The following is a 144179-nucleotide window of genomic DNA, read 5'->3' as shown; positions in this document are numbered from 1 at the left end:
AGCATGAATGAAGACATCCTGGTTCATGGATGAGGTTCTGTCATAGCAAGAAATAGGAGTGCTTGGTATGTAGTCTGTAAAATTTCTTATATTCTTTGAGTTAAAGATGATCTAACTTGGTTTTCTTTCCTCCAAATTTCCTTCTTTTTGCCAAAAGCACTGAAGAAAAAAAGAGTTCAATGGAAGAAAGAAACGAAAGGGCTAGATATGAAGGAAGGGAGATTTAGAGTTCAGCTTTTATTAATTCAAGTTAACTTGAGCTCCTTTTGAAATGTTGCAACGATTCTTCACAGACAAATTCAGGCATCCAGAGGTTTCTTGTTTTTCACCTCTGCTTTCTTATTAATGCATACTGATGTCCGTCAAATGCCAATATGCCTACAGAAATGAGCTACAGGAAATTAATTTTCAGTGAAGTGTCACTTATAAGTCATTTCAGTTCTAAACCTGCCCGCGTTCTTCTGCACCATGACTGAATTTTGTCCCATCACTTTTGCGACGCCACGTGGCATGTGACATCCTAGTTCTCCCATCAGGGACCGAACCTGCGCCCCCTGCATTAGAAGCGTGGAGTCTTAACCACTGGACCACCAGGGAAGTCCCTCCAATCACTTTTAATTATGAGGCGATGCTTGGGTACTTGCTTCCTTTGGTATGTGCTTTTCAGACCCAGGCTCTGGGCCTCGTTTTTCTGAGCTCTGGTTTCAATACCAGGAAACCCTGAGACCTGATGTTGGTTGGACCCTGACCCCAATTATTTTCTGTGCAAATTGCTTGACTCTTCAGTTTTGATTCTCCTTTTCACAAACTGAGGATATAATCACTTCCTCTCTTATCTCACAAGGCTCCTGGGGGAAACATTAAAGAGCTTTGAATATGAAAAATACTCTATACCTATGGAGGAGTGCCATGTGCTTGCCAGTTTCCGTTCAATTCCCAGATAATATCGCGGGCCACTTTCCCCAGGGAAGCTAGTTAAGACACAGCAATCCTTGCCCTGGTCTGTGGTTTCCTCTTCTGCTTCTGAGTTGCCCTGTAGCAAACAGCAAGCATCAACTCATTCCCTCCTACGTAATTTTTTTCTTCACGGCTGTTTGCAAGAGAGAGCCTGGCAGAACTGCTGAGCCTCTGCGTTAAACTTTCCCCTTCACTTAATCTTCTTGAAAAGAATCTTGCTGCCTACATTTGTCCACATTACCTCCCCAGAGGAGCACTGCAAAATTGCAGTCCTGTTCATCTGGTCTGCTGGAATCGGGAGGTGGTGGGTGAAAAAGGCAAGTCATTTTCAGCGCAGTCTGGGTTTAGATGGAGAAAGGATATTTTCAGGATTCAAGTAAACTGGTGTTATAATTATAGTACATAAGACACTCCCAAACTGAACATCATTTTTACTCTTCCGGCCGTAGATAAAAACATCAGCAGGCTCCATGGGTCCTCTCCTAATGCCACTGTGGCCTCATCAATTCAAGGCAAAGTGACAGCAAAGCGTTTCATGGAAGTGAGCCTTTCCCTCTCTATCTGTAGCCCAGATGAGAGATACTGAGCATGAACGGGTGAGCGTTTAGTTCTTTTTCTAGATTCCAAACCCCAGTCCATGTCAGGTGGCTGAGATTATCCACAAGAAGCTTCTGTCCCTTTGTTCTTGCCCTCATCCACTCTACCTACTTGGACACCCTTCCCATCATTTTCAGGAGACAAGAGTACTTCTGGGGCAATTCTTTTAAGTTTCTGAAAGGCTGAGATCATGCCCTGGACTCAGTAGGCCCTTGGAGTCAGAAGACCTCAGAGGAGAGAGGGGAGGCCCAGGGCTATTCTACCATGTTCTCCAGGCCACACGTCCAATTAGAGACATCTGCCACCAGAAGGTGGTGGTCCTGACTCCATCACACACCCGGGAGTAATTACTACACCTCGGACCAAATAAGACCCATAGATTTTATCTTAAGGGCTGTGCAGACCAAGACTTCCCTTCCCTTCTACCTCCTTGTAAGTACAAATCAGGAACATTTCTACATTTCCCCTTTGGCTGTGGGTGGTCCTGGTGTCTCTAGAGAAAGACAGAAGGGGGTTAGCCCGAAGTTTCTTAGCAAAATGTGATGTTTAGTCAGAATCACTCGCTTTCCATTGTAACCCACATTTCCCATTCCGGGGCAGCCCTGGAGGTAGAACAGGGTCAAAATACCGGTTATAAAGCGGTATCTCTCTGACTCTGGCCTGAACTATATTTGGGAATTCCAGCTCCCTCAAATTCTTCCCAAGTAGTTTCAGGAGTTCTCAGAGGTTATTTCCCAGGAGCTCTGAGAACTAGTTTTTAGGTTTCATGTTTCTTAAGTCTCAACGATTATCATAATCTCCTGGGAAGTATCTAAAAGTCAGATTTTAAGGCATGACTCCCAAAAATTTTGAATTACCAGGTTTGCCACTGGCAAACATACATACATTTGCCATATGTCTTTAACATACATACGTCTGTTATGTATGGAATACATACGTCTTTAACTCCTTACATCAGTTGATGATCAAGCAGACCTGTGAACCACCACTCTATTTCCACAGATCATTCTTTCCATATATATTTACAGCCCACTGTGTTCTAAGCATTGCTGTTCTAGGCCCTGGAGATAAGCAGTGAAAAAAACGAAGTTCAGACCTCTTGGAGTTTTCATTCCACTGGGGGAAACAAACAATCCGCAATGAAACAAGTAAATGTGTATTTAGTAAGTCAGCCAGTGACAGAGTGATGGAGAAAAAGAAGGTAAAGTCAGTGTGGGAGCAGGGCTGCTTTTTGGTGCACGGTGCTCAAGAGGCCGCTTCCATCATGTGACACGTGAACAGAGATTGAGGAAGTTGGGGGAACAGAGTCATGTAAATATTTTTCAGAAGGGTGTTCTAAACAAAGGGAGCTGCTACGTCCCACCCCCTGGAGTCGGGAGTGAGCAGCTGTGTTTCAGGATCAGCAAGGGGTCAGTGTGCCTGGAGAGGACAGTGTGAGCGTGGGGCTACAGGCCGGACACAGTGAGTGCGCAGACTCGGGATTTCATCCTAATTGTATGGGGAGCCATTGGAGGAGTTTCATCCATGGAGAAGCAGCGTCTGATGCATGTTTTAGATGTATCACTCTGGCTGCTCTATCAAGAAGTACATTTAAGATGGCAGTGTTTGGGCTTCCCTGGTGGCACAGTGGTTGAGAATCTGCCTGCCAATGCAGGGGACACGGGTTCGAGCCCTGGTCTGGGAAGATCCCACATGCCTCGGAGCAACTAGGCCCGTGAGCCACAACTACTGAGACTGCGCGTCTGGAGCCTGTGCTCCGCAACAAGAGAGGCTGCGAAAGTGAGAGGCCCGCGCACCGCGATGAAGCGTGGCCCCCACTCGCCACAACTAGAGAAAGCCCTCACACAGAAACGAAGACCCAACACAGCCAAAAATAAATAAATTAATTAATTAATTTAAAAAAAAAAAAAAAGATGGCAGTGTTAGAAGTCGGAAGAGCAGTGAGGAAGCTAGAACAGTCCAGGGCAGACATCATGGAGTTTTGGACCAAGTGGTAGCAATGGACATGGAGTGGATATTGGATATATTTTGAAGATAAAAACTATGGGGATTTGCTGATGGATTGGATGTGGGATGGGACAAGAAGAAAAATCAGTGGTGACTCTAAAATATTTGGTGTGGAGAACTCAAAGGACAGAGTGGCCATTTGTGGAGAGGAGGACAGAGTGGAGAGGAGTGTAGAAGGAGGAGATTTAGAGGGAAAAAGTCAAAATCTGATTTTGGATATGGTAAGTCTGAAATACCTATTAGATATCCAGATGAAAATACCAAAGAGCAGTTTGGATATACAAACCAGGAGGTCTAGGGAGAAGCGTAGGCCGGGTGTATACATTTGAGAATCATTGGGGTATGGCATGGCTGAGACCATAAACCAAACGTCATCATCTATGGAATGATCAGAGAAGTTGATCTGTACTTTAGCCCTCTGTACTTTAATATTTAGAGGTCAGAGAGAGAAGGACCAGTGTGTGGCCAGAGGGACAACTCCATTTCCTTTCTCTCCAGCTCTTTCTCATTGAACAATGTGTTCTACCACTGCTGGTCCCCAAAAGTGTAACTTACTGCCAAAATTTCAAAGGCGTTAGTGTTGCTACAAGAAGTACTGTTGTTGCTGCCACTGTTCTCACCAGTTCTGTGCTGGCCCCAAGCTATCAAAGCTTCTGCTCTTTTTTTTTTCTCTTTTTTTTTCGGTACACAGGTCTCTCACTGTTGTGTCCTCTCCCGTTGCGCAGCACAGGCTCCGGACGCGCAGGCTCAGCGGCCATGGCTCACGGGCCCAGCCGCTCCGCGGCATGTGGGATCTTCCCGGACCGGGACACGAACCCACGTCCCCTGCATTGGCAGGCGGACTCAACCACTGCGCCACCAGGGAAGCCCCGCTTTTGCTCTTTGATGACCAGTGCACATTAGAGAAACCTTTCCTTTTGGTTTTAATGTCACTTATTGGAGAATCCTTAAGAAAGGATTTGGGTAGGTATCTGGAAGCCAGACAGAGTACGAGGTCTATTCTAGTCCACTGTCTTTGAACTGATTGCATGTATTTCAAACATATTTCAGTTCTGAATCCTAGGCTGAACACAACTTAGATTCAAACAGGAATACCATCCACATTAGAAAAAAAAAAAAAAAAGGAATTCTAAAGCAAATGCACTGGGAGGCAGCTCTTGCAATCATGGAAAAGTCTGAGCTATAGCACCATAGAAGTTAGGTTTTGGATCCCACCCTAGCAAGAAACAGAAAGCTCAGAGAGGGAGGCGGTTCAGTGTTCACACCATTCCCAGTTACTCTCTGCAAGTGTAAGGTAAGCCTCTGTTATGTACTTTTTGAAGTGTTGGAGAGAAGAAAGCAATTTAATTCAACAAAGGCCTATTGCATTGGTGTAACATATTATTGAAATACAGGTTACCATAATGGGCAGTGGACACACATATAACTTGTTGAAGAGGGACTGATTCTCTAATTTTTCTCATTCTGGATGTCAGAATTTTTATTTTAATAGTCCAACAGCATCCATATGGCTGAGGAATCTCTAATTAATGGTACCTGGAAAGGTTCTTTCTTTCTTTTTTTTAAATTAATTTATTTTATTTTGTTTATTTTTGGCTGCATTGGGTCTTCATTGCTGCGCGTGGGCTTTCTCTAGTTGTGGCAAGCAGGGGCTACTCTTTCTTGCGGTGCCTGGACTTCTCATTACTGTGGCTTCTCTTGTTGCGGAGCATGGGCTCTAGGCACGTGGGCTTCAGTAGCTGTGGCTCACGGGCTCAGTAGTCGTGGCACACAGGCTCTAGAGCACAGGCTCAGTAGTTGTGGCGCACGGGCTTAGTTGCTCCACGGCATGTGCAATCTTCCCGGACAGGGATCGAACCCGCGTCCCCTGCATTGGCAGGTGGATTCTTAACCACTGCGCCACCAGGGAAGCCCTGGAAAGGTTCTTTCATTGAGAACTTTCTAAAAAGGATTAAGGCAAGACTAAGACTTCATTCCACGATATCAAGGGTTCTGATGGACCCTGCAAGGTTTTTTTTTTTTTTCCTGGCTTCAGTGTCTTTATCATTAATCCCTGATAAATCTAAAGTGTTTCTTGTTAAGCCCAGGAGGGATATAACATCACAAATCTCTGTCTATTTAACTTGCATACTCTTTGTTTGAAGTCTCTCTAGTGGCCATATTCCCTCAGAGGAATCAGATATCTTTTGAGTTATGGAGAAACTCTGAGGAAAGGAGATATATACAGTTATTCTGGTTAGAAAAGTCTTTTTTAACTTGAAAGTATTAAACATGGGTATATTAGGCTATTTCATGGGTCAGAGTATTAAACATCTCTGAGGTAACAACTCTTGCTTTTCTGTTTAATCACTCCATTTCTTTCTTTCTTTTTTTTTCTTTCTTGTAGACTTGACCAATTATTTACTAAATCATTGTATATTATGTTTGACAATAATTGATGATGTAGGAAGAGAAGCACATGGCCTGAAGCCTTCGTTTTTACTTCCCAGCTTTCACAATGAGATAGGGGAGCAACATCTTTAGAAATGGAATTGCAGAGTGTGTATTCAGGTGCCTTGAAAGTCTCTTGGCCAGAGGGGGGGGGGGCAGGTTGGTCTTATTTTATTTATTTATTTTTAATTTTTTATTTTATATTGCGGTATAGTTGATTAACAATGTTGTGTTAGTTTCATGTGTACAGCAAAGTGATTCAGTGATATGTATACATGTATCTTCTTATTCTTTGTCAAATTCTTTTCCCATTTAGGTTATTACAGAGCATTGAGCAGAGTTCCCTGTGCTTTACAGTAAATTCTTAAATACAGCAGTATGTACATGCCAATCCCAAACCCTCAATCTACCCCCTCCCCCTCCCTTCCCCCCTGGTAACAGTAAGTTTGCTGTCTAAGTCTAATCACTCCATTTCTAATATGCTAGCCAGAAAGGGCAGATGGGTTGAGAGAAACTGACAATATAACCTGTTCAATTAGCACACTCATGTTCTGCATTGCAGTGGACAAACATTCACCTTCCACTTTCCCTTTAATATTTCTTATCTTGATGAATAACAGCACAATGGTCTGTCTACTAACTGCTCCCATGTTTCTCTCCTGACTTCATTTTCCAGAGCACACTAGGTTCAGACAGTCCCCTCATGTCTTCTGAATGCACCCTCTCTTATCTCCAGCCAAAAGTACCCCACTTCAGGCTTTTATTATTTCTTACCTGAACAATTGCTGCAGCTTCTTATTGGTTCTCCTTACTTCCAGATCTCACCCTGTGATATCTATGCTAAGTATTTCTACAAGAGAGATCTTTAAAAAAAAAAAAAAGACTTGAATATTCTTTACCTGTTTCAAACCTTTCTTAGGTTTTGTGTATCTAAGCACTGTATATCTTAAATACAGCAGTATGTCTCTAAATGTGGGCTTTGGACCTCCTGCATCAGAATCACTGCTAAAAATGTATCTTCCAGAATTTGGAATTTGAACTTATAATCAGCTTCCCAGGTGATTCTTGTGTACTCAACACACTGAAAAATTACTGACCTAAATGATAAAGACTCCATGTTTACAAAATTGTGAAGACCCTGCTTATGTCTGCCTCGTTATCCTGTACCATGTGGTGTCACCTGTGTTACTCTCTACTCATAATGAACCAGATTTAGTTCTGGAAACACGGTCATTGATCAGGAAAAATCTTCATTTAGGTCGAGTGAGGGGCTGGCATTTCTGGGTCACTCAAAGTTCTTAGCAGTTTATCAGCTTCAGCTGGTTAGAACTGGTTTTGGTGAAACACATCACTCAATTTTATTACATTCTAGGCAAGTGTTGAAGTAAATGTAAAATTTCCCTTTTATACAGTAGTAAATAATAGAGACCAAAATCCCTTCCCTCCAAAGCTGCACAGTCTAATACAGTAGCCACTAATAACATGTGCACTTGAAATGCGGTTGATCTAAATTGAGATGCACTGTATATCTATTGGATATATTGAATTTTCAAAACTTAGAAAAAGTAATGTAAAGTATTTCATCAATACATTGAAATATTAACTCTGTGTGTCCAAAGGAGAATATTTTGGATATATATTGAGTTAAATAAAATATGTTACTCAAAGTAATTTTATCTGTGACTTTTTACTTTTTTAATGTAACTACTAAGAATTTAAAATTATATTTGTGACTTGCATCACAAATAAAATTATATTTGTGACTTGCAGCACTGCCCTACTATATATTAAAGTTGAACAGAGGCATACTCTGTGCCCAGGAATCCCACTCCTAGGTATATACACAATAGGACCTACATATGCTCAACTAAGGGCATGTTCTAAAATATTCATAGTAGCACTGGACTTAATCATAAAAGAACAGAGCTGTGGTTTCTTGGTGTCATTATCACCTACGACAGAGTCACACAATGTACCTTTGGTGAGTGAATGAGTGATTGATTGAATAGCTGTTGGCAGCCTATCTCTGTGGATTGGGAGCGAGAGATGCACTTAAAAGTAGGGGGATTTCTGTGCTATGGGAAGATGCTCTAGTAGCTATCTCCTGGAGGGAGGGAATAAACACTTACTGAAGGCGTGAGCGGAGTACCTTCCTTCCACGGCAGACAACACATTAAACAGATTCCCTACTCAAATACCTTTTTCCGTTTTCTTCCCAAATTATTTCCTACTGTAAACAACATCTTTGCATATATCCTTTGACGGACTTGTGGAACGTCTCCTCATGGTAAATTCCTAGGACTGGAATAAAAGGGAAGGCACAGTGTATATTTTGGTACCTGTTTTCAGTCAGGGGTGTGCCTCTGTGGTAGAGCAGCCTCTGTAGAAGACAGGGGCCCTAGCATTCTGCCTCCAGGGAAGCCCACAATCTCTTCGCAGCTCAGCGCCTCACAGGCTCCCACCACCTTCTCAACACTCCTAGCTTGTGGCTGAGGGGTGGAGAGCAGCCAGAAAACGCACAGTGGTTGTGTCTGGGAAAGTCCCAAATTTTGGAATTGCTAATAAAATTACCACACCTATTCATGAAGAAATTGCAGAACCAGGGTGTAAGAAAAAAAGTTACTTGAGATACCTTTTCACGAGTTGTATTAAACCTGCTCAGACTGAGACAAAAAAAGGGGGCTGGCCAGAGCAGCCCTTCCCCAGAGCTGGACGAGTCCTGTGGCTCCTGGTCTCCCGCCAAGCCCCGCTCGACAAGCTCCCTTCTGCAGCCCAAGGGCCAACCAAAACCACACATTTCCACACTTGCTTCCCAGGAGGAGCTTCCCTTTAGACTGTAGAGGAAATGTACTGCTTTCCTCTGGCACCCTCCTTCTTCTGGAAAACTCCTTCAAATCTTGTGATCCTGGATGAAGCTGTCATTCCCCTGAATACAGGGATAGATGTGTGGTGGTTTTGTCAGTCATGAACTTGAGACCCAAGCTGGGCCAAGTAGAATTCTCCTTGAAATATCCCTTTTAGAGCACAACAGACTGGAGGGAGAGAATGAAGGTTGGATGCAGAACAATGCTGACACAAGCTGTGGAGACAGAGACAGAGAGAGACAGAGAGACAGAGAGAGAGGGGGAGAGCGACCTGATGGCACTACCCCTTGGGTTCCATTCTTGAGTCCCACTCCTTTTATGCTCTTTCTACAAAACGGCAGGCAGTGGTGACATCAGCAAGTTACTTAACCTCTCAAAGCCTCAGCGGCTTATAAAGTCTCATACGAACTGGGCCTCCCTATGACATCATTTTGTACATGCCACCTTCTTACCCACTGCTCTGAAGCAAGAGGCTTCTCCCAGCTTCCTAAAATCACCAAACTCATGCCCAGTGTAGACCTCTCTGCACCAACTATTCTCACTACTTCTCTCTCCACTTCACCTGGCCTTGCAGGGCTGGCTTTTTTCTTTTTTTTTTCAGAACTAAAGTCACTTCTACAAAGAGCACCTGATTTAAAATAGCCAGCCCATCTCATTGCATCACATCACCTTTTAGAATCGATTGTATAGCATTTATCAAAATCTGACAGTACTTCTTGATTTGTTGGTTAGTTTTTATTTTCTCTTGTATTTGCCACTCGTCCATGAGCTTCCTGAATCTAGTTCCAGCACTCAGTGGATACTTGTGGGATGAAAGAACAATGATGATAACACCACTACCCAATATTTGCTTTGGCTTTTTATGTGCCAGACACTGTTCTCGGCATTTTATGGGTTAATATGTCAAATCTCTGCAATGCTCCTGTAAGAGATGAATCCTTTGATCCTCTCCATTTTCCAGACAATGAAACTACAGTACAGAGGAGTTGAAACCCTCACAGAGCAATTCATTGAGCAATAAAAGCACTTTTGAATATTTTTTAATAGTTCACGTGTTAATTAATAGAGAAGAAGAAAAGTGAATAAACAGGAGGAAAAAAAGTGAGGGAGCCCCAGGGCATGCCTGCTGCTCTGAATATTCAAAAAACAAGGATGAGCTCTAATAAGAACGGAAAGAGGAGGAAACATGGAAACAGAGGGTATATGAGCTTTCTAGGGCTGCCATCACAAAATTGCACACACTGGGGGTGTTTAACCCATAGACATTTATTTTCTCACAGTTCTGCAGACTAGAAGCCCAAGATCAGGGCTTCGGTAAGTTTGGTCTCCTCTGAGGCCTTTCTCCTCGGCTTGTAGATGGCAGCCCTCTGGCCGTGTCCTCACTTGGTCCTCCTTCAGTCTGAATGGGCTGTGTCCTAATCTCCTTTTCTTACAGGACACCAGTCACATTGGACTATGGCCCACCCCTGTGACCTCATCTTACTTTAAAAGATCCTACCCCTAAATATAGCCACATTCTGAGTTACTTGGGGTTTAGCACTTCAATGTATGAATTTGGGGTACACAACAAATGAATTTCGGGGGCTCGTAACAGGGGAAAAAGGGATAATGAGTAAGGTGTAAAAATGAATAAAGGTAAATGGAATCAAGGAGAGAAAGAAAGTCGGAGTGTAAAGCATAAGGTATAAAAGAAACTCTTGTGTGGTTAGAAAATATTATATAGGAAACAAATGTGAAAAAAGAAGCCAACAAAAAATAAAATAAGATAAATCAATATGCTCAGTATGTAAAACAAAAGTTGAATAGTTGGGGGCTTCCCTGGTGGCTCAGTGGTTGAGAATCCGCCTGCCGATGCAGGGGACGCGGGTTCGTGCCCCGGTCCGGGAAGATCCCACATGCCACGGAGCGGCTGGGCCCGTGAGCCATGGCCGCTGAGCCTGCGTGTCCGGAACCTGTGCTCCGCAACGGGAGAGGCCACAACAGTGAGAGGCCCGCGTACCGGGAAAAAAAAAAAGTTGAATAGTTGTACAAAGATATAAAATAGAATGCATGAAGGCTTAATGCAGAAAAAAAGAGGCAGATGAGCAACAATGATATAAAAATAAAGAGAAGGGAAAAAAAATAGGAATCCAGTTCTACAACACACTGGGTTTTTGCTGCATTTTGTTTTTGTCTTGTGTTGGAAAATGACCTATTGCTTTGTAAGGTTGAGCAAGGCAGCCTATGATTTCTATGACTAAAGACTTTACTGGTTTGAAATAAAATATTATAAGAAGGCAACGCTGTTATTTGAAATCTCATGGAGATAGAGTCAGGAATACTTTCCTATATGACAGTACCGATCCGTGTCATAAGAGAAAGTATATCAGTGGCATTTTATAAAGCTTTGGGGGGCTTTAAAAAGCAAAGAAATTGAGATTGAGTTAGCTGGAATCCGACAGCAAGTTTAACAGGAGATACTGTTCTGCTACAACTCTCACCAAGGGAGTTCAATTTCAACAGTGCTAATCTTTCCATAGTGATGTAAGTTTAAATTTTGTGCCCCTAAGGAAAAATTTCCAAATTCCCATTGAACTCTCCTCCCGAAAGTCCTTCCTTCCTGCACTAGCCAGGTAGAGCAAGTGCCTCTCCAGGAGCAGATGAATCTCTCTCTTCTTTCTAAAGACCTATCTGTTTGACATTTCAGGTACAGAGTTCCCTGTTCTCGCAAAGATAAATGAAGTTTCTGTTGTTTCATAAAACTTTTGGCATGGAATTTGAAATTATTATTCATTTTTCTTTTGATGTAATTTGGCCTTCCTTATTTTCTGGCTTCTGGTATTGCAGAAGTTAGGCTGAAGTTAGGCTCCTACCCTCCCTTATCCTCAACCCCCCAGAAACTGAGCGCTGGAGGTAGGGGCGCTGCCTCCCTGGATGTTCCTGAGTCCTCGAGAAAGGCATTCCTGGGTCTTAAAGATGCCAAAGCCTATCGTTTTCAAAAGGATGTACGTTTATAGATTTCAAAGATTGAAGAAAGTACTTACAATTTTAAGTTTTCTAAAGTAAATGCTCTAAGAAAAAAGGACAGGAGAGTAATCTCTTTGCCCCCCCCCTTTTTTTTAACAGGGAGAATTATTATTTGTAATTTGTATTTATTGCAACAGTATCATTCTTAGGTATGAATCCTTAATTAATAATGATAAAATTGACACACTATCATATAAAGGTTTTTGGGGGGTTGCCTTTTCACATGTATCAATAATATTTCCAAATTTCCTCTTATTTTGCCTATGACCAAGGGTCTTTGTTTGCAGGACAAGTAGGTGAGGTTAACTTGAGAGTCATCAGTTTGTAGTGCTTAAACCTGGCACTCAAGGGAACAATTCAATTTGTAAACTTGCTTCCTAATTCTATTGTATCACCATATAAATAGAAATGCATATTATTGAAATAATGCATATTATTAGGCTCAGCTATACATAAAAATGCACATTACTAATGTTCAATTAGTTCTTGACTTGAAGTCTAATTTGGAACTCTCAGCTGGACAAAGGAACTTTCACTTTAAGGATGAGATAGCCATAAATGTTTGCTAGGAGATCTGTTCTGAAAGGGGCACTTGCAGACTTACATTTTCCTTGAAGGGTGCTCATATGGACATACCCGAAACCATCTGGACCCTCTTTGTGGTGATGCTTGCATACTTCGTCTTCTAAGGAAGCAGAATTACTTATACAAGTGTTATTCCCAGTGTGTTCCCTTCACTCTCTGCAAAAACAGGCATCACATCACTTTCTCACTCCACTCCAATGTCTATCTCCTTGGAAAATGAGCAATCTGAGCTGATTGGGGCCGGAGGGGAAAGCTCCTGATGTAGCAAGTGTTAGTGGGGTAAGAAGGGGCCCCATTGGACTCGAGATGTTTACTCTTAAAGGGTTGGTTCCCAAGGAGTTGGAGAGATAGTTCTTGGGCTTCAGTCAAAGAAAAGAATAACACAGCTGCCCTCAGCAAGGGGGAATTCCAGCATAATGGATTGGCAATGGAAACATTTTAAACCAATATAAATATAATAGCCACCCACTGAGAGGCAAGTTACATGCACCAGGCCAGCCTTGCAGTGGTGTGCTTGGCCAGTGTAATCCACCCAGGAGTATTTTATGAGGCTTGGTACAAGGAAGATGGGTGGGGAGAGAATGGAGAGTAGGGGGGAGTAGGCCAGTCCAAGTGGGAGACTCGAAGGAGAACACCTGTATAGGGGTCACTTCTGCTTTTTGGGCCGCATAAGCAATGCCATCTGTTCTGGCTCCTTCCTTTTTAAAATTTTACTTTATTGAAGAACAGTTGATTTACACTGTCGTGTTAGTTTCAGGTGTACAGCACAGTGATTCAGTTTTACACACACACACACACTCACACACACATTCTTTTTCAGATTATTTTCCCTTATAGGTATTGCAAAATATTGAGTATCATTCCCTGTGCTATACACTAGGTCCTCGTTATTTATCTATTTTATGTATAGTAGTGTGTATCGGTTAATCCCAACCTCCTAATTTATCCCTCCCCCCCCCCGCCCCCTTGGTAACCATAAGTTTGCTTTCTATGTCTGTGGATCTATTTCTGTTTTCCTTCTTCAAGAAGTATTATTTTTAAGTGCCAGGCTGGCCTTGGTTTTAATTCTGGTTGTGCCCCTAAGTGGCTGAATGGCTCTGGATATGTAATTTCCCCAGTCTGCTTCAATAAAAGTGTGACAGGGTCTGGACGCTGGAGCCAGTCTCTCTAGGATCCATCCAAGCACTTCTCATGGTGGCTGTGCTGTGTGGCCCCGGGCAAGTTTCTTAACCTTTCTAAGCCTTACTTTGATCATCCATAAAATAGGGACAGTAATAATATTTTCATCATATGCTTCTTATGAATATTAAAAGAGAAATCTATGTAAAAGCACTTTCCTCACACCCAGCCCATGGCAGGTGCTCATTAACTGTTAACCCCATCATCAGAAACTTATTAGGTCTCTCCCTACTCCTAGCGTCTATGATTTCTATAATGTTTTGTCATTTCTAATTTATAGGCAAGTTTTACCACCTAAAGGAAATTTCTGAGGAGTCTACTTGATAGTTATATTTTCTGGCTTTATATTTCTAGAAAGAAAATGGATGTTTATAGCTTTAATTCTAAACCATTAAACATTGATGCAGAAAATCTCCCTTTTGCCCATCATACATTTTAGCAAATTTGCAGACGTGAAGAGTTCTCCGGATTTGTTTACGACTCTCCTCACTTTTCAGAAGCTTTTCAGAGCAGTGGTCATGTCTTGCTCATGCGTGAAGGCGTGAGTTTCCAAAAGTTAAGATGTGTTCATCAGGCAGTTCTGTGGGTGGATCTCCATAAACTAGGAGCTGGAAAAGAAATCTATCTCATTAAATTTAAGAATTATCTTACCTAAACTACTACTCAGTCAGTTAACAACTAAAGAGGAGTGAGTATAATGTATTTTTATAACTGTCCTCAGTATCACAGTGTATGGGGGGAAATAAGAAGATGGACACTGGAAACTTGATCTCACACAGCCTAGAGCAACAGGTACATGATTTATGTTTTGCTTCCCAGAACGAAATGAGACAGAGATGCATTACTGTGTGTAGTGCAGGACATGCTGTAAAACTGAAAAGAGTATATGTTTTTTTTAAAGATGGAAGCTCTGCATAGATTCCAGTAGTTCATTTTATAAGTTTTAATAAACGGCAGAAGTTTATTTCATTCCATTTGCATTATAAAATAGGAAAAGTTTATTTTAAAAATGAACTTTGTAAAATGTTTTTTACTATTATATGCATAATAAAATATTACCAATATGAAATCCCTAGGGCATGTATTTCTTTTTTTTATAAATTTATTTATTTATTTTTGGCTGCGTTGGGTCTTTGCTGCTGCGCACGGGATTTCTCTGGCTGCGGTGAGTGGGGGCTACTCTTCGTTGCAATGTGAGGGTTTCTCACTGCCGGGCCTTCTCTTGCTGCAGAGCACAGGCTCTAGGCGCGTGGGCTTCAGTAGATGTGGCACATGGGCTTCAGAAGTTGTGGCTCGCGGGCTCTAGAGCGCAGGCTCAGTAGTTGTGGCGCATGGGCTTAGTTGCTCCGCGGCATGTGGGATCTTCTTGGGCCAGGACTCGAACCCGTGTCCCCTGAATTGACAGGCAGATTCTTAACCACTGCGCCACCAGGGAAGTCCCGTACGGCATGTATTTCTAATGTCGCTTAATACAGATTTTCATTTTCGTAAACAAAGTGATGCTAGATTAAGATTAGTGCAGCCTAATCTCTTAAAAAGCCATTTTGGGTGTGGTGTTTGCCGTTTAGCATCCAGGGCATAAATAATGCTATTCATTTACTGTGTTAATCACACATTTTGGTGGCGTCTAATGAGCACCTCAGAACCCTGGTCATCTTCAGCATCTTTTGGGAGAGCGTGACCAGTTATTTTTAAATGATCTTCCTCCATGGCATTTATTCTTCATGTTTGCGTGGAAGTGGCATGTAACTAGGAAGGAAATTATAATGTATGTTAAATACCACCTTTACTGATGTGAATTAATTTCCAGTTAATGAAAATTTGCTACTAAATAAGCTTCTTCCTTCTGTGAGTAGTAATAACTGTCTGTTTTGAAGGGACAGCCCCTTATCCATTTGTACACAAGATCTGATATTTCTGGAGATGAGAAGAAAACATTGAAGGAGCTCCAAGCCCACACGATGCTCATGGATATATTTTATTTAAAATGTGAAACCCAAATCCCCACTATGTAACGTGCGCACGTGTGTGGTGTATATTTATTTCAGGGCTGTTTATGAAAAGTATTACTTTGTAAAACTCCATTAAGCAATTGGAAGTATCAGGCAAACACTTTACCGTTTTCTCACAAAGAATCTCAGAAGCCCTGTAAAGTTCTCTGTCTATAAATCGTAGTCGGAGTCCCTACAGTGCTTACATCCGTATCTGTGGGAGAGACACTCGACCAAATTTTCATTTCAGCACCGTGATCAGAGGAGGGAATCACACTCTGAAAGTGTGTCTGTGGAGGTGAAGGGAAGCAGTCATATACCCTGAAAACTAGAGCTCTTACTCCTGTAAAGACAATGAGTTGGTGAAGGTGAAAACCTTTCCATAAAGGTGCTTTTACTTTCCTTTGACTTTACAGTCTGAAAACAAGAAAAGCAACGCTTTATTATGTGTAATTCAGGCAAATTATACGAAAATGTTTATAGGACATAAGTGAACAGTAAAGTACTTTCAAGTGACCCAGTTGAGAAGATTGTAACCTTTCTAAACATGTGTAATATTTTAGGGGACTGACCAATTAAAATGAAGGCTTGGTTACAAGGGAAATTCCTGACTAAGCCGCTAAATTATTCATTACAATACTAGCATCACAAATTTGGAGAGAATATGAATAGATTCACTTCTAGTTTTAGCTTTACAGAGACATTTCAGTGTAATTTTTCACATTTTTGGGTCTCTGCTTTATCCACTAAATGCCATGTTGTCTTACTCATTAAAAGAGATGTTTGTTTAGGTTAACAATCTGTAAAGCAGTACTAGTCCCATATCAATACCTATGAACTTATGAAAGTCTAGGTTGGGACACTATTCGTGCATTGTTACCTCAGTACCTTATAGAAATTTAAAGAGAAGTGTAATCCTTATTTTAAAGTCAGAGTGATCTGGGCTACAGAAATGAAGAGGTTAAAAGTGGTCCAGATGTGACACGACTACACTATTTACCATCATCTTGGTAACTGACAGATGATTGACAGCAACACTTGACAATGACATGATTTCCCTAATGTGTTGATAAGAGGTGAAAGGAGTAATTTTGAATAAAAAAAGGCTTTCTGGGTTTCTAATACCTGCATGCTAGAACTAATCAGAAAATGCTGTTACTGCAACTTTTATTGAAAGAAAATTAACAAAATGCTAGGGTGAAGAATCATTGTCTTGGGAGATGTTTTAAATTATTTTATCTCTATTTATTTTATTCTACTCTGCATTCTTTATAATTTACTCTTTAAACCAAAAATAATTGTAACCAAAAAGTAATACAAATAAAAATGCAAGATGACAAGAAACTTTCTAAAGGAGGAAGAAAACCAAGTACATTTCAGCAGGCTCTTGGTATAAGTGAATTACTATAGTTGGGCACGCAAAATGGCTCTAAGTTTTTTAGCAGGCAAAGCAAGAAGATAAACACATTGGTTTACACATTTTCTTTTTTTCTTGTCTGACAGAAGAAAACAAACACATTCATGTCTAGAAACAAACCTTTCCCTGGGACCAAATTTTAGGAGAAATTTATCATGAGGTTCCTTGTGTAAGAGGTGCTGAATAAGGAAGCAGACAACATCTGAAAGAAACAAAAAGACTGTTGAAATGGACCGTTCTGATATTGATTCACTTTACAGGCTGAGAACATAACATTCAATTGTGCTCAGAGAAGGCCTTTCTGCAGGGGATAAAAGGAAATAGCCAAGGTTTTCCACTTCCTGATGATTAAGCTTGATAGTGAGAGAAACGCCTGGAGGCCGGGAGAAGGGAGAGTTAATATGCCCATTATCCTGCCTCCAATGTCATAAGTCTTAGGAGAGCCTTTGGTCTGTGTTGGGTGTCAGTTAACTCATGACTGAATCCTCACAGGTTCCTGCAGTGCAGATCATCTACCTTGTGTGCTAAAGTGAAAAACTTATAGTTAAGAAGGAAAAGTGGTTCCCAAATTGAGAAGGTTTAAGAGAGAAACTCATATTCTTACCCAGACAGAAGGTCAACTTGATTCATCTTCAGTTGTGGGAACAGGGTTACCTAAAAGAGGTGCCAATCTTTTTCAGAAAGAGGGGTGTTTTATCTCGTAAACCATTACAAAGAGTATTTGGGCAAACCTCTATGTTCAGTGCTGCATTGTGGAGACAAGATGACTTTGGGATGAAACATATTTATGGCAAGTGTTATCAGAGACTCTCTAGACTGCTGGGAGTGAACAGCCTTTTCATGATCCTTGTAGGATGTCTGATTTTAGGTAAATTATTCACATAAGTGATGGAGGACATGCAATCAACTTTAGATTTTATTCCACCTGTGCTGATCATTGAAGGCTAGTGGACAAACAGGTGACGTCTTTGAAGTTAGAGAAACTTTGGAATCCTGGCCCCTACCTCTCCCAAGTTTTCTGACGGAATGCAATTTCATCTCCCTAAACTTCAGCTTTTTTTATGTAAAATGCAGAATTATTTTGAAGTTTGAGATGAAGAAATATGTATAGAGATTGAGCATATTTAACAATTTCTATTTCCCACATCCCACATCTTATTTGGCAAGTACCAGTTAATTTGCTTCTAAAGACCACGGCAGTCAGGCTGAGAAAATAAAATATCAGCACAGCGGGTCACTTTCCCTCCCTCCACTCCATCCCTTCAAAGTGCTGGTTGTGTATTGAAAAGACTCATACAAATGGATTATCTTTATCATATGGTATGTGCTGAAACCATAGAAGAAGCTAATGTTTCTCAAAGTGTAGATCCTGAATCAACCACCTCAGAATCACTGAAGGTGTGTGTCACCTACCTTGTCACTAGGTCAGACCTACAAATTTTATATCTCTGGTTACCAGAAATCTGCATCCTTAAACAGGTACCCTAGAACTTGTTAATATCTATAGTTAGCTATGAGATGTCTTTTTTTTTAAGATGTCTTAATTCCAACTCCAGAGAGTAAACTCTGCTCTACAGGGCAATAGATTTGATAATCTTAGTCTCCTCCTCACTGTTATCATAGCAACCCACATCCCATAATATGCACTGGGAACATTATCAAGAGACAGGAGGATTATGCCTGTATATGTCATCTTCAATCTTAATAGGGAAGATTGTGTTTTCCAAACATTACACACCAGTATCTCCCATCCACATACTTTCATAACAGTATGATGTTGGCATTGCTCCACCAAAAGCTGGGTCCTTTGTGCCTTCCCCTTTGAACCTGAGAGACCTGTTACTACAGCTGAAATAGGGCGGAGTTCTGAAGTGATCATAAAAGGCATTATTGCTTCTATGTCTTCCTCTTAGTATGCCTGCCCTTAGAACCCAGCCTCCATGCTGTGAGGAAGTCACTTGGAAAGGCCATCTAAAGGTGCTCTGACCACAGCCTCGGGTAAAATTCCAGTTGACCAGCCATGTAAATGAGTAGGCCTTCATTTATTTCCAGCCCCCGGTCTTCAAGCCACACACTGGACGCTAAGTAAAGTGGAGTGTGTAAAAAAAAATAAATTTCAGATTCCAGCAAAATAAATATTGTCATTGTGTTAAGCCTCTGCTAAGATTTGGAGTAGTTTGCTGTGCAGCACTACTTAAAGGGAATACCCAACTTGTCGATGACTGCTTTAGGACTTCATTGTGGATATCTGGTATATTCGAAGCTGTGGTCAGTTCACTCAGTCAGTGTATGAAATTTCTACTGTAAGTTCAGGTTTTCACAAAGGCCAGATTGGGCAAATAACATTACGTGGCTTCTCTGTAACCAGTATGGGAAGATGACTATATACTTCACTCATGAAAGGAAACTGTTAAACTGTGTAAAATAAAAGGGAGTATAGGGCTGAATGTCACTAGTCAAGGGTTAGGGAACTACGTTAAATAGTTGAAAAAGGTATTATAATATCTGAATAAATGAGAGAGAAATGCAAGATAAATTGGTGAGAACAGTTTGCCTAAGTGAAGCTGAACCCAGTTCCATTTGAGAGACTCTCCTTTTCTTGAAAGAAAAGCAAAGTGTTATTCTAAGGCCTAGGGAAGTCCATAACTGGGTCTGAGATTTCCTGCCCTTCAGGATCTCACATTCCAGTGGACGAGATATATAGGCACATGCATGCATATTTCTAAGAGAGCTCATATTTATGGAGGTCATAACATAGGTATGAGAATAGGGAAGAAAGATTCATGCCAACGATACAGATCAGTTTTGCGAAGTTTGGATGAGATTTGACAAGATGATACTTTGTGAAGAGAGAAGGATGTGTCATTGAAGGTAGTTCCAACTTGAGAAATAGGGGGAAAGCAAAAGAATGCAGGTCATGCTTAAGGAACATTTATTATCATTATGACCTGGAATGGATTGGCCAGTTAGAAGAAGATAGAATTGTAGGAAGAGGTCAAGGTCTTTACTGAGTTAAACAAATGGGCTTTGTTTTGCATGGGGAAGTCAAAGGTTTTAGAAAGTAGAAGAAGGAAATAAATTTGTTTAATGATAATAACCAAGCTAGTGTTGCAAAATATGCATTAGAAAATGCTGAGGAAGGAAAACTTGTTGAGAAACTCTTGAAATACCTGCATTACTATGAGCCTAAGTTAGGACAGTGGCCAGTAGAGGAACACAAAGAATGGAATAGTGGCCAGCAGGAGAATGCAAAGAATAAAATAGAAGCAAAATATTTCCAGGGAGTAGATCTGATGGGGTCTGATGATTGATGGCCAGTCAGGGTTCAGTTTGTGGGAAAAGAGGGAATGGAAGGGCAAAAATGACACCATTAACACAAAGAGCTGCTAGTTGTGTGTCTTTGTTTGTGTAGGTAGGATATGGGCTGCGTGGGTATCTCCCTCACTAGCATTTAAGCTGCTTAAGGGCAGCATCCTTAGCACCTTCTGTATTATCATACAAAGTCTTGTCTTTTTTTTTTTTTTTTTGCGGTACGCGGGACTCGCACTGTTGTGGCCTCTCCCATTGCGGACCACAGGCTCCAGACGCGCAGGCTCAGTGGCCATGGCTCACGGGCCCAGCCGCTCCACGGCATGTGGGATCCTCCCGGACCGGGGCACGAACCCGTGTCCCCTGCATCGGCAGGCAGACTCTCAACCACTGCGCCACCAGGGAAGCCCCATACAATGTCTTAGTAACTAATTGCTGAAATTAATTTAAATGATGTAGAAAGGGAAGGAAGACTGAATAACAGGAACATTATGGAAAGATAATGATGTACCAGGAGTTTTATGTGCCAGGAGCCTTACACATATATGAAATTTAATCTTTCCAACAATGCTATGAAGTAGGAATGATTATCCCTACTTTATAGGTGAGGAAACTAACAGTAACATGTCTAATAAGTAGGTAGTACTTAGCAGGACTGGCAATGGCATCCCAGTTTATCTGACTGCATAGATTAGGTCTTTTCACCCCTAACATGAAGACTTCTCTGCAAAACGATCCGTCTCTGGTCATTTCCCAACATCCATTTCCTGCAGGCTCACACATACACACAAACTGAATGTTCAAGATTAAGAGTAACTTGGATTTAACATCATTACTATCTCTCCAGTCATGAAGTTACCTATCGTGTTGCCTCGTGGTGGGTGACACTAGGGCAGAGAGATTTCATAGATTACAATTACTTCCATGTGCATTTGATTTTCAACCAATCCTATAAAAGATTTCACTATCGCTCTGAGAATTGATGCACAGCGGAAGGCATACCAAATATTACAACATATATTAACCTAGTATTTGAGAAAGTCTGAGACTTTCCAAGAGAATGTGCACCCCAAAACAGGTACTTAATAAATTAAATGAACTTTTCGACAACAAAGGGGACACAATTGTATCTGCCTGGATTTGTGAAAATAACAGAAAAATATTGAATAGATATTATTTTATAAATGCCAAAAGGAAAAATAAAACACTAAAGAATGTGGCTTGGGTGTTTAGAATTATAAATATCTCTGTTTTTCATAAATTGTCATGCCTCAAAATATGCTAGGTGTGTATTTTGTGGACAGACAACTGGAAGGTATATTTATAGTTTTCTCAGGTCAGAAAAATCACAGGGAGCATTACAGACTGTTTACTAATTTAGTTAAAGACATAAGTGTGCCTGGTAGGTGTAAACTTCAGCATATTCTAAATAGAATCCCAGATTTGTAACACCCTTTGGGTAAAATCAGACAAGTTGCGTGCCTGGAAATGGGGCGTAACAATTCAATATTGCTTTCTAATATCCGTCTTTAAAATTCTTTATTGAAACTTTGATACTATTTTTTCTAGTCAGGTCAGTAATGAGTATACATCAAAAATGCGTTTTCCTGGGGAACATGATATATATGTATATACAACCTTATTATTGCCGTAGAAGTCCAAAATTTTTCACACTAGCCCGTAAAAGATATCTTATTTATGGATGGATTTATATAGGTCTATGAAAAAGATAACCATTTTTTCTACAATGACCAGCTTTACCACGTTTTAGAACATACCATAACAGATATTACTCTGAAAACATTTATTAAGCACATGAATATTTAGAGATGCTTCAATGTAATGTAGTACACCGTTATGTTTATAGTATTTCACATCTATCATATTTTCGAAGTTTGATCCTTCAGATATAAGCAATAACAGTGTTGTTTTTACTTTTATTATTTTTAAGGAGTGACTTCATTATAATACAACAAATAGAGCTAATGTACAAGCTTAGGACAAAGGGGAGACTATAAATGTGTTAATGCTTTTTTACGGAAAAGGTTGTTTTTGACTTGAATAATCAGGCTATTGATAACTCCTTATTATCTGGGGGAAAATATGAGCTTTTATTAGCATTTGTTTGGAAATATATGAATACACTATTACATCCTCACTAACATAACTATGATTTGTTGAGCTCTTTGTATGTTGCAGGAAGTTTTGTGTCGGTTACCTCACATGACCCTTTGGGGTGGGCAGACGGAAGGAAACTGACACCAGGAGAGGTCCACTTTCGGAGGTCACACAAGTAGTATGTGTCAGAGTTAAAATGGGAGTCCAGTGTGTCATACTCTACTCTTCTCGTTGGCTTTACACTGTGGAGAAATGTTTTTTTGTTTTGTGTTTTTTTTTTTTTTAATGTTGTGTCTTTCTGCAGGATAATGCAAATCTGTTAGCTTTAAGTCTATAATGATTCTTGGGAGGCTGATGTTTCACAAACTTTTTATGATGTCTTTTCTTGTTTCAGGCATTTTAATTACAGATCACGTTACCTTTAAATCCAAAGTGGATTTACATAAAAGGAAATATAAACTAAGTCACTCAATCTTTTCTCGAGGATATTAAGCTTGCCATTATTCAAGTACTATATTTTAATTGCTTTAGGAAACATTAAAATTCTTAAGGGGATATTTTCATTGACTTGGAGTGCATAAGAAAATTAGTGATTCGTGCAAAACCTAAAAATTATAAGTGAAATTTAATTATTATTTATTAAAAAATAGAAGTTGATAGCTTCTCCAGTTTTACTAGATTTAGTCATTTTGGGGATTCCAGGACTTTTCTTTTTTAAACAAAATTATATACATAAAGACATTTAATACTCGAGGAAGATAAATTGATATAATGAGAAAGTACTAGTAGTTTTTCTATCAATTTTTTTTCTGTGATCTAAAGCTAAATTGTGATTTAAGACACCCATAGTAAACTATGAGGAACAGTTATTTTCCTTTGTTGTTTTTGTTTTTTTTTTTTTTGTGGTACGCGGGTCTCTCACTGCTGCGGCCTCTCCCGTTGCGGAGCACAGGCTCCGGACGCGCAGGCTCAGCGGCCGTGGCTCACGGGCCCAGCAGCTCCACGGCATGTGGGATCTTCCCGGACCGGGGCACGAACCCGTGTCGCCTGCATCGGCAGGCGGACTCTCAACCACTTGCGCCACCAGGGAAGCCCTATTTTCCTTTGTTTTTGGTCTATGAATTTAGTTATGATACATACTTTAAAGTTTTATATGTTGATTAAATAAAATGTTGAAGATACAGAAAACTAAAAAAACATAGTGTATGTGTGTACATATATATTCACAATATATAACATAGAGAGTAGTATATTTTAGATAAAAATAAATATATTAATCTATAATGTAGAGTATATAAAATAATATATATTAATATGTAATATATAGTACATATGTATCTGTGAATTTTAAAAACTATATTATTATGTGTGTACAGATAAATATACAGAGGAAAAATGACAAGGGGCTTTCGGGGACAAATCATATGACTAGTGTTAGAATATTTTAATTCATTTATCTTGTATATAAAAGATATACTAAGAAATTTTTATGTAAGGCTATTTGTTAGGTAACGATGTGAAATTTAAAGCCACACTGACCTAGATGAATCCCAAATCTACATTTTCATAGCTATATGACCTTGGGATATATGCTTGATTCCTAAACTCAGATTCCTTATTTGTAGAAAAGCGTTAAGACTGATACCTTACAGGATTGTTGTGAAAATTAAAAGTAAGCTGGTGAATATAAAATGTTTGGCAGAATAGCTATCACATAATAAGTAGCCAGTTAACAATAGCTGTTTTATTTATATAAAAAGTCTTAATTTTAATAAAATATTTCTCGATTAAGACATCATTTTAGGTCAGTTTTACTGATCAAGTGTGGAAAGAACCTTAGGAATAAGCCAGTGCAGACGTTGACATTATAGAAAAATAAAACTTGGCGAAGTTGGGGCAGCCCTTTCCTGAGGTGCTAGAATAGGTTAGCGGTAAAATCAGCCTTGGAACCCAGCTTTCCTGATGCTGAATCCAGTGGGGCGCCCTCTACTGTTGCGACTCTGTGGGGCAAGTAAGTAACATTTCTGTCAGTTCAGAACCAATTGAAACACAAGAGGACAGAGAAAGAATTGATTGGAGGATTTGGCTATTATTTCATCCCTGAGTGAGATTGGTTCACACCCAGTCACAGGCAGCGCTGGAAAACAAGCAACCTCCCAAAACAAGGCATTGCCTTCTCTGTGATCCTAGGGTACAGAGGAGAGGAAAGGGTCAGCTTCACAAGGAAGGGCTGCCAAAAAGAAAAGAAATAAAAAAGGAAAAACACCAAGAAAACAACCCTGATGGGCCAGAACTGAGCAGGCCCAAAGTCTTCTCCCCAGATTTACCACTCACATAAATAAGTGAGAAGTGGTGATAAAGACTGACTCCTGGAAATCTCTCCTCAAGGAAACAGAAGGGAAAGAAAAAGGGACAATCTCTATGACATACTAAACATCCAGGAATTAAATCTTATTCTATGTTCATGTACAGTAATGATCAATAAGAGCCTATTTTATAGTATCTTTAAGACAAAGAGATTTTCCTAGTTCTCTTGCAATTTCTCCTTCCATTCCATTTTATATCTAACAGCCATGTCCAGCCATAATCCAAATTTGTGAATAATAAAACTGCGTACTCTTTTACTCCAAACTTCACTGCATTTGAGAAGACTTGGCTTGCTCCAGCCTTTTGTTCCTCATTGTCAAACTGTCTTAATCTTTTAGCTTGCTCTGTGAAGGCCCCATTTTAAAACCTGATCTTCGTGGCTTTTCTCCAACTTTTTCTCTTATGAGGTTTATCAAAACTTTCTTGAAATATAACTTGATACCTCAAGAACTCAATAAAGTCCCCAAGGCAGGATTTATGGCAGAAAAACTGTGTGCTCTACGTAGTTATTTTGATTAATTAAAATTATATTTAAAATAAATTTAAAATAGTGACATGGAAAGCAAAATATATCAGTTTAGAATGAATGCCATTCATTTTTAATGAATGATCTGAATGTACTAATGGTAAGGAAATGAAATATAATGTTATAGAAGCTTGCTAATTTGCAATAACAATGAGAGATACACTATAGGTTATTGTATTTTGTGGATTAGCAAGAATGTGAAAACACAGGATGTGAAATTAGAGATATCAAATATTCTGCATTTAACTTGAAGGACTGTTTTACTAATACTTCATAATGTACTGGTAAATGCATTATGCACTTGATAAAATTTAGGAAACTTTCTCAATAGAATTTTCTGTTGGGTATTACATTTTTGCTGACAGGGTAGACTGCTGAGATCTTTCTGTGAAAGTTATGAAGATTACCAGATTATTAAAAAGAGATATTGATATTCCATGGCAGTTGTTATTTCTTCTTGATAAGTTTCACATTAGAGGCTGGTATTTTTTATGTAATATTTACTATTATAAACAAATCAGCAACTTTTCCCAGACTTTTCTATTTAGCACTCCAGAATGAAAGCAATGGGTACATTAAAATTCAAAATGAAAAAAATCCCTTTTTTTCCCACATATGAGACCTCAATTTGAGTGAATATTATTGACCTGAATTGAATATTCCTGGAGGGCTTGCTATATTTGAGCTTAATAATCAATTGATAGACTTTGTACTTTAAAAAGTAATTGACCCTCACTCAGACACTGATACTCATCACTTCCTTTGTTTATTTTCTTCCATGTTTATTTCTATCTCCCCTTCTCTGCTTCAAGGGCCACATGGGCACATGCCTTCCAGGTTTGAGCTCCATTGGATCCCCTAGATCTTGCATGGTACCTGAGATGTGCAAGTTCTTAATGATCATTTGCCAAATGAAAGGACAGATTCAGACCAGCTGGACTTCGTGCACACACACACACACACACACACACACACACACACACACACACACAGAGTTCACTATAAAACCAGCCCTTTCATTTGCATGTATTGTTAGAACTGAGCCTTTATACTACTGAGGGTTTGCTCTCTGAGCGATTGGGTTGGGGGAGCCCTGAGCCCCTATGCTGACACATAGGCCCTGCAATTGTCTAGACTTGTGAATGTACAAGTCTTAGGGCACGTAACTATAAAGGGGAAAAAAACCCAATTGAATTGGAAAAGTTTTATTTTTCTCACCTCTTAGCAAACATTTGCTTCTCCATTCAACAAAGTTAAGAATATCAGCAAAAGGTTTAGAGCTTTGTCATGTTGGGACAAAGCTAGAACAGGTGGGCAGGAGTTGGCAAACTGTAGGCCACTGGCCAGATCCTGTCCATGAACTAAGGATGTTTTAAAAGATATTCTTTAAAAAAAGGAAAAGAAGAATATAACACAGAGAACATATGTGGCCCACCAAGCCTAAGATATTTACTATCTGACTCTTTATAGAAAAAGTTTTTGGCCCCTGAGCTAGGGAATAGCAACATTTATAGTACCTATCAATTCACTAAATGATGCCATTTGACAACCAAAGTAAAATGAGTATCAGTAATAACATATTTTAGTATTTATAAATAGTTAAATTGTTTACTGTGAAATTAATTATAACCCTAAGTATGCTTTATACGTAGTCTTCATTAAGTTTTACTTGTTTAGTTTGAATTGGCCTTGGTTTCTTAATTCTGGCAATAAGAATGAGTCATGGACCAATACGAGAACTATAACATTTTTCATCCCCATTTAAAATCAATATCAGCAAAAATGTATCTCTCTGACTTAACATTATAAACGAGAAAAATGTTATTGCGTATATCATTTATTTAACTTATTTTTCTTTCTTTAAAAATCAATGTTTATCATAGAAAGATGTATTATACAAATATCCTGGATGCCATTAAAAACAAGAGGATATTAATAAAACAAATAAATGAGAGAACAAGAGAAAGGGAGATGACAACATGTGATTGGTATTTTGGGTTTAATTTGTAACTTATTTTATAATATGAGACTTGCAGAGAGAATAAATTTAACTGGTTTCCTATAGATTTCCAGAAGTGCTGACCAAATGTCTTTGAGCCCTGGAAAACTTCCATTTCAAGAAAATATACTTTTCATCTTGTTCAACTTGAAGGGTTGCTTCTACCACACCAGTATATTTGCTTTATGTATTTCCAGTAAAAAGAAATGACAGGTCTGTATCCTCAAGACCTAGTCCTGATGAGGTTTAAAATGGCCATTTCGATGCCCTAATAGCGACATGTAGTGATCGGAGTACATGAAAAGTGGCAGAGTTTGAATATACAGTACACAGTGTTTTCTCATTACAGAATTTTTGTCACAAGCTATAGATATTTAGCTCTTTAGGGGCTGGCAGGCTGGCCATTTATACGAAAATGGAGAGCAGCCCAGCCAGAAAGAGTTCTGGAAGCAGGCTTGCCTCATGAGACCGGTTGTTTGGTTAAGCAAGCTTTTCACAATCCTGGGGACCGCATATTTGCATTACTAATAGCCCTATTTTTAAGGGCACTGGCATTTTAGGTGGATCGAATGACAATTAATGTTTTTCTCTATTTCAGCTGTACAAATTGACTCATACTAAGTAAAGACCACACCTGTTTTTCCACATATCAGTTTCAAAGTGTTTATTTGTGAATGATATTTAAAAGGCAAATGTGTGACTGAAATAGGAAATCTTATACTAGTGTCCTTAGCCTTGGAATCCTGACTTTGGCACTACTATTAGCTACATACTCTTAGCAAGTTACTCAGCCTTTTTTAGCATCAGTTTCCTGATCTTTGAAATTGTTATCATAATACTTATTTCCTGCCGCATTCATCAATTAGGATAAACATTTACTGAGGGCATACTGTGAGCCAGGAACTCTTCCAGGCACTGGGATGTGATGGCGAAGAGGACAAATCCCTGACCTTGTGCAGGAGTTGAGGCTGTAGTACTCAGCTGTCAATAAATGAATGTGAAATTGGAGCAACAGAGTAAGCCCTCATTAATCATTTGAATTATAATGCTCTAATTCTTCTGCTGTCTGCCTCCTCTGCTAGACTGATATCTCCTGATGGCAGGGTTTCACACTTCATTTGTCCCACCCTGGTCTTTAATAAGTAACTATTCAATTAAATAGATAGGTTTTGCCTTTTAGATCTATATGGCAACTTGATTGTGGTGAATCATATTCTTGATTTCAGTCAGTTGTTCTACTACAGACACACACACACACACACACACACACACACACACACACACACACACACAGATAGATACCATCTCTGGGATGGATCTGTAACTGGACCAGTTCCCGAGTCCTAAGGTGTAGAGGACAATGTGACAGCTTGTAGACCTCAAGTTAATTTTCAATGACATGAATATTCACTGCTTTTTCTCATCTTTCCTGAAATGACTGTCGATTGCTCTAACAATCCCAGTGGAAGGTAATTCCCTCCCCTCTCAAGAAGTCATCAAAGCCCAGCTTCTCCCTGCTTTGACACCCTCTTACCCCTGGCTATTGTCCAAGGACTTTCTAATCATCCTGAATTCTATTATGAGAAATCCACATTTTGTGAGTTATTTATTTCTTTGCACTGAAATGCTGAACAATCCCTTGACTCTTAAATCTCTCACATTTCTAAAAGAATTGTAGATATATTCTCAAATATAATTTGCCTATAATTTTGGAGAAATCATGGAAAATCATAGGAAGAACAGAATGCCCAAAAAATGATCAAGAATTATCTCATTAAAAAACATATAGAGATATGAATTCCAGAGAACACACTCCATAAAGGTTAATATTGATGTTTGTTAACGTTCTAGAGCAGAGGATGAAGTTGTAGGACTGTGAGACCTTAGAATAACATATATGGTTGATAGAAATAGTCATGAATACACTAAGAACAAGTGATCTCCTCCTAACCTCATTCTTTTTTTTGGTTGTATATTATTGACATTCGTATTCAGAAACTGTTGATTTATAGAATGATGTTGATTTGGAGAGAACTTACTGATGAGTCAGATGGCCTTGGTTATTCTGTTCCATATTTGAAAAAAATATGTAGAGGAACATTTTTTTAAAAGTCTTGAAATGTCCAAGAATTATTCGAAGAGTTTCAAGTGGAGATAAATAAAATTCAGGGCTTTGAAAACATTGGATGAAAATCTAGTGTGTTTTTCATATTTTTAGGTGACACAAAAGCGGGAACTATGTCCAATACAATAGATGATAACATTAAGATGTAAAATCATCCCAAAGGACTAAAGTAAGACTGTACAGATAATTGTAAAGTTATGCATTTAGGTTAAAAAAAAAATCAATCCCACAAGTCTCTAATGAGAGAAATTTGACAAGACATCAGTTAAGGTGAAAATGACTTGTGTTTTTCATTGACCCCAACAAAATGATGCAGCTGCTAGAACTTTAATATGATATTATGGTGAAGAATGGGATCAAGGTCAAATGAGGGAGTGGGTTGGTTAAACTCTTGCAGATGCAGTGAAATTCCAAAATAATCATGTTCAGTTGTGGTAACAATATTTCAGAAGGGGCATTATCATTTTGGAGTTTGTGGAGGAGCGAGAAAGAAATAATTTTCTGGTATAGAATAAGTTTTAAAATAAATAATTATGAGTATTTTTAAACAATAGAATTCTATAGTTATTTAAAAAACACTGCAGTGTTATTACAGGAAAAAAAATCCAAATATTAATTTTTAAGTAACTTTAAGATAAACATTTACCTTGATGTGTGAAATATAGAATTACAATTTGAACAGTTTAGGTAAGCTGCAACAGTTTTGTTTTAAAAGGAGTTTTTCAAAATCTACAAATTCCATTGTTAAGGCTTTTGCTTGGGTAAAGGGAGAACCCAAACTGACGTATAGGCTTTTTCCTATTTGTCTATTTGCTTGTTTGCTGGCTTGCTTTTCTTCACTTACCTTTTGGTTTTAGCTTTTGATTTTAATGTGGACATTTTTTCCCCTCAAGCATTTCTAACCTAACTCTACCAGAAAATAGAGGTTTGCAACATTATTCCTATTCCTAGCAAACAAAAATTTGCTTCTACAACTGCTACAAATTAATCAAGCAATACAGAGTCAAATAAACCTTTTATCGTCCTTATTATTTTGTCGCCACAGGCTTTGAATGCTATCATGTAACAGTATTGAATGCTATCATGTAACCGTCGCAATTATATAAGTAATAAAAAGATGGTTCCCTTTGAATGTTATGTATATAAAAATTTCAAGGTAATTCTGCTTACCTTTATATACATATATAAAAAGTTTATGGATATATAATACACACATGAATAATTCAAATCATATAATAACACTATTGAGCTGATGTTAAGTATATTAAACTTTCAGGAAAAAATAAAATTTTCAAGCAGTGATTAAAGTATAAGATAGATATGAACTAACCAATGGAGTAAAAGACAGATACTATACAGACACGGTATCTCAGGTTGAAAGGTGGAATTTTTACAAATGAAATTTCCATGATTTAAGACAACAGACTTGAGGAATTTTAAGCTTTTTCGATTATGAAAGACTTTAGAAAACAGTTCCAAACTATACAAATGTAAATAATCTTAATATTAACAAAATTTATGTCATTTTCCATTGAAATAGCAACATTTTTAAGCAAAGAAGGGGGGGGAAACAATCTGTTCAGAACTAAAAGAAACAATCAGATAAATTTATGAGACATTAAATCAAGATCTCTTGAGAGGTTCTTTTGTCCTCCTGACACCAGCCAATTCTGACACCAACTGAGTGTTCTACAATTCAATTCTAATGCTAACTACTCATAGTTAGTGTCAGACTCCACAGGTTTAAGGGCTCAGTCCCACAAGACTACACTAACTTCAGACACCAGTTGTTAAGTATGAAGTCCCAGGTTACCTGTAATTCTGTCCAGCTTGGCCACAATGTCAGGGGTTCCTATATCACCTTTCAGTTTTGGTAATTTGCTAGGACGGCTTGAAAAACTCAGGGAAACACTTAACTTACATGTATCAGTTTATTATAAAGGATACAGATGAACAGCCAGATGAAGAGGTACATAGGTGAAGTCTGAAGGGTACTAAGCACAGGAACCTCTGTCCCCTGGAGTAGTGGTTCACCACCCTCCCAGTGCATCGATGTTTTCACCAAACCAGGAGCTCCCTGAATCCAGTAGTTTAGGGTTTTTTTAATGGAGGTTTCATTATGTAGGCGTGATTGGTGAAATCTTTGGCCATCGATGATTGTCTTAGTGTGGGCTGCTATAACAAATTACTGTAGATGAGGTGGCTTAAATAACATGTATTTCTTACAGTTCTGAAAGCTGGGAAATCCAAGATCACAGTGCCAGCAGAAGATGTGGTGTCTGGTGAGAGCCTGCTTCCTGGTTTGCAGGTGGCTGCCGTCTTGCTGTGTCCTCCCATGGTGGAGGGCAAGAGAGAGGAAGCAAGGGCTCTAGTGTCTCTTCTTAGAAGGGCACCAGTTCATTTCTGAGGGCTCCACCCTCATGACCTGATTACCTCCCAAATGCCCCACCTCCTAATATCATCACATTCAAGATTTCAACATTTGAATTCTGGGGGGGACACAAGCATTGGGTCTGTAATATGATTAACTCAATCTCCTGTCCCTTTCCCTGACCTCAGGGTCAGGGGTAGGGCTGAAAGTTCCAAGTTCTAATCAAGGATGGTGTTTCTGGCCACTAGCTTCCATCCTGAAATTATCTAGGGACCCACCAAGAGTCCCCTCATTAGAACAAAAGACGTTCCTATCACCCTATTGCTTAAGAATTTCCAAGGATTTGGGAAACTCTATGCCAGGAACCAAGGAAAAAGACCCGATGTTTTTCTATGACAACAGAGCTTAGTTTCATTTTTTTTTTTTTTTTTTTTTTTTGCGGTACGCGGGCCTCTCACTGTTGTGGCCTCTCCCGTTGCGGAGCACAAGCTCCGGACGCCCAGGCTCAGCGGCCATGGCTCATGGGCCCAGCCGCTCCGTGGCACGTGGGATCTTCCTGGACCGTGGCACGTGGGATCTTCCTGGACCGGGGCACGAACCCGTGTCCCCTACATCGGCAGGCGGACTCTCAACCACTGCGCCACCAGGGAAGCCCCTTAGTTTCTTTTTAAAAAGACATTTCTAAATTAAATATCTGGTGCATTATTTAAGGATGTAAAATGTCTCAGCATTGTTTGTTCAGTAAGACAATATGTTTTATACCTCAACTTCTAGAAGATTCTAAAATGATTAGTGAAAATTAAGAGATTTAGTTGTTCTTTATCATCGTTTAGGTAAAAAATGAAATCTAACTAACATTTTCACTGAAGCCAACATCATCAGATGTGTGAAGGCAAAACCTTAAAATTACTTATCTAGAAGCCTAATAATTTAAATTACCTTTCTTAGAAATAAAAGATACCCTAAATTAATGGCAATATAGCAATGAAAACAAAATAAATTATATTTTTATAGTTACAAAAATTCAACCGTTATTTCTGTTTCTTTAATAGCAGTTTCCCTGAAGTCTGCAAGATGGCAGTGTTCTTTTTTGAAAAATTATTATTTTGAAGATGAATTCTAATAATAAGTACAATATGAGATCTTAGTATATGTTAATTACTGTGTTAACTGCTTTACATAGATTATCTCACTTAATTGTGACACTCCTATGAGATTCTTACTGGGTACATTGATATTTAGAGTCCAGTTAATTTGCCCATGGTCATAGATAGTAAGTGGTGAAACCATAAGCAAGAGTCCAGGCAAATAACTGTAGTGCCTCACTCTTAAAAATGCACTTCACTGCCCATTAAAGTGACACATTGTTCTTTCATTAATTTCCAGTGGGTGCTAATAGTATTACAGCTAACAACAAAATTATAGAGAATTTATTATTGGTAAGTTGATAGAATTTGTTAAATGAGGACATTACTATGATTGAAGAAAAATATCTTACCTTACTAGTATGCTGCTTCAACTTTTTACATAATAACATTTTACAGAGCTGTAATACATTCCCAGAAAGTTATATGTATTCTCATTTCATCTGAATAACAACTCTAACCATACTATATCCTGGTTAATGTAACCAGAAAGTAATTTCTAAGAAATACCAAGGGCCCAGTATTGATCTAGCCAAACGTACAATGCCACATACAGAGGAATGAATTCTTATCTTTTTCTTTAGCAGAAATTTATAATATAAATTTTAAAATATATTATGAGAGATTAAAACTTCTGGAAAAAATGTGGTGCATATCCACTAAATTTATATATTATAGAGAGTTCCTGAGGTTCTTCTGGTTGGGTGGCCCATAGCGAATGGGTGTTTGTGGCCAATATGTTTACCTTTTAGGGAAGAGGTGAGCGAGACTCTGAAGAAATCCAACTGAGAAGAGACCTATATAAACAGACTGGCACATAAATCTTGTCTGTCCTGGTCCTACTCTTATGCACTATTTCTGTTACTAATGATGATTCCTTTCTAGAAATATTATGAGGAGAGTAGGAATTCATTTTCCCTTTGATGTTCTTGACAAGCATGATGAACATTCATTTGTGTAGGTGTGGAGGAGGAATTTTGTATTATCAATGCTTTTCCTGCTATTTCTGGCACCCAGGTTCGGAAGATATATAGCTACTTTATAAAAGTGTCGTCCTGAATCTAGAATGTTTTATTGTCTTTTGTCAGCCTCCCTGAAATTTCACTTTGGAGTGAAATAATTTCCAAGTGATAGATTCAGGAGACACTAAGTGTTGCTTTAAAAACTTTTTTCATGATTCCTATGAAAGCTATAGATGTGTTGTTTAAAAGTATGAAACACAGTAGGTGCTTCTGGGACTCTAGTGTTCGCAAACCTAAGTATCATCCTTGTATTTTAATCATGTAATTTCCACATATTAAAATTTTATCAGTGATGAGAGAAAATTTGGAATTTTTGGAACAATCTTCAATGTTTCAAGAAGCAACAGCATCCTTTATTCTACCAAAAAATGTTAATAGCTTTTTTCTTTTTCTAATCGTAAAACTAGTACAAACATTGTAAAAACTCAAGAAAGAGAGTTTATTAAAAAATCATCGATAATCCTATCACATAGGGAAAGTTGGTACAGTCAGTTCTGCTAAAACATGACATGTGCTCTTAAAACTCACAATGTTATAATAAATAAGCTAATTAAGAGTGAATATATATATATATATTTATAGGAAAAGGTCTCAAATCAACTTACCCTTGCCACTCTCACACAAGCCTGTTGCTCAAGGATGACATTCTATTAAAATAAGAATTATTCCCAATGACTTGTTTTCTATCACTGTCCTTTGTTCATTGACCTCATGCTATTTTTTTTCACAATTTCCATGTATTTGTATCTTTGCTTGTGATATGCTGTTGAGGGTTACAGACCGATGTAGGATCCACACGATATACCATCTTAGTGTGTCAATTTTATCTCAAAGATTTGGGGAAAAGTTTACTTATGTCTAAAACAAAGCATATAATAGAGAGTAAAATATAATATTGATACTTGCTTTAATTTAAAAGTTAGAATCTTACTCTTCAGAAATATTTTCCCCTTCATGAATGTTGCTCTGCCCTACCAGGTTTTTTGGTGAAAAAAATTTGAGAATGCAAGGATACAGCCTTAGGAATGCTAAATTCCTAGAAGGGGAATTTTATAAGTATTTTAAAGTTATTATGGATTGCTGACCTAAGACTTGGAAACAATATACCATTCCCCCAGCATTATCTAAGTCTACTCATTTTTCCCAGTCAAGCTGTAATCATGTGAAGACCTTCAACTGTAGAATTATATAATGGGAGAGCCCAGATCCTGTTGGTTTTATACTGGAAGCTCACTAGAATTACTAATTCAATTGGATTTTTAAACCATATATTCATAGACTTCTTGTGTGTGCGCGTATGTCAGCAGGCAGATGCTTATGCTACTTTTGTGCATGTGTTTTTATTTAAAGCAGGCACTATGGAGTCCTATGTGTTTATAAATATCAAGTAACTCAAATAAGCTTAGTAAAGTCCGATTCTTTCTCAGCATCCTGTTTTTCCTCTTAGTAAAGACAATAACGAATTCTTGTGTTACTTTTAAACATGTGCGTTTTCATCTGATTCGAAGAACCTTTCCCAATGACTTAAGAGTTCTTCAGAATCTTTTCAGTGACATCGTCAGAAGTCTTCTAGTTCAATTTTGTAAGCCTACATAGATATCCCACGGCGCTGAACCCTATTGGCATTTTTCTTTGCTTTTATTCAGCTTGGCTCTGTAACATTTACTTTGTCAATTACAGTCATCTTAGTATTCACAGTCAATTCTATCACTGTGTGACTTTAATTGTATTTCGCTAAATTAAAGAGGCATTATAAAGTTGTTACCCTTTGATTTTTCAGTTTAATTTCATTTTTCTTTAATCTTTGGAACACACTAGATTATCAATTAGCATAATAAAACAATCACTGTGGAATTTAGTAACTATATTGAATATTCTATAAAGTCGGCTAGTTTGTACAACACAGATGTATGCAGAAAGCAGTAAAATGCTTAGCATTCTATGACACCACCTTCACAGTATCCCCAAATGTGTCTTAAACTGCTAGTATATTGGACCATTACACAGAAAAACATTGTTAATGGGTGAATAATATTAATGCCGTGCACTTTAGTAATACATTTTATCCAAAGACCTGAAAGTGCTCCATGCATGACAATTAATCACGTCTTACCACACTACTCCAAGCAAGGTATTATTATCTGCTATTATAATTTAGATAAACTATCGTTACAGTTAAAAAAGATGAAAGATTAAGTGACTTGTCAAAGATCACATATTAGTTCAGTCCCGGAGCAATATAACTCAGATTTCTGACTGCTGCTATTAACATTAAGCCCAGCCAGTGTACGTATTATCCAGCGAGCATGGCACTGTTCTTCTGAAATCATTTGCTACGTACTCATCTATTATGGAGTTTAAGTGAACATGAATATAAAGGCATCAGACTGTGTATTCACACCCAGCGCTGTATTCGGAGGCAAGTGTATGCGTAATTTTCTGAAAAATGGGGAAATGTTAAACACGTAAGTTAGCATCTTTTTTTTTATTAGAAAACCTTGCATTGCCTTTAAAATAGTATTGAGCACTCTCATTGTTCCTAGTAACTGCAGATGTGAGAACAAGTGGAAATTGAAAGTGGTTTCCACTGATAATGTAAGCTCGGCTGTTGCCAAAGTCGAGGTCCTATAGAATGAAGTCTTTTCACAAGGCTATCTCTCGGACTTCATGATTGTGCCTAAGTGTTTGCCACAAAGGATGCTGTTGATTTCTTTCATGATCTTCATAATTTTGGGGAATGGAAGGAATCCCAATCTCTCTCTCTTTTTTTTTTTTTGCAGTACGCGGGCCTCTCACTGTTGTGGCCTCTCCTGTTGCGGAGCACAGGCTCCAGACGCGCAGGCTCAGCGGCCATGGCTCACGGGCCCAGCCGCTCCACGGCATGTGGGATCCTCTCGGACCGGGGCACGAACCCGTGTCCCCTGCATCGGCAGGCGGACCCCTCAACCACTGCGCCACCAGGGAAGCCCTAGGAATCCCTATCTCTTGTTTGCCTCTTCTTTCTTTTTATTTCCCTATATCCACCATAAATAATTCCTTTCCTTGGCAAAAGTAGTTTTGGGTTTTTTTTTAAACATCCTTATTGGAGTATAATTGCTTTACAATGTTGTGTTAGTTTCTGCTGTATAACAAAGTGAATCAGCTATATGTATACCTATATCCCCATATCCCCTCCCTGTTGCGTCTCCCTCCCACCCTCCCTATCTCACCCCTCTAGGTGGTCACAAAGAACAGAGCTGACCTCCCTGTGCAATGCAGCTGCTTCCCACTAGCTATCTATTTTACATTCGATAGTGTATATATGTCCATGCCACTCTCTCACTTCGTCCCAGCTTACCCTTCCCCCTCCCCGTGCCCTCAAGTCCATTCTCTACGTCTGTGTCTTTATTCCTGTCCTGCCCCTAGGTTCATCAGAACCATTTTTTTTTTTTTTAATTCCACATATATGTGTTAGCATACGGTATTCGTTTCTCTCTTTCTGACTTACTTCACTCTGTATGACAGACTCCAGGTCCATCCACCTCACTGCAAATAACTCAATTTAGTTTTTTTCTATGGCTGAGTAATATTCCATTGTATATATGTGCCACATCTTCTTCATCCATTCATCTCTCGATGGACACTTAGGTTGCTTCCATGTCCTGGCTGTTGTAAATAGTGTCGCAATGAACATTGTGGTACATGACTCTTTTTTAATTATGGTTTTCTCAGGGTATATGCCCAGTAGTGGGATTGCTGGGTCATATGGTAACTCTATTTTTAGTTTTTTAAGGAACCTCCATACTGTTCTCCATAGTGGCTGTATCAATTTACATTCCCACTAACAGTGCAAGAGGGTTCCATTTTCTACACACCCTCTCCAGCATTTTTTGTTTGTAGATTTTTTGATGATGGCCACTCTGACCGGTGTGAGGTGATACCTCCTTGTAGTTTTGATTTGTATTTTTCTAATAATTAGTGATGTTGAGCAGCTTTTCATGTGCCTCTTGGCCATCTGTTTGTCTTCTTTGGAGAAATGTCTATTTAGGTCTTCCGCCCGTTTTTGGATTGGGTTGTTTGTTTTTTTGTTATTGAGCCATATGAGCTGCTTGTATATTTTGGAGATTAATCCTTTGTCAGTTGTTTCGTTTGCAAATATATTCTCCCATTCTGAGGGTTGTCTTTTCACCTTGTTTATGGTTTCCTTTGTTGTGCAAAATCCTTTAAGTTTCATTAGGTCCAATTTGTTTATTTTTGTTTTTATTTCCATTTCTCTAGGAGTTAGGTCAAAAAGGATCTTGCTGTGGTTTATGCCATAGAGTGTTCTACCTATGTTTTCCTCTAAGAGTTTTAGAGTGTCTGGCCTTACATTTAGGTCTTTAATGCATTTTGCGTTTATTTTTGTGTCTGGTGTTAGGAAGTGTTCTAATTTCATTCTTTTACATGTTGCTGTCCAGTTTTCTCAGCACCACTTATTAAAAGGTTGTCTTTTCTCCATTGTATATTCTTGCCTCCTTTATCAGAGGTAAGGTGACCATATGTACATGGGTTTATCTCTGTGCTTTCTATCCTGTTCCATTGATCTATATTTCTGTTTCTGTGCCAGTACCATACTGTCTTGATTACTGTAGCTTGGTAGTATAGTCTGAAGTCCAGTAGCCTGATTCCTCCAGCTCCGTTTTTCCCTCTCAAGATTGCTTTGGCTATTTGGGATCTTTTGTGTTTCCATACAAATTGTGAAATTTTTTGTTCTAGTTCTGTGGAAAATGCCACTGGTAGTTTGATAGGGATTGCATGGAATCTGTAGTTTGCTTTGGGTAGTATAGTCCTTTTCACAATGTTGATTCTTCCAATCCAAGAACATGGTATATCTCTCCATCTGTTTGCATCATCTTTAATTTCTTTCATCAGTGTCTTATAGTTTTCTGCATACAGGTCTTTTGTCTCCTTAGGTAGGTTTCTTCCTAAGTATTTTATTCTTTTTGTTGTAATGGTAAATGGGATTGTTTCCTTAATTTCTCTTTCAGATTTTTCATCAGTAGTGTATAGGAATGCAAGAGATTTCTGTGCATTAATTTTGTATCCTGCTACTTTACCAAATACATTGATTATCTCTAGTAGTTTTCTGGTAGCATCTTTAGGACTCTCTATGTATAACATCATGTCATATGCAAACAGTGACCGTTTTACTTCTTTTCCCATTTGGATTCCATTTATTTCTTTTTCTTCTCTGATTGCTGTGGCTAAAACTTCCAAAATTATGTTGAATAATAGTGCTGAGAGTGGGCAACCTTGTCTTGCTCCTGATCTTAGTGGAAATGGTTTCAGTTTTTCACCATTGAGAATGATGTTGGATGTGGGTTTGTCATATGTGACCTGTATTCTGTTGAGGTAGGTTCCGTCTATGCCTACTTTCAGGAGGGTTTTTATCATAAATGGGTGTTGAATTTTGTAGAAAGCTTTTTCTACGTCTATTGAGATTATCATATGATTTTTCTCCTTCAATTTGTTAACATGGTGCACCACGTTGATTGATTTGAGTATATTGAAGAATCCTTGCATTCCTGGGATACACCCCACTTGATCGTGGTTTATGATCCTTTTAATGTGCTGTTGGATTGTTTTTGCTAGTATTTTCTTGAGTATTTTTGCATCAAAGTTCATCAGTATTATTGACCTGTAGTTTTCTTTTTTTGTGACATCTTTTTCTGGTTTTGCTGTCAGGGTGATGGTGGCCTCATAGAATGAGTTTGCGAGTGCTCCTCCCTCTGCTATATTTTGGAAGAGTTTGAGAAGGATAGGTGTTAGCTCTTCTCTAAATGTTTGATAGAATTCGCCTGTGAAGCCATCTGGTCCTGGGCTTTTCTTTGTTGGAAGATTTTTAATCACAGTTTCAATTTCAGTGCTTGTGATTTGTCTGTTCATATTTTCTATATCTTCCTGGTTCAGTCTCGACAGGTTGTGCATTTCTAAGAATTTGTCCATTTCTTCCAGGTTGTCCATTTTATTGGCATAGTGTTGCTTGTAGTAATCTCTCATGATCCTTTGTATTTCTGCAGTGTCAGTTGTTACTTCTCCTTTTCATTTCTAATTCTATTGATTTGAGTCTTCTCCCTTTTTTTCTTGATGAGTCTGGCTAATGATTTATCAATTTTGTTTATCTTCTCAAAGAACCAGCCTTTTGTTTTATTGATCTTTGCTATCGTTTCCTTCGTTTCTTTTTCATTTGTTTCTGATATTATCTTTATGTTTTCTTTCCTTCTGCTAACTTTGGGGTCTTTTTGTTCTTCTTTCTCTAATTGCTTTAGGTGCAAGATTAGGTTGTTCATTTGAGATTTTTCTTGTTTCTTGAGGTAGGACTGTATTGCTATAAAATTCCTTCTTAGAACTGCTTTTGCTTCATCCTGTAGTTTTTAGGTTGTCATGTTTTCATTGTCATTTGTTGCTAGGTATTTTTTAATTTCTGCTTTGATTTCTTCAGTGATCTCTTGGTTATTTAGTAGCTTATTGTTTAGCCTCCATATATTTGTATTTTTTACAGTTTTTTCCCTGTAATTTATATCTAATCTCATAGTGTTGTGGTCGGAAAAGATACTTGATACAATTTCAGTTTTCTCTAAATTTACCAAGGCTTGATTTGTGACCCAAGAAATGATCTATCCTGGAGAATGTTCCATGAGCACTTGAGAAGAAAGTGTAATCTGTTGTTTTTGGATTGAATGTCCTATAAATATCAATTAAGTCCATCTTGTTTAATGTGTCATTTAAAACTTGTGTTTCCTTATTTATTTTCATTTTGGATGATCTGTCCATTGGTTAAAGTGGGGCGTTAAATTCCCCTACTATGATTGTGTTACTGTCAATTTCCCCTTTTGTGGCTGTTAGCATTTTCCTTATGTATTGAGGTGCTCCTATGTTGGGTGCATAAATATTTACAATTGTTTTATCTTCTTCTTGGATTGATCCCTTGATCATTATGTGGTGTCCCGCATTGTCTCTTGTAATAGTCTTTATATAAAAGTCTATTTTATCTCATATGAGAATCGCTACTCCAGCTTTCTTTTGATTTCCCTTTGCATGGAATATCTTTTTCCATCCCCTCACTTTCAGTCTGTATGTGTCCTTAGGTCTGAACTGGGTCTCTTGTTGATAGCACATATATGGGTCTTGTTTTTGTATCCATTCAACCAGTCTATGTGTTTTGGTTGGAGCATTTAATCCATTTACATTTAAAGTAGTTATCAATATGTATTTTCCTGTTACCATTTTCTTAATTCTTTTGGGTTTGTTTTTGTAGGTTTTTTTCCTTCTCTTGTGTTTCCTGCCTAGAGAAGTTCTTTTAGCATTTGTTGTAAAGCTGGTTTAGTGGTGCTGAATTCTCTTAGCTTTTGCTTTTCTGTAAAGGTTTGAATTTCTGTGTCGAATCTGAATGAGATCCTTGCTGGGTAGAGTAATCTTGGTTGTAGGTTTTTCCCTTTCATCACTTTAAATATGTCCTGCCACTCCCTTCTGACTTGCAGAGTTTCAGCTGAAAGATCAGCGGTTAAACTTATGGGGATTCCCTTGTATGTTATTTGTTGCTTTTCCCTTGCTGCTTTTAATATTTTTTCTTTGTACTTAATTTTTGATAGTTTGATTAATATGTGTTTTGGCATGTTTCTCCTTGGATTTATCCTGTATGGGACTCTCTGTGCTTCCTGGACTTGATTGACTATTTCCTTTCCCATGTTATGTAAGTTTTCACCTATAATCTCTTCAAATATTTTCTCAGACCCTTTCTTTTTCTCTTCTTCTTCTGGGACCCCTATAATTTGAATGTTGGTGTGTTTAATGCTCTCCCAGAAGTCTCTGAGAGTGTCCTCAATTCTTTTTCATTCTTTTTTCTTTATTCTCCTCTGCGGTAGTTATTTCCACTATTTTACCTTCCAGGTCACTTATCCATTCTTCTGCCTCAATTATTCTGCTACTGAGCCCTTCTAGAGAAATTTTTATTTCATTTATTGTTGTTCATCATTGTTTGTTTACTCTTTAGTTCTTCTAGGTACTTGTTAAACATTTCTTGTATTTTCTCCATTCTATTTCCAAGATTTTGGATCATCTTTACTATCATTACTCTGAATTCTTTTTCAGGTAGACTGCCTATTCCCTCTTCATTTGTTAGGTCTGGTGGGTTTTTACCTTGCTCCTTCATCTGCTGCATATTTCTCTGTCTTCTCATTTTGTTTGACTTACTGTGTTTGGGGTCTCCTTTTCTCAGGCTGCAGGTTCATAGTTCCCATTGTTATTGGTGTCTGCCCCCAGTGGATGAGGTTGGTTCAGTGGCCTGTGTAGGCTTCTTGGGGGAGGGGAATGGTCCTGTGTTCTGGTGGGTGGGGCTGGATCTTGTCTTTCTGGTGGGCAGGGCCACGTGCAGTGGTGTATTTTGTGGTGTTTGTGAACTCATTATAGTTTTAGGCAGCCTCTCTGTTTATGGTTGGGGTTGTGTTCCTGTCTTGCTAGTTGTTTGGCATGGCGTGTCCAGCACTGTAGTTTGCTGGCCGTTGGATGGAGCTAGGTCTTAGTGTTGAGATGGAGATCTCTGGGAGGGCTCTTGCTGATTGGTATGTGGAGCTGGGAAGTCTCTGTTGGTCCAATGTCCTGAACTCAGATCTCCCACCTCAGAGGCTCAGGCCTGACACCAGACCGGAGTACCGAGACCCTGTCAGCCACAAGGCTGGATCCACATCAGAAGAGCAAGGAATAGACAGTACTTCCTCAGAACTAAAATCCTCACTGTTGTCCTCCTGGCTGGGTCTCTGCAACACTTAATCCCTTACGTCATAAGCTGATGGCAGGTCCAAAGCATTGCTGTCCTGTGACTGGGTTCCTGGACTGCTTCCTGAGTTGGCATAGTCTGCCCCCGCAACAGCTGCCACCTCAAACCGGAAGTGGTGGTGCCATGATTGTTATGGGAAAAGTGGAGTTTGAAAAGAAGTCGCCAGAACCATTTTTCAGCAAAAGTCGTTTTAATTAGTTGAGGTCTTCTGATACCAACTCTTTATTCAACACCATAGATCTGTTCCAATGTCCATTTAGTGAGGATCACTGAGAACGATTTGTACAATTGATTGGTGACACTGAGCACAGAATTGATGCTTCCTCCTTTTGGGAGCCCTTCCTAGAGGAAACAGAATTTTCAAAAAAAATGCAGGATAGTATTTCATCTGGGTAACACTGGATATCACAGTTGCTAGAACTCTGCTTATGTAAATCCTGCATATTTTCTCTTTGCTTTTTGACACCATGCAGGGACTAACTCCCCTGAATACTAGAGTGTTTTATATTTGTATTCATGGTAGCTGTTCACTAAAACTACCGCAGATAATTTAGGTAATTGGCAAACCACAGGGGCACTTAGTCTGCTCACCTAACAATTTTAGGTTGCCTCATCATCACTCTAATTGGCAGTGGGTGGTTACTGGTCCATTTGCCATGTATTATGACAAAAGATGCTGATGGAGCCCAGCAGTGGGTGTGTTGTACCTTTGCCCTGCTTCTGGCATGCAGAAAGCAATCCCACTGTTTTTGCATAGCAAGTAGCATGGCTGGACATTTTTCCTACGTCAAAAGAGTTTTTACTCTTGTAAAATGACAACTTTCCCCAGCAAAGGCCTGATCTCAGAACTGACACATATCCTTTCTGTCAACTGCTGCATAGGACATTGTCCCTATAAACAAGGGTGCCTCAGTCAAGGTAATTGTCATCATTTTCACCACATTTTTATTATCAGAACTCCTCTGAAGCTTGAAATTGAAATCTGTTTCTTTCTTGACATTTTTCTCTATATTGGACATGTAATTATGGGCCCAAACCAAGTTCAAGAGGAATGGATCAACAAAGCCCACAGCTAAGTACACTAAACTTTTATATTGAAGGAAAATATGAATTCCAAGGTAGATTTGGACAGCTGTGCTATGGATGCTACGGTGAGCAATTGTGGAATCAGAAGAAATATCCCATGGTTAACTGACTTTGTTTTACATAAATGCAAGGAACATAAAAACAGAAATCCAGCTCTCCTAGCATAAGACAGTGCTTCTTAGTATTTTGAAGATAAGACCTCATTTTAAAAATAATAAAAAGGTGTCCAGTTGATAATAATTGTAATTCTACCATTTATTGATTGAGAATACATTAGTCTTAATTACATAATTCAAAGAAAATATTTATTTTATTAACTACATCAGCAACCTCATATAGAGGAAAAAAGTGTAAAGAACATAAATTATTCTAAAGACTGTGTTTTGTGTTAATAGATAGATTGACAGATACATTACAGTAGCCCTGTGGCCTATGGTCTGAAAATCTCTGATGTAGGGCCTGCAGAGAAAGACCTAGTTTAGTTTAGGTTTGTAGTCAAATTGTGTTGATAAACATTCATCAGGCTAAGAAAATGGGTTAATGATGTTATGACATTGTGTGGGAAGTAATCGTAGGTATGTTTACATTAATTAACTAAAAATTAACCTAGAACTAAGGAAAAATAATTAGTGTTTACTGATTAGAACGCTGTTAAATTATCTTTTATTTCCAACTCTTTGCCAGTTTGAAGTTACCTGTAATCTTTAACACGAGTTGGTATGCTAAATTTTTAATCGTGTGCTCAAATTTTAGACAACATTATGGAATTCATTCAGAACAAAGACTGCAGGCTCTGGCCACATTTTCATGTCATGGCATGAATAATAAGGTAGAGGATTTTTAAAAGCTTTTACTTTCGGAACGGCTGCAGTATGCTCCTGCCTACAATTCTATTCTCATCAGTTTCGTCCTGCCCTGGACGTTGCTTTCTGCCTGATTTTTAGCTGGGATAGACCCAAGCACACTTGTATTTGCTATTCACGTTTGAAGATGCTGCTGATGAAGAGTGTAGTCCGTTGAATGAGAGCAAAGTTACCGACGTGGCCCACAGCTTTGTTTTCTCTGGTGGTGGTATAGGACCAAAGCTTCAGGAAGCTTTAACACTCCAGTTGGGATCTCTGTCACAGAGCCCTGGAAATAGTCATGTTTTGAGGCTTGTCTGCCATCTGACTTTCCCATCATCTATATGGATACCACTTTATCAGCTATGCTACTACTCCTTGGGGCCTTACATATTTTGTCAGAGCACTTTGCTAATGGTTTTCTCACCTCAGCCCATCTATGGAGGTCTTACCAGCCGTCTTATCTCTGTTTAAGTCACAAATGGTACACCTGTGCTAACTTAACTCTATTCTGGGACTTCAGGATAAGTGTTCCCTGGACCAAGGTTTCTCAACCTTGGCTGTATTGTATTTCGGAACAGATAAAATTTTGTTGTGGAGGACTGTCTGTGCCTGGTAAGGTGTGTGGTCTCTGCCCACTAGATGTCAGTAGCACCCCCTCCCTGGTGGTGACAACCAAAATGTCTCAAGACTTTGCCAATGTTCTCTTGGAGCTAAAATCATCTCTAGCTGAGAACCACTGCCCTAGTCTGTCTAGTGATACTCAATATGGCCCATATATAAGAATGAAGAAGATGTAAGAAGGTGGATATGATATTTATTATAGGCCTAAAACATTTAATCAGAGGTAAAATGGGACAGTATTGTGACCATTGCTGAAATCACTTTCTAGGTTCAAGATGGAGCCGCTCCTGCCAAGGGTGCCACATTAGCAAACTCGAACTTAGATCATGTTCATGTCCCTGTAGGTGCCCCACTTGATCAGAAACGCAATGTATTCAGTCAGCCAGTCCCTAGACACTGAGCCAACTCTGGGCCTTCTCACCCCAGACAAGTTTGGCTCCAGCCAATCAGAAATTTTCTATTTTTCTCTTCCTTGTTCTTTATTCTTTAACCTAACAAAGCTTTCTGCCTCCTGCCCCATTTGGCAGTTCTCCAAAAAGAGACTGTTTGCTTCATGAAGTGTTCAAGTTTGTTTGCATCACCTAAATCGTCTTCTTCAATCATTTTAAAACACCATTTTATAGATCTTCAGGTCAGGGAGGATTACAGGGTCACATTGTCTCTGCACAATATCATTCTAGCTTCTAAAGGAATAACGAGTGGATACATAAATCGTAACGGTGTGTGTGTGTGTGTGTGTGTGTGTGTGTGTGTGTGTGTGTGTGTGTGTGACTTTTTCAGTATGGTTCCTCTGGAGGTAAATGTGCTAAAGTCAGGTATGGGAATGTTTGGTGCTAACATGCAAAGTCATAGAGAAGCAAACTGCCTGTTCCATGGACTTGAACTCGAAAGGGATTTGTAAATGTTATCACACTGATTTGTTTTTAGCAGAGTGTGACCTTAGTAGGTATATAGAAATAAACTATATTTCTTTTTTTTTTTTTCTGGTCTTTTGGGGAAAAAAAAAACTTGATCCAGTTTAAATAAAAAGCCTATGTATGAATAAAATGGGTTCCTCATAGACCTTAGGAAAATATTGGAACCAGGGACTGGAGAGCTGTTTGGAGTCTTTTCATATTTGTTCATGCGTTCTTTTAACAAATATTTATTGAGCACTTCTTCTGTGCCAGGGCTATGCCGGCCTCTGGGTACATATTAATTATCAAGGCACGCATGGTCACTCACAGAGCTTGGACTTTCTCTGTCTCTCTCTCTTTCTCACTCAACTCCCTGCATTCCTGCTTCAGTCTCTCTCTGTATCTCTGAAGACCAGTTTTCTGTGTTTCCCAGTATCTATGCAAAACATAAGTTCCCCTCATAGCCTATAAATGTTAGAAACCACTCCCCACTGAAAATATAATCTCTTCCTGCCAACCACAGATCTCAGAGGAAGGGACTGTCATTGGCCAAGTTGGGTCAGCTGCCCACCCTGGACCTATCAGATGTGCCCACGGGATGGTATCCCAGAGGACAAACACGTCTGCTGGGAGCTTTCTCCCATATGAATGGGGAGGCAAGGTTCCCAGGGAAGGGAAGTTGTGTAGATCATCTTCAAAATATCTTGTACCGCAACTTGGAGTGAACTGCTTAGTGATAAAATGCAAATGTGCAGCATAATAAATGAAGAAAATAAGAGGAAAAGTGTTCCAGGCCATAGATGGACCGGTGTGTGCTCTGTGATACAAGTCCTCATCTTCAGAGACACAGAAAGTTAAAGAGAGCAGACAGAATTGGAATCAGTGGGACTAGATATGGTACAAGGCACAAAAGTGGCTTAGTTCCTTTCTCTCTAGTCCTTTAGAAAGTCAGGGGACATCATCTGAGGATAACTCAAGAGTAAGTATAAATAGTCACAGTTATGAGAAGGAAGTAAAAGACCCTGGGAAAACCACAGAAGCCTTTATTATAAGGTTCACACAGACCAATCAGCTCTATGGCTGGGGAGTGTCAACCTATAGATATCAGAGGTTGTTCGGGAGGCCACGAGCTGGAGGATAATGAGAGAGGGAGAGACGGGAGGCAGCTCCTTTATAGCCATGCAGGCTGCACTCCAGCCCTTCAGTCATCTTGCCTTTTATCACCACTGGGTGCAGCTGTACAGCCCTGGGGTCCTCTGCCATGTGTGGCCTCTGCAGTTAATCTTGGGATCAGTTGACTCTTCCCAGACCTCTCATCTCTGTATCCTTACACACTACCGAAATTTAGAGAGGAGGGTTATTGTCATCTTTGAAAAGCTAACTCATAGTTGAAAGAGGCACACTGACCTTGTAGTTTTGTATTTGATAGGACCCTGAGCCTCCTACTTCCATCATGATTCATGAGCACTTACGTTTGGGAGGAATTGTGCTGTGGTCTAGCTAGTAATGAAGCTCCTCATTTCCCAGTTTTTCTTCGGTATCTTCTGCAGGAACCCACAAGGAAAAGAGTGCTCTGTATGTCATGGCGTCAATAGTCCAAAATCCTGTAGTACAATAATACCAAATGCTCTCAAACGTCCATCCAATTCCCAACCCCGCCTCATGTATGTATGTATTTACTTATGCGATACAGACAGAAAAGAGAACCATGATCTTAGTTTCTCAGAAAGAGTAAAAATGCTTTCAGAAAAAGACCAGCAACTCACTTGCTGTGAATGGCTATAAGCAATATGTAATATATGTTCTTTATTCATGGTATAATGGTACTCCTGGGTTTACTGCACATCCAAACATGATTAGTGTTTTCATCTTTAAAATCACCATGTAGAATATATTTTATTAAAAAGCAAATGATAAAATGTAAGCTAATTTAAATCTCAACTGTAATGGTTAGCAACTGTTCAGGCTTAGACTTTTTTTAAAAAAAAAAAACTTTTTCTGGGAAGGATATTTAATCACTATCAGTGCATGTCCATAATATAAAGCAGACTGGCTTTTAGTTGTTTTTTATTATTGTTCTCAAATTCTCTATATGCAATGCAGCCTCTCATTATCTGTCAATCTCTCTCTATCTATCTATCTATCTATCTCTATATACATTGTCCCTCATTTTACACATGTATAAATATATCTAATATACACATCCTTATCCATATATAAACTTCATTAAATTGTGTATATTGTATATTGAACTGAGGCAGACAGCTTCCCCACATCTCCCATGTCCCCCACTGATACGTCACTGCCTCTGTTTTGAATCGTTTCCTCCTCTTGTGTACTCCTCAGTATTTCCCACATAAGGATAATAATATAACCTACTCTCATGTATTTATTTTATATGTTGTGAAGGTTCAATAATATATATGTCTGGTATATACTGAGAACTCAATTATTGTTACTGATTCAAACAGGAAATTGGGATATGTTTAGTACCTCACTTTTTGCATCACTAGGCAAGCTGTAGACTTCAACTGGATTGATTAAAACCTTGCTAAAAAATCCGAAGACGGGCTTCCCTGGTGGCGCAGTGGTTGAGAGTCCGCCTGCCGATGCAGGGGACACGGGTTCGTGCCCCGGTCCGGGAAGATCCCACATGCCGCAGAGCGGCTGGGCCCGTGAGCCATGGCCACTGAGCCTGCGCGTCTGGAGCCTGTGCTCCGCAACGGGAGAAGCCACAACAGCGAGAGGCCCGCATACTGCAAAAAAAAAAAAAAAAAAAAAGCGAAGAGTTCCAACAGTTTTTGAAATTACCATGTAGTGAATCAGATGACATTTTAATTTTCCTGGCAGAAATGCAGGGAAGCCCTTATTACAAAAATGTTTGGCAGTGTCAATAGAGTTTGGATCTACCCATAACTAAACACATTTTGTTGATCTGAGAAGTTTGCCATGGTGCTAAGGCTCTTCACTATGGTAGAAATAATCATATTGTTGTTGCATTCTTTGTTGTCTTGTTACACTAGGGGGTAAATAGCATTTTATTGACTCTAATTTCCTGTAGTTTGTATGACTGTATCCAAAAAACTATGATGCAGTTTGGAAGCTGACATCTAAATACATTTCTAATTCTCTTGAAAATGTACTGCTTTCTACAATCATGGTCACACACACACACACACACACACACAAGTAAGGAAGAAAATATTACTTCCAAATAAGGTTGAAAAAAGAAAAGTTTTCCTAAGGAAAGCAATTCTGAATAATTTGGGATTGAGGTGGTTTTGTTGAAATTTCTTTTTTAAGGGCTATTGAGATAGGATTGGTTTAACATGGAAAAGTTAATAAATGTGGAGCTGGTGAAGGAGGGTTGTACTTGCTAAAAAGAACATGGGTATGAAGATATTGATATCTACTGTGTATGTGTATATGTATGTATATATTACAGTATATAAAGTGTATAGTATAGTATAGTGTAAAATGATCTTGCTGTTGGTTGACAGAAAGGAGGATTTTATAATCAGAGTTGCTGTCTTGTAATGCAAGCCACTACTGGGGTCATTTGGCCCCATTATCTTCACCCCATGAGAGCTGGAGCTCAGGGAACTGGCACTAAAAATGCTGATATTCTGGCCACTATTATTGTTGTGAGTAATAAACAGTTTTTCATCAATGAGCTCAGAATCTTGTCTTCTACCCTCCACATAACTGTGTCAAGCAAACTTGGAAGAAAATTCAAATTTCAGACCTGTCAGAGTTTCTGGCAGGAGACACTATATTGAGCGCTTTGAAAACTCATTCTTATTTAACTCTCTAAATGTCCATAAATTTTAGAGGTGCAGAAAAGTTATATTTCCAGAACTCAACTTTGCTTTTCTTTTAAACCCCCATACCAATTATCCCTCAAGAAAGGAAGATTAGTATATTCCAGTTTCTCAGGTATTAGAGTTTCTCAGTAATATATTAGTGTGTTTCAGGTTTAAACTCATTCATCTTGAGATTGTTTTCCTTCTTCTTTTGCTCTAGTATACCACCTAAGTTTCTGGATATTCAATGTCCTATGATGGCATAGGGAGTGCTGGGAACGGAGGTTGAGAAACAGGGGGCTACAGAGTCTGGTCCTCAATTATTTTTGTTTGTCCTCATTGATACCTCTTGAGTGTCTGCATTAACATTTAATTCGTCTCTGGTTTATACCATATTCCTCTGTGGCATCCCCTTGTCAATTCCCCAAGACACCTTCAGATCTGTTGACACACAAACTCTCACTCTCAACTAGTGTTCCCTTCTGAAGGGCACATAAAACTTCAGCTGCTTTCCAAAGTCATTTTGTGCAGTAGGAGACACTGAAAGTGCTGCCTCAGGCTCTCTCTACACCTGGCATGTCATGCAGTGCCTTGTTGCTACTCTAATTTTCTGACTATGGTGACATGGAGAACTTCTAAGGAAGTGTTACCTTTACCTTCCAATGTTGCTGATGGGAAGCAGGTCCAAATCAACTCTTTTATATTAAGATTCTCCATACTTAGATGTTGGTAATATCACCTTCCATAAACTCCTGTTAACAAAGAATAGTCCTTTGTTGGTATGTTAGAGGGTGATCATATCTCCTTTTACAGACATCCCAGTCGGTTACAACTCTTTTGCTTTCTTTAGAATATTCACTTCAATTTTCAGGCCATGGAAGTTTCACCAAGTATAGGATAACAAACAAAAAACTAGTGAGCTAAAAGAAACCTGACTCTTATATCACCATTGTTTCCAAGTTCATTATTTATGACATGAGTTTGGCTTTTGGGGATCCTTGATTAAGATTTTTTTGACTCTAAACCCTTTCCTTGCCACATCCATTCTCTGGGGCTATAGGAAAGGAGAGCCCTACCTGCTGCCATGTGGTGATAGAGGGGTGGGGAAAGGGTTACCAGACAGAAGGGAATTACAAAATTTGAAAAGAAAGCATTGGTTGTTACCAGTGAATCACCCTGCTACGCATATGAATGTATGCATACCATTCAGGGTCATACCTTGAACTCTACTAGAGTGTGAGCTTCTTGTGGACAAGGAGACAAAATGCAACTTTTTGTTAGCTGGCATATGGTAGGTACTCAATTTTTTGATAAGTGAATAGTAGTTATTGATCAATAATTTTCCATTGACGGATTGATCTTTATTAAACTGAGCTTACACGTTTATGGTTTGTAGGTCTTCGAAATTCTAGCAAGAAGAGACTCATGGAAAGTAACAGTAATTCAGTTCCATAAGATGATTGAAATCTCAGGTATCTAATATGCTTATTCTTGAAAGTCCATTTGATAATTAAATTTGATCTTATTTTTTAGAAAATAATATTTGATATTTATGATTTATCCATGTTCCAAGATTATAAAGTTATCTGAAGTATTCTGTACAGGAGAAGTGAAGACATAGAAACCAAATATTTGATTACAGTAGGTTTAAATTAAATCTATCATACTTGGTTAATTCATAGTCTGATTAAGAAAAGAATGTTTTATTCTTTAAAGTCTCCAAATAAATATGCCATGAAATATTAAAGTGGAAAAATGTATATATTTTCTCATTTGTCTTTATATAACAAAGCACACATGAAATAAATATCAGAAACTTTTTTTTTTTTTTTTTTTACTAAAAATGTGTGAAGTAAAAAGTAGTCTTCCTAGATTAGAGAAATTCTTTTTTTTCTTTCATTTGATCCTAAACTGCATCAGGAGAAATAGTTTTTGTATGCTTTGATTTTTCTGAGAATTGGAGAGAGAAGCTAGTATACTGCAAATTGCCACTATTGTTCGAAGCCATCAGACCAAGCCTATATAAACCTCGATAAGAGCACTTGTAAGATTCTTTTATAGGGATAACTACAGTGGAGGAAGATATAGCACTTAGAAATGAATATAAGGTGTTACAAAGGAGGGTTGTGGACTGTTTGAAACCCTGTGTGATAGTTACAGAATTGGATTTAACTCTTGAATTACTTTCAAAATCCATCTCTCTGTCATGTTCCATATATGTATTGATTAGCTTGGGAGGTGATACCACCCCAATATTATAATGATTTACATAATCAGTGACACTGATTACATTAAAAAGAAAAGTACAAAGAACAATTTTTAAAAACTACTAAAAGCTACATATTATGGTCCTTAACTTCCTGGGAAAGATAGTCTTTCTTCAGTATATTTCCCATCCTAAAATGAATAGACTTTTCTATTTTGAAAAGGAACAATAGTTTAAAGAAATAAAATGATCATGAACCTAAATATACTAACAATATATCCTTTGATATAGAATATATCAAATATATAAATAATAGATAAAAGTAGGTAAAGAAACAAGGCCAGGAATGTAAGAAGAGGTAGATAAATAAAAAATTGTATTTGGAGGTTTTCAACATAACTGTATCAATATTTGAAAGATCTAGCAGACAAAAAAAACAAGATTTGATTAATATGCTTAAGTTTATACTTCTATATGTATCTGTACCAATATACATATTAATAGAAATAACTTTATACCTAACAGAGAATATATTTATTTTTATTAATTAATTTATTTATTTTTGCTGTGCCACGTCTTCGTTTCTGTGCAAGGGCTTTCTCTAGTTGTGGCAAGTGGGGGCCACTCTTCATTGCGGTGCACGGGCCTCTCACTGTCGCGGCCTCTCTTGTTGCGGAGCACCGGCTCCAGACGTGCAGGCTCAGTAGTTGTGGCTCATGGGCCTAGTTTCTCCGTGGCATGTGGGATCCTCCCAGACCAGGGCTCGAACCTGTGTCCCCTGCATTAGCAGGCAGATTCTCAACCACTGCGCCACCAGGGAAGCCCCAGAGAATATATTTATTTTTAAGGTGATGTTGAATCAACCATTTCTTAGGCCGCAAAGGAAGTTTCAGTAAGAAAGAACCACCATCTTCTAGTCTATGTTTTTGGGCCATAATTTAATGACAATAAAAAATAAATAACAGCATAAGAGTGTCAAAATAAAAAAACCTCTTTATGTCAAGAAACTAAAACTGTCAGCATTTCGGTAAAAGAGAAAATCATAAAGGAAACAATGAAATATTTATGCTTGAACACCAATGATGGCATTATTTTTCAGAATTTGTGAGGCCCAACTAATACAGTACTTAGAGATAAATTTATAGCTTTAAATACACAATGGAGAATAAATAAAAACAAATGAGCTAAGTATTCAATATGACATGAGAAAAAGAGCAACAGAATAAGCCCAAAGAAACAAGAAGTAAGAAAATAAAAAATAAGAGCAGAACTCAGTGGAATAGAACATAAAAATAACAACCCCTAAATTCAATGCAAATTGCAAATTGCAATTTGCAATGCAAATTGCAAAAGAAAGAAAAAGACTATGACACGAGACATTAAAAAATATTATGCTCAAATCCATAAATTCTAACCTTAGACAAAGTAGTACAGTTTTACAGGGAGAAAGATAAAAGATGAATTTACCAAAAACCATTAAAGAATATTAAAATAGTAATCAGAGCACCTCAGTAACAAAAGACAAAGTAAGCAAACAAAATCCCAACAAACCAAGGTCCCATAAAACACGCACTCTTCACACTCACACCCATATAGTTGTACAGATATGCTCTACCTAACTTTACAGAGATAGGTAGGTTGTTGCACAAAATAGGAAAATGAGAGAATATGGCCCAACTCATTTTTAAGGCTAGTATAACCTTAGTTTTTAGGGCAAATAGTCCTTGAAAAGAAAATTATAGTCCCACTTCATTTTAAACATGGATACCAGAATTTAAGTTAAATATTAGTTGAGTGAATCCAGGCATACATATAAAAATATATTGTCATGAAGCACTATTTATCCTACAAACATGAGAATATTCACATACCTATAATTTATCATATTAATGGCCTAAAAAAGAAAATCACTTGGTTATCTCAATAGATAAAACAATAGCACTTAAAAATATTCAATCTCTCTTGGGCTTCCCTGGTGGCGCAGTGGTTGAGAGTCCGTCTGCCGATGCAGGGGACACGGGTTTGTGCCCCAGTCTGGGAAGATCCCACATGCCGCGGAGCGGCTGGGCTTGTGATCCACGGCCGCTGAGCCTGCGCGTCGGGAGCCTGTGCTCCGCAACGGGAGAGGCCACAACAGTGAGAGGCCCACGTACCACAAAAAAAAAAAAAAAAAAAAAATTCAATATCTCTATGATAAATCTCTTGGAAAGAAATAGGAGGAAATATCCTGAAATTACAGATTCTATCTAACAAAAATCTTAAGTTAACATCATACTTAGCAGAAAATTTCACTGTATATCATTCCATTGGAGGTCGACAATAACACAGTGCTGGGAAACCCAAAACTGGAAGGCCCTGACCATGTTTTCACTTGGGCTATTTGCAGGATTGTTGTAGCCTGAAATTCTAAAAAGTGAGATAATGCCTTGCCATAGTAGGTCACATAATCCTGCAATAGATCTGGTCTCCCTTCAAACAAAGTGCAGTCTTCCTAACTGCTTGTTATAAAAGCACAGGACTCCTCCCCTTTGCAGCACCCTATTGTGTATGGAGACTCCACCCAGCACTTATGACACCCTATAGGATTTAGGGCTTGAGGAACTACTGATTATGTTACTACTCTGGCTACTGCTATTGTTATGGATAATAAAGTCCTTTGTGTCTGACCCTGGTGTTTTATATCTTCTGCCAGCATCCATGAAACTCTGGCAAACCAGCTTATTATATTTTAGAGCTATTTTGGTGGGAGTTCTCTTACTTCAAGCTCTCCCCTGCACTGTCATACCTATTTGAGTCTGGTAAAATCTTGATATACAAGAAAGCTCTCCACTAGAACAGCTGTTATTGAATTTAATACTAGAGGTATTGGTCAAAGATGAGAAAAGGAAAAGAAATAATAGCTATAAAAGTTGAAAGAGGGCTTTCTTGTTGGCGCAGTGGTTAAGAATCCGCCTGCCAATGCAGGGGACACAGGTTCGAGCCCTGGTCCAGGAAGATCCCACATGCCGCGGAGCAACTAAGCCCGTGCACCACAGCTGCTGAGCCTGAGCTCTAGAGCCTTTGAGCCACAGCTACTGAAGCCCACACGCATAGAGCCCGTGCTCCGCAACAAGAGAAGCCACTGCAATGAGAAGCCCATGCACAGCAACAAAGACCCAATGCAGCCATAAATAAATTAATTTATTAATTTAAAAAAAATAAAAAGGGAAATCTTTTTAAAAAAAAAGTTGAAAGAGACAAATGGTTATTATTTACAGTTGCAAATTATCTACATATAAGATTCATCAGAATGAACAGTCCCTCAACAATTAGAACTAATAAATGAATACAACAATATTGTTAAATTCAAGGTAAATTTACAAGTTAAGACTGCTTCTCTAAACCAAGAACAGAAAGCAGGAAAATATGATAGGAAATGAAATACGTTCATGAAAGAATTAAAACTATAAAGCATTTCAGAAATAACCTAATAAAATAATGCATTAAAACTAAAATGCTTTAAAGGAAATAAAAAACTAAATACTCGAGGAGATAAGTAAATAGGGAATAACTAAATAGTAAAGAAAATAAATTAAGTAATGGAACAACTAAAGTAAATAAAAACTGTGTAAGCATTTTAAGCATGACTCCAAAAGCACATATTGTAAGAACAACTAAATTTGACTATTAAAATTAATTATTTTATTTGTTTAACAAAGGACACATACAAAGAACTCACAGGTAAGTGACACAGTATTGAAGCAATTCTTCAACAGAAAAACGGGCAATGGTTGGAAATTCACAGGACATAAAACTTTAATGGTTAACAATGGTATGATAAAGATGTTTAATCTCACTAATTATCAGAGGTATTCAAATTAATACAAAAAGTGAGATACCATTTTAAATTCATTGGCATGACTAATTGAAAAGTCATGCAATTGCAGGTATGTCTGTTCCTGTTTTCTGTTAGTTTATGAGTAACAGAATACCCATCTAACATTGGTCTAAGTAACCAAGACATCAAAATACCTTACACAGTGATCAGTGTAGAGGTGGGTGGCTCTCGATTGGTACAGAAATTCAGCCATGCCATCAAGGCCACCTTCTTTCCTTTGGCTTCCTCATTTGTTTGGCTTTTCATCTTAAAGTGGTCACTTTGAGGAGATAAGGTGGTTGCTGATATGCTATGCATTATATGGTCACAAGACAACATTCAGAGAAAGAGATGAGGATGTTCAAAGAGGGCCTCCTTGCATGCTTGCTTCTTTCTACAGGAAAATGAAATAATTCCTAGAAGAGTTCCTCTTGCATCTCACTGCTCAGAAGTATGTCACATGACCAGTCCATAGCTGCATGGATGCTGGAAAATCGTGTATCTAGCAAAGAGGAATCAGCTTAGAACAATTGCCCCTGGAACTCATTGTCAATCCAAACAAAATTAGTAAGGCAAAAGGATGGATGGAGGACTTTGGAGAAGTCAATTAATAGCTTCTCCCACATTGACTGTTGTGAGGATGTGGAATGATGGAGACACTCATGCACTAATAGTGAGGGGCATGCAAACTGCTGCAGACATATCAGGACCTAGTGAAACTAACTCAGTGTATAAATTTTGAGCCAACAATGGACACAAAATTAAGAAAAACTCTCACAAGATTCCACATTGAGTAAGTCCTGACACAGAGGGGAAAAGAAAGCCAGGGAGCTGGACTGGCAGCTGGAGACCTGGATTCTGACTAGCTTTGCTAATAACAAGATGTCATTAAATAGGTTGTTCACCACTCTGGGGTTTGCTCACTTCATTTATAAAATGTGGCAAAAAGATTAGATTTATGGTTCTCAAACTATACTCTTAAGGGACTCTAAAGCTTTATGAATTTGGTCCAGCTTTTCTCTCGATAAAATGAAATATTGGAGGTTTTTACCTGACATTTAAATACTGAATTTGAAGTTTTCCTCCAATCATTTTTTTCTTTAACTTTTGGTGACTGCTACTATTTTCCTGCTACTGTATGTTAGCAGATGACAAAACAAATAAATTATACAAATAATGAAAACATTCTGATATAACCAAAAATAGCTTATTATTCTAATGCAAACATATGGCCTTGGTTGTGATGCCATATTTTGGCATCTGACATAGACTTATTTTTTGCTAATAAAGTTATCCCATATTTGTTTGAGGCCATTAAACAACAAAGTTGGCATTTCACAAAGAGCATCTGAGGGTCAGGTGTCTCCTTTTTTTTTTTTTTTTTTTGCGGTATGCGGGCCTCTCCCGTTGCGGAGCACAGGCTCCGGACGCGCAGGCTCAGCGGCCATGGCTCACGGGCCCAGCCGCTCCGCGGCATGCAGGATCCTCTCGGACCAGGGCACGAACCGCGTCCCCTGCAACGGCAGGCGGACCCCCAACCACTGTGCCACCAGGGAAGCCCAGGTGTCTCCTTTTGAACAAGCTGGAGGGTCAGGTGTCTCCTTTTGAACAGCTGGAGGTCACACTGGGACCCTTACAGTTATTTTTGCCTTCATTAGTCTATCCTTTAAATACTATCTGACAATAACAATTACATGTTTATAGCACTTCTGATAAGGCTTGATAATTAATGAGCACTTATTTTTGGGGGTGGAGATATTCTAAAACTAAATTATTAATATAGAACCTCATCTATACTCCTAGGAAGAACTTTAATTGTGGGAAACTCCCTTCTGCAAATTATTACAAGCCTTTCTAAAGAAAAGCAAACTTTTCAGAACCTAATTGTATGTAGCTCTTACAGTACATACATAGTATAGATTTTATAGTACATGCATAGTTTAACTTTTACATACTCACCCTAAACAAGGCAGTGAGTACAACTAAGAAAACAGTGCAGACAAATAACATATTTCTGGCTCCCCCTGTAAAAAATAGTATGACCTCCTTAAATTCTAAACAATAATATTAAGATTTCAACATTGGGATCTCTTTTTCTCCTCTCACCAGGGACAATAATATATTACACTGGCAATTTTGGCAACTATCCGAGTCCAAAACTCAATGTAGAAGAGCTAATATGTTTGTTTTATCAGCTGGGGAGTACTTTGTTCAAATAAAATAGTTTATAAAACACATGCACACAAGTGCATGCTGGAACTCCCTGGGGAGGTGGGAGGGGTGTCCTATGGATGAGTGTGGACAAAGCCTCCCCCACCCACTTCCCCTTGCAAAGCCTTTCCCCTGGATCCTCCCGCCGGAAGTGAAGAAATCAAATAGAAGCAATCCAAGAATTGAGAAAATAAAATCTCTTCCCAAAGAAAGGTTCCCCCAAATGGTTTTAGGGCAGAGACTATGAGAATGGCCCCTCCTCTCAGGGTGAAGGCTGATATTCTAGAGGCTGCTGAGTAAGTGTATACAGGCACGTTGCCCTCCCCAGAAAGCCCAGTGCTTTGATTCAGAAAGGCATCCTGAGATGTTTCCCCAACACACATAGTAACAACCACAGACTGGTTCTGCTTATGCCAAATTATTTGGAAAGCTAAGAAACTCTGATTTCTCTCATTTTTAATGTGAATGAAAAACAAGGGAAGATGGTAAGACGTTGAAGTGACTCTTTTATTCACGTGCAGAAAAATGTACATCTTTTTTCTCATAGAGCTAAATAACTCTTAGAGGATTTATCACCTCCTAGCTGGAATATTGCAAGGGGGCTTACAGAGTCTTTTTATTGACTTGGAGTTTATGTTCAAACTTATTCATGAGATGTGATAAGAGTCGTTAAAATGCCCCTGGATATTTGGACTTAAATGTTACAGCTATAACATTGTTTATTTTTAATAAAGCGAGAATCATAAAAGTATGCCAATAAATTGCCACATGTAGTCTTAGTAGAGAGAGAGGGGAAACTTTCATAATGAGGAACAGATTAGTCCTCCCTAATTGTAGACTGAATAATTCTACTCGTCTATCACTTTAATGAATTGGTACATTGATAGCAACTTACACTAGAAACTTAATTTCACTGAGCAAGTTTCATAGTTATTAAGGACCATAGATGATGCTACTATGTCTTCACTCTCCTGAATCTCAGACTTGAAGGTATTTGAGACGACCCTAAATCATCTTCCATCACACTTGACCCATATTCCCCTTTAAACCATAAGTAAATTCTCCACTATCCAAAAATTAGATTTACTTTCAGGGCAACTGATCCTCTCAAACAAGGGAAGAGCAAAGATGTGGCTCTATAATGCCTCCACGATATCTGTTTATTTAAAATTACGATTGCCTCATGATTATCAAGAAAAGAACAATGCTTCTCTATTGGACTCATCTTGTTTTGCTTGCGTGATTACTGGGAAATACCTCCCTACTCCTTTCGCTGGACTGCATGATCAGGACCAGAAGTCTATAATGTATTCAAGACCAGGACAGAAGCTCATAGCAGGTTGGTCAGCGTGGGGCCCCATGGAGGTCTGACTTTGGCTTGGCTGGCAGGTGGGGAGCCTGGCCTCCTCCTACTTCCAGAGCCCACAGTCCTGTGGAACTGCAGATGGAAGGGCTCTCTGCAGAGCATCACAGAATTGATATGAATTTCTGTTGGAGCCTCAGCTTTGTTTTCTGATTCATTTTCCATCTCACAAAGGCAGCTATCTTAATTTGACAAGTGATAAAATCTCAATATTAAATTCTTCCCTCTTCACCACCTCAGGAGGATTGAAGTAGAAATAAATTGTTTACCTAATCTGAAGATGCTGTACCAGGGACAAAACCCTTCTTCTCTCCGATAATACCCTGACAATGTGTTGTTATGTGACAAATCATGTGCCCAACAAGACGTTTCTAGCTAGCAAGCTGAATTTAAAGATTCTCCCTTTGTTGCTATTGGCAAATTAGTGTAATGCATTTCTTTTGCTAGTGTTATGTTGAAGATTAGTGCTTCCAACAAAGAGACAGCCACAAAAGACAATTATGGGCTTTAAAATATTTTTTGACAAATTTCAAATTACACAGTTACCTGTAACAGACAGACGTAACTCCTACGTTGAGCAGAGATCACTTGATATGTTGTTGAACTTTAGTTCTTTAAATTATGAAAATGTACTTCTTGGAGAGGTGGGAATGACCTTTTCTGAACACTTCTAATTTATCCTCTGCTTGGAGGAGAGAAAAATACTTTAGATAAACCATCTGGAAAACTTCTAATTTGTTCTATGAAAAAATAAACATTCTGCTCAGTAGAAATAACCCAACTGGCACGTCTTCTTTCCATTTGGATTATTTCTTATCTAGCCTTTATTATTGTTGTAAATTGAGTGCTTACATCTGAACTCGGCACCACATAAAATACAGAGGACAGCTTCCATCCTGCCCTTCTAGAAAATGTTTTAGAGTAGTGTAAAGATAAATAGATATCTGTATGTAGTTGGTCAAAGCAAAGTGAAGACTAAGGAGAAATATGTAAATTATGTGGTTGTTTGTCCTTTCATACCCACAGATTTTAACATGAGGGTCACCTTGTTTAATATATTAGCACCAGACAGATTTTGGTGAGGAAACTTCTTGGTGCTATGTGCAACTTAAAAATTTAAACACATTTAAGGAATGTCAAATTTGCCACACAATCAATTGTTAGCATCATTGTGTGTTTTCTTTGTTCCTGACCCTGTACTAAATGCCTTAAATGGGCTAATGAAATGGACAGTAGTATCATCCCGTTTTACAGATTTTAAGAGGTCCAGACAGATAAACCAACTTACTAGATCATGAGCCTAATACGTTTTAGAACTTGGACTTGAATCTAGGAATTCCGTTCCCAGAGACTGTTAACTCAAATGCGATTCTGCTGGAAGCCTTTATGAAAGAGCAAGTGAATTTTAAGGATAGAAGGATACACTCAGCCAAACAATACTGTTTTAAATTTTATAGTTTTAATTTGAAAGACTTTATACATGGACTTTTGCTATGGTGTATAGTCAGTGGACATAATGTAAGTATATATAAAATAGTGTGAGTGTACATAGATGGTAACTTATTACCTTTTAAGAAGTAGAACTGAAATAAAACAAAATGTGATAGCAAATAGGCGTGAATCCAGGAGCTGCTGAGACAGTACAGCAGCAGCACACTGGTTGAAATGGAGGTGCTTTACAGGTGGCATTGTGGTCAGAATCTTGCCCCAATGACCCAATTGCTGAGGTTGAATGGGCAGAGCTGGGCGGAGACACATGCCATGTTAAACACTCCCAAATGAATCCTCTCCTTTCCATCTCCACTGTTATGGTTTATTCCTTTTATTTCTGTCCATGTTTAGGTCAAAAGGCTCATTGCTGTGTTCCTTCCTCTGGTTTTCCATCTCTCTGACCCCTAATTCACCAGTCCATTCTCCACACTGCTGCCTGAATGAATTCTATACAATTCAATTCTTCTTCTCACATTTTTCTATTTAAAATTCTTCAATTGCTTCCCATTGCCTTCAGGACAAAACCCAAACTCCTCAGTCTGACATCCAAGGCCTTTCATGTGCAGTAGCTATAAATATCCAAGTTACAAACTCTGATGTGCAAAAATGTAACTGTCTTTATTTCAATAACTCAATTGATTTTTTGACTCTTGGAATTCCGTATAATGACAGACAACTTAATCTAGACCCTTTCCAGGTTGCTCTGTCCAAATCACACATTTTTCAGTCAATTCCTGTTTGAAATACAGTCATAATCAGGGTGACTTCTATATGTCTTCCCCCCTGACCACATCCCTCAGGGGGTTATTCAAAGAGCACCAGGGTGAGTGTGATACAGGGTGCATTGTGTGTGAAATCTGATCTGAATGGGTTCCAAACTGGTTTCCCTAGGGATACTGATGTCACGCCCATCTTGGGTCCCTGGAACTGGTGGTCCAACTTCCTTAGATTATTACTGGAAATGGTTCACCCCCAGTATGCTGTGCAGTGCCCATGGCAAGTCCCAGAGAGTTTTTCTCTCCACTCACTTCATCATCCTGAGGGGCCATTGGAAAGTTTAATATCCTTGTTTATTTCAACAAAGAGGCGTTAGAGACTCAGCAGGGCTCTCTCTGGAATTCTTTCTTCCTGGACCCATCCCACCTCCCTGTATATACCCCCTCACCATGCCCTTGTGTCAAGGGGTGCATTGGTGAGGTAGAGTTCCAGAAGTAAAGAGATACTACCCCGAATTCTGAATTCAGATTCTGCTAAATCAACAAATGTGAAGAACTGGTAAATAAATTATCATGTTCCTAGGTTATCTGAGGGTGGGGCAAAGTGGATCCTACAGTACATCTAACTCCCGTCTCCTCTCCAAACATGCTCTCCTCCCAGGTTGAAGGACATTCCTGCTCTTGGTGTGCGAGCCAGGAAAGGACTCTTTCAATTTGATGGTGTCTTCTTTCAAACTTATTCTGTTTTATACTCTTCTCACAGTTACTTCAGGCTGGAAGTGGAAACCTGGTGCATTTCTTCAGCCTAATAATTCCTATCTGGGTGAGCCAGTCTTCATGTTTTGAGTGGGAGATGCTGCTGGGACAGTGCTAGGAGAAGAATTGTTGATAATCCACAGTGAATATTCCAGATTATTATTGCATCACACACATTGACTTCCAGTTTACAGTTTCTAGTTGCATCTGTTTCAATTGTCCAGCTTGCAACACACATATGTGTACATGTACTTCATCTGGGTAACTTTTAATTATCTTATAATATTCAGCAAAGGGATCGCCATACAACCTGTGAAATCTGATTGTTTTCTTGGACTGCCCACCCCACATCAGCCTGAATTTGGTGTCCTTCCTATTGTTTCCATAGCAGCTTTCATTTATCTTCATTATGACACTAAAATGTATTAACATTTTACTTGTTATTTTTCTCAGTAGACTGTGAACTCTTTCAGAACTCTTATTTTATCTCTTGGTAACCCCATACTCCCAATCCCTCACACTTTTCCCAATTACTGACATTTACTAGTTCTTTGTATATGTTGGATTGGATGAACGAACAAATGATGAGCAAATTGGAGCATCAATAATTCAGAATAATGTAGGGAAGTGGTCCTCAAATAATTTTTTTCTTTGCATACTCCATAAAAGAATGTTGAACATTATTTATCTTCTTGCATCTTTTTAAGGTTGATATTTTAATATCTTCAATATAAGTTTAGATAATTTTAAAGGGTATAATGGTCAGAATGCACTAAATATTGAGATTTTTAAATAAAACTGTTGTATTGTTTTAAGCGCATCAAATGGGGTACAAATAACACAGTGATTTGCTATCTTCCACTGTTCATTTAAACAATACATGAACAAGTGCTTCTTAAATAGGTGGAATTTTTATATCTTTCCTTTGTCTCCCTGAACTTATGTTTCAATTCCAAGTTCCTTCACAGACTTTTATTCTAAAGTAATATCCTCTAATGTTTGGAATTTTTTATGGACCATCTATCATTTCCTTATAATCCAAAAAAAAAGTGTGGATTGAAAATTTAATTGTTTCTGTTAACTTCCTGTGGCCATTTTTTTAAATGGTCTTGCTTGCATTATTACAACCATTATTAGTAATATATACTTGATCAAAGCTTATTAAGTAAGAAGTTTTGATAATAAAAATAAAATTTATTGAGACTGCATCTCCTAATAAAAACGATTGGAGCATATGCTTCTATTAAAGGAGCTGAAAAATTATTCCTTTGTCTGGCACTCTAGAGGTTTTCACATGATCGTAAAATACCAGCTGAGCGAGGGGTACATCTTTTATTTCCAAGTGGGAGAAATGTGATTCTGAAAGGAGATGTGGGAAAGGAGAACTTGAGGTCTGACCCTTTCTTGGCAGATCACTTTTGCAAAGAGAACATATGAAATTTGAGGATCTGGAAGCTGGACTTCTTAAATCAGTTTTTAGACACTCAACAGAAAACCTTTGTAGCTGTATGTGGACCTGACTTAAAGTCAGAACCCGGATCTAGAAGATGCTGGTATTGTTGAATAAGTAGAAACCGTAGAAGTTTTAGCTGATAAAATGTATTTACTTTTAAATAATGCTAAACAAATAAGTGGGGTCACATTTCTCTGACGATATTTTGAACAATGGAGTTAATGAATCGAAAAGGATTTTTTGATATCAATACATTCATGGATTCCATGCAAGTAGAGAACCTTGCACTACATAATAATACTTTGGGGCTTTCCTGGTGGCACAGTGGTTAAGAATCCGCCTGCCAATGCAGCGGACACGGGTTCGATCCCTGGTCTGGGAAGATCCCACATGCCACGGAGCAACTAATCCTGTGTGCCACAACTACTGAGCCTGAGCACCACAACTACTGAAGCCCACGTGCCTAGAGCCCATGCTCTGCAACAAGAGAAGCCACTGCAATGAGAAGCCCGTGCACCACAACGAAGAGTAGCCCCCGCTCTCCTCACCTAGAGAAAGCCTGCGTGCAGCAATGAAGACCCAACACAGCCAAAAACAAATAAATTAAAATAAAATAAAATTTTAAAAATGCTTTATTCTTCTGAGTAAGGATATTTTCAGATAACCTATAGTTATTTCTTGCTTGGCAATTTCCTTTGAAAAGATTATGCTAAGAAGCACTTAAACCTAATTAAAGAGTAAAAACCTCAGAACTAGTAGTTTAATAAGATGCCTAAGTTTTGGTTCAAGTTATACATAAATGTATATATCGCTTGTTAAAGAGTTTTTTCATCAGAACCTTTTAAATAAACTGAAAATAGTCTCTTCTATTTTCAACATTTTTTTCCCACCCGCAGTAATATGATTTTGTATGTGTGTTTGCTGTTTCCACACGGCTACCACAGATACATGGACATGTCAATGCAATACTGGGTGACTCTTGAGTATGCGAATGTAAAAATTCAGCAAAATATACTCAAGTGTGTTATGCATATACTTTATTTGTAAAACTTTCACATATTCCTATAACTGTAATTTAAAAAAAATTTCAGTCTTAGTTGAATGCCTTCTTACGTTTTATTGTGGCCTCTGCATTCCCTTCCCCTACCATGTCCCACTTAACTCATTTCAGCCGTTTTTTTGTTTGTTTGGTTTTTTTTTTTGCGGTACGCGGGCCTCTCACTGTTGTGGCCTCTCCCGTTGAGGAGCACAGGCTCCCGACGCGCAGGCTCAGCGGCCATGGCTCACGGGCCCAGCCGCTCTGCGGCATGTGGTCTCTTGCCGGACCGGGGCACGAATCCGCGTCCCCTGCATCGGCAGGCGGACTCTCCACCACTGCGCCGCCAGACCCCACCAAAACAACACTGCGCCTGGGCTTTACCCTTACAGTGTAAATGAGAAAGTGAAGGGCATGAGGCGTAAGAACATCTCACCTCTTACTGATCCACTACTGTCAGCCTCTAAAGGGTCATGCCTTATAAGTATAATGGTGGTTGAATGTGTTCACCTACAGGATAGACCAAACCAAAACTCTAGCTGTAAACAGTATGTGGGTTGAACTTAAAAATGATACAAACGGGCTAATCTCTGGGGATCTCAGAAGGAGAGATGAAGTGTGAATGAGAAGGCCCTGAAGACCGGAAACTTTCTCTATGATATTATCTTACCAGGAAATCCTGACCCATAGGGCCTAATTGGAGCTCCCTAGAGAACAATCTTGACTCCCAGCCCTTCTAACACTTACGGTCCAGGTAGACCCCTGGCCAAAGCCAGGGGCACCCCAGCAGCTTAGGGTTGGTCCTCGTTCTCCGTGGTTGACAGGTATGAGCTTAGTAAGAGCAATGAGCGTTCCCCAGTTCACATTATGGTGGGCAGGGGGTGGTGGGAGGGGAGGAAGGGGAAGGTTTATAAATTCCCTGTGGAAGTTCATGAAAAACATATTTAGTTAGGGTATTTCATCTTATTCCCTTCACAAATATTAGTAGTATAGCCTTATATTAATTTATTAGACATTAGGATGCCTTTGTATCATAGACTAGGACTTTCCCCCTCATTTATAATCATTTTTCTCCTAAGCAGAAATATTTTATAAATTTTAAGGAGTGGATTTTAAGAGTAATTGTACAGAGAAAACTCAATTTATATATTGGTTAATGCCTATATGTATAAGTGTGTGTTTGTGTTTGTGTGTATACTTATACATGTACACAAATATATATACACACATGTGTGTACACACATATAAATTTAAATTGAAGATGAGTTGTCAACAGAAGAAGAGACACTTGGATTCTCTAAGCACTGGTACTCTGGCTTCTAATTTGACACCTATTTTTTTCTGTACATTGCAGACAGATCTTTTGGATCTAAATATTGAGACCTCTGCCCCTGCCACACGATGAATCATGGAAAGAAGATTCATAAATAACTAAGCTATAACAAATTATTGATTAAGATATTGTCATGCCGCAATTTGCAAAGAGAAGATAGTATACAATGTGAATGGCTGGGAGAGGGGATTCTGGAAAGGACAGCTGTGGGAAGGGACAGTATTGACAGCTCATTGTTCAGTCAAGTCTTTCTCCTTCCTGGGCACATGGCTGACCAGACTCCCCTGAGGCAAAGTGTGAACAGTTGAATGTGAGGGAAAGTGAATAGCAAATTTTGGGTCACTTGCCTAAAAGGAAGTCCCTCTCCCTGGACTTCCTCTATTTTCTTTTCTCTTGCTTCGGAACAAGGAGATGCCCACATCCAGCTTCAACCATGCAGATGAGGACAGGACCGTAGAGATGGTGAGGACACAAGATAGAAGGAACTTGAGTTCCTGAATGACTTTAACGCCATTGCATTTTTAAGTAAGGTCACTTTATTTTTGGATCTCTTTGGTGCCACTACCTTTACAACTCTAAAAAGTTTGAGGATGAGTCTGTAGTGAAGAAGAAAGTCTGGGTAATGTGATTCCATGTGGTAGATATACCAAAAAAACTTGGATCTTTCGGAAAGACTATGGATACAGGAAAAGATAGACAAAACAAGCCCATAGAAGAGATGAACATTTTTAAAGAAATGCTGAGAGAAGAGCTTGTGGAGGAAGTTAGGAGAACTGGTAAGCAACTTCATGCCCAAAGATGGGAGAAAATAATTTGGGGCCCTAGAGCCATGCTTCTCATACATGAATGTGTATCAGAATCACAGGGATGGTTTGTTAAAACACAGATTGCTGGACCACACCTCAGAGTTTCTGATTCCGTAGGTCTAGAGTAGAACCTGAGATTTGCATTAGTAAAAAGATCTCTGGTGATACTGATGCTGTTGGTTGGTTGGGGTGACCTTTTGAGAACCACGGCTAGAGAGTCTAGGGAGACTTGGAACATTTTCCAGCTGGTCTGTAGGTTTTTTTCAGAGAAGCGTCTTGACCCACCACTCATCAAGGGGGTTGGCAGCCAGACTGAAAAGACCACTCTAATCACAGATTGGATGCTGCCCAGGGGGTTGAAAGAAGACCCCTGCGTCTGTGAAAGCCAAGCCTGCACAAACCTCTGCCAAAATGAACTGAGATAGTGAGATTATGCACCTGTTATCTATTAATTCTGTTTAGAATTTGACCTTAAACATCCTTTGCATTTATAATAAAAGAATGTTGTTTTCACATAATACTGAGTGAGCTTTCTGTCTTCGAGGAAAATCTGTAAAGAAAAGGGGAAATGGCTGTGGCTATTGGTCTTTGGAGGAGAAACCATTCTGCAAAATTAACTCAAGAACAAAGGGCGTGGAGAAATTGAAGCAGGAAGTCTTTTTATTGTGGTGACTTTCATGAACTTTATTGTCTTTCTATTAAATATAAATGATTGAGGATTTGCCCACGAGTAAAAACTAGAAATTATTGTTTATGCAGATTCTGAGCTGACAACTTGTTTCACGGGCTGTTTCTGCCAAGTCTGAAATCCATATTCAGTATTCAGGAGACAAGCTTTTGACTGCATTCTTGGTCTGACAATCACACTGCGGATGCTGGTCCCTAGAATGTGACACTGCTGTTCATTGCCACTGTAACAGTAACATTTCTTTAAAAGGCTATAGTAATAATAATAATAGTAGTAGTAGTAACTTTTAATGATCCTCCAAATACATACATGCGGAATATTAGATGTAGATATTTATAAAATGCTTTACTATTAACTCAAATTCATTTGTACTATAAACCAATATAGAGATTTTAAAGTTATAATACTCTCACAGGGAAAACTTGATGCCCCCAGCTAATCACTGTTTTCCTTGATGTAGCTTATATAGAATATGCACTTGGACCCAGAATGTCAGAACTTGCTTTAGCTGACTCAGAGATTGCTTCCGTAAATGCCTTCTTTTGCAACCATGAAAACCCTCATTTTGTGGGGCACTTATTATTCTTTATTTTAACCACCTAAACATTTCTTGTATCTTTTTGTTTATGTGACTATTGTCCATCTTTCCTAACGGACTGCTAGGAACCATAAGTGAGGGATCACGTATGTTGCATTCATCAAGGTATCCTGAATGCCTTACACAGCATCTGGCTCCTCGGAGGACAAACATTTGCTGAATAAGTAAGGACTAACTGAAAACAGGAGCTATGGGTTGACTAATTTTATGCTAGTTAATTAAGTCCATACATATTTGTGTGTGTGACTTATGTGTATGTACACACACACACCACCTCGCATAGCACTTCCTTACTATAAATTTTGCTGTGTTTTAACTGAAATCAGCTATTTCCCTTCATTATTAACATACATACAAGAATAATGATAGTCTTTAACAGTTCATATTTCCTGCACCCAACTGTTATTGCTGAGTGGTTCTGTGTCTCTATATTCAGTGAGTTATATGAAAAAGTTTACATAACCTTTAGCTCTTTGAGACACACAGGCTTGGGACACGTCTTTTATTTGCAGTGTTTTGCCCCTGCTGAAAGGTTTTTCTGTTGGTTTTTGTCCTTGGATGGAACTATTTGGAAAATGTCCTTTTGCCTTTTAGTTTTGGTTAAGCAAGAATCTCTTCCTTTGTAGTTATTTTTCCTTTTTTTTTTTTTTTTGGTTATAACAATGTTTCAGAATCTTCTGTTCTTTTTCAAAAACCATTTGATCGTGAGGGAACTGGAATGTTACATTTCAAAAATTGAACACCTCATCCTGAGAAATGAAAAGCTTTGAAATGGACGTATCCAATATCCTTGCATTTAGACTGGAGCTCAGAGTCTGGACTGACTTGAAAGCTGAGACATCAAAAGTATACAATTTAGCTGAGTTTTCTCAAACTAATCTTTAAGACAGCTAAAATGCAAGCTTTGCTCATTGGCCTCTTTTGAGTTCCAGTATCTTGTTCAACTTTTGAATCATAAGAATAAAGGTTTTATTGGAAATTATCAGTTAATTGAACCATGGCTTTTGTATTAATAAAAACGAAGGGACAGACAAATAACAACAAAATTTAGGATAATTTTAACATTTTCAAAGTAATTTCATCACTTGTTAATTTAAATAACTTAAATTCAATAATCTTTTCTTTGAATTATCACATAATCAATATATTTAATATTTTTTTAATTTTTAAATTTTTATTTTTTAACATCTTTATTGGAGTATGATTTCTTTACAATGGTGTGTTAGTTTCTGCTTTATAACGAAGTGAATCAGCTATACGTATACATATATCCCCATATCCCCTCCCTCTTGCGTCTCCCTCCCACCCTCCCTATCCCACCCCTCTAGGTGGTCACAAAGCACCGAGCTGATCTCCCTGTGCTATGTGGCTGCTTCCCACTAGCTATCTATTTTACGTTTGGTAGTGTATATATGTCCATGCCACTCTCTCACTTTGTCCCAGCTTACCCTTCCCCCTCCCCGTGTCCTCAAGTCCATTCTCTACGTCTGCTTATTTATTCCTGTCCTGCCCCTATGTTCTTCAGAACTATTTTTTTTAGATTCCATATATATGTGTTAGCATACGGTATTTGTTTTTCTCTTTGTGACTTACTTCACTCTGTATGACAGACTCCACGTCCATCCACCTCACTACAAATAACTCAATTTCGTTTCTTTTATGGCTGAGTAACATTCCATTGTATATATGTGCCACATCTTCTTTATCCATTCATCTGTTGATGGACACTTAGGTTGCTTCCATGACCTGGCTATTGTAAGTAGAGCTGCAATGAACATTGTGGTACATGACTCATTTTGAATTATGGTTTTCTCAGGGTATATGCCCAGCAGTGGGATTGCCGGGTTGTATGGTAGTTCTATTTTTAGAACTATGGTAAGGAACCTCCATGCTGATCTCCATAGTGGCTGTATCAATTTACATTCCTCTTGCACTGTTGGTGGGAATATATTTTTTAACTCAACATATACCAGAGAGTTTGATGATGTACTATAGTGTCTAAATAGCTATTTGAATTATCACATAATCAATATATTTAATATTTTTTAAATTTTTATTTATTTATTTTTTAACATCTTTATTGGAGTATGATTTCTTTACAATGGTGTGTTAGTTTCTGCTTTATAACAAAGTGAATCTAACCATTGTTATTACTTTAACTGACAGCAGAAAGTTTATAAAATTTTGTTCAAAGAATCTAATACACTATGTTTTTACATCTTAGCTATTTTTCTTTTGTTTTTATTATAAAAATTTTCTAGTGTCACTATATGGCTGCATGCCCTTTTTTAGAAAAAAAAACATTTTCATTATGTGATATACATTCATTTTAAAAACGTGTCTGATAGACAGTATTAATATATTTCTTTAACAGGACATGTTCATATAAAGTTATATTCTGTCTCTTTTCCAGGATGGCTACTTTCATGTTTGTTTGTTTTTTTAAAATCAACTTTTAATATTTTACTTATGGACTTTTCTTTATTCTTTTCTGAATATCAGAAATGCCTCTTTCTTTTCCCATTACACTCAAGTTAAATCATGCCTGGAAATGCCACTAAACTCCCTGCTTTTATGAGAAACATCTTTAACAAACCACTTTCTTGTGATTTCCAATTGAACATATTGTTTATATCGTGCTTTTGCCACATTTTACACAACAGGTATTTTAAAGCAACTACTGTTTTCTCCTGAAGTTATAAACAATCTCAGGTGATTTTTGTAACTTGCTAGCAAAATAGATGCACATAAAATTGTGAAAACACAGATTGTATAAAAAATAAAGCATTAGAATCTCACAAGTGAATTACTTTTAGTGATGTGGAAGTAAAGAATAACGTAGACTGACATGCTTCAGTGATATTCAGAGTATTGGGTGAGTACTTTTGGTGCAATGAGCTGGAGTCCAAGCGGAGTGACAATTTTATTGAGATGTACGTGGCACATATTATAATTCAAAGTTGCTGAAGGAACTTACAGGGCAGGGCACAAGGGAAGTGAAAGTTTTGTGTGGGGCATGGGGGTGGAGGAAGACAGCTCTGTGGATGTTCACCAGCTCACTACAGGTTTTCACTCCAGCACTGGGCTCCACATGAAGAGGAGAAACTTCCTAGACTTTGCAGAGAGAGGGTCCCGCAGGGATAGGGGCTGAACAGAGCTGCCACTGGATGTGAAGTACTGAGAGATGGTGGGGTTCTGGCACAGCTGGGGTGGAGAGACTTCACTGAGTACTCTGGTAAGAAAGCCAAAGTTTCCAGGTAAGAACCATTCCTAGGGTAAGGGTCATACTCTAAGAGCTAAAACTCTTAGAACCAAACTGAGCTACAACTACCCTAATAAAGAATGAAGGCGAGTCATTCAGGGGCCCAGGGTTCTTCCGTCTTGTATCTCTTTCATCTTCAGCACTGGGCTCTCAAGGTCATCATGCTGTTTGTATCAAGCAGCTGGAAGGAGAAAAAGATGAAGAGCACATGTGGGAGATTGGTCAGAGCCAGGCATGGACGAAGTCCATGTTATTGGTGTTTAGATCCCATTACTTAAGAACACAAGCTCATGTCCATGCCAAACTCCACGCAAAACTGGGAAATATGGTCTGGCTTTAAGCCAGTAAGGAATGGAATTAACTCTCATGTGTAATTAGCCAATCTCTATGCATAAGAGGTGTGGAGGGCCTGCCGGTAGCTGGGGAAGGGAGAGAGGCTGGAGGGTTTCCCTGCCTGTGGAAACATGATCCACTCTGGATCGTTCATCTGGTCTTGGACCCAGGAGCAGGCATGTTCTGCTCAAGAGTACCTGCCCGACCCTTTCCCTTCCATCCTCAGAGGGAAACATTTCCAAAATTGTATGAACTTATGTTAAGTGATCTCACTGTGGACAAATACTCTGCTGGCTCCAGAAAGTTCATTTTCCACGAGCCAGCATATCAGCTGCTTTGACTTATGTTTGCCATAGGTCCAGATAGATGGAACTACAAATGCCTTCTGTAGGGCTTCTGCTGTCAGCAAAAAGAAGCCAAGCATCTGAACCCTGGCCTTTTCTGACTCCAAGTATGTGCCTAAATTCCTTGCCCATCCAAACACACAATAAATCGTACACAGGTAATTTAGACACTTAACAATTTGATATTTATGGTCATTTGAGAGTTTAGTCTGTGAGTATATAGAAATGAGTCAAAATACATAACACACGTATTTCTAGAAGATGAATGTAAGGAAAAAAATATTTCAGAAGGCATCTGGCACGGTGGATTCTTTTAACGTTATCAATCAAGTTTATTACCAAGGAATCTGACGCACGTTCTCTGCTTTGCGTCTACTGGCACAGGAGAAAGGTGGGGGGATGGGAAGGGAGGGGAAGAGTGAAAGAATATCAAGCAGATGGAAGTCAAACCTCCAGTGCAGGCAGCGTATGGGGCACAAATGGCCATTCCCGGTAAACTCGGGAAGAGCCTCCTTTCGTCTTTGTTGATGGCAATGATCCCATTCGTGTGGAACACTGGAGCCCGTTTAGATTAAGTGTCTCTCCAGCCTGGTTCCTAAGCTCTTGAAGATCCTAAGAGCAGAGAACAGAATGATGGCAGGGAGCTTATCCTGAGCTTTGAAGAGATTATCCCCCAGGCTGGCTGGCAGGCCTGCCAAAGGTGACCTGCCTGTTTATCTCAGGGCACTCCACACCAGTGGAGATCATCAACACCATTATGGCCCATAGCCCCCGTAAATGCCCTTTAAGCAGCTTTAGATAGAAGGTCTATGGCTTGGGCTTGGAGCAGAAAATTTCATCACCACGATTTCTCTGCTGGGCCCTTGTTTAGAAACATTGCTCACGTCTTTTGGTTTGACGGGAAAACAGCAGCTGTTTTCTGATCATGCGGCCATCTGTTCTTTATGGCTTATATTATTAACGTTTACAAGGGCTAATTGGTATTTTGAAGTGACTAAGGTGATTGATCAAGAAATACCCAACTATGTTCCTCATAATGTCTGCCTTAAAAATGCCAAAGGTAACAGGAATTACTTAATATTATCTCCACTCCGACTATGATGTGGTTCTCCTGACCAAATTCTCTCAGTTTTAATAATCAGAAAGCAAGATGAAAATAATTACTTTTCTTGTTTTAAGTTAAATCTGCTTAGCCAAATTCCTTCCTGGTCAGTCCACATGAAGCCTCCGTGACTGGGGTAGTCTGTAACAATCTCTTTTTCACTTAATAAGTATTTCAAATAGGCCTGGCATTTAAAAATCTATTATTATTAATTATGTGTATATTTATTTATTTTTATGTTTGCCATTATGTCCTTTGTGCTAGGTTAGTGTCTAAGTAATATGCTTTCTTGAAGGGTAGGACTGTATTTTATAATTCTATCTTTTCACATCACCATATAACATATTGAACAATGGCCGGCCCTTAGTGAATACATCCTAAATGTTTAAGAACAGACAGCTGTGGTGTGAGCCAATTCTAAATGATAAGATAATACTAGAGATTCTGTTTTTGGATTTGAAGAGTGTAAACTGTTAACATTGCTGGTTTATACAACTAACATTTATTGAAAACCTGCCAGGTACAGTCATTTTGCCTGAATTACTATAATACCCCTCGCTTCCTTGTGTGCCTTTAGCCTTTTCTTCCCGAGTTCATTCTCCGTATCACAACTAGAGTGCATGATCCTTCAGTGATGCAAATCCCTTCACTTTATTAACCTGATTCAAATCTTTCAATAGTTCCTTATGTATTTCAAGACGAAGTGCAAACTGCTTGGCATGACACTGAGAATTCCTCGTGATCTGTCTCCTGTAGGCCTCCCTGCCCTTGTCATATTTTCTAGTTCTATCCAATTACATGTAAGTCTTTATCTATGTTATGGTCCCTCATGTCTGCTTCCTCTGCACAGGCTCCTCTCTCTGCCTAGAAGGTATTTCTCTCTTTTTTCATCTGGAGAAAACTCTCTCAGGCCATAAAGAGTTGACAAAAGTGTCTTTCTCCAACCTCCACCCCTCCACTGGCACTGGATTATATCCCATCCCTGTGTTCTCATAATACTCGGTACATCAATACCCATTTCTCTGCACCATGTTGATCGCATACTACTTTGCCTTCCTGTTATGCTTTAAGCTCTAGAGTTTAAGAGACATCCTTATTTCTCTCTTTGCAGAATAATCACAGAATCTGGCATCTGTAGTTTTTCAATAAATATTGCGTGAAGATTTATAAATAAAAAATTAGAGCGACAGCATTATTAACTGCTAATCCTTTTTTTAACACTTAAAATGTAAGTATAAAGTGTTTATCATATTCATTATCTCATTTAATCTTTATAATAACCCTTGGAGGAAAGCACAACTATTTTTTCTCCACTGTATACCCTAGTCTATGCTTGGACCAAAGAAGTGTCTCAATAAATGTGTGCTGAATAAACCCTCATAAGAATTCTCTAATACAGGGACTACAAACATAACCATTTGATTGGGATCACACTTAGTTTTAAAGAAGTTAAATAATTTGTTCAATATCTGATGCTGCTAAATATGAGATTCAGGATTTGAACCAAGATGATTTCCACAACCCATGTTCTTGACCACTTTTAGGTAGTACATCTCACGTATAAATAAATTCTACATTCTGAGAGAAAGAAGAATACGAATATTAAGACAAAAGTATAATTATGCTAAAGCATTTCTAATCTATATTACAAGACAGAGTGATGAAGTTCATACTCAAAAAGTAAATGAGATGTGATCAGTTGGCAGTGAAGTGCACCAGAATTCTGCTCTTGGATATAAGGAAAAACTAATGGATAAGAAGTATTAAACTGAACCTTGAATAGTATCAAAGACATATAGCTAAGGAAAGCCATACTCAACTTTGGGATCATGTACAAAATGCATAGATTTTCTCCGTATGATCAGGGTAGAGAGTGTGACAGGAGTGGACATGATGGGAGAATAAAGAAAATGCTATCAGTTGAAATCACAGAGCTGAGGAAATGCCTTGAATTATATGCTTAAAAACGTTTGAACTTCATTTTATAAATACTGATTAAGGGATTTGGGGAAACAAAAATGGACTAAAAGACACCTGATCTCTGATTTGCTAAATTATACGAGGGTTACCTTGGAAGATAAAGAGATGAGAAGCTGTCCATTAGGAGACTACTGCAAAGTCCAGGTAAGAAATGACAATGGTTCTAATAAATCAAGGGCAGTGAGGATGGAAATAAAGGCGTAGCTATAAGCTGTATTGCAGATTGAGTCCACTGGATTTTAGTGACAAGATGACTATGGAGTATAAAGGAGAGGAAAGACATCATAATGAATTTTGCAGCTTGTGTTATCATAAAGCCTTGAGCTGCTTCATTAGAATTGATTTAGGATATTGTCTCTCATCAGAGAACCATATTGTAACCATAGTAACATTATTTATTACTGAAATGCATTTATATTACACCTGATTCCAAAGGTTATATGACAACCCATACTAACAATAATAGGCTTTGTGTTTTCAAAAAGTAAGACAATTATTCTTTTCTTGCCAGAAAGAGCAGGCTCAGTTTTTATGTATCAGTTTCTTCTTAAGGAAATTGCATTTTCTTTCTGCTTCTTTTCTAATATCAGGTGCCTGATAGTTAGCAAATCAAAATCTGGCATTCAGTAATTTGGAAACTACCAAAATCCAATGAATAGTGTGGGCAACAAAGACGTTGGAAAGGAGACTGATGTCAGGTGTTTCCGGTCAGAAAACAGAGAAGAGAATCAAAGAAGAGATACAGGCATGCTCCAGTTTGACATTTATGAAAGTCAGGGTTATGGAAGCTTCATAAGTTTTTTTTTTTAACATTTTTATTATAGTATAATTGCTTCACAATGGTGTGTTAGTTTCTACTTCATAACAAAGTGAATAAGTTATACATATACATATATCTCCATATCTCTTCCCTTTTGCTTTTCCCTCCCTCCCACCCTCCCTATCCCACCCTTCTAGCTGGTCACAAAGCACCGAGCTGATCTCCCTGGGCTATGCGACGGCTTCCCACTAGCTATCTAGTTTACATTTGGCAGTGTATACATGTTCATATATACACTACCACTCTCTCACTTTGTTCCAGCTTACCCTTCCCCCTCCCAATGTCCTCAAGTCCATTCTCTAATAGGTCTGCGTCTTTATTCCCGTCTTGCCCCTAGGTTCTTCATGACTTTTTTTTTTTTTAGATTCCATATATATGTGTTAGCATACGGTATTTGTTTCTCTGACTTACTTCAATCTGTATGACAGACTCTAGGTCCATCCACCTCACTACAAATAACTCAATTTCATTTCTTTTTATGGCTGAGTAATATTCCATTGTATATATGTGCCACATCTTCTTTATCCATTCATCTGTCGATGGAAACTTAGGTTGCTACCATGTCCTGGCTATTGTAAATAGAGCTGCAATGAACATTGTGGTACATGACTCTTTTTGAATTATGGTTTTCTCAAGGTATATGCCCAGTAGTGGGATTGCTGGGTCGTATGGTAGTTCTATTTCTAATTTTTTTAAGGAACCTCCATACTGTTCTCCATAGTGGCTGTTTCAATTTACATTCCCACCAACAGTGTATGAGGGTTCCCTTTTCTCCACACCCTTTCCAGCATTTATTGTTTGTAGATTTTTTGATGATGACCGTACTGACTGGTGTGAGATGATATCGGATTGTAGTTTTGATTTGCATTTCTCTAATGATGAATGACGGGCATTCTTTCATGTGATTGTTGGCAATCTGTATACCTTCTTTGGAGAAATGTCTATTTAGGTCTTCTGCCCATTTTTGGATTCAGTTATTTTGTTTTTTTGATATTGAGCTGCATGAGCTGCTTGTAAATTTTGTGATTAATCCTTTGTCAGTTGCTTCATTTGCAAATATTTTCTCCCATTGAGGGTTGTCTATTCGTCTTGTTTATGGTTTCCTTTGCTGTGCAAAAGCTTTTAAATTTCATTAGGTCCCATTTGTTTATTTTTGTTTTTATTTCTATTTCTCTAGGAGGTGGGTCAAAAAGGATCTTGTGGTGATTTATGTCATAGAGTGTTCTGCCTATGTTTTCCTCTAAGACTTTGATACTCTCTGGACTTACATTTAAGTCATTAATCCATTTTGAGTTTATTTTTGTGTATGGTGTTAGGGAGTGTTCTAACTTCATCCTTTTACATGTACCTGTCCAGTTTTCCCAGCACCACTTATTGAAGAGGCTGTCTTTTCTCCATTGTATATTCTTGCCTCCTTTATCAAAGATAATGTCTTGGTTACTGTAGCTTTGTAGTATAGTCTGAAGTCAGGGAGCCTGATTACTACAGTTCCGTTTTTCTTTCTCAAGATTACTTTGGCTATTTGGGGCCTTTTGTGTTTCCACACAAATTGTGAATTTTTTTTTCTAGTTCTGTGAAAAATGCCATTGGTAGTTTGATAGAGATTGCATTGAATCTGTAGATTGCTTTGGGTAGTAGAGTCATTTTCATAATGTTGATTCTTCCAATCCAAGAACATGGTATATCTCTCCACCTTTTTGTATCATCTTTAATTTCCTTCATCAGTGTCTTATAATTTTCTGCATACAGGTCTTTTGTCTCCTTAGGTAGGTTTATTCCTAGGTATTTTATTCTTTTTGTTGCAATGGTAAATGGGAGTGTTTTCTTAATTTCACTTTCAGAATTTTCATCATTAGTGTATAGGAATGCCAGAGATTTCTGTGCATTAATTTTGTATCCTGCTACTTTACCAAATTCATTGATTACCTCTAGTAGTTTTCTGGTAGCATCTTTAGGATTCTCTATGTATAGTATCATGTCATCTGCAAACAGTGACAGCTTTACTTCTTCTTTTCCAATTTGGATTCCTTTTATTTCTTTTTCTTCTCTGATTGCTGTGGCTAAAACTTCCAAAACTATGTTGAATAATACTGGTGAGAGTGGGCAACCTTGTCTTGCTCCTGATCTTAGTGGAAATGGTTTCAGCATTGAAGACAATGTTGGCTGTGGGTTTGTCATATATGGCCTGTATAATGTTGAGGAAAGTTCCCTCTATGCCTAATTTCTGCAGGATTTTTATCATAAATGGGTGTTGAATTTTGTCAAAAGTTTTCTCTGCATCTATTGAGATGATCATATGGTTTTCTCCTTCAGTTTGTTAATATGGTGTATCACATTGATTGATTTGCGTATATTGAAGAATCCTTGCATTCCTGGGATAAACCCCACTGGATCTTGGTGTATGATTCTTTTAATGTGCTGCTGGATTCTGTTTGCTAGTATTTTGTTTAGGATTTTTGCATGTATGTTCATCAGTGATATTGGTGTGTAATTTTCTTTATTTGTGACATCATTGGTTTTAGTATCAGGGTGATGGTGGCCTTGTAGAATGAGTTTGCGAGTGCTCCTCCCTCTGCTATATTTTGGAAGAGTTTGAGAAGGATAGTTGTTAGCTCTTCTCTAAATGTTTGATAGAATTCTCCTGTGAAGCCATCTGGTCCTGGGCTTTTGTTTGTTGGATGATATTTAATCACAGTTTCAATTTCAGTGCTTGTGATTGGTCTGTTCATATTTTCTATTTCTTCCTGGTTCAGTCCCAGAAGGTTGTGCATTTCTAAGAATTTGTCCATTTCTTCCAGGTTGTCCATTTTATTAGCATATGGTTGCTTGTAATAATCTCTCATGATCCTTTGTATTTCTGCAGTGTCAGTTGTTACTTCTCCTTTTCATTTCTAATTCTATTGATTTGAGTCTTCTCCCCTTTTTTCTTGATGAGTCTGGCTAATGATTTATCAATTTTGTTTATCTTCTCAAAGAACCAGCTTTTAGTTTTATTGATCTTTGCTATAGTTTCCTTCATTTCTTTTTCATTTATTTCTGATCTGATATTTATGATTTCTTTCATTCTGCTAACTTTGGGTTTTTTTAATTCTTCTTTCTCTAATTGCTTTAGGTGTAAGTTTAGGTTGTTTATTTGAGATGCTTCTTGTTTCTTAAGGTAGGATTGTATTGCTATAAAATTCCTTCTTAGAACTGCTTTTGCTGCATCCCATAGGTTTTGGGTCATCGTGTTTTCATTGTCATTTGTTTCTAGGTATTTTTTGATTTCCTCTTTGATTCTTCAGTGATCTCCTGGTTATTAAGTAGTGTATTGTTTAGCCTCCATATGTTTGTATTTTTTACAGACTTTTTCCTGTAATTGATATCTAGTCTCATAGCGTTGTGGTCAGAAAAGTAAGTGATACGATTTCAATTTTCTTAAATTTACTACGGCTTGATTTGTGACCCAAGATATGGTCTATCCTGAAGAATGTTCCATGAGCACTTGAGAAGAAAGTGTAATCTGTTGTTTTTGGATGGAATGTCCAAGAAATATCAATTAAGTCCATCTTGTTTAATGTGTCATTTAAAGCTTGTGTTTCCTTATTTATTTTCATTTTGGATGATCTGTCCATTGGTGAAAGTGGGGTGTAAAGTCCCCTACTATGAATGTGTTACTGTTGATTTCCCCTTTTATGGCAGTTAGTATTTGCCTTATGTATTGAGGTGCGCCTATGTTGGGTGCATAAATATTTAAAATTGTTATACCTTCTTCTTGGATTGACCCCTTGATCATTATGTAGTGTCCTTCTTTGTCTCTTATAATAGTCTTTATTTTAAAGTCTATTTTGTCTGATATGCGAATTGCTACTCCAGCTTTCTTTTGATTTCCATTTGCATGGAATATCTTTTTCCATCCCCTCACTTTCAATCCGTATGTGTCCCTAGGTCTGAAGTGGTCTCTTGTAGACAGCATATATATGGGTCTTGTTTTTGTATCCATTCAGCCAGTCTATGTCTTTTGGTTGGAGCATTTAATCCATTTATATTTAAGGTAGTATTGATATGTATGTTCCTATTACCATTTTCTTAATTGTTTTGGGTTTGTTTTTGTAGGTCTTTTCCTTCTCTTGTGTTTCCTGCCTAGAGAAGTTCCTTTAGCAGTTGCTGTAAAGCTGGTTTTGTTGTGCTGAATTCTCTTAGCTTTTGCTTATCTGTAAAGGTTTTAATTTCTGCATCAAATCTGAATGAGATCCTTGCTGGATAGAGTAATCTTGGTTTAAGGTTTTTCCCTTTCATCACTTTACATATGTCCTGCCACTGCCTTCTGGCTTGCAGAGTTTCTGCTGAAAGATCAGCTTTTAACCTTATGGGGATTCCCTTGTATGTTATTTGTTGCTTTTCCCTTGCTGCTCTTCATATTTTTTCTTTGTACTTAATTTTTGATAATTTGATTAATATGTGTCTTGGGGTGTTTCTCCTTGGATTTATCCTGTATGGGACTCTTTGTCCTTCCTGGACTTGATTAACTATATCATTTCCCATATTAGGGAAGTTTTCAACTATAGTCTGTTCAAATACTTTCTCAGTCCCTTTCTTTTTCTCTTCTTCTTCTGGGACCCCTATAATTTGGATGTTGGTGTGTTTAATATTGTCCGAGGTCTCTGAGACTGTCCTCAATTCTTTTCATTCTTTTTTTCTTTGTTCTGCTCTGTAGTAGTTATTTCCACTATTTTATATTCCAGGTCATTTATCTGTTCTTCTGCCTCAATTATTCTGCTATTGATCCCTTCTAGAGTATTTTTAATTTCATTTATTGTATTGTTCATGATTGTTTGCTTGCTCTTTAGTTTTTCTAGGTCCTTTTTAAACGTTTCCTGTATTTTCTCCATTCTATTTCCAAGATTTTGGATTATCTTTACTATCATTATCCTGAATTCTTTTTCAGGTAGACGGCCTACTTCCTCTTCATTTTTTAGGTCTGGTGGGTTTTTTAACCTTGCTCCTTCATCTGCTGTGTGTTTCTTTGTCTTCTCATTTTGCTTAACTTACTGTGTTTGGCGTCTCCTTTCACAGGCTGCAGGTTTGTAGTTCCCATTGTTTTTTGTGTCTTCCCCCAGTCTCTAAGATTGGTTCAGTGGGTTGTGTAGGCTTCCTGGTGGAGGGGACTAGTGTCTGTGTTCTTGTGGATGAGGCTGGATCTTGCCTTTCTGGTGGACTGGTCCACATCTGGTGGTGTGTTTTGTGGTATCTGTGACCTTATTATGATTTTAAACAGCCTCTCTGCTAATGGGTGGGGTTGTGTTCCTGTCTAGTTGTTTGGCATAGGGTGTCCAGCACTGTAGCTTGCTTGTCATTGAGTGGAGCTCAGTCTTGGTGTTGAGACAGAGATCTCTGGGAGATTTTCACCGTTTGGTATTACGTGGAGCCTGGAGGTCTCTGGTGGACCAAAGTCCTGAACTTGGCTCTCCCACCTCAGAGGAACAGTCCTGATGCCTGGCTGGAGCACTAAGAGCTTGTCATCTACACAGCTGAGAATAAAAGGGAGAAAAAAGAAAGAAAGAAAGAAAAAGATAAAATGACATAAAATAAAGTTAAAAAGTTATTAAAATAAAAAATAATTATTAAAAAAATTTTTTAAGTAATTAAAAAAGAAAGAAAGAAGAGAACAACCAAACCAAAAAACAAATCCAACAATGATAACATGCACTGAAAACTATACTAAAAAAAAAAAAAAAAAAAAGTCAGACAGAACCCTAGCACAAATGGTAAAGCAAAGCTATACAGACAAAATCACACACAGAAGCATAAGTGTACACACTGACAAAAAGAGAAAAAGGGAAAAGAAAATATATACCATTGCTCCCAAAGTCCACCTCCTAAATTTGGGATGATTCCTTGTCTATTCAGGTATTCCACCGATGCAGGGTACATCAAGTTGATTGTAGAGATTTAATCCACTGCTTCTGAGGCTGCTGGGAGAGCTTTCCCTTTCTTTTCTTTGTTCGCACAGCTCCTGGGTTTCAGCTTTGGATTTGGCCCCGCCTCTCCATGTAGGTCGCCTGAGGGCGTCTGTTCCTGCTCAGACAGGATGGGGTTAAAGGAGCAGCTGATTCACTAGCTCTGGCTCATTCAGGGCGGGGGTGGGGGGTGGGGTGGGGTGGAGATGGAGGGAGGGGTCCCGGAGTGCGGGGTGAGCCTGCGGCAGCAGACGTTACTGGGACGTTGCACCAGCCTGAGGCGCGCCGTGCGTTCTCCCGGGGAAGTTGTCCCTGGATCCCTGGACCCTGGCAGTGGCGGGCTGGACAGGCTCCCGGGAGGGGCGGTGTGGATAGTGACCTTGCTCGCACACAGGCTTCTTGGTGGCGGCAGCAGCAGCCTTAGCATCTCATGCCTGTCTCTGGGGTCCGCGCTGATAGCCGCGGCTCGCGCCCGTCTCTGGAGCTCCTTTAAGCGGCACCCTTAATCCCCTCTCCTCGTGCACCAGGAAACAAAGAGGGAAGAAAAAGTTTCTTGCCTCTGGCAGCTCCAGACTCCTTCCCAGACTCCCTCCCGGCTAGCCGTGGCGCGCTAACCCCTTCAGGCTGTGTTCACACCAACAGTCCTCTCCCTGGGATCCCACTGAAGCCCGAGCCTCAGCTTCCAGCCCCCGCCCGCCCCGGTGGGTGAGCAGACAAGCCTCTCGGGCTGGTGAGTGCAGGTCAGCAGTGATCCTCTGTGCGGGAATCTCTCCACTTTGCCCTTTGCACCCCTGTGGCTGCGCTCTCCTCCGCGGCTCGGAAGCTTCCCATCTCTGCCACCTGCAGTCTCCGCCCTCAAAGGGGCTTCCTAGTGTGTGGAAACCTTGCAGGTCCCATCCCTATTCTTTTTTTATTGTTTTTGCGGTACGCGGGCCTCTCACTGTTGTGGCCTCACCCATTGCGGAGCACAGGCTCCAGACACGCAGGCTCAGCGGCCATGGCTCACAGCCCCAGCCGCTCCGCATCATGTGGGATCTTCCCGGACTGGGGCACGAACCCATGTCCCCTGCATCGGCAGGCGGACTCTCAACCACTGCGCCACCAGGGAAGCCCAATCCTCTTTTGACATTGCATCTCCATCCACCCTTTCTTCTACTCAGTCCTCACTCCCTCACAAGGTTTGTGACCAAGAACACTCCCAGATAAAAATCTCTCATGCAAATCTCCATCTCAGATTTGGTCTATGACAATAACCTTTTTTACTTTAAAGAAAAACATTTTATCTTCCAATTATTTTTTCTGTTCTTCCAAATGTGGTTGAAACAAACTATGAGGAGGAAACTATCCTGTGAAGAGTGAAAAATGCAAAGGTTACGTTATTTTGAAAACAGGTATTTTGACTGTGTGCCTGAGATTACTATGTGACTGGGAGAATTATTTACAAATTACATGTACCTGGACTTACAGCAAACTCAATGCGAGTCATTACTAGAATACTCCATTCCAGAGACTTGACCTGTTACTTACTTGGTTCAATGACAGTTTCGTCCCAGATCTCAAGGCAATTAAGTGAATCTGGGGGAAGAATAGTGCAAAGTCTATGCTTTTAATAATTTTATCTGGGTGGAGCCAGTACTCATAGATTCCTGTTTCTGAATGTGTATATCTTTAAAATAATATATTTATGTGAAGAGTAGAAAAGAATCTCCACAAATTAAAAAAAAATTATGAAATATATCTCCTTCAATCTTGACTTGGCGCTTGTTTTGTGTGTTTGTTAAAATTTTGTCAACCTAGTATATTAACTCCTTTTCTGTTGGTGTCAAAGAATTATTATACTTAACTACAGTGCCTATAAACCTTTGACCCCAGAACTTAGACTGGTATGAAAACTTCACCAGAATTAGGACACAAAGTCAATATAGGAGTTTTCAAAAGCCATATATGGAATGCTAACTCATAACAAAGATACAAGGCCCTTGCTTATTGTTTCTGTGAAACATCTTTGACTGTTTCTAGGACTGTAACTCAAAGCCTATATACACATGTGCACACACAAAAACACACTTTTCTTCATCTTCACCAAATAAAGAAAAACAGTTAATTAGGAGTTAACTATTCATAGGATAAGAGTGTTTGTGAAAGTTTTGAGCATTTTATTTACAAGAATTTATATAAATATATATACACAGTTCTAAAGTTTGGAGTACTGTTTTTACTGTACTTTGCAAAAACTCATAAAATACGTATAAAAATAACTCAACGGTAAGGATAATAATGTGTATGTGCACTTTTTAGCATCCAAATTATAATAGTAACCATTAAGTTGCCTTAGATCATCTCACATAGGGGTGAGGGAGTGAGAAAGGAAAAGTACATAGGTAATATTTCAGTCCTTAGACCCATTTGAAAAGCACTCTTAAGATCCCATATTTTTCTTTTAATCATTTACCCAGGGTGATACATTTTTTATTTGTTGAAAGTATATGTTCCAAGAGGAGCATTTAAGTGCAGACAACATGAAAACAGAAAATATCTCAGTGACTCTAAATTAAGGATGCTTTATGATGTAAAATGTAGAGATGAGATAGCTCATGTTCAGTTGAGCAAAGACAATGGGTGTGATCAGCCACATGTGCTGTCCCGAGCTGCCTCTCAAAATAAACTAGTAGCATTTTTTCCATGTGTAATTACTGCTGATAATTAAGTTACATTCAAAGAGTCTTCCTGGATCTTATGTGGTTTTCAGTAAATAGTAGCCATTCTAAAATGTAAATAAAATTAACCATAATTGAATCTCAGATATTAGAGCAAAAGTTGTTGAATTTTCATATCCATAAAAGTTGAGGATTGGATGTAGACTAGATCTGAAGTGCCTGTTCACTCAGTATTTACGACTAATTTTAACAGTTGATATGAAAGACAAAATGGAACACGAAGCCATTGTTGATATAAATCAACATATTACCAAGAAACAGAAAAGAAACAAAAACCCCACATAGTACGGGAAGAAAAAAGTTAAGTGTCTGCCCCAGCAAGACTTGCTTCTTTGCTCTACTGCACTTTCTAATTTTTATGTGGAAAGTGGTTGAGAGTCCACCTGCCGATGCAGGGGACACGGGTTCGTGCCCCGGTCCGGGAGGATCCCACGTGCCGCGGAGTGGCTGGGCCCGTGAGCCATGGCCGCTGAGCCTGCGCGTCCAGAGCCTGTGCTGTGCAATGGGAGAGGCCGCATCAGTGAGAGGCCCGCGTACCGCAAAAAAAACAAAAACAAAAACATAGGCAGTATGCTCTTTGACATTGGTCTTGGCAATATATTTTTGGATATATCTCCTCTGGCAAGGGCTACAAAAGCAAAAATAAATAAGACTACATCAAACTAGAAAGCTTTGCACAGTGAAGGACACTATCAACAAAATGTGATTTCGCTTATATGTAGAATCTAAAAAACAAAACACATGTACAAATGTAACAAAACAAACAGAGTCATAGATACAGAGAACAAACTGGTGGTGATTGCCAGAGGGGATGAGTGAAATGAGCAAAGGAGATTAGGAGGTACAAACTTCCAGTTATAAAATAAAGATGTCAGGGATATGTAATGTACAGCATGGAAAATATTGTCAATAATATTATAATAAATTTATATGTGACCGATCGTAACTAGAATTACTGTGCTGATCATTTTGTAATGTATAAAAATATCAAATCACTATGTTGTACACCTGAATCTAAGATAATATTTTAAGTCAATAATACTTCAATAGAATATGCACTGGAAAAAGTGCAATGTAGATTGCATTTTCTATATTGTTATCTGACTGAGAATAACAAATAATATTATCTCTCACTTAAAGATTTATATTTAAAAAGTTTTATATTTAAAATATGCTTGTTTGTTTGAAGTTAATACTCAACTGTGAAACTCTAGGGCAATTGTCTTTTTTTTTTTTTGGCTGCACTGCAAAGCATGCAGTTTCGCTGACAAGGGATCAAACCCGTGCGCCCACCCAGCAGCGGGAGCACAGAGTCTTAATGGCTAGACTGCCAGGGAAGTCCCACAATTGTCTTTTTTAATTAGGAATTTACCAACTTACATTTATTATAACAAGTGATGTACTTGATTTAATCTATCTCTCTATTTAATCTATATCTCTTTATTTAATCTATGTCTCTTTAAATTATATGTTTTACTTTGTTTTTTCCTTTTCTTAATTCTTTTTAATCCTGCTGGTTTGAATTAAGTTATCATTTCTTCTTTTCTTATATATATTTTTTAATTTTTGAAAGCTCTAACTTTTATTCCATTAGTGCTTACCTGTGTATAGCTAATATTCATAATCCAACACATCATTTTCTCATTTTAAGGATATAAATAACCAATTCTATCCCCACACCCAACTAATACACTCTAATCCTCAAATTCCCTTCACAATAAAATGAGATATTTAGATATTTAACATGTTAAATTTCTCTGCCCACCCCTGAATCTCACCATAAGGCTTTAAAATGTTTACTCCCATTTTTAGGCTTCTATGGTTACCTAAATAAAAATAGTTTTGTACTTTAAGTCCCAGATTTGGAGAAGTGGAGAGTGCTTGGGTTGAAATTGGGAAAAGAGAGAAATATGTATAACCTTTTAGTCTGTCATCTTCCCAGAAACCCTTACGTCAAGGCTTCCTTGTTAAGTATTCCATGTCTCACAAATTATATGACGTGGTTTTTAAACATAGCATCAATGCAATTTGCAATTTTTTTTTTTGGTTTGTTTCTTTACACTTGTTTCAAGATCCTGATAAATCTTGGAATTGTTCCACGAGTGATTCACCTATAAAAATAATTGTACCCTCAGGTATCTTTCATCCATAAAGTCAATAAAAATAAAATAAAAATGCTAGGAAATGTGACCTGACCCAAGAGATACTTTTTATATTCTGGAAAGCTTCCATCTCCAAGAATGTGTCTTTCCAAGCTGTGGACGTGTCGATAAGAGGGAGAAGGAAGACCGCTACGCACATTGCTCTGCAGCACCTGTTGATGCTCTTGTACAGAGCGTATCTAAAGGTACTTGGGTAGCAAACCAAGTGAATCATAAACTGGAGGCAGCAGCATTTCCTAACCAGTGTATAGAGACTATCTAGAGGTTCTTAAAGGTGCCCCCTGGGGGATTGCCTTGTTAAAAATTCTGCTTTTGAAACTAGTTTTAAAAGAGAAACAAACAAAAGGATGTTTCCCCCCAAATTTCTCCTTTGAATTGGAGCCATATGAGAAGTCTCTGAGTGAATAACAAATAGTTAGACGCATAATTCATAACTCAGTCAGTTTATCAATCACCCAACGACTTTAAACCAGTACGATGATTTTGGCCATTGTATATTAGTTTTAAATCCGTTTTATTGTTAGTCCTAAATTAAATAATTAATACCAATAGTGGAACACTGTTAAGGACTGCGGTTGAAGTATAAGTTAATCAGGAGTGTATGAATGGCACTAATTCTGGTAATTCCTTTTATGATTCTCTTTACTATATCAACATATTGTACATTTCATCAGAATTCTTTTATAGCACATTAGGATGTCTTTAGTATTCAAAAGAACAGAAAAATGTTAAAATAAGAAAATATAGTTATGGTTTATACAAATTGGGAATAAGATTATTCACCAATCCCTCAATTCATTATTTGAGGAGAAGTACTTTGATTGATCATGTTGACTCTTCCTTAAGTTATAATTTAGAAACAACACATCAAAATTATAAAAAGAAGGTAGGTGACTTTTAAACCATGAAATGAAAAAACTTTGGACACCGTATTTTAAATAATGTATATGTATATATATTATATATGCTTATCAACTTTTCATATTATTACATAACCTACATTTTCATATATATTTGTTTAAAAATCCTAAGAGTACATATTGTCATTTTATAGGTGCTTCTTGACAAGTCAAGCTATTTATTAAATACATAATATAAGCACTTACAACATTCATCATTTTGTATTTGAAAAACTCATAATTTGTCTAAATCTTCGCTGCCCATAAGTGTCTATTTAAAATCAAAGTTAAGTGAATTAAAATTAAATAAATCTGAAGATTAAATTTCTCAATTGTATTAGCCACATATCACATGTGAGACATACTGGAAGCTCATAAAGTGGTAGTCTTACAAAGTTACTAAGGTTCAATGTGGTAGCCACATAGCTCCATGTCCAGTGGCTATTTTATTAGTTCATACAGAATGGAATATTTTCATTATTCTCATCATTGTAGAAAGTTCCATTGGCTATTGCTGGTTTTAATATTATGAAATTTAGTAATAAGTGGTCTAAAATATTATATTACAATGTAATATCATGTTGTATATACTATATATTTTATTTAAAATCATGTATATATGTTTAAATTTATTTTATTGTCTGGTAAGCAAACACTACATGATGACAATTTAAAACTTTCTAAGAACTAGACCAGTTATTTAGCTTTCTAATCAACTATTTTGTTATCAGGGGAGACCTTATAATCTAAATAAATGAGTAGTTAGTGAGTTAGAATCCAGGTAATGTAAAAATCAGTATGTTAGCACTGCTCTTGTCAGGAGTTGTACAGCAGTTTAGCAAATCATCTGGAGTGGGTTTGCCTGAAGTGTCATGATCATGTTTTTAGATAACAGGTGTGTACATGTGTTATGAAGGACAAGGAACTGGACATGTATTCTCTATGGAGGGCTACAGAATGTTTGCATGAATGGAGAATGTAAAACAGCCTAAAGACAAAACTAACAGTATTTATATAGCACGCTGCTAATTTTGTGCTCTATTGTGCAAAGAATTTACTAGCAGGACCCAGAGTTCTAGAGAAGTTGGAGCAAGACCACAATCAATTGCTCATCACTGCCATGCAAACTTTAACTTGACTCCAGACGAATCTAATACCTTTGAGGATGGTTCCATTCTGATTGGTCTCCTAGGTTAAATATTCTTCAAAATGTACTGCCAGGGCTTCCCTGGTGGCGCAGTGGTTGAGAGTCTGCCTGCCGATGCAGGGGACGCGGGTTCGTGCCCCGGTCCGGGAGGATCCCACATGCCGCGGAGCGGCTGGGCTCGTGAGCCATGGCCGCTGAGCCTGCGCGTCCGGATCCTGTGCTCCGCAACGGGAGAGGCCACAGCAGTGAGAGGCCCGCGTACCGCAAAACAACAACAACAACAAAAAAATCGTGCTGCCAGATCAATAAATGAGCTAAGCTGATCAGCTGAGATTTTGTAAGGAGAGATGATGATTTTGATGGTTTTGACAAATGTCGTATAGAGCTATTGTTTATGGTAATATTTGGTCAGAAGGTCAGCAGAATAGAGGAGAATGTTAATCTTCTTGCTTGTTAAGGCAGTGTCTGGAGAAACTAAATAAGAATAATTATAGAGTGATTAGAGTATAGCGTGGTGTTATGTCTCTTTAAATTAAAATATTATTTGTCACAATTCCACTCTGCCTATTCAGTGACTTCTGGTGACAATGCTTAAAAGGTCTAAATGCATGAAAGCTCTAGGATCTATTTAAAGGCCATACATCTTATGTGGAGATCACAGATGTTCAGTGTCCTGTGGAGCTTTTAAAACTGCTGTTTCCCAGGTCTTACCCACACATATTAAATCAGAAGCTCTAGGGATGAAGCCCATAAAGTGGTACTTTTACAAAGCTCCTCAGGCGATACTCATGGTCAGCTAGATTTGAGAACTTCTGACTTAGATCAAAGGGTTTAAAATTCTCTTTTTAGTTTTTCAATTTTTTATTAGATGCCACACCTCATTTACCAAAACAGAGATTTTAATTTTTTTAAAGTAACTAATGTTGCACTTATTTCGTGGTCCATGCCCTTTAGAACAATGTAATATTTGTATACATTATTTGCAAAACAATATAGAATATAAACTAACATTTACATCCCATGAAAAGCATTTTCTTCTAGATTCGATTTTGACTTTTCTTAGTAATTAATAATAGCTTATGAGCTTCAGCACATCAGGCATTGCAGACAGCCACTGTATTCTGGATTTCACACCACTACTTGCAGAGCTTCACCTTGTCCGGAATCACAGCTTAAATTTGTCACCGAACTAATTGGCACTTAAGCCGTTTGAATGGAGTTGTCTTTATTCAATTATAATTCAGGTAATGAGATTGTCGACTCTGCAATCCTCTTTTTCTTTGCACTCCTCTTTTTCCCAGCACCCCATCTAACTTGGAAGACTATAAGAAATAACTGTCTTTAGCTTCCTGTTACTTCTAGGGCTATTGAATGGCAAGTCTTAGGTAGAAATATGTGATCTAGCTACACACCCAATCCTCTGTTGTTCTCAAGTCATGGCTGGGACTTAATTTCAGTCAAGGTTTTCTCCTATTTATCTGTTTAATGAATGCTTGGTTAAAAGGGCCATACTTACCTGAAATTTACATGGCATAATCTTAAGTGGTTTACACATTGCTTTCTATGTGTATTTCATTTAATTATAATGACAACCCTACGAGTTAGGTACTATTCCTCTCACTTTTTTAGATAAAGACTAAAAAGTTTAGAGAGATTAAATTTCTTGCCTGAATTCTCACAGTTAATAAATGGTAGTGTTGGGACTTGGATATAGTATTCTGAACACAAGCCCAGTGATTTTCTTATTATATCATGCAGTGATTTTTTTGTTGACATTGACAGATATATTTTAGATTTTTCTGACTTTTCATGATCATAAAATGAAGTCATTTACTATATATTTAATTACATAATGGCACAATTTTCCCCATAGTAAAGGAACATACTTTTTCTTCTTTATGTCTCAATAGTAAGTATTCTATTATATCTTCTGTATTTAAGACACAGGGAAGTAACTACTATATTCAGAATACCCATATATGTAAGGCACAGTACAGAGAACAAATTAGGATTTGAATTTGGAATCTAAGTACCCATGAAATTCACTTTGGAGATTAACAGAATTAAAGCAGGTCGAGAATTTTCAAGTTTAAAGGCTATTTGCTAGTTCCATTATTGCTAACTTCAAAAGAATATCAACTGACTGGATCTTCTATTTCATGGAGGGAGTTTTCCTTACAGCTTTAGATGGAGGTGATTCTTCAGAGAATTCTTATCTTAGGATAACAGAACTATGTATGACAGAACCTTTTGATTTGTGTCTGGAAGATTTTGCAGATCGATGATTAGGTGTTGAATTTATTCACATAAATCCTAACGATCTCAAATCTTTTTTGTACTACTTTCATCATTATTACTGAGTTTGAAATCTTTGTCTATGAAGCTTCAGGTTTGTATTTCCAATTATACACTGACTACTGGGTATCTTGTAATTTCCTTTATTCTGGAAGTTTACTGTAAAGAAGACTCTTACCCTGTATTTTGGCCCAGAGGTACCTGGAATCTCAGAGAAAATTCAACCTACTTTATTTTATTTATTGGAGTAAAATTGCTTTACAATGTTGTGTTAGTTTCTGCTGTACAATGAAGTGAATCAGCTATATGTATACATATATGTCCTCCCTCCCCCCCCACCCCATCCCCCGACCTAGGTCATCACAGAGCACCGAGCTGAGCCTCCTGTGCTTTATAGCAGGTTCCCACTACTTATCTATTTTACACATGGCAGTGTATATATGTCAATCCCAGTCTCCCAGTTCGTCCCATCCCCTCCTTCCCTCTGTGTCCACATGTCCGTTCCCTATGTCTGTGTCTCTATTCCTGCCCTGGAAATAGGTTCATCTGTACCGTTTTTCTAGCTACTTTAGAAGACTGCAGATAAAATGTGCCCTCAAGAGATAGTTCTTTAGTTGCAATACTCTTCCTTAAAAAAATACATGATTTTTAAGGTGATTTCGAACAATGAAGTCATTACTTTCTGTTATTAAAATCTATTAGCCCTAATTTCTTCATTTTATTAAAATAATTTCCCATTCAGTGTTATTTTAATGGAAAATTAATGTCAATTTGTGCCAATTTTGCAAATAAATTGCCTATAAATCATATTTTAATATTACCAATAAAACACTCAAAATCTACAGAATATTTTATTGGTCCAATTTTTCTAGCAAAAACAAACATGTTTTTCCTACTGCTGTAACATTTTATAATCAAAGGAATACTAGATTGGAGTCAAAGGACTTGTAGCAAATCTTTACTGTTACTAACTGTTTAATCTTGAGCAGGTAACCGCCAAACCACAATTTCCGCCCCTGTAAGAATAGCGTGATATTTGCTCTGTCTAATTGCATGAGCTTGTGATGCTGTGTTGGAATATAGTGATCCTTGTGAGATCAGCTTCTGGTGAGTTGCACATGAAATATGTTATTACGTAAATGAGTTACTTGGTTTCCTCATGTATCCAAAATATACAATAACACAGCACGTATGCTTCATTAGACTCACAGGCTGTGGTTGAAAGGCACGTATTAAGGGTAGTGTCTGGAAATTTGACATTCCGTGGAATGGGCTTTTATCTGCATTCCTATGTGAAAAGGCCAATGGCCTATCATTCATTCGGTAATGATGAAGCCACGTTGCTGCCCTTAGTAGAATTTCTTTATGGGATTTTAAAGCCCCCTATTCAAGACACACAGCTTCCTCAGGGAGCAGTGCTGAAATCACAATGGTCTCTATTTCAGTGATGCTGATGTGTTTTGGGTTGTTGCCATGTTTGGATTTTATCTTGTTATTTCACATGTTATACTGTGCTTGCTGTGCGTAGGAAAATGACCATGTGTCCTAATAGGATAGCCATATATGGCCATTGCTTCCAAGTCATGCATCAAGATGTTGAATACCAAGGCACAGCTATTACTGTGTTGGCAGCGACATGCACTTGACATTCCATGAATGTTTTGTTAAACACTGAAGGGTAGTATGCTAGCTTTCTCTAAATTGCACTTTCTTCTCTTAATATTATGTGCAGTAACAAAACCTGTGAGTTTCTGTGGCAACTATGTCATTCCAATAGAGTCCATATATTTTCCAAAGAACATTTGTATTTTTGGCACTAAAAATCTGACCAACATGAAGTAAAACATTAGTGAAATGGTTCTTGACCTCGTGCATTTGGGAAATTATAACTACATAGGTGATTTATATCTTTAGCTATTCTCCCCTTGTACTCCTTTCTTCCTTGAATTATTCAGATAAATTTGGTGGCTTACATCCATCCTAAATGAGACCTTTTCTATCCCATCATTAAACACCCTACACATTGTCGACAACAGTTCTGATTCTAGGCAATTGTTCCAGACCCTCAGTTTACTTCCTTGATCTGTAGAAAAATGACTGTCTCTGTTCCCTACAATTTAGAAACTTCCTGGTTCAGACCCCCCCATTTCGTTTTTTAGACTTCTTGGACTTGTTTTTCTTCTTTCTCCCTCCATTCTGCCCTCTACTCTGGTGTGTCCCGTGCTTCTCAGAAGATCACCCCATTTCAACCCTGGTCTTACAGAAACTGCCTGACTGCTACAAGAGGGTAGAAGCAGAATTTGGATGTTTTCCTAGAGCCCCAAGTTACCCTGTTCTCCTGCCACCCTCCTTAGAAAGTGGATGAGGTTTCATAGTCATGTTAATGCTGTATCATAATTCAAAGGTATTCTGACACGAGAGCTGCTAACTCTGCATTTGTTTGCAGGCAGCACCAGTCTACGCCAGGAACTGCCCCATGCTCCACTTTTTTTTTTTTTTTGGTACGCGGGCCTCTCACTGCTGTGGCCTCTTCCGTTGCGGAGCACAGGCTCCGGACGCGCAGGCTCAGCGGCCATGGCTCACGGGCCCAGCCGCTCCGCGGCATGTGGGATCCTCCCGGACCGGGGCACAAACCCGTGTCCCCTGCATCGGCAGGCGGACTCTCAACCACTACGCCTCCAGGGAAGCCCTATGCTCCACTCTTCCTCCATATGCATCTCACCTTCCAGCCTCACAAAACCATTTATAGCTTGGTAATAATCATGTCACAGTGATGTTAACATACCTTTGGGTCTTTGACTATGCAGTGCCCTCTTCTTGGATCACCTTCTTGTCTGTTTGCCAAACAACTCCTGATCCGTTAAGATTCAGTTTGTATTCACCTCTCCCTGATCATGAAATATGCATTCTTTCTATAACCGCAACACTGGATGGTTATATTTATGACAAGCACATGTCATAAATCTACGGCAATTTCTAGTTTATCTGTCCTCCTCTTCAATTAGCGAGAAAGATTCTTGAGAACAGGGACTGGATCATTTTAATCTTTTGGTCCATATCACCTGGTTCAGTGTCTAGCATGTAATAAGTATTCTACAGTGACTATAAAAAGCTACTACTATAAAAGTACTGTACAGTTGAGAAATCTGAGAAACAGGAGATGTGGTATAATTTGTCCGAGATTGGAGAGCCTGGTGTGGCCACCATTTATATATTATGACTCTTGAAATCAAGCTGCTAACTGCTACTGAAGGTCAATTAAGACATTTCTTCCAGAACTACATTGGCTCATCATGCAAATCATTAATTTAACAAATATGTATCAAGTCTACTCTATATACTCAGTGCCTTGCTAGACTCAGAGAATCAAAGATAGATCATAGGCATAGTACCTGCCTTCAAAGAGCTTATATTCTTAGGCTTGAATCACTTTCTCTGTTACTTCATTGGTCTCCTGGGTTTCTTGCATTCAGCTTCATTTCATTTCTGATATGCCCCACAGCGAGCTCACGGGCTTCTAGTTAAACCCAGTCATGATCTAGGACCTGTGTGTATTTATGGGTCTTCTACTAACAATCCCTTCATGACTCTAGTTCTTATTTTCCTTCATTCTGCTTCCATCTAGAGAGTAAAAGTAATATATTGTGGGAAGGAATTTTTCCAGTTGGAGGCCCCAACTGACCACAATGGGTGGTGAGTACCTCTGTATTCTGTAGAGAACAATCAGGGACTTCCACGTACTCACCTCAAGGATGGATAAAAGGAAACCATATGGGTCCTTCTACACTTTCCCCTGTAATTCTCCACCCAATACCTATTAGCAGAAGACTAGGTTGCATTAGGAAAGTCAAAGAGGAAAAAGAATTGTTTGTTGGAAGAGGAGTGCTTGGTGTTTTGCCTCTGTCCTCTTGCCAGAGAGGTTGGATTTTAAGCATCTGACTTTAATGTAAATAAGAAGGTTGCAAGGAAACAGAGAGAGAAAGAGTAGGTGACTTGTCTTACTCTGTCTGGAAGCTTGCTGAGCTCACAGGCCCACTGAATACCATTTGACCAGAATAGGGTAATAGAACGGGGAACTTCAACCGTATCTCTCAAAGTCTGAGGTGGAACAGGAAAAAAATGATCGGTGTCTGACTTTTGTCTGAAGGCAAGTATCTGACTGGAACAGTCCATGATGACAGGAAAGAAAAAGAATAGCCAATTGTTGACTTACTTCAGGGGTTTCAAAAAAATTGTAAGTTTTCTGAGGCCAGTGGATGCCGCAGAGGTAGCTGAGCTTGAGATGCCATGATGTTATCCCTGATTAACAGAGGGTAGGACAGGACAGAGCAGGTGCTAATGGTACATCCCAAATGGTCAGTTGGAGAGAGCATCCTTCACTCCAGAAGCTGTCCAGTGCAGGGATCCCTATGCGTGTAGGGGGCAGGGAGGCAAGAAGGAGGGTCCTGAAATATAAAAAGCTGTCATCTAGAAGTCCCCCATGACAGATGGCATCAGTAGCAAGAGAGAAGAAACAACAGCAGCATCTAAGTAAATTACATTTTGATTATTTTCCTTTAATTTACCACCCCTCTTCTGACCTTGAAGGTCCTAACAGGAAGATGTAAGAAAGAAAAGCAGAAAACTATCCTTTTCAGAGTCAATGGTTAGACCTTAACTGGAGAGAGGGGAAATTTGGGAGTCTGTCATTTCTATGGTCAAGGGATGGGGAAGGGTGACTCATATTTGAATTAGAATGTGGAGAAAAATAAAAATTCCCCATTTGCATGATTGCAAGTTCACTCTGTTGCATAAACAAGAAAAAGAAATAAAGCTCTAAGATAAATGCGAGTAGTCTCAGCAATTATATTTGTTTTGCTGCTACTATATACAAACCTCACCAACATTTTCCTGGGTACATAACTTCTGCAGGGAAACAATCATTATGTAATTCTAAATTACCTGAAAAAATTATGTCCTTATTATCATTATCCCATTAATATTTTTTTAATCTTTATTGAAATACAGTTGATTTACAATGTTGTATTAGTTTCAGGTGTACAACAAAGTGATTCAGTCATACATATAAATATATATACATTCTTTTTTAATAGTCTCTTTCATTATAGATTATTATAAGATATTGAGTATAGTTTCCTATGCTATACAGTAGGTCCTTGTTGGTTATCCCATTAATAATTAATAGCCAATCAATAGTAATTCTAACACATATGGTATAAAATACCATCTATGTTTATTCAATCCACTCAGTTCATTCATTCACGAATTCAACAAATATTTGAGAGTTTATACCACATTAGGTACTATGTTATAAGGAATCTGGAGATCAGAGATGTTAGGTAAATTACTTAAGAGTCAAAAGTTGGTAAGTGGTGTAGCAGAGACATGAAACCAGATCTTCTGACTCAGGATCCTATGTGCCTAACCATTAGGCTAGACCACCTGCATTAGGTCCATGATATCCTACTGATTGGGACAAGAGGAAAATACTATGCTCCCTTGCTATGTATTGCTTAGGACCCTGCCTTTTTATGACAGTCATCAAACTTGAAACTACGTGTTTATTGCTACTCTTCCTGGCTGGACTCAAAGCACCATGAAGCCAGGATCTGTGATTATCCTGTACAAGGGAGTCTCCTCTGGGCAGCTAGCACAACACTTGACATGGGGTAGACACTTGATGAATCTTAGCTGAATTTGAGCAGTGGAATAAATCCTGTAAATTGCAAGGTTTCCCTTGAAAATAAGGTCATGCAGAAGAGCATGAAAATGTTCATGGGGATCACAAGAGTTTCTACATTTCAAGAGTAAATTAAGATTTGGCAATAGATAACATATGGGCATCCAGGATTTTTTACTTTTAATTCATGAATGACATACTGGTTGTTCCATGTCACAGCAGTTATCAGAACTGAACTTGAAAGCATTTAAGTTAGGGAGTCTGTGATCATATATTTTCCAAGGAATAAAGAAAAGCACATGTTGGAATGATGATAATACAAAAGGAGTGACTCCTTTTTATTAAATAATAATTTTATCATGAAATATTCCACACTTAGAAAAGATGTGAATAATATAATAGTGTGAATATTATAAATGTGAACAGTATAAATTATATAAATATAAAGAATAATAAAACATGCTAGCATACCCACTACAGAGGGTAAGAAAGAGAATATTGTCAATACTGTTGAATTTTCCTCTTTTCCCCCAATATATCATTTTCTGTTCCTGTTCTCCCCCACCTAGTCCCCCATTATTTAGCATGAAATTGTGTTTATCACAATTTTCTTTAGAGTTGTACTGATAATACATGATTTGTAAGCAATATGCTTTTATTTTGAATGTTTAAAATTGCTTATACATGATAGTATGCTTGTATCTTTTTGTAAGTTGATTTTTTTCACCCGATTTTTTTATGCACTTCATTCAGGTTGATGCCTGTAGTCACAGCTCATTCATTTTGTTGTGTATTACATGTATCCACTCTTCCGTCCATGAGCAGTTGAGGGGTTTCCAGTTTCTCTTATTTCAATCAGTACAGCTACCACCTTTTTCTTTATCATCATTATCACCACCAGAACCATCATAATCATCATTTATTTCAAAGTTACTTAGCAAGCATTCACTCATATAATAATACTCAGAGCAAACCTATGAGGAAAACACCATGTACCAGTATTATCCCTACTGCAAATGTAAGGAAACTGAAGTACAGTGTGTTTTAGTAATGAGCCCATGGTTTAGACCTAGAAATGTTAGAAGCAGATTTGGAAACCAGAATGATCTAGCCTCAAAAGTCACACTCGTAATTCCTAGGTGAACTGTCTTCTGATCAACCTCATAGAAAGGAATGCAAAAGATTCTCTCAGGTATATAAAAGGGAAATTACTGGGGATCAAAATACGTACCTGTTTAATTTTACAGTGTTTGTATCAATTTATACTTCCACAGGAAATGAATTAGTCTTTGTATTTTCTATATCCCCACCAAGACTTGGTATTATTGGACTTTTCAGTTTTGCCTATCTCACAAAATGGTACCTCATTGTAAGTTGAATTTGCGTTTTCCTAAAAACTGATGAAGGTCTGCATATTCTTATGCCTATTTGCTATGGCTTTTGGTCATTTTTCTGTTTCTGTGTTATTGTTGTTATGTATATAGGCTACTCATATTTTGTTGGTTATACATGCTGTTAAGATGTCATAGTTCGTGACTTATCTTTTCCTTTGTTTATAGGTGTTATTTTGAAATAAACATTTTAATTATAGTCTGATGTACATAGCATCATCGTTAGAAAGGCTTCCCCACCCCCAAGTTATAACAGTTCCCCATATTTCTATAGCACTTTTATGGCTGCTTGTTGGATTTCTTGTTTGTTTTTCTATTTGTTTTTGGGTTTTGGCTTTTACATTTAGATAGCTACTCCTGTTGGAATTTATTTTGATGTATGGTGTGAATTAGTTCCCAGCTGGGTATCCAGTTGCCACCCAAACATGGTTTTTTCCCTGAATCTTTCCTTTCCTGAGCGATTTGAAATAGTATCTTTGTCATACATTTCCATATATACCTGCATCTATTTCTGGCATTTCTCTTCTGTTTCATTGATCATGAGTCTACCTGTGCACAGGGTTCGCACTATTTTAATTATACAGACTTTGTTAGTATGTTTTAATATCTGGCAGGGCTATTTTTCCCCTTATTGCTCTTCTGTGTAAGATTTTCCCAATCTATCTTTTCTTTTCTCTTCTTTTCTTTCCTGTTTTTTTATTTTTTAATTAAACTTTTTTGGGAGATAACTGTAGATTCATATACAACTTTGTGAAATAATGAAGAGAACTCCCGTGTATCATTTACTCATTTCCTCCAATGGTAATATCTTTCAAAACTGTAGTGCCATATCACAAGCAGGATATTGACATTGATATAGGAAGATATAGAAGAGTCCCATCACCACAAGGATTCCTAGTGTTGCCTTTTTATAGCAATGATTTCCTCCCTCTCCTTAACCCTTAACTCAGTCCTTAACCCTTTGCAACCAATGTAACATTCTCCATCTCTATACTTTTATAATTTCAAGAAATTTATAGAGATGGCATCACACAGCATGTAATCTTTTGGGGCTAGCTTTCTTAACTCAACTTAATTACCTGGAGATTCATCTAAGTTGCTGCATGCATCAGTACTTTGCTTCTTTTAGTTGCTGAGTAATATTTCGTGGTATAGATATACTTCAGTTTGTTTAACCATTCAACTGTTGAAGGACAGATGATTTATCGCCAATTTTGGGCTATTATGAATAAAGTTGGTAAGAGCATTCATGTACAGGTTTTTTTTGCAAACATAAATTTTCATTTAACTGGGATAAGTGCCAAAGATTTCAGTTGCTGGAGTGTATGGTAGCTGAATATTTAGTTTTTCAAAAACTGCTGAACTGTTTTTTAGACTGTCTGCACTATTCTACATTCCCATAAACAGTATATGAGTGACCAGTTTCTCTCCATCCTTGCCAGCTTGGTGTTGTCACTTTGTTTTTTTCTTAATTTTATATATTCTCATAGGTATGTAGCGATATCTTATTGTGGTTTTACTTGGCATTACCTTTTTCCATCTGCATATCCCTTTCATGAAATGCCTATTCATGTCTTTCATTCATTGTGATGGGTCATTTTATGTGTCAACTTGACGGGGCCAAGGGATGCCCAGATATCTGGTAAAACATTATTTCTGAGTGTTTTGGGGAGGGTGTTTCCAGAAGAAATTAGCATTTGAATTGGTTTAAAAAAAAGAAGATTGTTCTCACCTATGTGCTTGAGCATCACCCAATCTGTTGAAGGCCTGAATAGAAAAATTGGTGGAGAAAAGGGTGATTTTCTCTCTCTCCTAGAGCTGGGACATCCATAACATCCTGCTCTTTGACGTCAGAGCTCCTGATTTTCAGGCCTTCAAACTCGAACTGAATTATACCACTGGGTTTCTTGGCTGTCAAACTTGCAGAAGGCAGATAATGGTACTTCTCAGCCTCCACAATTGTGTAAGCCAATTCTTATGATAAATTAATCAATCAATCAATCCTATTAGTTATATTTCTCTGGAGAACCTTGACGAATATATCCATATTCCATCTGGACTGCTTGTTCTATTAACGTTGAATTTTGTGAGTTCTTTATATATTCTAGAGACTACCTTTGACAGATATGTGGTTTGCAAAATTTTTTTCCCAAATCTGGTTTGTCTTTTTATCCTTTAACAGGGTATTTCACAAAACAAAAAGTCTTTAAATTTGATGATGTCCAGCTTATCATTTTTCCCTTTAATGTATTGAGCTCTTGATGTCAAGTCTAAGAACTCTTTGTCTAGCCCTAGATCTCAAAGATTTTCTTCTATTTTTTTCTATAAATTGCATAGTTTTATATTTTACCCTTAGGTCCATGATCCATTCTGAGTTAATTTTTTTCCTTTTTTAACAGTAATTTATGTATGTCCACTTATTCTTTTCATAATGTTCTACTGCCGGTCAAGGGCTATGTTTTGCTCACACGTATCATAGTCATTGACATAGAAATTTGCACAGAGTTGATAATCAATAGATATTTAAACTGTAATTTTTGTATAACATGAGAAGTTTAGGTTTAGGTTCATTTTTTCCTATGGCTATCCAATTGTTCCAGCACAATTTGTTGAAAAGACTATCCTTTTTCACTGAATTGGTTTTGTAACTTTGTCAAAATTCATTTGGACATATTTGTGTGGGACTATTTCTGGGCTCTGTATTCTGTTTCTTTGATTTATTTGTCTATCTCTCTGCCAATACCACATTGTCTTGATTATTGTAGCAATATAGCTGGCCTTAATAATGGGTAGAATGATTTCTACCATTTTATTCTTCTTTTTCAAGATTGTTTTAGCTATTCTAGCACCTAAACCTTATTGTATAAATTTTAGTATTAGCTTGTCTATGCTGCCCCAAATCCTTGCTGTGATATTGATTGGAGTTGATTTAAATGTATAGACCAATGTGGGTAAGATTAAAACTTTTAAATCAACTTTTATAGTGCTAGAAATTAAAAGTCTTATTTGGATTGTGATCATTTACATATTAACTTGTGAAGAATTGACATCTTTATGATGTTGAGTCATCTTATTAAAGCACAGATGACTTTCAATTGTTTACTTTCCTGTTCTTTAAGAATTTAAAAAATTAGTATGATTTTTAGGATAATTACTGTTAATTGTATTAAATATTCTTCGCTGTGTTTACAAATGAGTTAACAGTTCTATCATCTCTTCCTAACTGTTATTGCTTCTATATATGAGTTTTTTGGGTATTTTAGTTGTATATTATTAACCTGCTAACTTACTGAATTATTGTATTGTTTTGATCATTTTTATCAATATTCTTGGGTTTTCTATGTATACATTTATACATCTATAATTTTTATGCCTCTAATTGTTATTGTTTGTCTAATTATAATAGTCTGTACTTTCAAAACAATGTTAAATAGTAATGGATCTATAGGAATATTTGCTTTTTTAAAAAACCTTAATGAGAATGTCAATAAAGATTATTTATTAAGTAAAATGTAGAAAAAATAGATATTATTATATACACTGAAAAATAGATATCTTATGGTGTTAAAGAAATATACACAATTTCCTATTTTGATAAAATGTTTATTTTATGTTAAGGAAGTACCTAATTTCTTATTTTATTGAGAGTGTTTTTTAAATCAGGAATGTGTGTTGAATTTTGTTAAAGATCTTTTCAGCATCTATGGAAATAATTATAGCATTTTCTCTTCATATTTATTAATATTGTAAATTATATTCATAGATTTTCTAATATTGAATCATTCAAATATTGAACCATTCATACCTAGAGTAAATCCCACATAACAATGAAGCATTTTTTAAAAGTGCTACTGGATTCTGATTGTTACTATTTTATTTAAGATTAATGATATCCACTAATGAAATTGGTCTGCGATTATGTATTTTTTGCAGTATCTTTATCAGATTAGCTATAAATGCTACAATTGATTCTTTCTTATATTTTGAAGCACTTTAACAAGCATTGGTATTATCTAGTGTTTAAAAGCTTAGCAGAATTCCCTTGTGAAACCATCTGGACCTGGTCTTTATTCATAATCAAGTTATTTTATAGCTTTTTCTATTTATAGGAAATTAATCTTTTAAATACTATCTTTTCTGTGTTCAATTTTGGTAGATTGCATTTTCTTTGTAATTCTCTATATCCTGTAAGTTCTTGTATTTATTATTATAGAGGTGGGCATAGCACTGTCTTATTTTTTTAAGTTCCCTTTATTTTGATTTTTATTATTCACTTATTTTGTGTATTCATGTTTGGGGTTGACATTCTGGGTCAGTTTTCTAAGTACAAAGTGAAACTTTTAAATAAATAGGTTCAGGTTTTCTTTTATTTCTGGAAAGATTTATTAGATCATAGTTTTAATTATTACTCATATCCATTTGTTGTGGTTTTGGTTTTCTTCAAGGACTTCAATTATATATTTGTTGGATCTTCTTTGCTTACCATCCATATTTATCACATTCTTCCTGATAAGTTTTATTAACCTTCACAATGCCTATTACAGTATATTCAATCAATTCTATTTTCCTTTAGACATCATGTAGTTTAATCTTATTTATACTTTTCCCCTTTGTTTTTCATCTTTTTTTTCTGAATTTGGTGAACACTTTCCCATTTTTCAGCTTTTTCTCTATTTCTTTTTGAGTTATTAAACTTATGATTTGATACGTTTTCATATCTGTCATTGCTTCTTTAAAAAATTTAATTGAGTGAAGTGTTGTTTTAGAATGTTCCTATGTTTTCTTTTTTTTTAATGTATGAGTGTGTGTTAAGGAGAAGGGGCAGGAGGTGGGGGTTATGAGCAAAAAGAGCATGGTTTCATCATCCAAAATGTTTTTATTCCAGTTTTCTGTTTTCTTCGTATACTAGCTTTATACAGATATTCTTCTTTTTTCTGTAATTTGTATTTTTTAAAAAAGCTTTCCTAAGAAGCAGTAAGAGGTGAATTTATGTTAGTAGGTGATTAGGATTCTGGTGGCTTACTGAGTTCTCACTTCAGAAACAATCTTTTTACGTGGTGCATTGAATTGCAGTATTTTTTACTGATGGTATTTTTGTCGCTTTTGTTGTTTGTTTTTTGGTTCCAAACCAAGAGGTTGGTGGTGTGTCTCCTGGTTTTGTAATCCTATTTTATTTCTCTAGAACACATAGTTTTCTCCACTTGCTATCTTCTTTTTTTTATTATTCAAATTTCCAAGGTATCTTCCCTTATTTTCCATCATCTCCCTCTCCCTCAGAAGTTGTGCCTTGCCCTTGTCCCATACACTTTTAGGCTTCTTCCTTTTGATTTACCTGTTGTCAGTGTTATGTCTGCCAGGTCTCAGACTTCTATTTCTCTCTTAGATTGGGACTCTCTCTTTCTAGGATGATTTCATCTTCATGGCTTCCAAATGACCTCATCTATTTTCTGCACAATTTAACCTGATTCTTTTCTCTGCCTTGAGTACCACATTTCACTCTGCTTATCTTAGATATTTATTTCATTAATTATAAAGAAATTAAAGTTTGTTATGTCCTTTGTCATTTATTTGATAGAGTGGTTTATAAGTGGTTTTATTTGTTTGCCTTGATAATCTGCATGCTTTAGGGAGATATGTGGAGAAACTAGATTTAAGTGACTTCCATTATTTTGCAAGAACTTTTCTCATGTGATTTAAAAACTCATGTCAGATTAATATGCTTTCTAGATACTTAAAGTTCTGTTTTTATTCTTGGCTTTCAGTAAAAAAAATATCTTTTTGAATGTCTGATTATTTCTGACTTCATCAGAAAAAAATTGTATATACAGTCTGAGAGTATGGATATATTTCCCCAGAAGGATTTACTTTTGCCTTTGGTTATTAGCTAGGCTAAGTGTAATAATAGTTCTTGACCACCTTAGTCCAATACGATATTGGCTTCAGTCCCTGTGAGGGGTTATTTCAGTGTTTTGGAGTCCTCACAAAAGTCTTGGTGTGTACCAGGTTCCTCTTCTTTGTCCATCATTGAATTTCAATTTTTGTCTTCTTACTCTATATATCTGCAAAACAACTTTGTTCAGTTTCTTAGCTTTCAGTTCATCACTTTTGGAATCTACAATTACCTTGTGTGGAAAGGTTCTCCAAAAGCCATATTTAGCCAAATTTACCTTTCTAGAACTATTTTTGTCCTGGATTATGGACCTGCAAATCTTTTCTTCCTTAGACACTCTCCAATTAATTTAAACAGATGTTTGTTGTTATTGTTTTGTGTTCTTCCAATATATGAATTACCATATATTCTGAATAGGAGGGTTGGTCTGAAAACCACAATTCACACTTACCAGAATATCTAAAGTGCTTTATTTCATTTTTGTTGTTGTCAAAAGTTGTTGATTATTATTTCAGCTCTATTTTGATGTGTTTAAAACCACAAATTTGATATTATTATTACTTACTTATATAACCAATGCTTGTATAGATTATCTAACATATGTTCCATTTTTTTAACTTGGCTTTCCCACTTACTTTTCAGAGCTATTTCTAGGATAATTTTTCATCTCTTAGAATAATAACCTCTGTATTTTCCTCTGCTGAATTTCTGCTCTTGTTGTGCACTTTGGTTTTTTTTGTCTGCAGATGCCTTTATTTCACCCTCATTCTTGAACGATAGTTTTCTTTGGTGCTCTGCATTTTTACCAGTGTTTATGTGTGGGTTTCTTTTTTTCGTTTTTCTTTCTTTTTTTTTCCTTTTTTTTTTTTTTTTTGGTCCTTTTTAGAATTGATTGTGATTTCTGCATAGATGGAGATGGACTCATCTCTTTTATCCATTTGAGGAACTTCTCAAAAATTGTCTATTCGAATATTATTTTCCCTGCATTTTCTCTAGCCTCTCCTTATGGAAATCCAATTAGATACATGTTAAACCATCTTACTCTCTTTTCTGTTTCTCATCTCTCTTTCATATTTTCCTTCTCTTTGTTTCTACAATTTGGTTAATTAATTCTGGATTGTTTCCCAGTTCTGGAATTATATCTTCAGCTGTGGCTAATCAAGTTGGCAAAATATTTTAGTGGAAAGTGTCCTTCGCAGACATACTGCTGAGGTTTTAACCTTAGTTCTGCTACTCAGTAGTTATACAAGTTAAGCAAATGTCTTAATCTGTTGTCCTTATGATTTTTTATCTGTAAAATTAAATAAATAATAATACTTACTTCATGGATTGTTATAAATGTTAAATTAGTCAATTGATGTAAATGCTCAAAAGAGTACCTGGCACATAGTAAACCTCACTAAGATTTAGCGACTGTTATTCTCTATTAATCTGCTATCTAATCTATCCATTTACTTTTAAATTTCAAGTATTATATTTTTATTTCTAAAATTTCTATGAAATTTTAAAAAATTCTTTATAATTTTTGATAGTTTCTTTTCTTTCTCCTCATGACTTTGATTCCCATTTTTATTTCTTTAGCTAGACATATTTATTTTATTCTGGATCTAGAAATTCTAGTTGAATGAAGCCCATAAAACTATGAGTAGTGCTCAAAATACCTACCATGAAAAATACAGCTTTGTGTTATTACAAAGTTAATAAAATAATTGGGGTGAGCCATTATAACTAGCCAGTTATGTTTTGGGGTCCTGGGACCCAGTCATTAATATTTTTAGGTCTGAATTATGGGAACATTTTTGATGGGTTTTACTGTATTGAAGTTTTTGTGGATCTAATTTTGATATTTGCTTTTTCTATATATTTTTGTTTATCATGTTGTTTCTTTGTGCTTTTTTTTTTAATTTCCTGAGAGCTTATTTTCATTCAGATATTTTTGTCTACTGTATAAGGGTGTATTTCCTTAAAGAGGATTTGCATTTATTTATATCAAGTATCTAAATGTCTACCTTGTGACAATCTTAAATTAAGTATTGGCTTGGATATTTTTCAGATCCACAAATCAGACAAAGATCAGCTCGAAACTGTGAATTTTTAGGAGATACATTTTGTTTTTCTATGGTAGGCTGAAAATGGTCCCCCCAAAATATTCACATCCTAATCCCTGGAACCTGTGAATGTTACTTTATTGGAGAAAAGAGTCTTTGCAGATGTGATTAAGTTAAGGACCTTGGGCTGGGGAGATTATCATGGATTATGTGGGCTGGTCCTGAATGCAATTACATGCATCCTCATAATTCAGAGGTACAGTGGGGTTTAAACATGGAGGAGAAGGCAATGTGACTACAGAGGCATGAATTGGAGTGACACAGCCACAAGCTGATGGAGGCCAGCCATTACCAGAAGTTGAAGGAGGCAAAGAATGGATTCTTCCCTAGAACCTCTGGAGGGAGAACAGTCCTGCTGACACCTTGATTTCGACCCAGTATTATTGATTTCATACTTCTGGCCTCCAGAACTGTGAGAGAATAAATGCATGTGGCTTTAAGCTACCTAGTTTGTGGTAATTTTTACAGCCACCACAGGAAACTAAGACAGCCTCCATTAAAAGCCAGAGCTAGGACAAATTCTTCTGCCATTTTTCTTTGTGGAATGATAACAAAAACTAAATATTTCTTGATTAAATTCATGTTGATCACTCTATTTGTAAAACATAGTCCATGGAATTAGAAGAGTGTCCCAAAGCTCCTAGACCTTCATTTAGAGTTTCCTCCCATTCCAGCAACTTGACTGACATCACAGTTGGTCCTTAGTTGTCCAGAAGAATTACAGATTTCCAAAAGTATATCTTCAAGATGCCATATGTGATGAGAACATCCTTATGTTGATCTTTAAACAGACCATCACACTGTATTGCAGTAAATCACTAGGTTTTGAAAGCTAGTTGAAAATTTGTGTTATTTATATTCTTAGACTTTGCTTTTATCCCATAAATTTAGTCCCAAGTAACATCCAATTATTTGACTAGAGAAAAGTTTCCACAACTAGGCCAGTAGTGGGCTCTGCTGCCTGTGAATTGAAAGGGTTCTTCTCAGAATCACTGAAAAAGAAAAGTTTATTTCTAATTCATACATTAGTCTTCTAAAGTCCTTTGATCTCTTGCAAGGTATTCATGGTCTAAATAGCCACCACATTCTTATAGAAATAAGTAAAATCTGGGTTTAAAATAATTGACACCTAAGGGAAAACTTATTAAATGTAGTAATCTTTATCTACCATGTAAAAGTTTTTTTAGATCAAACATTGAAGGTGAATAAATTCTTTTTTTCCCTTCTTTAAAATTAGTTATTTAAATATAAGTAAGGGTATCTATTCATTTCACTATTAAATAGAAAATCATCCTAAAAAACAAAGATAACTTAAGTGGAGGCATTCTGTCAAATTTAGCCACATTCAAAATATACTCCCCTCAATTCAAAATTAAAAAAAAACAAAAAAGCACACACAAAAAACAGATGGTATATACAAAACAGTGACATATGATGACAAATTTAACAAGCATTTGCATCTTTTAACATAGCACCATTTTTCACTTAGATGTAGATAGATGGGTTAATTCTTTGAAAACCAGTAATTCTTATTTGAAGTTGGGATTCCTATGGGATTTTATTTTGTAGGGAATTTCTTACTATTTGAAAAAAAATTCATTTTCTCACAATTGCATTTACTTTCATCAGTTGAAGTTCAAATCTTATTATACCTAAAGTTTGAGAAGGAAACTCATCTTGAATATAAGGAATTTCACTCCTGAGATCTCATTTCAGATACTAAAAGCCATATGGCTAAGGAATTACTATGTTCCATGGTTTAGAAGTGCAATAGATTGTGCTTTGGAGTGACACCTAAGGGAAACATAGGTTCTTTGGAGGAGTTAGAATTAAAAGAGCAAATATATAATAGTGAAATCGAGAGATTAGTCCTACGAAAGAAACAGGGAAAAGTCATTTCTGTGGCTCTTGAAAGGAATACCAGCACACATTTCACATTTAAAACTGTGACTTTTGAGTATGGGGCATATTTGCTTCACTCTAAACTGAAATAACTTTGTAAATCTCTTGTTGATCTTACATAAAATTGTTTCAGTTTTTGATTTATGCTGCATTTGTTCTATGATTGTGAATGGTTCATACAAAGATGGGTAAGCTATTATTTCATGGATTTGGCATTCTTCCCAATTGTAACCATGAATTTCATATTTTATATGTATAAATGCTTTTCATGACAGACCACTTAGATTCCATGTGTACTCCTTTCCTAAGGTAAGTATGGCATCACTGTATGTCAATTCAAACCACTGGCACACACATTTTTTTTCCCAGAAATCTGATCCCTGAGAGTTGGTGTTTTAATGATTGTAACTTTCTAAGTGACACCAAATAAAGGTGCAATTGAATTGACATGATGAAGAGAATTATTTTAGCCAACAGTATACTTATAATGGAAGAAGAATACAATGCAGGCTTATTAGGCTGAACTTTTTGACCATGTTTGTTCTAGACAACTATTCACGAAAAAGAAAATTTTTCCTCAGAGTATTTTCAAGAGTAAGAATGCAGGTTTTAGTATTCACAGTGATCACAGGAAGGAGGAAAGGATCTTTGAATAATGGTTTAAAAGTTAGGGGAAATAATTTTGTGTGCGTGTGTGTGTGTGTGTGTGTGTGTGTGTGTGTGTGAAGGGGAGATTTTTTAAAAGAAAATAACTGAGTGGTGCTCTTCGAGTCTATGGAGCCTCATTACGAGTAATTAACTGATTGTTTCTTATCTCAAAAGGAATACCTGGAATAAATAAGAAGAAAGTTAAATCAGACATTTAAATAAACTTCTGAAGGTCAGGCTGGAGAAGTCATAGACTAGATTTTCAAAGGCTGATTTGAAAAAGTCAGAGGACAGTGTTACGGAGAACATCCATATGTGACATCCATATGTGGCTTGTTGTCTTAGGACTTCAGTATTGTCTGCAAAACAAAATGGTGTGGTTTTATTGCAAACGGCTGCCTGCCTTTGTCTGAAAACCTAAGTATCTTTGGAAATTAGTCATTTAAAATAAAGATTATTTTCTGTAACATAAACCATATTTTGGTCAGCGGAATTTCTAACAGTTGCTTGAGGATATCATGGGATTTTTTCTTTGTTTCCATATTTTCTCCTTGAATTATACACATTTCCTGACCCTTTGCCAAGCCCCTGGTAGTGAAACATTATTTAGAAGATCAAACACAGATCATATGAAAGAAACATCTGTTGTAGCTATTGTTTTTCAGAAGTTCAGGGTGCCCAAGAGGTCTACCAGGCAATATTTTCCAATCCTCATTTCTATACAACTGAGGGATCTTGGTGGCAGCAAAGGAGAAAAGGCTGTTAATTTAATGTTTGAGATGTGTGTGTCATGAAGTTATTTGTACTGAAAATATTTTGGAAGAAAAAATATCCATAGTGACTCTTCTGGTTTGTTCTGCTCTGTAGCCAACTAGGGCTACAAAACTCATCATTGAGGGTGGATAAGAAAAAACCAAAGAGTGGAAGGGATGCAAAGCAGCTGTTGTTTTAATTGTTTCTCCATTTCCTAGCTCCATCCCCATCTATTGCTTTAATCCCCAACATTTTCCTAACCCAAGCCTCAAAGCAGAGCTCATTTTTAGGGGAGGAGAAGCTTCTTTCCAGGACAACATTGTTCTCTACTCGATTTCTTCTATCCCCTGCTTCCCAGTCAGCTGTCAGGCCTGCAATTCTCTTTTAAGATAGATCAAAAAGGGAAAGGTAATTTATATTTTAATGACAAGGCTTGGTTATGTGTTGGACATAGAGGGTTTATAGCCCTGAGAGGCAATTACTCAGGTTGAAAGGTGCTTCATCTGTTCAGATCGCAGTTTCCAACAGGGTGATGTTCTCAGTGAAACTGGTGATGACAAAACCTTCTGAGACATCATGCAAAGAAATTTCATCGAAGGAATATTTCCCTTGTTCTTCAATTTTACTAAATTTAAAATTAATTACGAATTTTATTACTTTCATTTAAACAATCCAACTGAAACCTTTAACATGCTGTGTAAAATTTACTATGTGGGATGCAACCAAGGATTGTCAAAAAAGCCTTGGACTGGGGGTGCTCAGTAAACCCACTAGTTCTGTGACCTTGCACCTGACCTCTAAATTTCATTCTAGCTTGTGCCACATGTGACCCTATAGAAAATAAGAACAATCGTATTTTCCTCCCACAGTTGGTGTGGTCTTTTACATAGAATCTATTCTATCAGAAAGATGGGGGAATCAGAGAGAAGTAGGTAAATTATTTTCTTACCTTTGCTTTAGAAGATATTCACCTCAGTGTCATATTAAGCTTAAAGAAGAAATGAACTGATTAATTCTTTCACATAGAATTATCATCATCATCACACTACCTATGACAACAACTTTCAAAATATTGTACTATCCCAAGGGCTAGAAAAATATCATACTATCCTGAGGATCAAGAAAGGAGTCTGAGAACTAGTGTTATATGCAATAAGAGTATGATGCCAATATTATAAGTGGAATTTACTATGTAACTTTTAAAACTTTTATTTTGAAATAATTTTAGGCTTTGAGCAGGATTACAAAATTAGAGAGTTTTCATATATACTTCACCCAGCTTCCCAACACCTTGCATAATATTTGTATAATTTTCAAAATTATTAACTTTGATGCAATACTCTTAACTAAGCTATGTATTTTATTTGGATTTCACCAATTTACTGCTAATCTATTTCTTCTATTCCAGGATCCAATCTGAGATATCACATTGCATTTACTTTCATGTCTTCTTTGTCTTTTCCAATCTGTGAAAGTTCTGTAGTTTTTCTGGTCTTTCACGATTGTGATGCTTTTGAATAGTACTGGTTAGTTGCTTTGTAGAACGCTTTATAGTTTTCATTTGCCTAATATTTTCTCATAATTATATTAAGGTATGCATTTTTGGCAAGAATGTCACAGAAATGATGTGTTCTTGTACATACACTTACAAAGTGTACATGACGGGTACATGAAGTTTATATTTCTTGTTTGACCTTTGTCATCTGGTTAAAGTGGTGTCTGCTGTGCTTCTCCATTGTAAGGCTGCTATTTTTCTCCTTTTGAACTAATAAATATCCTGGGAAGATAATTTGAGGCTGAAAAATATCCTGTTCTCCAATTTTTGCCCGTTAGTTTTAGCATCCATCTTTTGATCTTGTTTGCAACAATTTTTACTGTGTTTTTCCAATGGTGGTTTTCCATTTCCCTTATTCTTTCTATATTTATTAATTTAAAAATATTCTGTAAGGAAGAGCTGCTACTTCTCCCTCCTTTATTCATATGTCCCAGTTTTTATTTATATCGGTATGGAAGGCTTAGTATTATTTTATCTGTGGGTTATAATCTAATGCTATCTTGGTTAATTTTATTTCTCAGAATTTTCCAGCTTTAGCCAACAGGGGCTCTTTCAGGTTGGCTTTTATGAACTTTCAATTTGACTACTTCCTTACTTTATGCCAACACAAGATGCTCCAGTCTCATCTTGCTTTTTCTTTCTCCAGCCCTGGAATCAACCATTTTGTCAAAGATGTCTGGTTCCTTTAATTAGACGATGGTATTTAGACATCAAAACCTGGATGGAAGGAGTGCTCATTGCTACCAAAACCTCATTGTATTTAGACTCTCTCAGTGGATAAAACTTGGAAATGCACGTATATATATAGTAACCCAGCCACACACACACACACATGCGCACACACACACCCCTTAAATTATTTCTGTAAATGTCAGCATGTCAGGTATAAAACCATGAGTTCATACTAGACCTGTGATTCCAGTCCAATACCATCGTTTACTCTAGCCCTCCTGTATTCTTAACTGTAACTTCTTTCTCCTATAGTAAGAAACTTGACTCTCATTATCTGCAATATACTCACTTATGTTTTTCAAGACTAGTAATCACAAAAATTAGTTTCAGAATTGCTGACCCATACACACCCCTGGGAGAAACAAATCTGCTAAATATAGTAAAAAAATTTTCTTACAGTTCTTTCTGCTGTTGACTTACAGTCTGCAGTCAAAGTATTGATTCCCATGTAACTCAGGTTAGTTCTTATCTTCCCTACTCACTTCAGGGTGGATATTTTATTCACTTGTAATACAGTAGTGTTCATTTGTTGCTGTTTGTATTCTATTGATATTTTGCTTTCCCTTCTCATTCTGGTAGAGTATCTTCTATCTAAACACTCGATAAATTATATAAAAACTCTTTGCCTAACCTGTGATCACAAGGATTTTCTCCTATATTTTCTGCCAGAAGTTTTATGGTTTTGTGTTTTATGTTTTGGTCTATGATCCATTTTGAGTTAATAGAATGTGGGTCAAAGTTCATTATTTACCCTGGTTACACAGATGTACAGTTTTTCTAGCACCATTGTTGAAAAGACTGTGCTTTCTTCACTGAATTGCCTTTAAACTTTTTTCAAAAATCAGTTGATTATGATGCTGTGGGTATATTTCTGGACTCTGTTCCATTGACTTATGTGTCTTATCACCACTATCTTGATTACTGGAACTTCTTATTAAATCTTGAATCGGGTAGTGTTAATCTTCCTTTTTTTTCCTTCATTTTCACAATTAATTGGATTCTTTCAGTTTTCTTGCTGTTCCATATGCATTTTAGATTCAGATTATCAATATCTACAATACAATCCTCCTGGGAATTTAATTTGGATTGAGTTGAATGTGTAAATCAATTTGGAAACAATTTATATCTTAATAGTATTTGGGCTTCAGTATTCATGCATATTGTATATCTCTCCATTTATTAAATATTATTTGATTTCTTTCATCCCTGTTTTATAGGTTTCAGCGTGTTTATCCTAAACATATTTTGTTAGATTTATATCTAAGTATATCATTTTTCTGTGCTGTTGTAAATTTTACTGTAATTTTAAATTTCAATTTCCAATTATTCATCACTAATATATTAAAATGCAAGTGATTTTTGTATATTGACTTTGTATCTTGTGAACTTTTCATATTGACTCATGAGATTTAGAAGTTTTTTAAAGATGCTTTAGGATTTTCTACATAGATGTGTTGTTTGTGAATACAGACATATCTCTTTCTCTCTTTCCAATCTGTGTGCCTTTTATTCTTTCCATGTCTTATCGCTCTATCTAGGACTTTCAGTATAATGTTGAATAGAAGTTGTGAGAAAGGACATCCTTGCATTATTCCCAGTCTAATGGGGGAATGCATGCAATCTTTCATCTTTAAGTACTATAATGACAACTATCAATTTTAAGTAACATCCATCTATCAGATCGAGGAAGCATTCAGAGATTTTTAGTTTCCTGAGGTTTTTTTTTTTTTTAATCATGAATCAATGTTGAATTTTGTCAAAAGCTATTTACCATATCTACGGATGATTATTTGAGTTTCTTCATTATTCTGTTAATCTAGTGAATTATTTTAATTGATTTTCTAATGCTGGACCAGGCCTACATTCTTCAAATGAACGCTACTTGGTCATAATCTATTATTCTTTTTATATATTGCTGGATATGATTTGCTAATATTTTGTTGAGGAGTTTTGCCTTTATGTTCATTAGGGATATTGGTCTGTAGTTTTCTTGTCATGTCTTTCTCTGGTTTTGTTATTAGAGTACTGCTGAACTTATAAGAGAAGTTAGGAAGTATTCCCTCCTTTTCAATTTCTAGAAAAGTTTGTATTGTTGTGGCTGCATTTCTTCCCCAAATATTTGGTAGAAGTTGCCTGTGATGGCATTTGGGTTGAGAGTTTTCTTAGGCAAAATATTTTTAATTATTAATTTAAATTCTTTTATAGATATAGGGATATTCTGTTTCTTCTTTCTTGAGTGAATTTTGGTAGTTTGTATCTTTTAAGACATTGGTTGATTCATTTACGTTGTTGAGTATATGGGGATATATATATATATATATATTTATAGAATCAGTTTTGTTTTCATTGCTTTATTTTTATGTTTTTAAAAAATTGTATTCATGTTTGCTCTTACAATTATTATTTCATTTCTTCTTTTAGCTTTGGGTTTAATTTTTTCATCTCTTTCTAGTTTCTGAAGCTAAGATTACTGATAGGTAACTTTACTTATTTTCCAAAATAAGCATTTAATTATATACGTTTTCCTCTAAGCATGGTTTTAGCTGTATCCTAGAAATTTTGGTAGGTTGTATTTTCATTTTAATTCAGTTCAAAATACTTTTTAAATTTCTCTTGAGTATTCCTCTTTGACCTAGAATTATTTCAGTGTATATTATTTAATTTCTAAATATTTGGAGATTTTCTAGATATCCTTTTGTGTTGATTCCTAATTTAATGCATTTATGAACTTTTACTTTATCTTATTTCTAGTCTTTATAATTTGTTAAGATTTGGTTTATGGCCCAGAATGTAGTCCATTTTGAAGTTTCACATGTACTTGAAAAAATGTGTGTTCTGCTATATTCTGCCAAAAGGTCAATTTGATTGAAGGTGTTAAGTTTTTCATATGCTTGCTGGTTTACTTGTTCTATCAATTCCTGAGAAAGAGAGGTGTTTAAATCTCCAACTATAATTATAGATGCATCTATTTCTCCTTTCAGTTCTGTTGGTTTTTGATTAATATATTTTGAATATTGAATATTGAAGAGTACATATCTACTCATAGGTATGTAGACAGCATATATATGGGTAACAATTAAATATTAATTAGATATAATTAGATATAGACTGACACACATGAATTTCTCTCAAGATGATTAGATGCAATAAATTTTCATAAAAAGTTACAGTAGACTATGATTTTATGTTTATATATTGTAATACCTAAATCAACTACTAAGAAAATTCAATCCTCAAGGATAGTATTAATACATCAGGATGGAATCCTAAAGAAGTGTTAAAATAACACGAGAGACATTCACAAAAAGATAGACAAGATGAAAAGGCAGAGGGCTATGTACCAGATGAAGGAACAAGATAAAACCCCAGAAAAACAACTAAATGAAGTGGAGATAGGAAACCTTCCAGAAAAAGAATTCAGAATAATGATAGTGAAGATGATCCAGGACCTCGGAAAAAGAATGGAGGCAAAGATCGAGAAGATGCAAGAAATGTTTAACACAGACCTAGAAGAATTAAAGAACAAACAAACAGAGATGAACAACACAATAACTGAAATGAAAAATACACTAGAAGGAATCAATAGCAGAATGAGGCAGAACAGATAAGTGACGTGGAAGAGAGAATGGTGGAATTCACAGCTGTGGAACAGAATAAAGAAAAAAGAATGAAAAGAAATGAAGACAGCCTAAGAGATCTCTGGGACAACATTAAACACAACAACATTTGCATTATAGGGGTCCCAGAAGGAGAAGAGAGAGAGAAAGGACCCGAGAAAATATTTAAAGAGATTAGTCGAAAACTTCCCTAAAATGGGAAAGGAAATAGCCACCCAAGTCCAGGAAGTGCAGAGAGTCCCATACAAGATAAACCCAAGGAGAAACACACCAAGACATATAGTAATCAAACTGGCAAAAATTAAAGATAAAGAAAAATTATTGAAAGAAGCAAGGGAAAAACGACGAATAACATACAAGGGAACTCCCATAAGGTTAATAGCTGATTTCTCACCAGAAACTCTACAAGCCAGAAGGGAGTGGCATGATATACTTAAAGTAATGAAAGGGAAGAACCTACACCAAGATTGCTCTACCCAGCAAGGATCTCATTCAGATTCGATGGAGAAATTAAAAGCTTTACAGCCAAGAAAAGGCTAAGAGAATTCAGTACCACCAAACCAGCTCTCCAACAAATGCTAAAGGAACTTCTTTAAGTGGGAAACACAGAGAAGAAAAGGACCTACAAAAACAAACCCAAAACAATTAAGAAAATGGCAATAGGAACATACATATTGATAATTACCTTAAAAGTGAATGGATTAAATGCTTCCACCAAAAGACACAGGCTCACTGAATGGATACAAAAACAAGACCCATATATATGCTGTCTACAAGAGACCCACTTCAGACCTAGGGACACATACAGACTGAAAGTGAGGGGACGAAAAAAGATATTCCATGCAAATGGAAATCAAAAGAAAGCTGGAGTAGCAATACTCATATCAGATAAAATAGACTTTAAAATAAAGAATGTTACAAGAAACAAAGACATAATGATCAAGGGATCAGTCCAAGAAAAAGATATAACAATTATAAATATATATGCATCTAACTTAGGAGCACCTCAATACATAAGGCAACTGCTAACAGCTATAAAAGAGGAAATCAACAGTAACACAATAATAGTGGGGGACTTTAACACCTCACTTACCCAATGGACAGATCATCTAAACAGAAAATTAATAAGGAAACACAAGCTTTAAATGACACAATAGACCAGGTAGATTTAATTGATATGTATAGGACATTCCATCCAAAAACAGCAGATTACACTTTCTTCTCAAGTGCCCATGGAACATTCTCCAGGATAGATCATATCTTGGGTCACAAATCAAGCCTCAGTAAAGTTAAGAAAATTGAAATCATATCAAGCATCTTTTCTGACCTCAGCACTATGAGATTAGAAATCAATTACAGGGGAAAAAACGTAAAAAAATCACAAACACATGGAGGCTAAACACTACATTACTCAATAACCAAGAGATCACTGAAGAAATCAAAGAGGAAATAAAAAAATACCTAGACACAAATGATAATGAAAACATTACAATCCAAAACCTATGGGATGCAGCAAAAGCAGTCCTAAGAGGGAAGTTTATAGCTATACAAGCCTACCTCAAGAAACAAGAAAAATCTCAAATAAACAATCTAAAGTTACACCTAAAAGAACTAGAGAAAGAAGAACAGAAAAAACCCAAGGTTAGCAGGAGGAAAGAAATCATAACGATCAGATCAGAAATAAATGAAATAGAAACAAAAACAAAACAATAGCAAAGATCAATAAAACTAAAAGCTGGTTCTTTGAGAAGATAAACAGAATTGATAAACCATTAGCCAGACTCATCAAGAAAAAGAGGGAGAGAACTCAAATCAATAAAATTAGAAATGAAAAAGGGGAAGTTACAACAGACACCCCAGAAATACAAAGCATCCTAGGAGACTACTACAAGCAACTCTATGCCAATAAAATGGACAACATGGAAGAAATGGACAAATTCTTAGAAATGCACAACCTTCCGAGACTGAACCAGGAAGAAATAGAAAATATGAACAAACCAATCACAAGCACTGAAATTGAAACTGTGATTAAATATCATCCAACAAACCAAAGTCCAGGACCAGATGGCTTCACAGGTGAATTCTATCAAACATTTAGAGAAGAGCTAACACCCATCCTTCTCAAACTCTTCCAAAAAATTGCAGAGGAAGGAACACTCCCAAACTCATTCTATGTGGCTGTCATCACCTTGATACCAAAACCAGACAAAGATACTACAAAAAAAGAAAATTACAGACCAATATCACTGATGAATGTAGATGCAAAAATCCTCAACAAAATACTAGCAAACAGAATCCAACAACACATTAAAAGGATCATACACCATGATCAAGTGGGATTTATCCCAGGGATACAAGGATTCTTCAATATACTCAAATCAATCAATGTGATACACCATATTAACAAATTGCAGAATAAAAACCATACGATCATCTCAATAGATGCAGAGAAAGCTTTTGACAAAATTCAACACCCATTTATGATAAAAACTCTCCAGAAAGGTTCCAGAGGGAACCTACCTCAACATAATAAAGGCCATATACAACAAACCCACAGCAAACATCATTCTCAATGGTGAAAAACTGAAAGCATTTCCTCTAAGATCAGGAACAAGACAAGGATGTCCACTCTCACCACTATTATTCAACAAAGTTTTGGAAGTGCTAGCCACGGCAATCAGAGAAGAAAAATAAATAAAAGGAATACAACTTGGAAAAGAAGTAAAACTGTCACTGTTTGCAGATGACATGATACTATACATAAAGAATCCTAAAGATGCCACCGGAAAACTACTAGATCTAATCAATGAATTTGGTAAAGTTGCAGGATACAAAAGTAATGCACAGAAATTTCTTGCATTCCTATACACTAATGATGAAAAATATGAAAGAGAAATTAAGGAAACACTCCCATTTACCATTGCAACAAAAAGAATAAAATATCTAGGAATAAACCTACCTAAGGAGACAAAAGACCTGTATGCAGAAAACTATAAGACACTGTTGAAAGAAATTAAGGAGGATACTAACAGATGGAGAGATATACCATGTTCTTGGATTGGAAGAATCAACATTGTGAAAATGACTCTACTACCCAAAGCAATCTACAGATTCAATGCAATCCTTATCAAATTATCAATGGCATTTTTTACAGAACTAAAACAAAAAATCTTAAAATTTGTATGGAGACACAAAAGACCCCGAATAGCCAAAGCAGTCTTGTGGGAATAAAACAGAGCTGGAGGAATCAGACTCCCTGACATCAGACTATAATACAAAGCTACAGTAATGAAGACAATATGGTACTGGCACAAAAACAGAAATATAGATCAATGGAACAGGATAGAAAGCCCAGAGATAAACCCACACACCTATCGTCAACTAATCTATAACAAAGGAAGCAAGGACATACAATGGAGAAAGGATAGTCTCTTCATAAGTGGTGCTGGGAAAACTGGACAGATACATGTAAAAGAATGAAATTAGAACACTCCCTAACACCATACACAAAAATAAACTCAAAATGGATTAGAGACCTAAATGTAAGACTGGACACTATAAAACTCTTAGAGGAAAACATAGGGAGAGCTCTCTTTGACATAAATCACAGCAAGATCTTTTTTGATCCATGTCTTAGAGTAATAGAAATAAAAACAAAATTAAAAAAATAGGACCTATTGAAACTTAAAAGCTTTGGCAAAGCAAAGGAAACTACAAACAAGATGAAAAGACAACCCTCAGAATGGGAAAAAATATTTGCAAACGAATCAACGGACAAAGGATTAATCTGCAAAATATATAAACAGCTCATGCAGCTCAATATTAAAAAAACAGTCAACCCAAGCAAAAAATAGGCAGAAGACCTAAATAGACATTTCTCTAAAGAGGACACACAGATTGCCAACAAGCACATGGAAAGCTGCTCAACGTTACTATTAGAGAAATGCAACTCAAAACTACAATGAGGTATCACCTCACACCAGTTAGAATGGGCATCATCAGAAAATCTACAAACTATAAATGCTGGAGAGCGTGTGGAGAAAAGGGAACTCCCTTGCATTCTTGGTGGGAATGTAAATTGATACAGCCACTATGGAGAATAGTATGGAGGTTCCCTAAAAAACTAAAAATAGAATTATCATGTGACCCAGCAATCCCACTACTGGGCATATACCCAGAGAAAACCATAATTCAAAAAGACACATGCACCCCATTATTCACTGCAGCACTATTTACAATAACCAGGACATGGAAGCAACATAAATGCCCATCGACAGATGAATGGATAAAGAAGATGTGGTACATATATACAGTGGAATATTACTCAGCCATAAAAAGGAACGAAATTGGGTCATTTGTAGAGACGTGGGTGAATCTAGAGTCTGTCATACAGAGTGAAGTAAGTCAGAAAGAGAAAAACAAATGTCGCATAGTAACGCATATATGTGGAACATAGAAAATTGGTACAGATGAACCTGTTTGCAGGGCAGAAATTGAGACACAGATGTAGAGAAGAAACCTATGGACACCAAGTGGGGAAAGTGGTGGGGGGGTGGTGGGATGAATTGGGAGGTTGCGATTGACATGTATACACTGATGTGTATAAAATGGATGACTAATAGGAACCTGCTGTCTAAAAAAATAAATAAAAGAAAATTCAAAAAAAAATAACCCATGAGAAAGTAAGAAAAAAGAACAGAGAAATGAGAAACAGAGGCAATATTCATGAAACTGATAGCAAAATGCCAGACTTAAGCTGTAATATGTCAACAATTACCTTAAATGTACATGATATAAATACATAATTAAAAGCTGAAGTTGGCAGAGTGGGGGAAAAATCAGCTACATGTTATCAACAAAACACTCTCTTCAAATACTATAATATAGGTACTTTGAAAGTAAAAGGATGAAAAACATCTTTGGATTCTAGGGCGAGATAAGGAATTCTTAGACCTGGTACAAAAAGCATGATTCATTATATGAAAAACTGATAAATTGGATGTCATCAAATTTAAAAACTTTTGCTCTGTGAAATACCCTGTTAGAAAGATGGAGAGAGAAGCTAAAGATTGAAGAAGATATTTGCAAACTATTTGTTGGACAAAGAACTAGTATCTAGAATATATAAGGAATTTCCAAAACTCAATAGAAGAGAAACAATCCAATTAGAAAATGGGCAAAAACCATGACTAGACATTTCACCAAAGAGGACATACAGATGGAAAATAACACATGTAAAGAGATTGAGCATCATTAATCGTTAGAGAAAGCAAATTAAAGCCATAAAATATTACTATACACCTGCCAGAATGACGAAAATTAAAAAAAACAAAACTGATGAGGATACAGAAAAGTTGTATCACTCATATATTGGTGGTGGTGTAAAATGGGATGGCCAGTCTGGAAAACAGTTTGGCAGTGTCTTATAAAACTTAATATGCAATTGTCATATTGCTCAGAACTTTCGCTCTTGGATATTTACTTCAGAGAAAGAAAAATGTACGTTTACACAAAGACCTATACACAGGTATTCACAGAAGCATTATTAGTGATAGCTTAAAAAGGGAAACAATTCGTATATCTTTCCAATGTTGAATGGTTAGACGATTAATGCATACTATGGAATAATACTCAGAAATAAAAAGGAACAAATATTGATATATACAATAACATGGATGAATTTTCAGAGAATTATGCTGTATGAAAAGAAAGCCAGCCCTCAGGGATTACAATCTGTATAATTCTATCCTTATAACATTAAAACGGTGACTGTAAAAATGGAGAGCAGATTAATGGTTGCTTGGGCCAAGGACAGGAGAGCGGGAGTGTGGAGGATGTGGTTATAAAGGGATGAGGGATCCTTTTGCTAATGAAAATGTTCTGTACCTTGACTGTGCCAATGTCAATATCTTGTGTTTGATACTTTACTACAGTTTTGCAAGATGTTAACCATTGAGGAAAACCAGGTACAGGGTGCAGGAATCTCTGCGTCATTTCTTACAGGTGCATGTGATTCAACAATTATCTCAAAATCAAAGTTTAATTAAAAAAATTCAGAAGCATTTAAAATAATATGAACACAAAAAGTGCTATTCATTACCATGCAACTCTATACCAGTATCCTTCAAAAAAATTAAAAGAAACCCAGATTTAGTGGAAAAAAAAAATCCCAGGAAAACAATATCTTGTGCTCTGAGAAGATCCAGTGTTTTGCTTCCAGACCCAGCATGGTTTATCTTTCGGTTCTTGAGGCTATTGACGTGCACGTGCTAATGCATTTTATACTCCTCAGGTCACAACATTGCAGTTATTTACCCTCTTCCCACCAAAGCAGTTGCTTAAGTGTCCTCAGCCTTCCTCCAGTGGCCATATTCTTATAGATGACCAGTCAGCTATGGAGGTCATTGTGTCTCTTGCTGATAATATGCAATTGAGACTACTTTGGGGGGATCACTGCCAAGAGAATCCACATGACTAACACAAACTTTCCTCATTTCACAAGAGTGGTCTTCCAGGGTGAAGTTTGCTAAGGGATTATACTCCCTTTGTAGCAAGTTTATAAGTACACGGTACATTTCTCTTTGCTCTCTCTTTGCACTCGTTCTGTATTTGCCAAATCCTCTATAATTATCTCCACCTACTCCACTATCCTAGTCTCAGACCAGGTAGACTATGCTACTGAAACATACTTTCCTCTAGGTTTGAGCCTCTGGATCTTTCCCAACACTTGATATTTATTCTGGGATTAGGGCACAGAAGGAATACTCCATTCTCCTTTTCTTAAGGAAAACATCTTCTTGTGTACGTAAAGATACAATGAACACACTCTGATGACTCAGATAGATCACCCTACTCCTCTTACTTGCTGCCACCTTTTACCTCATGAGGTTGGATTATGAAAGAATTTACCTAAACCACCTTGGAGGAGATATGACAATGGAATTAATGTTTTCTCAAAATTCATTTTCTTTCCCATATGAGGACTCTGATAGACCTTCCAGATTTGTATTTTCCTATATCCAGAGAATCTTAATGATTTTAGTACCTCCTTTTTTGCAAATGAAGTGCCTCATCTAAGATCAGCTGCTTTTTTTTCGCCTTATCTGAATATTTTCATTCTCTGTAGTGAATCACCAGATGTTAACAGTTGTTAGTGACACTTTGATTTTGTTGCAAATGACAGACAAGAATTCTGCCACTGAATCAACAATGCTTGAGAATTTTTTGCAAATCGTTCACTACCATATACAGGCCTTTATCACCTTCTTATGATTCCAGTCATTAGGTCATTGCTGTGGTGATAGACCTGCTTATCAGGCATTAAGTTTACTTCCACTAAATCTTGGGTGAATGGCTTTACGAAAATAGTCAGATATACCCTTTTTTGGCAATATCCAAAGGGGTTAAGAAGGTATGCTTTACAACCCTCCCAGTGAATGTGAACTGGCTGGTATCCATGACTGGGGAAAGAGAAAATAGTATTTATGAAATCGCTTATCACAAAAATTCACCTGGAATCTGAGCAACATGCTAATTCTGTGGTTATATAACCACTGCTGTCATGGGCACCATTATTTTAATTTGCAATGAACCACTGTAATGCCCTATCCTGTTATATAAAAAAATAACAGATATTAAAAGGGAAATTGGAAATTACCAAATTCCTTCTCTTTCATGATATTGGTGGGCCTGTGGTTACTTATACTCTGCTGGTAAGAAATATCAATGAGGTTGAACCACCAAGAACAGTGAGAGTTATTCTTGCATTTCCAGGGACCCATACGATCAAATTTCCTAGATGGAGCTGCTCATAATACACAATGGCTGGGCTACTATTAATATTGACAACTGGCCCTGCCTTGTACTTTGATTTTCATATGGATTCAAGATGAGTTACAGTCTAAAAACCATCTTTTTAAGTAAGGAACTAATTTCAGAGGGTTCAGAATCAACTAGAATGACAGTTGCCTGACTTTCCTTCCCCCAAATGCCATAGGACCTATTGCCTAAACCCTGACCCACTTTCATAATATTCTAACTTGCTATCCTCTGGTGGCACTGGGACACTGACCCAGACCCAGACTTAGGGCCATGTACCAGTAATTCTATCACATATCCTCTTTAATTCTTGTGTTTTGCTGAAACATTGTAAGTTGATTTATGGAGATATTTGTGGCTTGCTTTCTGCTTCTCTCTCTTTCCTTTTTTTAAAAATTCCTTCAGTATTTTTCCACTCTCTCTCATTAGATTTTAAGTGCTTTTGTAATCCCCCTCAGTTCTATGTATAGTCAACTCTTGATTATCTGAGCTAATGGAGGGGAGCATTAGTGTGGATGATATCAGAGGACAAATAAATTTCCCAGGGGTTTGCATCAATTCTACGAAAGCATCTGAATCCTGGAGGCAGGCAAATGAAAATCTAAGAGAAGCCGAGAGCAGAGAAGGGTTCTGAATGAAAGAGTGAATTGTCACATTCTCACAGGGCCGTGAACTACGGCTGCAGCTGCTGCTGAAATTTTGTTCTAACCCAGCCAGGGGGCCGAGAGAGGGGCTCCAAGGATCTTTGGGCGTGAATCCTCCTCCACTGGCCTCAGTGCTTGGGTTAGCACAGTATCAGGCCAGGACAATGGAAATGCAATCAATGGGAGAAAGAGGAGTAACAGGGCATTATTGGCAGAGAAGTCAACACAATAGGGGCCTTATGAGGCAGGGAAGCGAAGGGAAACACTTAGCAGAAGTGTCTAACCTTAAGGGGAGTGCGTGTTCATTGGATAAAGGTTTTCCCTTCCCTTGGACTCCAGCTTCTAGGTCATGCCTTAAGCATAGCAGATGCTTTATCAAAGCTGGAGGGAGGGGAACAAACCAACCGGCAGAAAGAGAAAAGAATGATTTGTAAGTGACAGAAATTTCCTGAGGAGTCTGGAAGCTCCTATTCACAAAAGGAATAGGACTTTTTGTGGAATTGAACATTCTGAGAGCATACCATGGTTATTTTAGGAGTAATCATAAGAAGGCTCTCTGGATATCTGGTTAGAAATGCTTTCCATTTTTTATTGTTGAAGAACAAACCTATGCAAAAGTAGATCTATTTGGTCGCCTGGCAGGGGACCAAGGGAATTCACATTCTTTGAGCAGTTACTCTATCCCAGGTCAGCACTTCCCTTACCTCATCTTGTTTATTACTTAGAGCAAGCCTATGAAATTATTATTATTATGCCCATTTGACATGTGAGGCAACAGAGTGTCATAGATGTTAAGAATTTTTCCCAAACTTACCCAGCTGATAAATGTCAAACTGGACTTCAAATCAGTTCCTTCCTTTTGAAATCCCCTACTCTTTGTTCTATGTGCTGTTTCTTAGTAGTAATAGTTGCTACAATTTATTGAATGCCTGCTGTGTGAAGCCACTACACTTACATAAGTTTTCATCTTGCCATTAACCTATACAGGTGGGTATTAACTTCTTCATTTCAGAGATGAAGACAAAGCAAGAGAATTTAATTTAGCCAAGCTCGCTGGTAGGGTTAAGATTTGAACTGCATATGTTTTTGAGCTATACCCATCTTTCATTTTCTAAATATCATATTTTGTTCACTTAGGCCACACACTCTTCACTGTAATCAACCCTAAAATTTTGTGGGGGGTGGCTCGCTGCAATATCATCCTTGCGTTATTATTAAGTAACAGTATATTGCACTTCCAGAATGACAACCTGTGTGTCCACATACACTTCAATGTGCACCCATCCACAGGAAGGTACCACATTCCTATCACAGAAAGAAATCCAGTGTCAGATGATGCTCATAGACCACTTTTAGAAGGAAAGCATAAGATATCACCAGCACTAACACATCATAACTTTCTACCACATAGGGCTACCTAGAAACTTGTTCTAAAAATGTGCTCGTGCTTCTTCCCACAGTGTGACAACGAGGCTCAGCCTCAAGGTGAAACAGCACAATCCTTACTCTTAATGTTTGCAAATGTAACGTGGTGCTCTGACCCGCTGATCTTTGAATTTGCAGAAGAAGGGGAGAAGCTGATGATGTGAGAGGGCTGAAAGTCTATTTTGCATTTATTTCTGGACACTGTTGTCTTTCTTTCTCCTTGGTGTCTTCACCTGCTGAGAAAGGGTATATGGCATGCCTCCTGGGAAAGCTGAACCACATAGTAAGACAGCCTCTCCAGAGCTCCCTGGACACAGGAAGGAAGGTGGCCACCTCTTCCAGGAAGAAGGTGACCCTAAGACTTGGGCTCACGTGGAGGCACGTGGGACAGGGCACATCTCCTTGCCCATGGTAAGCAGCTGCTTTGGACATCTCATCCGGCATCTTCCAACTCCTCTTCCTTGCCGACTGTTTTTGTAAGAATGCCCTGACCATGACTCTTCAGTGTTTCCAGTAAGACACTGAGGAGAGTGAGTAAGAGAGTAAGTTGGATGGACATTTTCTAACAGCAGGAGGAGAAAAGACTTCCAGTGGAACCCCTTGCCCTCCTAGATTCTCTTATCATAGCCTGTGCTCCATCCTCCTTCAAGGTCTAAGTTGTGACCCACAGAACTGGCCAAGGTGGCATCTCTCTATTACTCTTTAGGGAATGAGATACAGCCCATGAGATGCATATCCTGTAGGGCCAAGGGTTTCCCATAAGAGACACCTGAGAACAACTTCAGCAGAAGCCCAGATCCTGCATGATGTAGGACCTCTGTAGTGGTCCATCCACAGGCCCTTCCTTCCATAAAAGAAAAGATGGAAAAAGAAGACTAGACTTCAGGGTGACTATTGCTTAAATCAATGTAATTATTCCATGATTTGTTAACTGCTTCACCCTCTCCAGCTGCTCAGGGTTGGCACTGCAATGTGTCAGAAACGTATGGATCTCATATTTTAGTACTGATTATACCTGCCAGTGGCCCCTCAGTTTCCAGGTTTGAATCCTCTTGACTGTCTCTGAATATAGAGGCTGGTTCTCTGACCTTCTTTCAAGATCATCCGGTTCTCTTTGTACTTTTATATCCTTTCAAAATTTTCTGCTTTCTTTTGGATTTTACTCCTTTTCAATTTATTTATGCGTGACAGCCTCAATCATCCAGTTATCAATTCAGTAAAATCTGTCTTGCAGAATGTCCATTTTATCATTCAAGCCTGAAATCTGTTCTGCAATCCTTTTATTTCCCTCCTGAATTGCTTTCAAAGCCCTCTGGGGAGCTGGCCCGCAAAAATAGAGAATTCTCACATTGTTTCCATGAAAGGTGATATATAACCACACAGCAGGATTATTGTTCCCTTTTCCCTTTCATTTTGGTTGCCCTGACTGATCTGCTCTGCATTGCAAGCGCAGTGGCCTTTTTTCATTTTCATTTTATTCACTACTGCGGTTACTTTCTTTCGGGCACATCAGATAGGTGTTAAGTAAAAGACAGGCACGGGTGTCACAGGGAAAGTCCAGGCACCTCCCTTCCCTGGTCAAAGCGATTTCTAACACTTTGTCTGACTATTCAGCTGAGCAGGGCTGGTGCTGCCATGATCGTGTCTCTGACAAGGCTCAATTTCCCTGGGAGTTTTCTCTTGCTTTGTGCCTAGGACTAGCCTAACCCAATCAAGGCAAACTGCAAAATTAAATTAATTTAACTTGCTCACCTAGGTGTTTAATGTAATATTTTGACAGGTCTGCATGAACTGAACTTCCTCAATTTGGCAGAAGGGAATAAAACTGATGGATTCAAATTCATTTCTGTTGGTGAAAGGCAGAGATTTGTAATCCATCAGCTGTTCTCCCTAACGCACCATCTCCACGGCTCAGGCTGCCTTCATTGGGCTGTAAGAGCAAACACCTCTGCTTAAATAATAGTAGCTGCACAACAAAAATTGTCCAAGAGCCAGTTTTAAGTGAAGATTTGGCATTTAATCAATATGTTTTGAAACGAAATGATGCTGGGAATAAAAGAGGAGATTAAAAATTGTGCTATTTTTAACCCAAGAAGGGGAATTCAAAATGCTTTATAGAAAAGCATTAACTATTAAGACAAAGCAATAACAAAGCCCAATGAAGAAAGTCTTTGTGGAGGTGAGGTGGCATGTAGACATGGGTCCAGACGTTGGCTCTATGTATAAAATCCTGGGTCTGGGAGAATGTGCACATCCGCCTTTTTTTTTTTTTTTTCCCCCTAGGGTAATTAACTGAAATTGACCGTGAGCAGAATGTTGAAACACAAAATAATTTAAAAAGAAATAAAGAAATGATAAAGCAGTGAAGGACCTCCCAAAGGCTTCCGAGGTAGGAGGAGGGGCCCAATAAATATAGTGTTTATTTATCAAGATATACCATGATGGTTTGAACAAATACAGGCTGTCAGACTCCTAAAAAATGAAAATCCACCATGATGTGAAAGGATATGAAAAGTGACAAACCATTTATTTCTAGGTTTTCACGGTGTGTATGCTGATCAGGCCGAGGAGGGAAATGAAGCTTCTTACTTGGAGGATTCCAGGTTGAGGACTATTTCTTCAACTGGAAAAGAATGTCTTCAGGGGAATATGTATGTTTGAGTAGCATTTGGTTAGCCATGTATGAAAACACACTGTAAAGATTTCTATGTCCATTACAAGCCTAAACATCCTGGGTATTTTGACCTACAAAATAATTAACAGGGATCGAGTCAGTGATCCAAGCAAGAAATGCTATTCTATACATGGTTTTTAATTTAAAAGTTTAGGAAATGGGTATTAAAAGAAATAACTTAGAATTACAGAATTCTATGCCTCTAAGTCCCTGTATTTCAGCGAATCTGAAATGCTCTGGTATTCATGTTTTCTTGGTCTTCCCAGAAGGTATTAAGGGATGATTTTTATTTTGTTCATGTCACTCATAACCACACTTGACAGGGCTGTAAAATGCCATTGATTGTAAGATGCATCTTGATGTCAGAGAAGTTATAATGTGGGGAAAAAAAGTACATTTTAAAATTGATAAAATAGGGCTCATGGAGATTAAAGCCAGTTAAGTCATTTTATAAAGAATGAACTTAAAGTCCAGAGTGCCTGGAGGTTACACAATTGCTTAATTATGAGGCATGGCCATATCCCCAGGCCATCTCAGCTTTTCTCATGGTGCCCTGCACCCTGCCCTGTGGCATTTTCCCCACTTATGCTATATTTACTCAAAAGTTAGTGAACCTTGCAAGTACAAATGAGCAGTCAAGTAAGTTAAAGATATTCACCTGTGTGTATGTATGTGTGTATAGACATACAGACACGCACACTACTCAGTCATTCACCCATTCACTGCTTCATTAATTTTTTTAAAGGATTTTCCATTGTCACCATTAGAATTGTTATCTTAAATGAAGGAGCTGAGCATTTGTGGAGGTTAGCAATATTTTCTAGTTCTAAATTTTCCCATTCTGTTGTATTCAACCACCACATTTATTCACCTACTGCAGTCATTCCTCAGTATTTTCAAACATCTGCTTTGTGTCAGTAACTATAGTATATAACAGTGATACAGCATGATTCTGTGTTTCATGTATAGTTACTCAAATGATTATGTATTTACCATCATGATAAGTGCTATGAAGGAAAGTGAGTGCTGTGAGCATGTATAATAGGGAGGGTGGTCTAATTTAGACCTCTCTGAGGAGACGTTATTTAATCTGACATCTGAAGGGTAAAGCTGGATGAAGGGGGGCGGCACGCTTTCCAGGCAAAATGAACTGCAAGTGTAATTGCCTGGAGACGGGGAAAACTTGTGTTTGTTAGTTGCTGGTGTGAATATGGCTCAGAGGAATCTCTGTCCATCACAGGGTTTTTGACCACAAGACTCCTACAATGGAAAGAGATGGGAAAGAAGGCAAGGTATGGATTTTTAAAACATCTGGCCAAAACAACTAATTGGAATGCTGAGAAAAAATATTACTTTTGTGAACAGAGAAACAAAGATACAAATTGACTTGAGGTATTTTGTGTTTTTGTTTTTTTCTTGTTGATCTCCTACCTTTGTCTCAGTGGTCTTGAATGTTTTACTCTTGACTTAAAAGAGTTAAGAGCAATGAAATCAAGAAAAGTAGAGAAATAGTAAAGCATTCAAGAACATTGAGATCAAGCTGGGGGAAATAGGCTTTTAAAGCTTCAAGGACAATGTAATAAAGAAGTAGAGAAAGTAATAAGATCTGCCTTAAACTGATAAAGTTATGGAACTAGTAGTTTCAGTTTTGCCACAGGGCTTTCCTTCAATTGAATTTGGCCTACCTGAGCTTAGACTGCTTGAGTTCAAACAATCATGGCTAAACACTTATGAAACACTAACAATGAGTTGGATTTGGGCTGTCCAAAATGGTAGCCACTAACCACATGGAACTATTGAGCACTTATCTGATTTGAGATGTATATAAAAGTAAAATATACACCGGGTTTCAAAGACAGTTAAGAAAAAAAGAAGAATGTGAAATAAAATATCTTAACCCTTGTTAAGATGGATCATATTGAAATGATAATATTTTGGATATATTAGGCTAAATAATAAATATTATTAAAATCAATTTCACCTAACACTTTTTACCTTTTTTCATATGGTTACTAGAAAATTTTAAATGACATACATGTCTTGTGTTACATTTTTATTGAGCAGCACTGGTCTAGTGACTGGGGATGAGGTGTCCATAAAACAAAGCCCCTGCTCTTACGATGCAGACATTCCTTCAGTGAAGACAAACAATAAGCTAAAACCAAAGAAATAATAGGTATTATCAAGAATGATGAAGCACCTTTAGAGGCTGGAGGGGTTGCGGGTGACATTTTGAAAGTTGATTCAGGGTATATCTCTCTGATTGGAGAAGAGACATAAACACAGAGAGGGAGAGAGCCCACAGATTTGGGAGAAGAACATTCCAGGTTGCGAAGAAGACCATAAATGAAGAGAACCTAAGATGGGAGGATGTTCAGCGTAGCTGGAATGCAGTGAGGAAGGAAGAAAGAGAGAAGAGGTAAGGTTGGAAAAGTAAGGGATAGCCAGATTACAAAAACCTTTGTTGGCCAGAGATAGGATTTTGGGACCTCATTCTGAATGAAATGGCATAGTAGACTCAGTGCAAAAACGTGGTAATCATTCCCCTCCGTAGATCCACATGTCTTTGTAGTGTCACTTTGTAGCTCTTCCTCGCAATGAATCTGGGTGGAATTTTGACTTACTTTAAGGAATAGAATACAGCAAACTTACACTGTGTGATTTCTGATTTCCATGTCTGGGTCTCAGTAGGCCTTGTATGGTTCTGCTCTCTTGGAACCTTGCCAGCTGCCATCACAAGCCCAGACTAACTTGCCTAGAAGATGAGAAATCACGTGGACCAGATTCATCTACTCATTATTCGCAGCTGAGGCTCCAGAGATGTTGGTGAGCCAGGCTGAGATCAGCTGAACTGTGGTCTGGTCAGTAGAACTCCTTTCAGTTGACTGCAGATTTTTAAATTATAATAAAAGACTGTTATTTTAAGCCACTAAGTTTTAAAGTGCTCTCTAATGCAAGTAAAGTGAGCTAATGGAGAGGCAGAGTTTTTTGTTTTATGAAATGAACTACATGTTTAGAGGTGATTAAAAGTGATTCAGTTTGAATATATATCTGAGATTAGAATCAAAAGCATTTTCTAATGGAATGGATGGGAGGTGTGAAAGAAATAGAGAAGACAAGAATGACTCTAATGTCTTGGCTGTAGCAACTGAAAGAATGGTGTTATTGCTCAGACAGAGAAAATAGGAGGAATAACTCTTTGGGGAGGGAAAATTACGAGTCCAATTTTACACATGTTAAATTAGAGATGTTTATTAGGCATCTAAGCTGAGACGTTAAGTAGGCAATTGGTTAATGAGTTCAGGAGGGAAAGCGGGACAGGATTCTTAGATGTAGCAATAAGTAGCGTTACATATGGCATGTAAAGCCATAGGAGTAGATGAGATTACTTAGGGGGTGAAGGGGAGATAACCAAAGATTGAGCCCTGGGTATCCACTAGTCGGAGCTTGGGAAGATGAAGACAATCTTGCACAGGAAGATGAGAATGTGGGTTCGGTTAGAGATGCAGATAAAGCAGGGAGAAGCAAAATGAAAACAGTTTCAGGAGAGACTAATCAACAATATCAATAGCATTCATAGGTCAAGAAAGCTGACAAATGAGAAATGGGCATTGCATTGGGCAATACAGAGATTTTTGTTGAGTTTGGTAAGAGCACCTCCTGTGGCAGGATGAAAAAAAGCCTGGTTGGAGTGGTCTCAGGAGAAAAAAAAAAAGGGAGCATGAAGGAAGAGAAGACAGAAACTGTAAAAAAATAGGTTTAGAATGGCTACTATAGAATTACTAGTTCTAAAACTTATCAATTTAAAACAGGTCTTATGGCTAAAAAGTCACACCAAAGCCCATATATTTTGCACTATACTTGACTGAGTTAATGAAGTTGTTTTAAATATATTCTAGAAAAAGAAAATACAGCTTATGTGACATATATAAAAAGCAAAATAAATTAAATAAATAAATGAATACATCAATCAATCAATCAATAAAGGATTGATAACTTGGTAAAGGAAAGAAAGAGAGAAAGAAGGAAAGAAAGAAAGAAAAAGAAAAGGAAGGAAGGAAGAAAGAAAGAAAGAAAGGAAAGGAAAGGACGAAAGAAAATTTTCTGTAAATTGGAACAGAGAAATGGAACCCAAACTAGAAGGGAGGTAGGGTTAAGAGACTTTTGCTTGTTTAAAATAAGCTATGAGTTTTTATGGTTTGTTAAAATGCTGGTTTAAATGATCTTATTTAGAGGTAAAAATTGATGATAAACAAAATGTAAGGACCATATAGGGACCAAAGTTCTTGACTAGTGAGTTTAGATGGAGTCCAGAGCACAGACAGTTCTCAGGGGTGGCAGGAGGCAAAGTAGGGAGTGCACCTCTAAGAAGGTGGGGAGACTCACTGCTGGAGGAATGTGGAATTTCTCTTCTGATTTCTTCTCTTGTCTCAGTGAAACTAGAAGCGAAGCAATCAGGCAAGTTTGAAGACTGGGGCGCAGGATGAGATATTGGAAGAAAAGAAGGTAAACGGTCTAGAAAAATAAAAGTGAATAGATTAGGAAAATTTAGTAGAGCTACCAAAGAGCCTGAGGTTCTTCCTTAAGATTCACAAACAAACATTTAAGCCAAGACCATTCTGTCTGCTTGTACGGAGAGCTGGCTTTAACCAGGGTTGTGATTTAACTAAGGCGTGTCACAGCAGAATTGAGAGGTTTTGATGGGTCGTAGAATGTAACGTGACTAGACCCAGAAGGGGAGATGACACGAGAGGGGTGATAAAAGGAGTAAAGATGATAGAGTCAGGGGATTTGAGATCTTGATTTGAGGATCCTTTTCCCCAAATTAGAATTCCAGAGAAGTAACCTGGACATATACGAGGTAGTATTTGGAGAGTTGTGTGCTTGAAAACAAGATGTCTCTAGAAAGTGCCATTTTTGGTAAACAAGGTCTAGGGCATTGGCTTTCAATATGAATAACACCATACCCTAAAGGTTTTCTTATGGAACATGTGTGGGTAATTATTATTGTCACAATGACTGGAGGTGACGCCAGAATTTAGAGTCAGCACCAGGAAGCTAGATGCTTCCGTGCTGAGAACAATACACTACATCTACGTTCATTGGCTCGTGGCTGTTGCATTCACAGTAATTCTAACTCTTTTAAAATGTTTATTTAACTCATTTAAAAATATTAAATATCAGTTTGAAATTGGGTATTTTAGATTAATATGCAAATGAACCAACATGCACTCTGCCCACACATTATTTTCCAATGAAGCAATCAGCCTGTTAAAATCTAAAACAAAACAAAACAAAAAAACAAAACTAAAAAAACCCATTTTACAAAGAAGAGTGTTGACAAAATTAGCAGGCATATATCATATTTCCAAGATTTAAAGAAAAAGTTTGTAAAAGTTAAAATTGTCTCTGGAAAAGTTAAAAAAAATCCTTCTAATTAAGTATAATTTTCTGCTTGCTTCGTACATGTGAATACCTGATTACAAATGGTACCCTTCACAGCAGTGAGGAAAAATTAATTTTACCAACTATACAAGATGTTTTTGGTATGCAGACCAAAGAAATATAAGTGAAATAATTTTTCTCTTCCACTGAGCAAAGATACTGTTTGACGAATAATTGATGAGATGGCAAAAGATGTCAAAAATTAGCTGTGAGGTGAACTGTAGTCAAAATGAATTTGCATTATAAGTGGGTGAAACGTCCTTTGGATAATGAGGCTTAAAGCTGGCATTTGAAAGGTTCATATGGAATGAAAAAATCATAGAGGAAATGTTATTTTTAAAATTACTGATAATAAACATGAAGGGCTTGTCCATATTTGAAATTCCTAAAAATTATTTTGTGAAAAAGGATATTCCCTCTTTTGGGGTCATTACTTCTGCTACAGATGGGGCTGCCAGCTATGCATTGTTGGCAATGTCGGTTTACAGCTAACTTAAAAAATTGCTCCAGGTGTTTTAGCAATTCATTGCATTATTCATAAACTACATGTAGTCCCTGAGAATTTGTATGAAAAACTCCACAAATCAATGAATGTTTTTAACAGAATTAATAACACAATTAATAACAGGTCTTTGAGTGACTGATTATTTCAAACAGAATACACTCCAACAAGTGTGTGAACATCTTATCCAAGACACAAAAGTAAGATAGTTCTCAAAGAATAGACTTGAAAACAGATCCTGTTTACTATTAAATACAGTTTCAGCTTTAAAATTCTGCCAACAGAAAAATAAAGATCAGGATCGATAGATTGTGAATGGATGGGACATATTTTTCATATACACTTGGCCACCTTAAGTTGCAGCAGAACTAGATCAGTTTCATTAAAATGTGGTAGATAATCATGGGATTCATCAACAAACTTACAAACATGTAAAAATGACCTTGCTACTGAGAATTTTCCAAGTGTCTGTCTTTGCAACACTTTAGAGATTAAAGATTAATTGGGAATAGATTACTCTCATTTTTATTAATAAATAAGATATGATGGTTAGATTTAAAATTCTGAATGAACTGTATAATACCAGATTGGATGATTAATCCATTTGAAATGACTGTGGAACATGTTAGCCAAGAAACAAACAAAAAAAAGAGTTGGGCTAAAACACAACTTTTAGACCCAAGCAGAATTTAATTAGTCCAATTATGAAAGGATTTGGATCCATTTAAGACTTTCATGGCCACGTCTTTAAAAATAAGTTAAATTACTGTTAGTTTTTGCTTCTATTTAACCACACAGAAATTGGAAGAGATTCCAGATGAGTAGCACAATTTCAGCAAAAGCAGCAAAACTATTTGGTTAAATGTAAGAGGTGGAATAGAATTCTTTTAAAAACTTAGAACCAACTACTATGAAATTAATGGAATCACACTGCTGAAAGTTATTTTAAAACCACTTATATTTTTAAACATTTTTAAAAACAAATTTAAGAAATCTATGTGATGAAAAGTATATATTGAATTTAAATAAGACTTTTTTCAGACTTACTCTGAAATTGTCCCAGAGATTTACTTCATAATTTCTGTACAGCCTCTTTTATTACTTGTTCAGATTTCTTGTCCATCTTCAATTACCCTTTTGCCTAGGGAAGGATACTGCCTCCAAGAATTTTTGAGTAACAGAGACTGAACGCATTTTTTTTTTTCGGTACGCGGGCCTCTCACTGTTGTGGCCTCTCCCGTTGCAGAGCACAGACTCCGGACGCGCAGGCCCAGTGGCCATGGCTCACGGGCCCAGCCGCTCCGCGGCATGGGGGATCTTCCCGGACTGGGGCACGAATCCGTGTCCGCTGCATCGGCAGGCGGATTCCCAACCACTGCGCCACCAGGGAAGCCCTGAACGCATTTTTTGAACATGTGTTTGGCTCCATGGTGAGAAGTATGTTCCCAGTGGTACTTCATTGGCCCCCTCTCATGCCATAACGTAGTGAATTGTTCTGAAAGTACATTTACAAATAGCTTATTCACAAGAATATCACACGTCCTCATTTTTAGTCAACATTGATAGACTGTAATTTACCTGGCATATTATCTATGCTTCAATTGAGTTTTTTTCTTTTCCATTTATCTGTGATCTTATGTGGATAAGACTGTTCTGTTATTAGCTTAGAGTCCATCTCTACCTTTGCTCTTCCATTTTTGCTGAACTTCTTGTATGGGATGACTTCTCATCTTGCTCTGTTTGATCCTAACTTACTCATTATAATTAAGCAGAGTGTGTAAATAGGGATATAGTGTAGTTGTGAATGCACACTCACATGCATTCCATTCTTCTAAATTTATTTACATTTGTTTTAAAATTATAGTTGAAGATAGAGTGTACTACCTGGAAGGTAAGGTGGTCTACAAAATATTTGTTTTGAAAATGTGGGTGGTGGGTCTGAAATCGTGGATATGGCCATAATTTAGCAACAGTTGCTAGGAATTGGGTTCATGTTAACTTTCCTAGCTCTGATCCATAGATCCATTGTAGACCTAAAATCCATTGTAGATCTATAATCCATTGTAGACTTTGTATGTTAGGTGCAGTATTAACCACATTTTATGGACCACATTGTATATATGATATTCAACAGCTTACCCTTCTAAATGAAAAGATAAAAGAAATAGAGATGAGCAAATTCCCCACCCTCTCCCACTCCCACTAATTTGGTTAGAGATAGCTGATACAGAAAATTATTTAAACATGTGAATCAGAATTGAAACTCAATCCTTAACCATTATACATTTTCAGGACTCACTTTAAATTTTAGGCTATCCTTAGCAATGTATAGCAATTCTCAGATTTCTTTTATAGTCTCTTGTTTTGATGACCTTTTCATACTTTAGTCCTTTGCTTAATTTCATTCAGAGTTAGAAAATATGGTAATATTGAACAACTCTTTGGTGATTCTGCAAATGAAAAGGAAGTTTAAGAAAGGCAGATTTTAAAAAAATGAATCAGTTTGATTCCAAAGCTGGTATTAACATATTTTAATGCAGAGAAAAGAGCAAGACGAATCTTAAGGTTATAAGAGGTCCGTCAAATTGACCTACGATGAGCTCACAGAAGTTACTTGTTTCCTAAGGCCAAGGAACTGTTTCATGACCTTGAAGAGTATATTATTAGTATTTCTATTTAAGTCATTACATTTTCAAACATTGGAACTGCTCAGATTTGGTTCATTGCACAAACCAATCACTTAGAATGTTAAAGAGCATGGCTTTGGTCTCCTGGAGACAGCTCTTCTGTAATTGAGCTCTCGTTTGCATGGCCTGTCTACCTTCCCTGTTAATTTTTTTTCTTGGTGTTTTTTTTTTTTTTCCTTGTCAGCCTACATTATGAATGCAACTGATAGAACAAACACCAACACCTAACACTGGAAATTCTCTCCTCAGAACTCATTTGAAACACATGCTGAGGTTCTCAAAGGGCAAGTTTCATAAAATGTCAGAGCATTTAAAAGTTGAAAGTGATCGTTAGATGCATATTACAATCACACAGAGAGCTTAAGAAAATACTAATGCTTCAGCCCCACCTTCAGAAATTCTGATTTAACATGTCTGGGGAAGGTTGGGGGCATCTATGTTGTTTAAAAGCTTTCCAACTAATTTTAATGTCCAGCCAATTTGAGAACAACTGGGGTAGTCCCGTTCAATCAGATTAAAAAAAGAAATTTACAAAGGATTTGAAATATCAAGTCATACAACTAGACATCAGTAAAGCTGAGACTAAAAGCTAGAATTCCTGGCACTTAGTACAGAATCTGTTTTAAAACTACTCTTTGAGAGGTGTTCTTACACAAAAATTTCAGACCTAAATCTCACACGTATCAATACTTCACATGTGGAGCTATATATAGCTTACGTGCCCTTCTCTAAGGAACCAATTTCATCTGATGTAATGCAATGAATTGATACTCTATTTTCCATGAAAAGGGGAGGGTGTTGTATTTGGGGCTGATTTATAATGGTGATAAGTATGGTGATACTCAAGTAGTCTCCAGCCTTGAAGAGAGTTTGCAGAAAAGCAGTATAATCTCCATTACAGCTCAATCTCTTTGAAGCCTGGGACATGGCAAAAATATCTTGCTAAGAATTCACCCCCAAACAATTTTCAGCTGTATTATTCACAACACATCATTATTGTTGATTGTTCAGCTGCCTTCATAGATGAAAATGGCCTCACAATTGCAATGAATCATTTGCTTTCATAGTGACAGAGTTTACAATTGCAACAGAAAGACATAAAAAGGGAATGGTTTAAGGGTTGACATTTAGACTTTGTTTACAGTATTCTTTTAATATTGATGTTGATCTTTCAGGATCCAGAGCTCAGATGGACAATCTCAACAATGGCAGGTGAAAATTATGCTTGTTGTTAAATTTTGTTTTCTTGTTTATGTCCATATCATTGCAAGTACTAGGGCTGACAGTATTTTGTATGTTTTGTATTTTCTTTAATGAAATTTTGGACAAAGAAAAGGTACATTTACTCTCTGAATGCATATGTCTAATGTAGAATTATACATGGAATTATTGCACCTTGGCATGTCCTCCTGTTTCTTGCAAATAAAATATTTCACTTGAACTTACTCTTCCCTGATCATATGGAAAACAATGGGTAAGTTCAACTATCTTGAAATTGGCAAATGTTTAGTTTTGCTGAACCATAAAAGTATGCTCAGCTTGAATGTTATGGATTTCTAGAAACTGGGAAACTTGTGAATACAGAAAAGAGCAAATTGGAAAAAAAACAAACTTAAATTGCTTTATCTCCAGGTGATAAAACTTCATGAATAGTTGAAAGGAGAAGGACATAAGGATGAAAAGGGTGGAAAATCCCAGAAAATTGAAAACAATGATTAAATGTTATGTAAATTACTATGCAGACATTTCTGAAGCTTGTGATTATTTTTTCAAGTGTAGCTAGTAAAAAGGATTTATTAAAAGTTCAGTTGAATACTGTGAGTCTGAAAATCATACATACACTTGTAGCGAGGTACTGAAAATTAATGAGAAATTAAATATCATGTGACTTTAAGTTGATTTCTTTTTAAAAGATGCTAGAGGACAGAAAGGAAAGAGATGCCTTTCTTTAAAGGTAGAGATTGAAACCTCTAATCCAGGATGCTAGAAGGAGCACTTAAGAATAAAAAAATTATAGCTTGGAATTGAAATATATATATATATATATATATATATCAGCAAGAGTCATTTGTTATGAATTATTTATTTTTTGTTTTTACAAGATAGCTCCATTTCTTAAAAAATGTATTTATTTATTTTTTATTTTTGGCTGCGTTGGGTCTTCATTGCTGCGCGCGAGCACGGGCTTTCTCTAGCTGCGGCGAGCGGGGGCTACTCTTCCATGCGGTGCGCAGGCTTCTCATTGTGGTGGCTTCTCTTGTTGTGGAGCACGGGCTCTAGGCACGTGGGCTTCAGTAGTTGTGGCACATGGGTTCGGTAGTTGTGGTGCATGGGTTCAAGAGCGCAGGCTCAGTAGTTGTGGCGCACGGGCTTTGTTGCTCCACAGCATGTGGGATCTTCCCAGACCAGGGTTCGAACCTGTGTTCCCTGCATTGTCAGATTCTTAACAACTGTACCACCAGGGAAGTCCTGCTATGGATTATTTTATTCAAAATAATAGCATGAGAAAAAATGTATGCTTTTATTCAACATGAAGGAAAAGATTTAAGTGTTTGGAAATGGACTGAGTATCTTGTCATAGGAGACTCAGTGAAGAGTTTATTTGATTGGAACTAAGAAGAGGTTTGAAGGTCACCTCATCCAACAAACCAACCAATGCTTGACACTGATGCTATTTAAACAGGAATTCTTTCATGCACGTTGAATAAATTATCTTGACATTTTATATTTTATGATTAGAGTAAATATAGACAAAATTATTTCAAAGCATAACTTACTCTTCTGGGTTTTCTATTTTTAAAGTTTTCAGATTCTCTTATCTTTCAGATTTGAAGTATTTAGAAGAAAATCTAATACGAATACTTCTCTTATGGACAGTAAATTCCCCAAGGGCCATGATCAGGTTTTATTTCTTTTTATATTCTCCATTGTGCTGAGCACTTAGCATAAGATAGGTTCTCAATACACATTTGTTCAATGAACGAGAGGATGGATAAATAAATACATGACTACTGTTGCTTTTCTTCCAACGTAGTATGCACAGATTTTATTTGTATGCTTTCATTTGTATTTTTCTCCTTCATTTCTCTCCTTCCTCCACTGCCCAAAACAGACTCAAAGGCTGCTCAACACAAAACAATTGGTATGTATAATTCATGGCTGTTTTCTGCAACTCCAGACTGGAAAAGAAGGAGAGAGAAGAGGAAGAAGCATGATCACGTGCACAGTTTAGAAGGGAGTTGAGAGCTTCCTTCATTACCTCTGCCAGTAGTCCTTTAGATATTCTTAAGCCCCCTCTTTCTTCCCTGGATGCTGGTTAAATTGGTGTTTCTGTGGGGACACGTGTCTGGGGCTTTCTATTCTGCCGTCTTGCGTCTTGCTAATGTCACTCTCTCAAATTAATGTCTCACAACGTCACATTCCTTACATTGTATATACCAGAAAAGCAGAAGACTATTAGTTGATCTTGGAAAACCTGATAAAGTCACAAGGTCCTTGGCTTGTCCCATTTCTAGATGCCTTATCTTCTTCCCCTACCTCCACTCATGCCAGAAATCTATTATTTATCTTTAAAAACCTGACTTTGTATCTAACACTTAATATTACTAGTAATAACATAATTACCATAATCATGGGAATAACGTATTCCTGTGGAACTTAATAATTTACAAAGCATTTTCCCATAAGTTATCATATTGAGATTGTCATGGCCCTTTGAGATAGGCAGGGGAGGTATCATTTCCAATGTGTACTTGAATACAAGCTTCATGAGGGTGAGGACTTTTATTTCTGCTGTTCACTGAATCTCTAGTGCCTAGAAGAATGCACAGCACATAGCAGGTCTCAATGAATCTTTGTTGAATGAATGAAGAAACTGGTGAATTTAAAAGATTAGTGATTGTTCAGGGATACACAGTTAATAAATAAAAAGTTGGAGTTGTAGTGTGTTCCTTTGTGTCTTTATCTAGTGATGGCTCTGGAGTATCAATTCTAGTAAAAATACTCTATACGACTTGCTACATACTAATAATACATATTAAAGTTTCTTCGTATGAGTTAATGTGTCTTCTTTCTCCTGATTAAGGACTTGTTATTATTCTTAAGGTGGCTTATACTTTTCAAAAAACATTAAGTTAGCAAGTGATTCTGAGACCAAGACCAAAGCGCTTCTGTGAGAGGTGACAAGATCTATCCTCTATTCTCATTTCTCTTCTGAGGAGCAAAAAGGAAAACCGGAAAATGATTAAGATATTTCTGTATGTTACATAAATTATGTCAGGCAACATCTAGTTGTGATTAAATTCCAGAGTAAAATCATAATTTGGGGGAAGATTCTTTGAAATAAATAGTGTTAGTTTTAAGTAAATGAAATTAGAATTTCAAAAGAACAGTGGCATAATGAACATATTCAGCTAGGGTGGGTAAAAAATATGTCAAAACTGTTTCCTCTACCTCTGGTTGTTTACTGGAAAACAGTGCTATTAGGCAAAACACACACATACAAACTCATTTAAAGAGGAATACACCCATGGGGCTGTGGAATGATATGTCTTCTAGCTTCTGATTTCAGCCTGCTTGATTGAAGTGTCTTTTCTACCACGTGATGACTGTATTACTCCATACATTTGATCACACAGTCTGTGCAGACACCTACCCATTAGTCTATAAAATCAATTCAAACAAATAAACCCTTTTAATTATGACCAGGAGCTTTGCATATTTTCCTATTCGATCTTAATTGCTTCTGCTAGGACTTAGTTTAGCTGAAAAACTAGTTTTATATTAAACCATGGGGCTCTGTAACTGTTTTATTATCGAGCATTTATGTAGCATTTTACGGCCTGCAAGTTATTTTACAGCCCCTGTACCAGTTTTTTTCTACCCAACCCCTTTGGGAGGTAACCACAATGTTATCATTCTCATTTTTACAAACTGTAGAAAGGCGGCTACAAAAGGGTGAGTGACTAGCAAACGGTCAGATGATAATAGTCAAAAAGGTATTAGAGGTCATGATCTTTACATTTCCAGTTTATTTCCTGCTATACTCATTCTTTTCTGGCCTTTTGCTGATTTATCTGTGAAGGAGTGCTGAAGCTCAAAAAAGGATGGATTTGTTAAGTGATAGAATATAACACATGTAAGAAAGTAGCAGTAATAGTATATTTTATTGTGAATTTTCAAAGTAAATGCACATTTAGTATAGAAAAATTTTTATATCCAAATATATTGAAACTGCTTATGCATTCTTAAATTTGAATGGTGAAGATGAATTTGTTTTAAACACCTCGGAGGCTTGTGATATCAAAGCTGTTAGATTGGCTACCTCGTTAGGTTCATAATATTCATTTTGGGAAAAAAAGATGCGAATCAGAGTAAAATGTCATGATCTCACCTTACATAAACAAACAAAAAATGCCCAAAACAGACAAAGCTAATAAAAGAATTGATGAAAGCTTAAGAAATGTGAATTTAGTATTTGTCAAATAGTGATGTTAAGCTGGAAACTATAAAGTTCTCAGGAATGAAGAATAGAATATAAGGGAATATTTGAAATCCTCCTTTTCAATTGATGTTTTAAAACATAGTCCGGTTAAAATCATAGTCTCTTAAATACTTTCATGGTTCAGACACTTTTTAAAGGCATTTTGTCACAAAAGAAAGTGCTGGCTTTATTATCAGTTTGCTATTAAGTTGGAAGGCTTTTATTTGCATGAAATTCTTTCTCAGGAAAATGTTAATAGGAACCAGAATGTAAATAAGGGGAGGGAGCTGCTCCAGATATATTTCTGTGGTTCTCCTTGGTAGGAAAATCTTATGTACATATTCAGTGGATGAGCTTCACTTGCTCCTGGGCTCAATATTCAGCTAATTAATGTCATTCAAGCATTATATGGCTTTGCATTGGCATTTGATCGAATTTCAAATCCTCTATTTGAATGAATAGCACACTGAGAAGAATTCATTTTTGTATTTTATTTAGCCTAGGCTGTGTTTACATTTAATCTCCGTTCACTTTAAATCAGTCTTTTACTACTCTTTTGGAAGAAAGCAAAGCCTCCCTGGCTGTGGCAGATCTATACCTTATTTTGCTTCTTACTTTACATGTTTGTGTGTGTGTGAGTGAGCCTGGTAATTAATTAATATATATGCAGAAATTGACCGTAAAAAGGTGCTCTATTACCAAAAAGACACTGAAACCTGTAAAGAAAATAAAATATATTAACTTTGTTCACATTCAGGTCATATTAATAGAGGGGACTTCCCCGGCATTCCAGTGGTTAAGACTTCGCCTTCCAATGCAGGGGGTGCGGGTTCGATCCCTGGTTAGGGAGCTAAGATCCCACATGCCTCGCGGCCAAAAAAGAAAAAATACCAAAACATAAAACAGAAGCAATAGTGTAACAAATTCAATAAAGACTTTAAAAATATATATATATTAATAGAGTCATAAGACATGGGTAGTATCCTCCCTGATCTATTTTGCTTTCTTTATATTGCTGTGGATGAAAGAAAGTCACCTGCCATATCAGGAAACAAAGGCTGTTGCAGCCATCAAGCCATCAGCCACTACAGACACCCCAGACTGTGTTCCCTGAGGGGAGTCGGGATGGAAAATAACCCAGGATACTGGCCCTAGTTAGTTAAGGTGCATATCAAAGGAATGATTTCATTAAGCCCAGACTTTTGCATCTTCCCATACATAGAAAAGTGCTAAATTCATTAGTTTGAGACGTCTGGTTTTTCTTTAACTAATAGTAATCTTTTGATGTTCCAACAACATGTTTTGTTTTTTTTTTTGCAAAAACTCCTCTGTATCCCGGTTCCTCCCTTACCTCTTTAGAGCAGGCGCTCAGAGCTATCTGTGAGGGTGTCTCCCAGGCTTAAGCCCTCAGTACATCTGCAGAATAGAACACAATTCTCAGCTTTTAGGTTGTGCATTTTCTTTCAGCGGACGCTGCCATATTTTCCAAATTTCCAAAAATAAGGGGGAGGGTGTCATAAGGAGCTAAAATTCATCAAACATTTTCTGTATAACTTTACATGCATTGCCACATTTAACCCTTTCCAATCTTCTCTTCATTACTGTTGTCAATTTGCAGATAAGGAAACTGAGGTTCAGAGAAAACAGAGTACC

Source organism: Orcinus orca, chromosome 12, assembly GCF_937001465.1.
Source record: "Orcinus orca chromosome 12, mOrcOrc1.1, whole genome shotgun sequence".
Lineage (NCBI taxonomy): Eukaryota > Metazoa > Chordata > Mammalia > Artiodactyla > Delphinidae > Orcinus > Orcinus orca.
This window is presented reverse-complemented; position numbering follows the sequence as displayed.